This window comes from Macrotis lagotis, chromosome 5 (genome assembly GCF_037893015.1).
Source record: "Macrotis lagotis isolate mMagLag1 chromosome 5, bilby.v1.9.chrom.fasta, whole genome shotgun sequence".
In the NCBI taxonomy this organism is placed as follows: domain Eukaryota; kingdom Metazoa; phylum Chordata; class Mammalia; order Peramelemorphia; family Peramelidae; genus Macrotis; species Macrotis lagotis.
Genome location: NC_133662.1, coordinates 22,204,687 through 22,348,865, shown reverse-complemented (window position 1 = coordinate 22,348,865; position 144,179 = coordinate 22,204,687). Strand labels below are relative to the sequence as shown.

Genomic DNA, 144,179 nt, shown 5'->3' with positions numbered 1-144,179 from the left:
AGGGAGGTAGTTCAGTACTTAAAAATGTAAAATAAATAAATTTAATTTGATTTTAAAAAGAGGCCGTATATGAAAGAATGTTTTTATAGTTGTCCTTCCCTCTCTCCCTCAGATTTGTTTCTCCTTTGGTGGAAATGGATTATACTGAATAATTCACATTCTTTCATCCTTTTATGCCAAATCATTCAGACATCATTGCCTGGAGTGGGAAAAGTAATAGCTAACATAACCAGATAATATTGTTTTCCTTTGTTTATGGTTCATTAGCCTAGAAGATGGTCAAATGGAAGACCCTGTGATTCCAAGGCACCATTAATAATTAGTTAAAGAATTTGACAGTCTAGGAGTGATGTCTAGAAAGTGAACTGCAAGGGTTGGGTTGGATCAGACACATCTCCACAGATGAAGGAGAGGGAGAACAATGGGCAGAAAGAATGAAATGAAATACTTCCCAGATCATTTCTATTGAATTTTAAGGTTTATAAAGCACTCTGCTCTCAATCATATTTTTTTAGGTGTTTTTTGTTTTTGCAAGGCAAATGGGGTTAAGGCTTGCCCAAGGCCACACAGCTAGGTAATTATTAAGTGTCTGAGACCGGATTTGAACCCAGGTACTCCTGACTCCAAGGCAGGTTCTTTATCCACTACACCTCCTAGCCACCCCTACTCTCAATCATCTTGCAAAATAAGGGATGCCAATATTATTATTTCCCTTTTCTATAAGTTAACTAACTTGCCTAGGGTCAAGCTGCTACTATTAAGAGCCCAGATTTTACTCTGGTTTTAAATACTGTGCTATTTTTTAAATAGTCCCTTTTTCAACAGGGACTAAGGAAAGGATGGATTGAGGGACACAAGATTGTTTTGTTTGTTCTTTAGTTGCCTTGACTTTCCTCATTTGGGGTTTTCTTGGCAAAAATACTGGAGTAGTTTTGCCATTTGCTTCTCCAGCTCATTTTACAGATAAGAAAACCGAGGCAATGGAGAGCCTGAGTTCAAATCCTACCTATGAGACTTCAAGTCTCCAAACCTCTCTGAACCTCAGTTTCCTTATCTGAAAAAAACAAGATTTTCTTGACAAAGGCACTGGAGTGATTTTCCAGTTTATTTTACAGATGAGGAAACTGAGGCAAACAGAGTTAAGCCCAGGGTCCCACAGTGAATAAGTGTTTGAGGTCAGACTTGAACCAGGAAGATGAGTCTTCCTGATTCTAAGCCCTGAACTCTATTCACTGGGCCATCTAGCTGCTTGTGTGAGAGAATAAGCCCAAGGAACTAAGATCCTGAGGAAAGGACAGAAGATATGGGTGTGGAAGAGGCCTTCATTCCCAGAACTAGAGTCTTAGAAAGGCTAAGGTGAGATGGGAGAGACCCCTAAGAAATTCAGCTGAACCCTGGGGCAGAAATCTTAGTGGGTAGGGTAGAGTTGAGTTTTAGTGGCTAAAGGGAGGACTTGGGGATCAGCTGATGCTATAAAACCAGACAAATTGTTGGAAAGAGAATGGAAAGGAAAAAGCTGGAGGAGAAAGAAGGAGGGAAAGAGCCATGAGAGATATTCCTGTTCTTGATGGTTCTATTCTGGTAAGGTGGTCTGGGAGACACTTGGGTGCCCTTAAATGCCAGTGTCACCCAAGAGTGGGAAGATGGCTTTGGATCATAGAAAGGGACTTTAGGGGCCATCTTGTTCAAATCTCTCATTTTACAGTTTTTTAAAAAAAAAAAGAGTCCCAAGAAAGTCAAGTGATTTGGATATGAACCAGGTCTTCTGTGCTGCCTTTGGCGATGTGTGAAGGAGTAAGTGGCACCACACCTCCCATATGGTTTGCAGATTAGCGCTAGAGACTGTTGGGATAGGAGGAGAGTCTAGTCATCTCTCGTGCCCCCCCAATATACAGAAACTCCATTAGAACAAGATAATAAAAAAGGAGATAAGGCAAAATCATCCCTTTTGCCTCCCCAGCCCTCATCCATCTCATGTGCCACTTTCTCTAAACATTGTTCATCCTCTCTACCTTCTCCCACTCCTTAAACTCTGATTAATACTTTCCTCCAGGAAATCTGCCCTGATTACCCTAATCTTTTCTGACACATTCTCCCCAGAACTAATGAATACAAACTAGTATTGATGTCTAAAAAGTAAGCAAGACTTTGGCCCAGAGAATGTCCCAGAGAATGACAGGTGGTGGGAGGAAAGTGGGACAGAATGGCATTGAAATAAAATACTTCTTGGACCATTTCTACTGAGTTTTAAGATTTACAAAACACTTCCCTTCCAATGACTTCGTGAAATAGAGAATTCCAATATTATTTTCTCCATTTAGTATGAAATTATTTCTGTACTTGATGCAGATGTACTTTTCCCCTTCCTTCTTTTCTTTAAGAGACAATTTCTATCTTCTTGCATAGGTGCCCTAAACTCCTGCTACTGAAAATGGGGAGGGGGGAGGATAACCTGGGACAGACTCACATTCACATGATCATAGATCTAGAACTGGAAGGGCTTCAAAGACCAACTACTTCAATCTCTGAATTTTACAGATAGGCCCAGAGAGTTCACATGTAAATGGCAGAGCCAGATTCACAATCGGATCTGTGACTCCAAGTTCAGTGGGTTTTTCACTGTAACAGGATGCCTTTCATTCAATCATTCAACAAACTTAGCAAACAGAGAATTCCATACTATCTGAGGTCTTCATCAGATCTCCTAATCCATTTTCCTGCCTCCAGTCTCACTTATCACCCCTCATCCCCTAATCCTAGCATATACATTATTGAAAGATGAATCTTTCTATTACCTAACTCTTTTCAAATTGCTTTCCTAATTAAAATGAAGTTCCATAAGTCTTTATTGTCTATAGTATCACAGGCAAACTCCTTAGCCCGACATCCAAAGCTCTTCAAATCTGGAGATTCATCTTTCCCCACCACATCTTTCACTTCTTGAGCACTGATTGGCCTTAAAGGTCCATGATTCCCAATGTTCCTGTGGTCTTTGATCAAATTGTTCTTGATCCCTAGAGTGCCTTCCTCATTCCCTAAGATGTCCCATTTTAACTTGCTTAAGTCCTACCCACTTAAGACCAAGCTCAGATGTCACCTTGATCAAGGAGCCTTCCTGGATGACCAATCAGATCTCTCTCTTCTAGAATCTCTGCTTTTATAGAGCCCCCATATTTATAGAAGTGTGTCATGCTCTATATACTGTATTGCATTTATTCCTGTAGGTGCTTCACATTCCTCTCCCTCAAGATCATAAAATCCTAGGAGGGCAGGAAACTAATTTTATTTGTCTGTACATCTCCCCTGGTTTAGCATAGTGTTCTGCACACTGTAGATAATAAATGATCCTTATCTAAATGGACTTTAGTTTGATTCTCTCCCTAAATATATAAAGAGTAGCACATCCTAGCAATTAATCAACCATTAATAAGAGCCCAGTAGGCTAAACTGTGGGGATATAAAGAAAAGCAAATGCAGACCTTGCCCTCAAGGAGCTCACAGAATCATCTAGAGCTCAAATTAGCTAGCTTCCTGATAATCATAGCCCATGCTAATCTCTCATCCATAGGAGAATTCTTGACCTTGGTCCCCCACCCTTCTCAGCCACCTGTCCCAGGTCCCTCCTCACCTCTGAGTAACCTTTCCAAGAATCAGGTCCTGGCTCACTTCTCTCTCTCTCTCTCTCTCTCTCTCTCTCTCTCTCTCTCTCTCTCTCTCTCTCTCTCCTCTTTTTATTAACGTTTTATTTGCTTTCCAATTATATACAATAGTAGTATCGACCTATCATTTTTTGTAAGGTTTTGGATTTTACTATCCCCCCTCCCCCCCCAAGGCTGTCTGATAGTCTCTATGTTGTTTCCAGGTTACACACTGATCTAAATTGAATGTGTTATAAGAGTAAACATAAACCCCTCATCAAGAAGAATGAGAAACCTCAAGAATAGAGAGAGAAAAATGTACTTCAGTCTGTGTTCAGATTCCAATGGCTCTGTCTCCCGGGGACTCACTCCTCTCTTCCCCAGCCCCATGCTGCTACAATGAAGACCACAGCCCTGGACACCAGACCCAGTTAGTTAACTGTGTCCTGCCCTTTTTACCCTCTAACCTTCCCTCTTTTTTTTTAGGTTCTTTTTTTAGGTTTTTGCAAGGCAATGAATGGGGGTAAGTGGCTTGCCCAAGGCCACACAACTAGGTAATTATTAAGTGTCTGAGGCCGGATTTGAACCCAGGTACTCCTGACTCCTGGGCCAGTGCTCTATCCACTGCGTCACCTAGCTACCCGCCAGCTTCTTCAGATTGGCTGCCTCTACCCACTTTGGGCACTTTTTGTCACCACCTCCTACAGCCCCCCAATCAGTGGTGGGAGATAGGGTCCTGGGCAGGTCAGGTGCTCCCTGACTATTGTGGGGCAATACAAAGCAAGGGCAACTTTGTATCAAGTGAGCCATGGGGCTGGGCCCCAGAGAGAAGAACTTAGAACTGGGGTGGAAACCACAGGCTCAGGTGATGGTTTGATATAGGAACAAACTATTCAAAGAGCCAGCATAGGCTGGATCTAAAGATAGTTGGTTTCTCCTGATTAGAAGTCTTAAAGCAAAAGCTGAATGATGACAGTAATAATAATAATGATAATGATAATAATAATAAATAACAACAGTAGTTGTACGACTAGGCAAGTCATTTCACTTCTGATTCAGTTACGTCATCTGCAAATTGAGGACTATAATAAATAGAACCTATCTCCAGGGATATTGTGAGAATTAAATGAGATCTTAATTATAAAGTGCTTAGCATAGTAAGAAATATATAAATGTTAGCCATTATTATTATGATGATGATTTAGTGCTTTAGAGTTTGCAGATGGTTCTACAAAAAAATTGTTTTATGTGATCCTCACAATAGTTCTGTGAAGAAATGCTATTATTATCTATTCTATCTATAATATCTATATTATATTTTAGAGATATATAGAAATTGAGGCTGAGAGAGGTTAAGTGATTTCCTGAAGGTCTTTGAACTATTAAATATTTGAGGCAGGATTACAATTCAGATCCTTCTGACTCAAAATCATTCTCAGGAATGTCTTTTTTTTGAGTTTTGAGTTTTACAATTTTCTCCCAATCTTACTCCCCCCACCCCAAAAGCAATCTTTCAGTCTTTACTTTGTTTCCATGTTGTACACTGATCCAAATTGAGTGTGATGAGAGAGAAATCATATCCTTAAAGAAGAAACAAAAAGCATAAGAGATAACAAGATCAGACAATAAGATATCTGTTTTTTTCCCTAAATTAAAGGGAATAGTCCTTGAAATTTGTTCAAACTCTACTGTTCTTTGTCTGGATACAGATGGTATTTTCCATTGCAGACAGCACCAAATTGTCCCTGATTGTTGCACTGATGGAATGAGCAAGTCCATCAAGCTTGATCATTACACCCATGTTGCTGTTAGGGTGTACAGTGTTTTTCTGGTTCTGCTCATCTCACTCAGCATCAGTTCATGCAAATCCTTCCAGGCTTCCCTGAATTCCAGTCCTTCCTGGTTTCTAATAGAACAATAGTGTTCCATGACATACATATACCACAGTTTGCTAAGCCATTCCCCAATTGAAGGACATTTACTTAATTTCCAATTCTTTGCTAACACAAACAGGGCTGCTATGAATATTTTTGTACAAGTGATGTTTTTACTCTTTTTCATCATCTCTTCAGGGTATAGACCTAGTAGTGGTATTGCTGGATCAAAGGGTATGCACATTGTCGTTGCCCCTTGGGAGTAGTCCAAATTTCTCTCCAGAAAGGTTAGATGAGTTCACAGCTCCACCAACAATGTAATAGTGTCCCAGATTTCCTGCAACCCTTCCAACAATGATCATTATCCTTTCTGGTCATATTGGCCATTCTGAGAGGTATGAGGTGGTACCTCAGAGAAGCTTTGATTTGCATTTCTCTAATAATTAATGATTTAGAGCAATTTTTCATATGGCTAGGATTGCTTTGATCTTCTCATCTGTAAATTGCCTTTGCATATCCTTTGACCATTTGTCAACTGGGGAATGGCTTTTAAAAAAAATGTAAGTAGGGGAGGCTAGGTGGCATAGTGGATAGAGCACCAGCCCTGGAGTCAGGAGTACCTGGGTTCAAATCTGTTCTCAGACACTTAATAATTACCTAGCTGTGTGGCCTTGGGCAAGCCACTTAACCCCATTTGCCTTGCAAAAACCTAAAAAACCAAAAAATATAAATATATAAATATAAAAAATATAAAATACACAGTTCTCTGTATGTTTTAGCAATGAGTCCTTTGTCAGAATCATTAGTTGTAAAGATTGTTTCCCAATTTACTACATTTCTTTTGATCTTGTTACAATGGTTTTATCTGTGCAAAAGCTTTTTAATTTAATGTAATCACAATCATCTAGTTTGTTTTTGGTGATGTTCTCCATCTCTTCCTTAGTCATAAACTGCTCCCCTTTCCATAGATCTCTCAGGAATGTCTTAAAGGGAACAGGGAGCAGACTTAAGATTTCTTTAGTTTGAGAAGTTGACTTAACTTCTTCTACAAATAATGCTTCTCTATGATTTATAATCTTAGGGAGTTGTCTGGATCACTGAAGGGTTAAGGATGTAAGGATAATTTTTAATATTCATTTCAAAATTTTTTAAAGTTAAAAATTCTCTCCCTTTCTCTCCTGCCCTTTTCCTCTTTCCTGTGATAGTAAGCAATTTGATATTGTATATACATTTGTAATCATGCAAAAGATAATTTCATTTTAATTATGTTGTGAAAGAAGACACAAACCAAAGAAAAATCAAGTAAAAATCAAGTGAAAATAGTATGTTTTGATCCACAGTCAGATTCCATCAATTTTTTTCTCTTCTAATTTTTATTACGAATCCTTTGGTATTGTCTTGTATCATTGCATTACGGAGAAGAACTAAATCAGTCATAGCTGATCGTTGCAAAATGTGGCTGTTACTGAATACAAACTTCTTTTAATTCTGCTCACTTCACTCAGTATTTTGTTTTGTTTTGTTTTGTTTATTTGCAAGGCAATGGGGTTAAGGGACTTGCTGAAGGTGACACAGATAGGTAATTATTAAGTACCCGAGGCCAGGCAGGGTGCTCAATCCACTGCACCACCTAGCAGCCCCCACTTCACTCTATATTAATTGATATGTCTTCCCAGGTTTTCCCGAGAGAATTTTGTTCATCATTCCCTCCTCCTCCTTCTTCTTATTCCTTCTTTTTTTTCCTATCAGGTACCTTCCAGCTCTAAAGAATCAATTCATGGGGTGGCTAGGTGGTGCAGTGGATAAAGCACCGGCCCTGCAGTCAGGAGTACCTGGGTTCAAATCCAGTCTCAGACACTTAATCATTACCTAGCTGTGTGGCCTTGGGCAAGTTACTTAACCCCATTACCTTGCAAAATCCTAAATAAAAAGAATCATTTCATTTTGAGCCTGTTCCACACAATGGACAAATAAATGCCTTTTGCCTCTTGGGCCTGTCCAGGTTCACTAGAACAGGACTGCTCTAACCCACGCATGTTGAAATCCAGGATTGCTCTCTGGACCCACATCCCATGTCCAGTAAAAGCTAGTGATGCATTTGCTGTTTGGTCTTTGTTCTGTTCTTGGCTCCACATGTCTGCATTCTGTTTGCCTTAATAGCTTGTCTGATCAAGATCAAACTTCTGGAGCTGTTTAGCCTCCCATCCCTTTGTTTTCCTAAACAACCTTTTCCTAGAAGAAGTTCCTGCTCCTATTTATTCACTTTCAAAATAATTATAAAACTAATGTTATCATCCCTGTCCCACAATGTTTGTATTCTGATCTCTCTTCCTCTTTGCTCCCCTCCCTTCCTTTCTTACTCCTTTTCTTTTTTATTCTCTGAATCTTGCCTGATGGCAAAAGAACAATTATAGCTCACATTTCTATGTAGCTTTAAAGCTTTCAAGGCTACTTCTTTCCTTTTGTGAAGGAGGTGCTGTAGTACAGGCAACATCATGCCCACTTTACAGATAAGGAAACTGAGGTACAAGACTTGATCTACATACACATGGCCATGACATCACAAAGCTCAGATTCTAATTCAGCTTGGGTCCCATGTAACTGAAGTGACTTCTGCTGCACCTTGCTGCCTCCTAATTAGTGGATGATACAGAGTAGAAAGATTGAATGTGATAGGGAGCTCCACAATGAACAAAAATATTATGTGTTTAGCAGAAATATTTGGGGGACCCACTGTGGGCAGAGCATGTACTTGGGGCATCATTGCTTGAACTGGGAGGATTACAGACAGCTCATGGTATAGGAGTTCTAGGAGGAAGATAACACTATGTTCTGGGGACTAGGGTGGTCTGGGAGCCTTTTAGTGGAGATAGAAGATCCCTTAAGAAATTCTTAGAAACATGATAGGGGGAAGTTTAGAATGAGAATTGTTAGGGTATGAACAATGGTAGGACAGTAGCAAAAGAGAATCAAGGGTGAAAGTTATCATAGAACTGAATAATTCACATAAGAATGTGAAAAGAAGAAAGGGAGACCAGGACAGTGATGTCAGATTGGGAGAACAGGAAGGAATAGAAGGATGGGCAGTTGTAGTGATGGGGTAGAATAAGTTTGAGGAGTGAGGGAGGAGGAATGGCCATGATGATCAGGGAGGGTTATTTCTGAATTCAGGAACAGAGAGGCAGTAGTTATGGTCTATGGTAAGGTATGCCCTTTTTCTGTAGATGATTGAAGAAAAATGCAAGTAGGAGATCAGATGTTAGAGTAGACACAGGATATGAGATTGGAGACAAAGACACTGAACTGGGTGCTGTGAAAAAGGAGAAAGGAGAGGTAGGTAAGTGGTGCTGTGGATAGAACATTGGCCCTAGAGTCAGGAGGACCTGAGTTCAAATCCAGCCTCAGACACTTAATAATTACCTAGCTCTGTGACCTTGGGCAAATCACTCCTAACTTCATTGCCTTAAATGAATAAAATTTAAAAAAAAGAAAAAGGAGAAAGAGTGAATTGGAGCTCAGTGCATCCTAACCACAAAAATTTGGATGAATGATAAAAATGAATGAAGTCAAAACTTCAGAGAAGATAGATTGATGAATGACGATGGTAAAGGCAGAGTTTGAAAGTAGCCTTGGGAAACAAGGAGTACACTAATTCCTCCTCCTCTGGACTCCTTATGTAGGGGACAAGAGTGAAGAAGTGATCAGCCCTGGAGGAGGAGTTTGGAGTGCAGAATTCTCTGGGAGATGGAAGAGCAGGATGTTGGGACCTTGACTTGAGGAAGCTTTTGTGTACTTGGGCTTAGGCAATAAAACTGATTCTTAAGACTTCACATCCATCAGCAAAAAGTTATGGACACCCTCCAATCCACTTATTTTTTACCATGTGATCGATATATGCCAATATATGTAATGGACTTGAGCAGTCAAAAAGGCAGTTTATCCTATGAAAAGAGTCAAAGGAGACCCTTCATGAGCTCAGGGGCAAAGAAGAAGAGAAAAGGGCATCTGTAAAGAGGAACCATGAAAGAGATGGGGCTGGGCATTCAAATGATTCTGGTAATGATTAGGAATTTAGAGCTGGTTCCTTAAGGCAAATGTACTTCAAGTAGAGTGATGAATAATTTCTGAGATCAACTGAGAATGTGGAAACCAGGATGACCTGGAAGTGCTATGTGGAGTGTAGGGCTGAGAGTTGGGGTACAATCCATGTCAGAGTAGATATTTCCTTTGCTCTCTGTCTCATTCCATTACTCCCATTTGGTGAAGCAGACAAGAAGCAAGATGTGTATATTACCTTTGGAAAAAACCCCAATTCCACTGATGTTTCTTTGGGAATAGAGACGGAAGAGTCATTTCAGTCTCTCCGTAACCCCATTTAGGGTTTTCCTGGCAAATGTCCTGGAAATAGTTGCCATTTCCCTCTCCGGTTCATTGTACAGATGAGGAAACTGATGTAAACAGGTTTAAGTGACTTGCCCATGGTCACATAGCTAATAAGTGACTGAATTCAGGTCTTCCTGACTCCAGATCTAATACTCTATCCACTGGACTTTTTGACATTTAAGGTATGTTTTTCCATATGAGAGACATTTCAGAGTAACACTTTAAATCAGAGTGACTCTACAGATAGGTACCTAAGATTGGTGGGGTGAATCATAAGGAAGAATTTTCCTAATTATCAGTTCAAATACAAGTCACTTGTATTTTTTGTTGGTTTAAATAAAGCCTGTTCTATATGCAATGTCTTGTTAGCTTGAATTCCTAAATGGGAATTGTGGTCCCCTAAGAGAGAAAAATAAGTCAAATTCTGATTTGCCCAGAGGAAACCCTTCTTATTGCAGAATTTCAGAGCTAGAAGGGACTTCAACAGCCAAGGTTCCCAAAAGAAGCACTCACTCACTACCTCTTCAGGTAGTGTCTTCCACCTTTTGGATGGCTCTTCTAATCATTTGGAAACGTTTCCCTTGTTCAAGGTTAAGTTTATCTTTTAGTAACTTTTATTCATTACTCCAGGTTCTGCTGTTGGAGTCAAGCAGAACAAGTTTTTCAGATACTTGAAGATAGTTTTCACATTCCCCATGAGCCATCCTCTTTTCAAGCCATCCTTCTTTCTTCAACACATCCTCTTATGACATGATCTCAAGAGTCTTCACCATCCTGGCTGCTTTTCTCCAGGTACTCTCTAGTTTAACATCATCTCTTGTAAATTATATTGTCTAGAATTAATGATCTGACCAGGACAGAATACAGCAGAACTATCCCCTTCCCTATTCAAAAAAAATCAATCAATATTTATTAAGCTCCTACTCTAGGTGGCACAGTGGATAGACCTGGAATCAGGAAGATTCATCTTCCTGAGTTCAAATCTGGCCTCAGACACTTATTAGCTGTGTGACTCTGGTCAAGTCACTGAACCTTATTTACCTCAGTTTCCTCATCTGTATAATGAGCTGAAGAAGGAAATGGCAAATCACTCTGTTGTCTTTATCAAGAAAACCCCAAATAGGGTCACAAAATAGAGGTGAATAACAATCTTTATATATCTGTGTATACTATTTTTTTTTAGTTTTTTTGCAAGGCAATGGGGTTAAGTGGCTTGCCCAAGGCCACACAGCTAGGTAATTATTAAGTGTCTGAGGCCAGGCCACTCAGTCTTCTCTGTCAATGGCCCAGCCAAGGCTACTTGGCTGTACTTTTATCTCTCTCTTTCTCTCTCTAGCCCTTCCTTATGTCTTGTAACTTTTTTAATACATTTTTGTTTTATTTCCACTCATGGTTTCCCGAGTCTGAATAATGATTCCTAATAGGCAGAACTGAACCCAAATAGCCATCGGCTACAATAGTGAACATTCCTTTTTGAAACTCTTTGATAAATTGTGATTTATATGTTACCTGTAGCAATTATTAACCCAGATTTGGTTTAATTTGAAACATCCTCAAGCTAAATCCCAATGTGGGCTTAGTGTACTCCATTATTAGGATAATTATGGTAGACTGGAACCTATATTTCCACTTTTAATTTTTTAACTGTGGATTAGCTGAAAATCATAGGCCCTATGAATTATTTGAAATAAATAGGTTCTATAAAGAATAATACAAAATAATTTAAATTATTACTTAAATATTCTATATGATGCCATTTGGAAATAGATTGTTAATCTTTAAAATTGTAAGAACCTTAGAACATAGGGTTAAAATAACACAACAGTGACAAAAAAATATGGATTAGATATGAAGTTTTATTTCATGGGATTTACCATTACTATTAGATGAGGCCATTCTAGATATGGCCACACTAGCTGAGGAAAATCAAAAAATTTATACAGTAAGGAGGGGAGGGGCACAGAAAATACATAAAAAAGAATAGATTAGACCTTAAACTTGCCTGGAGATCATTCTATTATATGATACTAGAGAGAATCATTCTTCTAAACTGCTATTTTGCCTGGGGGGAAGGGAAGTTAGGTTGCAAAGTGCTAGCCTTGGAGTCAGGAGAACTAGAGTTCTGAATCCAGCCTAGGACACTTGTTATCAGCTGATTGCCTGACATCCAGAGTCATCTCCAGTCATTTCTGACCACTGGACCCAGACGGCTAGGCTGGCTGGTGATGTCTTAGCACTGCCCTCTTCTCCCGCCTCCCCAACTCAAATCCAATTCATGTAGGTGTCATGGCATCACCTCCCTGATGTCATAGTGTTCTTAGAGAAAGAAGGACAAATATCTGAGAGAGGTAACTTTTTTGGAGTTTAAGTACCAGGAGGGTAGGGCAAGTACTCTTCTCAAATTATAAAGGATTCAATTTTTTTCTGGATAAAGGAGGGCAGAACAAGTCTTCCTCTCATACTCTAAGGAGGACACATTCCATTCCTCACAATAGCTAATAAACATTGACCTTTGACAAGTAATAACTGTAAATACTTAATGTATTTATTATACTTTGACAAGATCTAAGTGCAACTGAATTAATTCTGGTGGGACAGTGAAACTTAATCTTACTATTTGGAACTGAAACAAAGTTTTGGGGAATTATATAAATTAAGAAATTTATTAATTGTGTAATCTTAAAATAAGTAAACTCAGGGTTTTTTAAATTTATAATGTACATAAAGATAATGTTTAACAATTTGATAATTCATTGTATTGGACATATTAGAAGAGTGAATTCTTCTTTGATTCTCTAAGGTTATAGATTTGTTCAAAGACAAGGAAATACACTTAAAAACTCTCTAGAAATACAGAATAGATTGATAATGGTTTTCTGTGAAGTTGGCATAGCAAGGATTCCTTAAAATAAAAAAAAAAAGTGTCTGAGGTCAGATCTGAACTTAGGTACTCCTGACTCCAGGGCCAATGTTCCATCCACTGAGCCCCTAGCCACCCTTGTATACTATGTCTTAACCTCTGCCAATACAAAAATAGGTAAAAGACAGTCCCTATTCTCAAGGAGTACCCAATCCAATGAGGGAGACAACAAGGAAACAAATATATACAAAACAAGCCATTTACTGGATAAATAGGAAATAATTAACAGAGGGAAGGCAATAAAATTAAGAGGGATTAGGCAAAGTTTCTTGTAAAAAAAGGATTTTGATAGCTGGTTGCTGCAGATAGTTATTGTTCAGTAGTGTCTGACTGAAACTAAGGAAACTGAGGCAAACAGGGTAAAGTGACTTGCCCAAGGTCACACAGTTTGTACATGTCTGAGGCCAGATTTAAACTCCTGGGCTGGCATTTTATCCACTGTGCTACCAAACTGCCCACACAGAGAAAGAACTTAGTAAATGTTGATTGAATTGAACTGAATTGAGCTAAAGGAAACCAGGGAAGCCAGTGGGCAAAGTTGAGGAAGAGCATTCCAGGAATAAGGGGATGGCCAGAGAAGATTCTAGGCAGTGATGTCTTTACTATTATGGCATTGGACTGATGGATTTGGCAGCCATATTACACCGATGACTCACATTAAACTTTCAGTTTCCTAAAACTTCCAGAACATTTGCAGATAATGGGTTGCCTAGTGTGTACCTATTACTGTGTATTTACAAGCTTATTTTCTTGAACCTAGGATAAGATAACTGCATTTTTTTCATATTCAATTTCATCTTGTTGGGTTTAATCCAATGTTTTAGCTTTCCAAGATTTTTTGGATCCTGATTCCAGGTTTAGCAACCATTCCAGTTATGTGTCATTTGTAAATGTGATGAATGGACCATCTATGCCTTTATTTACACAACTGATAAAATTGTTAAACAGCATATGGCAAAACACAAATCCCCCAAACCCTTTCCTGGGAACCTGTTTCCAAGATGATATTCTTTGAGACAGGCTTTCAGAAGACCAGAGATGTTAAATAACCCAATCTTTGAAAAAAAAATAGTTTTAGCTGTAATCACCGAAAAAAGAAACTGTTGATCCTGATGGGACTCTATCTTTAAGAAACAATAAATACCCACATTTTCAAATATTGAGAAAGAAATCACCCTTTGAAAATCCTTTTATGATACAAGTATGATCCTAATGCTTAAATCAGGGAAAGAAAAAATGCAAAGAATATAAGATAATATATATGTATATATCCAATAATGAAGTCTCCTATTCAAAAGTTATGAATATTTAAGTCACTTTATTTACATAAATCCAAATTGATTTCCAAAATGGTTGTACAATTTTCTTAGCTTAACCCAAAATATAGAGTCTATCATTCCATGTGAAAGTTTTGAATTGCATTTCTCCTATTGGTGATTGGGAGCATTTTTTCATGTGGTCATGAATACTTTGCATTTCCTTTTCAGAGAACTGTTTGTATTTGTCCTTTGACCACTTATTTATTGATAAATGACTATTAATCTTATGTATTATTATTATATTATGTATTATTATTAATTGTTTTTATAGTTTGAATTTCAAACCCTTAACAGAGAAATATGCTACAAAGGTTTTTTTTTCTCATTTGACCACTTTTCTTTCTATTTTAGATGCATTAATTTTGTCTGTGAAAAGTAGTTTATCTTTTTTTAATCTTTTTGTAATTACCTCTCTAGTTTGATTAAGGTTACATCACCTGTGAGAAATATATTTCTTTTCTAATTTTTTTGTAGTTTAACTTTAATATTAAGGTTACTTTCCACTTTGAATGTATTGTGAAATACACTATTTACCTAAACCTAATTTCTGCCAGCCTGCTTTCCAGTTTTCCTTACAGTTTTTTTTAGGTTTTTGCAAGGTAAATGGGGTTAAGTGGCTTGCCCAAGGCCACACAGCTATGTAATTATTAAGTGTCTGAGGCCACATTTAAACTCAGGTACTACTGACTCCAGGGCTGGTGCTCTGTCCATTGTGCCATCTAGCCGCCCCCAAAAATTATATTCTTTTTTTTAATTTATTTAATTTATTCTCATTTCATACAAATGTTTTTTTACATTAATAAAATATTCTTGTTTACAAGTAAACAAAATACCCCTCCTCCCCCATGAATATAGATAGACTTGCTTGGGCGAAAAAAGTAAAGGGGAGAGAAAAAAATTAAAATAAAAAAAATAATAGTAATAATTGTAGGTATGGCTAGGTGGCGCAATGGACGAAGCACCAGCCCTGGAGCCACGAGCACCCGAGCCCATATCCAGCCTCATAAACCCAACAATCACCCAGCTGTGTGACATGCAAGTCACCTGATCCCCACTGCCCTGCAAAAACCAAAAAAAAAAAAAAGAAAAAAGAAAAAAAGACCCAAAATAAAATAAAATAGTAATAATAGTAGGGGTGGCTGGGTGGCAGACAGAGCATTGGCCCTTGAGCCAGGAGCACCTGGGTCCGAATCCGGCCCCAGACACCCAAAGATCACCCTGCTATGTGGCCCCAGGCAGGCCACCCAGCCCCACTTGCCATGCACCCTCCCCCAAATAATAATAACAAAAAATGTGCTTCAGTCTGTGTTCCAACACCAACAACTCTGTCATGGGTGGATCACATTCTTTATGATAAGTCCATCACAAAAGTTACTTCCATATTTTTCCCCTGTTGCCATTGCTGATCACAACTCCCTCCTTTCTTATTTCTCCACTACCATGTACTCTATTTTCTCTCTCCTTTCACTCTGACTCTGCTATAGGGTTGTTGACTGGCTCAGCAGACAGATCCCTGGTCCTGGGGCCAAGAAGCCCTGAGCTCCCATACCACCCCTTAGGCCAAGAATCCACCTGGCCCCATGGTCCTGGGCAGGCCTTCCAATACCAGCCCCTTGCAAGAAGTAAGAAAGAAAATGTGTTATATCTGACCACTCTCCCCCCCATGGTCCATCCTCTCCTCCTTTATTCACATTCCCACCCCTTTCCCCTGCTCCCCTCTCCTTCTTACTCCAGATGTCTATACCTCATTGAGTATATATGCTGTTTCCTCTCCTAGCCATCTCTGATGAGAGCAAAGGTTCCCTCATTCCCCCTTGCCTCCCCACTTCCATATCATTGCAATAGCTCATTGTAATAAAAAAAAATCTTATGTGAAATATCTTGGACTATTCCCGCTCTCCTTTTTCTTTCTCCCATTCCATTTCCCTTTTTTTCTATTGACTCCATTTTTACACCTTATTTTATCTTCAAATTCAGCTTTCTCCTGTGCTTCAACTATAAAAGCTCTTTCCACCTGCTCTATTAACTGAGAAGGTTCATATGAGTATTATCAGTGTCATTTTTCTATGCAGGAATACATGCAGTTCATCCTCATTAAGTCCCTCATATTTCCCCCCTCCCCTCCAATCTCCATGCTTCACCTGAGTCCTGTATCTGAAGATCAAACCTTCTGTTCAGCTCTGGCCATTCCAAAAGGAACATTTGAAATTCCCCTGTTTCATTGAAAGTCCATCTTTTTCCCTGGAAGAGGACATTCAGCCTTGCTGGGTAGTTCATTCTTGGCTGCATTCTAAGCTCTTTTGCCTTCCGGTATATTGTATTCCAAGCCCTAGGAGCTTCCAATGTAGCTGCTGCTAAGTCCTGTGTGATCCTGACTGCAGCTCCATGATATTTGAACTGTGTCCTTCTGGCTGCTTGTAATATTTTCTCTTTGACTTGGGAGTTCTGGAACTTGGCTATAATATTCCTAGGGGTTGTTTTTTTGGGATCTCTTTCTCGGGGGGATCGGTGCATTCTCTCCATTTCTATTTTGCCCTCTGCTTCTAGAATATCAGGGCAATTTTCCTGTAGTAATTCTTTGAAAATGATGTCAAGGCTCTTTTCCTGATCATGACTTTCAGGTATTCCAATAATTTTCAAATTATCTTTCCTAAGTCTGTTTTCCATATCAGTTGTTTTTTCAATGAGATATTTCACATTTTCTTCTAATTTTTCATTTTTTTGGTTTTGAAGTATTGATTCCTGATTTCTGGTAAATTCATCAATCTCCCTGAATTCTATTCTTTGTCTGAAGGATTTGTTCTCCTCAGAGAGTTTTCTTATCTCTTTTTCCATCTGGCCAATTTTGGTTTTTAAAGCATTCTTCTCCTCAATAACTTTTTGAACTGTTTTGTCCATTTGACCTAAACTGGTTTTTAGCATTCTATTTTCTTCAGCATTTTTTTGGATTTCCTTGACTAAGCTGCTGACTTCATTTTCATGTTTTTCCTGCATCTCTCTCCTTTCTTTTCCCAGTTTTTCTTCCAACTCCCTCATTTGATTTTCAAAGTCTTTTTTGAGCTCTGTCATAGCCTGAGCCCAATTTCTGTTTTTCTTGGAGTCTTTAGATGCAGGAGCTTGTGCTTCCTCATCTTCAGACTGAGTATTTTGATCCTTCTTGGGCTCATTTGCAAAATATTTCTCAATAGTCTTCCTTTTGTTTCTCTGCTTTCTCATTTTCCCAGCCTGGGCCTGGTTTGGGGGTGCTTCCTGAGCTTTGGGGACACTCCCACAAGGGTCTCAGTGTGTGAGGCTCTGTCCTCCTTCCTGGTCTGTGAATGACCATAAGCACCTCCCTCTGCCACGGGGCCGAGGTGGGGGGGCCCTGTTTTTCTATGGGGGTGCCTAGACTTCGATCAGGATCTGAATGTGGTCAGAGCCCCAGAGTCCTGTTCCAAAGGCAGAGGACCAAACTCGCAGTTTCTCTTCACTCTGCTCCCTCAGCTCAATGGGCTCATGCCCTGGGGGCTCCTGCTTACTGGCTCTGCCTGCTTCTGTTTCCGGCTCTGTGCTGCAGAAAGACCAAGCTGCTCCCTGTGTGCCCCGAGGTCTGGGCTCCAGGTGCTCGCTCTGGCAGAGGTCCCCCACTGTTCCCCCACTTTGTGCCCAGTGCTCCCCGGGGTGCAGCTCAGGAGACTCCCCTGCTGCTGTGAGCTGAGACTCCCAGCGCCCTGGGGCTGCCTCCAGGAAGCTGAAGTTCTTTCGCTCTGGGGGACCACCCCTCTGGCGGGCCACCCCTCTGGCAGGCTGCCCCTCCGACCCCGGGCAGCAGAGCCTCTCTGCTCTTTTCCAGGTTACCTTGAGTAGGAGAACTGCCTCACTGGGTCCCTTTGTGGGTTCTGTCTCTCGAAAGTTTAGTTAGAGTCCTTAGCTGATGAGTTTTATCAGAGAGCTCCTAAGACTCGATCCCTTCTTGTCACCATCTTCCAGAAATTATATTCTTATTGAATCTTTACAAGTCTTTTGTGTGCTTCAGTAGATTTTTTTGCAGTTTTTTTGAATGGAATTTCATTTTTTAATTTTCTTCTTGGGTTTTCTTATTTTTGAGAAATGTAGGGTGTTGTTCTTCACAGGGTGTGGAGGGAACCCTTAGGGAATCCATTACAAATGCTATCCCATTGCAGGGATAGCAAACCCCAAACTGATTCTCAAACTGTCAAGAGTGACCTAGAGATCTTGACCTAATGCTACTGAGTTTGTGCAATTAGGTAATTGAATATTAACCCACACACCCCCTGTGAGGATTAGGGTTCTTTAGCATATCGTGCCTCTTATGAATTGTGGGAGGGAGGGATCATTAGGGGAATATCATGGAATGGGCAGACTTTTTAGATTGTAACTCAAACTCTGAGAGCCTATGAACATCTAAGAGGGAGGGGAAAGAGTTTCTGAGGACAATAAATTACCTGACTCCTGAGACTAAGATGTATCTGTATCTTCTAAGGTGTATCTGGCAAGGTTCATGAATCAAATATAAAATTTTCTCTCTAGCATGTTTTTCTTTTCATTCATTTATAACAGTTTTCTGAATTTTATATAGAAAAATTATTGATTTTTCAAAGGTATAAATATACCTGTAATCTGCTACTTTGCTAAAGTTATTAAATTGTTTCAATATCTTTGATTTCCTAGAATTTTCCAAGTATATCATATCATCATCAAATAGAGTTGTTATTCTTTTTTACTTATCTTTATAACTGATTTCTTTTATTTGTTTTATTTTGCTTGTATCTACAACACTATATCAAATAACTATGGGGACTGTAGGCATTCTTGCTTCTTCTTTATATTTATTGGAGAATGTTCTAGTATATTCCTTTTTCATATGATACTTGCTTTTGGTTTTAGATAGATTGTTTTTATGATATTAAAAAAAGCCCTCTGGCAGCTAGGTGGCAAAGAGCACCAGTCTTGGAAATGCTACCTCAAATGCATAATACTTACCTGGCTGTATGACTTTAGGCAAGTCACTTAACCCCATTGCCTTGCAAAAAAAAGCCTTCTATGGCTATCTTTTGCCAGGTTTTTAGCATAAAAGAATGTTATACTTTTTCAAAGACTTTTTCTCCATCTATTAAGATAATCTTGAGATTTTTGGATGTTTTGATTTTTAATATGATTAATTATGTTGAATATTTTCCTAATGTTGAACCACCCTTGCATCCCTGGTATAGATCATACTTGGTCCTAATGAATGATTTCTCGTATAAATCTGTTGTCTGACAGGATTTTTGTTTAAAATTTTTGAGTCAATATTCATGAAAGATCTTATCCTATTCGTACCCTGATTTAAGTATTAGGATCATATTTGTTTCAGAAAAGGATTGTCATAGAGTGCTTTCTTTCAATATTTGAAAATGATTTGTGAAATGTGGGTACTAATTGTTTCTTTTTTTTTGCAAGGCAATGGGGTTAAGTGGCTTACCCAAGGCCACACTGCTAGGTAATTATTAAGTGTCTGAGGCTAGATTTGAACTCAGGTACTCCTGACTCCAGGGCATTACTCCATCCACTACGCCATCTAGCTGCCCTTACTAATTGTTTCTTAAAAGTTTGATAGAGTCTTCCTTTACATTCATCAGGAACAAGTTTCTTTTTCTGGTGGTTTCTTTACAGCTAGATCTTCTGATAGCTTGGATATTTTATATTTTTGAAGGCATTCTCTTTTAGGTTTTTATTTTTGTTAGCATATAACTACATGTGAATTCTTATTCTTTTTAGTTCATTATTTTTGTGTGTGTTTTGTGATTTCATCTTGCTCACCAACTATTTTATTGATTTGATTTTCTGCCCCCTTTTTTGGGCAGAGTGGGTAGTGGGAGAAGGGAATTGAATGACACAGTAGATAGGGTGCTAGGCCTGGAGTCAGGATTAGAATGATCAACCCAGCCCCAAGTTGTTTGGGTACCCCTGCTAAGAATAATGGAATAGGACCCTTGTTTTATTTTGTTGATTTTCAGAACTGGGGCCACGATTAAGAGAGATGGTTGGGAACATTCTTATTGTGCCACTAGAGATAAAAATCTTGAACCAGTGCAAGAGGGCCCAGAGGGAAAGCATTAGCCAATCAAGAATGAAAGGCAGAGGTTGGAAGGTGGCCAGTTACCATCATAGTTCTATCATAAATGATGCCAACTAAAGATCTGATGGCTTTAAGTCTTTGGGTTCCAGGGGGAGTATGGAGTATATTGAAAAGTAGACTATTGAGAGACAGGTTTGAATATATCAGATACTACTGCTTTGCCCCAGGTATTGCAGGAATGCCATTGTGCCTCACTGATATGGGAAGAACTTCCATAAGGCCAAGGACTCTCAGAGCATCCAGGCCACAACCAGAAATCCTATTTCCAACTAAATCAAGCTATGATAAGAGTTCTGGAAAAAGGCAATGAGAAGTATGTCTGCACAAATTTCCCTCACTATAGTTAACATAATATAATCTAATATGTACATATATATGTATATATAATATCATATTCATTCGATGTCATGGTCTCCTTCAGGTAAGAAGGACAACAATCATCATCATCATCATCATCAAAAAGACATCTTACTGAGTTCAAATCTGGCTTCAGATACCTACCAGCTATGAGACCCTGGCCAAGTAACTTCACCCTGTTTGCCTCATATTCCTCATCTGTAAAATGAGTGAAGGAAATGGCATACCACTTTAGTATCTTTGCCAAGAAAATCCCCATTCAGGGTCACAAAGAGTTGGATATGTTTGAACTGTTGCAACAATAATAAAAAATATGATAATGGTAATAAAGACAAGTCTTCAGGCTCTGCTCTGAAGTTTAAATTCTAAGAGTCCTCTGCCAGTGTTTCCCATGACTCACAATCATTATGCATTTGGGGCATATAAGTTTAATGCTTATGTTAGTTAGTTTCTATGGTTACTTTCAATATAATATAGTTTCCTTGTTTATTTGCTTTTGCTTTCTCACATAGCATGATTGCAACTTTTGCTATTTTTGGATTCAGTTGATGCATAGTAATTTTATTTTTGGTTTTTGAATGTTTCTTTTAAGCAGTAGGTTGTAGGGTTTTATTTTTTTTTCCAATCTCATTCTTTTTCATCTTATTAGATTGTTTTATCCATTCACTCTTAAAGCTATGAAAGTTAGGTATAATTTCTTCTTTTTGTCTCTAATATCTCGCTATTCTTTATAGATCAAAGCTTTCAATGTTTCATTATGTGGCATTTCTAGGCATTCTCTTTTTTTTGTTTGTTTGGGTTTTTTTGCAAGGCAACAGGGTTAAGTGACTTGCCCAAGGCCACACAGCTAGGTAATTATTAAGTGTCTGAGACCAGATTTGAACTCAAGTACTCCTGACTCCAGGGCCCGTGCTTTATCCACTGCACCACCTAACCGCCCCATTTCTAGGCATTCTTTACCACTGCCTTGTCCAACTTGCCCTGCAGATTCTTCTTTTCCATGGTGCCTCATTTCTAGAACAATGTCAGTCCCTGCAGATGACCAAGAGATCACTGCCCCATGGCAGGGTGTGGGGTGGAGCTTTATTTCCAGCAAGACACATGTCTTGCCCCTTTACCTCTATTCCTCCACTGCCCTGCAGAGATCTTTGGCAGCACAGAATATTGCTACTACATTGGCTGTTGTGACCTCAGCAAATTTCAACATCCTAGAGCTCAGTTGTCCATTACCCTAGAAAGACAGAAAGGGGAAAGGACCGAGATGTGGGGTTGGGATTTGGCACAAACCTGGGATCAGGTCCTTGGGTCCCTGGTATGACCTTCCTGACTGTAACATATGATGGACATTAAGGTAAAGGGCTTGTATTAGTGGTTTTTTCCTTAAGTTTGTTTTTGCGTTCCTAACATGGTCATAGAAGATAATTGAGGTTCTTTTACCTTTGGTGCATAGGTTTTGTTTTGACAACATTTGGAAGGTCATGAGGATCACAGAAAAATGACTACTCCATCTTGTCATCCAGAAGAGGATTCACACTTTGTCATTATATCACATTAACTTGTGAACATAGCCCTTTCTTTCTATCCAAGGAACCATCTCTTGTAAGGAAGAGTAAAAAAGAAAGAAAAAAATCAGGTCAGCAAAACCAACCAAACATCCACCAAGTCTGGCAGTATATGTAATATTCTATAGTCAAAGTTGCCATCTGTTTTTTCATCTGTAAGCATCAGGAATGTGGTGGATTTTTTTTTGCTTTTTTTTGTCTAAGTAGGTTCTGTGTATTCATGTAGATTAGTTAAAGTAGCTTTCAGGGAAGCAAGAATAGATACCTCTAGACACAAGGGCTGGCAAAATCATTTGACTTGGCATTGCCATGGCAACTGCAGGTGGGACTCAAAATTCAATAAATCTAGGAGCTTTTTAGGGGTGAATTAAATGTTTGACCAAATATAGAAGGTCAGCAAACAACATAGAAAAAGTCATAAACTCAGAAAAAATGTATACAAGCACACATATATATATAATAACATATTTTTATCTTTTAATATCATAATTCACACTTCTTTTCTAGTATAAGGGGAAGATCAAAAAATATTACACGAATTTTCCAGACCTTGGGAATGGTATTCTAACTCCAGACCTTGGGAATGGTATTCTCCTAACTCCCTCAATGTGTAGGGGATATCTGTATATATGCACATATTTATGAGATACATGTATATATATTATATATATGTATATATAATATATATTTTCACACATATATATGTTCCTGATTGCTATCCCTTAAAAAGGAAGGAGGGTGATGGTAATATATAGATACACACACACACACACACACACACACCTGATTCCCTTCCCACCCAATGAACACATATAGAAAATTGCAAATAAACCCATTTATGGGGTGGCTAGGTGACCCAGTAGATAGAGCACCGGCCCTGGAGTCAGGAGGATCTGAGTTCAAATTTGACCTCAGACATTTAATAATTACCTAGCTGTGTGACCTTGGACAGATCATTTAACCCCATTGCCTTGCAAAAACAAACAAAAAAATAAACCCATTGATCCAAATTAAAATGAATAAAATCAAAGAAGATATATATATTATAAATATATGCATATTATATATATATATATATATATATGTATATACAGTTATCCTCTATGCATCAAGGGGGTTAGGGGAATGGCATCCCTAAAATCTAGAAAACCCATATAAAATTTTTTGACCAATCACCCTTGTATTAGAAAAGAAGCATGAATTATTATAATATTAAAAGATAAAAAGATGTTGATATTATATACTATGTATGCACACAGATATTTTATATATTTATATATCTATATCTATATCTATATATCTATATCTATATATATATATATATGTATCTTTTTGAGTTTATAAGCTTTTTCTGTGTTGTCTGCTGGCATTCCACAAAACTCCCTTAAAGTCTCTTATGCCAGCCTATAATATATCCAAGCCAGGATGGGGAAAATTTCAGTGTAGAAGGAGCTTGTCTATCTATATCCCATTGTCTCTGTTTCTCTCTGAGGAGTAGAGGAAATGATTTTTCCTGTTGGGAATGAGCTACCTCAGCCCAACCAAGCAAGAGTCTCAGATCTCAGTAATGGGGAAATCTCCCAGTTTCTAGAATAGTAATCTGGGAAAAGGGACAACATGACTGAAGTTCTGGCTCTTCTACCTGTTGACTTCTTCCCATAGTCTATGCCTCCTCAGATTAAAGGGAGGTTGGAACCATGAGTCTTTTCTCATGAAACTAGAACCTGAACTCAGATATTTTTTCCCTCTAGCTCTTACCAGCTCTACCCTTCACTCACTCCACCATTGATGAAAGTCTCATCCTGTTGTGGCTTGCTTCCTTGGGGCCCACAGCAGCAACCTCCCTCCAGGAGGGCAGCTGAGAATAAGGAGTCAAGCCATTACTGCCTTATACCTCCAGCTCAATTCTATTACTGTTTAGCTGTTACATATATATTCTTAGGTCTTCCAGGGTAGAACAAAGAATAACGAGGTAATGGGGGTGAAAGCATTCTGTACGTGCAGCATCTTGCATTACAGCACAGGGGGGTACGTTAGGGGGGGAGATGATAAGGCACAGCTGTGTCTAGTGCCCTTGGTCAGTGGGGCGGAATGTCCAGCTCCCGAGGACTCTGGTGCACCTTATCTCTCAGGGAGGCAAGCCAGCTCCTGAGGCTGTCCAGGTGGTGGTTTATTTGGAGATGATTTGTGTCATGGCTGTTAGAATAGCCTGTGTACCCACATCATCCAAATGGCCCTTTGAATCAGGGTTACAGATCTCTGCTAGACTAGCTTAGATCTAGAAATAGGTCCCTCCTCATCCCAAAACTCTTCTTTCCTCTATATCTGTAATCTTCCATAGTGGAATCTTCTGTCCTGGAGACTTTTAGTTCCAATGTTGTATGGTGTCTTTCTCTACTTTGTGACATGACTCGCTTGCTAGGCATCTGGTCTCTACCCACAAAGCCCAGTGACCCTCATGCTTAGACAGGACCCAGATATTCCTGTATCCAAGTTCACATTTGTGTGTTCAGTTTTTGTTTAATTGTTTTCTACTCATTGTGACCCCATTTGGATTTTTTTTTGGCAAAAATACTGTAATGATTTTCCAATTCCTTCAGCAGATCATTTTACAGATGATAAAACTGAGGCAAAGTAAGTTAAGTGGTTTGCCCAGGGTTGCCACACTGGTAAGTCTCTGAGGCTGCATTTGAACTCAGGACTTCTTTTTTTTAAGATTTTGTTTAATTTGAGTTTTCCAATTTTTCCCCAATCTTACTTCCCTCCCCCACCCCCCACAGAAGGCATTTGCCAGTCCTTACATTGTTTCCATGGTATACATTGATCCAAATTGAATGTGATGAGAGAGAAATCATATCCTTAAGGAAGAAACATACTAAAAGAGATGTCAAGATCAGACAATAAGATATCAGTTTTTTCCCCTAAATAAAAGGGACTAGTCCTTGGTTTTTGTTCAAATTCCACAGTTCTTCCTCTGGATATAGATGGTATTCTCCATTGCAAATACTCCCAAACTGTCCCTGATTGTTGCACTGATGGAATAAGTGAGTCCATCAAGGTTGATCATCACCCCCATGTTGCTGTTAGGGTGTATGTATTGTGATTTTAAATGAGGTTTGGCTTCGTTCCTGCAAATGACACTCTCACTGACACTGGTAAAAAATGAAAGTATTTTAATTACACAACACAAGGAGTAGATTGATTACAATAACATCCAATACAGCAGCTAATACATTAAAGACAATGGATTAGTAATACTATAATCAAAGTAGAAGAAAAAGATAAAGATAACATCACCAATTCGGGGGAGCACCAACTCTGAACAGTCCATAGCTGGGGGGATCCCACATTCTTGTCCAGCCTTTCTGTTAAGTCCCGGTTTGGGAAAGAAAGAAAGAAAGAAAGAAAGAAAGAAAGAAAGAAAGAAAGAAAGAAAGAAAGAAAGAAAGAAAGAAAGAGAGAGAGAGAGAGAGAGAGAGAGAGAGAGAGAGAGAGAGAGAGAAGTCCCAGGCAGAATCAATTCTCCATGGGTGAGATTCCCGCCAATGCTTGGAGCCTCAGAGTATTTATCAGTGGAGAACAGAGAAGGCTAGATGCTAATTTAGTTGGGAGGGAGTTCCTTTAACAGTAATATGGGAAAAGCCTACAAGTCTAGCAGTTTGAAAACTTCAAGGAAATGCCATAGGGGGCCGGAAGATTTTACTTTGAATAAGGTCAATACTGTGAGAATAGCCAGTTCTCCCCAGTACTACCTGTGTATTCCAAGGAGTGGCTGGCTCCTGGAGTCTTTGAAATGGGGCCAAATCACCTATGGGATGTCCGGAGTGGCAGGGGGGGAGGTAAATTTGTGAGGAAGGCACATCCTCATACAGGCTTAAGAGAACTTACTTATAAGAAAACTTCATTTTCTTATTCAGTGTACAATGTTTTTCTGGTTCTGCTCATCTCACTCAGCATCAGTTCATGTAAATAACTCGAGACTTCTTAACTCCAAACACAGGACCCTTTCTATTGCACTGCCATTCTTAAATACTCATCAATCCTTTTCTTTTTCTTGTCGTAACCTATAGATCCTTTCCTCTGAGTCTTAGCAGTACCCTTAATTACTGACTGAGTCACAGAAGTGACTTCTATCCTTCTGTATCTTTGTGCCTTTTGTGACTATAATATGGATATATGCTTAGAGTCCTTTCCCTCTTATAACCCTCCTTGCCCACCTCAAGTTGATTCAAGGGAGGTCTATTTCCTCCCTTATGTAAGATAAAATGCTCCTATAATAAAAATCTATCACTTTTAGTATTACCAGCTAGCCTTGTGTTCACAAGGCTTGGTGAACAATGATGGTGTCTTATCCCCCTGCTAGACTCTGTGATGTGAAAGACTTTGGCTTATCTAGATTTTGAGTTTGCCCCAGGGATTTAGAACTGTACTCTGGACATTGTTGTTGTTCTTTTGGGTTCACTCTTCAGGACCTTATGGATCAAAGCAGGTCAAAACTCTCCATGGAGTTTTCTTGGCAAAGATACTAGAGTGGTTTGCTATTTCTTTCTATAGTAGTTAAGTAAGTTCCCCAGTTAATACAGCTAGGAAGTATCTGAAGCTGGATTCGAACTTAGGTCTTCTTGCTTCCACCTCCCTGAGTTAGCTGGGTGCTCTTGTACCAAAGGGATTGAGCAAGAACTGTGACATTGCTAGCACCAGTTGAAGAGGTGGAAGAAGGGTTTGGAGGGAAGTGGGATGTTTAAGGGGACAGCCTCTGTAGGCAGTCATTCACTCTATGGGCAAGGTTGGACCTGGTAATGATGAAGCCACATTTTGGCCCTTCATCACACATCATTTACATTACTCTGGCAGCCTAGTACAGTGGACATGGAATCAGAAAAGACATGAGTTTAAAATCAGGCTCTAAATATTAGCTATATGCCTTTGGATAAATCATACACTTCTCAATTTCTTTTCTTTTTTTTAGAAAAAACTTTTTTGGGTAACATTTTATGTTCCAAATTGTCTCCCTCCCTCCCTAACCCAAACTTGATAAGGCAACCATTTGACACAGATTTTATAAATATATAAATATATATATATGTGTGTATATATATATGTTATATGTGTATATATATATATGTTACATTATAAACATATAATACATACTTCTATTTAGCTCTGGGAGGGGATAGCATCTTCCATTATGGGTTTTTTGCAGTTGATTTGAGTTAGGGTTAGAATAACTTAATCATTCACAGTTGCTTTCTCAACAATATTGCTGTCACCATAAACACTGTTCTTTTGGTTTCTGCTCATTTGAGTCTTCATTATTTCGTGGAAATCTTTTCATGTTTTTCTAAATCAACCAGATCATCATTCCTTTTTTAAAAAAAATTAAATGTATTTATTTGTTTTTTCCAACTACATGAAAAGATAGTTTTCAACAATCATTTTTTAAAGGTTTTGATTTTCACATTTTCTGCCTTCCTCCTTTTTCTCTCCCCTTTTCCCCTGAAGAGCAATCTAATATATATTATATATGTACAACTATGTAAAACAGATTTCCATATTAGTCATATTGTGAAAGGAGCATCAGAACCTATAAGGGAAAAAAACCCATTAAAGGGAAAAAATATAAAACAAAATTGAAAAATTGAAAACAGTAAAATTTGTTTGCATTTAGACTACCCATAATCCTTTCTCTGGATGTGGATGGGGTTTTCCATTATAAGTCCTTTAGAATTGTATTTGACTGTTGTACTGCTCAGATGAGCAAGTCTTAGTTAATCATCACACGATGTTGTTGTTAATATGCACAATGTTCTTCTGGTTCTGCTCACTTCATTCAGCAGAATGAACCAGATAGTTTTTACTGTTTTGTGTTTAAGATCAGATAATGCTAAACCTCCTTCCTTTTCATTTATTTCATTAACTCCTTTGATATTCTTTTGTTCTTTTAAATGAAATGTTTTTATTTTTTCTAGTTAAATAAAATAATTTTTTTGGAATTTAATTGAGATGACATTGAATTAAGTAGATTACTTTAGATATAGTTATCACATTTTTAATATTGGCTCTGCCTACCCATGTATAATTAATATTTCTCCAATTATTTAAATCTGATTATTTACCTAAAAAAGTGTTTTAGAATTATTTACATATAATTCCTGGATTTATCTTGGCAGGTATACTCTTAGGTATTTTATAACATCTACAGTTATTTTAAATGGGGTATCTCTTACTATTTCTTCTTGCAGTGTTTTAGTGATGTTATATAAAAATGGTGATGATTTATGGGTTTATTTTATATCCTGCTATTTTGCTAAAATTTTTGTTTCTGAAAACTTTTTAGTTGAATTTCTAGATTTTTCCAAGTATGTCATCCTATTGTCTGCAAAAAGTGATAGTTTTATTACCTTATTGCTCAATCTGATTCCTCCAATCCTTTTCTTATTGCTATTGCTAGTGTCTCTAATATAATATTGAATAATATTGGTGATACTGAACATCCTTGTTTCACTCCTGATCTTATTGGGACACCTTCCAGTTTATCCCTATTACAAATAATGCTTGTTTAATGGTTTTAGGTAGGTGCTTCTTATCATTTTAAGGAAAAATCCATTTGACTTCTCAGGATTTTGATCTGTAAAAAGGGGATAATAATAGATTTCGCTGTCCATCTCTCAAGGTTGTTGGGACTAGAAAGTGTTTTATAAACCTTACGCCATTATAGAACTATAAGATGTCAGGACAGCTACACTTTAGCTCTAGTTCTATGATCTGGGGCAGATTCTTTGCCTTGTCTGCTTCTTTATTTGCGAAATGAAAGAATTGGACTCCATTAGGGTTTTCTAACCATTTTGTGAAATTCTACTTTTCCATTTCCCATATATCTTTGTTTTTGCTTTCTCTTTTTTTTGTCATGGATTCTTCCCAAATTAGGAATAACCTCAAACTGCTTTGCTGTGGTGGGGGAGTAGCAAACTTAGACCTGATCTTTGAGGTTCCAGATAGATCAGTCCTATTCAATTAGTATTTTATAAAGTACCTTCTATGTGTAAGCTGGGTTATGTACACTGAGTCAAGTTACAGGGATATAGAGACAAAATGGAAACAATTCCTGCCCTTGAAGGGCTTACATTCTACCAGAGTGGGAAGGTAAGAATAATGCACACACAGAAAAACAGGAGACAATTTTGAGAGGTTGAGGGCACTGCAATGGGGGTGGGGTGAGATCATGAACAGCTTCAATTGAGGAGGCAGCCCCAGAGTTGAATTCTGAAGAAAGGTAAGACTTTCAAGGACTGGAAGATGTGAGTGTCTGTCTGGAGGCATGGAGAAGCGGAATATTCGCTGTCTGGAACATACTGTGTGTGAAAAGGAAGCATGAAATAAGGCTGGAAAAGTGGGCAGGTGAAAGTCAGATTGTGGAAAACTTTCAATGCCAAGGCCAGACTGCATTTATAACTTATTCTAGAGGCAATAGGGAGCCAATGAAGACATTTGAATTGGGAACGACCTGTCCCTTAGGAAATTTTTGGAAGCTATATGTTAGCTGCATAGTTAGGATTAAATAGAGGAGAAATTAGAAGCAGAAAGATCAGTTAAAGGGTCAATACTGAAAGTCAGGTAAGAGGGGTTCAAGGGAAAGAGGTTAGGTTTGTTTACACAAATTTTGAAGTCATCTCAATAATATGCTCATTGAATTTGTGAGAGAAAATGACTTAAAATCTATGAGAGTAAAATAGGAAATGTAGAGAGAAAAGGGGAGTCTATGATCAGGGAGAGAGGCATAGATAATAATGTAGAAAAGGATCTGAAAAAGACAGGTAAGATAAAAGGAGAACCCACAGAGAACAATCAAATAAACTAAAAAAGGAAAGAATATACAGGAGAAAAAGGGAAACAGAGGATGATGATTGAGAAAAGACCACTGAATTTAGGAGTGAAGACATTGTTGGTAGGCTCAGAAAGTAGTCTGAGTCAAGTGATGAGGTTAGAATGAAAGATTAAGAATTAAGGAAGAGGGAGAAGCCAGTAGCAACTTGTTTTAGGAGTTTATCTATGAAAAGGAGATCAGACCTCAGTTCAAATATGACTCAAACACATACTAGCTGTCTGACCCTGGACAAGTCACTTAGTTTCTGCTTTGGTTTCTTTAACTGTAAAATAGGGATAATAATACTAACTTCACAAGGATCAAATGAGATATTTGTAAAATGCTTTAGCATGGTATCTGCTACAAAATAGACTTTTTTTTGCAAGGTAATTATTAAGTGTCTGAGTCTGGATTTGAACTCAGGTACTCCTGACTCCAGGGCTGGTGCTCTATCCACTGCAGCACCTAGCCACCCCACAAAATAGACTCAATGAAAATTTCCTTTTTTCCTTCTTTCCTTCTCTGCAATGCTTACACTCCTTCCATCAGCCTTTCCCCCCTATTCTCTCTCTACCCCAATCTTGAATTCTGCCCTCCATGTTGAATTCTTTTTGATTTATTTTTCACCTGGAACCAGGCCTCCATATCACTTAAATTTTATTTATTTAAGGCAAAGGGATTAAGTGACTTGCCCAAGGTCACACAGCTAGGCAATTAAATGTCTAAACTGGATTTGAACTCAGGTCTTCCTGACTCCAGGGTCTATGTGCTATCTACTGCACCACCTAGCTGTTCCTCCATATCACTTCTTGGTTACCATTTCCAAACTATGCCCCTTTCTAGCTCCCTTTTGTGGATTTCCTTCCCAAAATAGTCTTCCTCCAACTTTCTAGAGCTCTTTCTAGAGAGCTATTCTATTTTAACAGTGAATAAAAAAGGAGAGGGGAATAAAATTCAGTTCAGGGGCAGATAGGTGGCTCAGTGGATAGAGCACCAGCCCTGCAGTCAAATCTGGCCTCAGACACTTATCACCTAGCTGTGTGGCCTTGGGCAAGCCACTTAACCCCATTGCCTTGCAAAAAATAAAATAAAATAAAATAAAATTCAGTTCAACATAACTAACCAACATATTGAAAAAGTCTGCCAAGTGAAGGCTTTTTAAAAACATGGGATATATTTAACCAAAGCATTTTTGTAGGTGTGAGAAAAGGTGACCTTAGACAAGGAGAGACTGAAGATGGAAGTGAAATGATGACAGAGAATGACAGAGAGGATAATTTTAACTAGTTAGCTCCTAGAGGTGCAGAAATGGAAGGAATAAATAGCACAAAGAAGCATTGACTTCACTTGCTCATCTCAAATTCCTTTCAGAACTAACTTTTCTGTATCACTTCTTGGAATTGTTTTTTTTAATTTATTTTTATTAAAGATATTATTTGAGTTTTACAATTTTCCCCCAATCTTGCTTCCCTCCCTCTCCCCCCCAACAGAAAGCACTCTGTCAGTCTTTACTTTGTTTCCATGGTGTACCTTGATCCAAATTGGGTGTGATGAGAGAGAAATCATATCCTTAAAGAAGAGAAGAGAAGTCTAAGAGGTAACAAGATCAGACAATAAGATATCTGGTTTTTTTCTAAATTAAAGGGAATAGTCTTTGCACTTTGTTCAAACTCCAGAGCTCCTAATCTGGATACAGATGGTACTCTCCTTTGCAGATAGCCCAAAATTGTTCCTGATTGTTGCACTGATGGAATGAGCAAGTCCTTCAAGGTTGATCATCACTCCCATGTTGCTGTTAGGGTGGACAGTGTTTTTCTGGTTCTGCTCATCTCACTCAGCATCAGTACATGCAAATCCCTCAAAGCTTCCCTGAAATCCTGTCCCTCCTGGTTTCTAATAGAACAATAGTGTTCCATGACATACATATACCACAGTTTGCTAAGCCATTCCCCAATTGAATGACATTTATTTGATTTTCAATTCTTTGCCACCACAAACAGGGCTGCTATAAATATTTTTGTACAAGTAATGTTTTTACCCTTTTTCAACATCTCTTCAGGGTATAGACCCAGTAGTGGTATTGCTGGGTCAAAGGGTATGCACATTTTTCTTGCCCTTTGGGCATAGTTCCAAATAGCTCTCCAGAAGGGTTGGATGAGTTCACAGCTCCACCAACAGTGTAGTAGTGTCCCAGATTTCCCACAACCCTTCCAACAATGATCATTATCCTTCTTGGTCATATTGGACAATCTGAGAGGTGTGAGGTGGATCTCAGAGAAGTTTTAATTTGCATTTCTCTAATAATTAATGATTTAAAGCATTTTTTCATATGGCTATGGATTACTTTGATCTCCTCATCTGTAAATTGCCTTTGCATATCCTTTGACCATTTGTCAATTGGGGAATGACTTTTTGTTTTAAAGATATGACTCAGTTCTCTGTCTATTTTAGAAATGAGTCCTTTGTCAGAATTATCAGTTGTAAAGATTGTTTCCCAATTTACTACATTTCTTTTGATCTTGGTTACAGTGGTTTTATCTGTGCAAAAGATTTTTAATTTAATGTAATTGAAATCATCTAATTGGTTTTTGGTGATGTTCTCCAACTCTTCCTTAGTCATAAACTGCTCCCCTTTCCATAGATCTGACAGGTAAACTAATCCTTGATCTTCTAATTTGCTTATAGTATTGTTTTTTATGTCTAAGTCCTGTAACTATTTGGATCTTATCTTGGTAACGGGTGTGAGGTGTTGGTCTAATCTAAGTTTCTTCCATACTAACTTCCAATTATCCCAGCAGTTTTTATCAAAGAGGGAGTTTTTATCCCAATGGCTGGACTCTTTGGATTTATCAAACAGCAGATTACTGTAATCATCTCCTGCTTTTACACCTAGTCTATTCCACTGGTCCACCACTCTATTTCTTAGCCAATACCAAACAGTTTTGATGACTGATGCTTTATAATATAATTTTAGATCAGGTAGGGCTAAGCCACCTTCTTTTGTACTTTTTTTCATTAAGCTCCTGGCAATTCTTGACTTTTTATTTTTCCATATGAATTTACTTACAATTTTTTCTAACTCATTAAAGTAATTTTTTAGAATTTGGATTGGTAGGGCACTAAACAGATAGTTTAGTTTTGGTAGAATTGTCATTTTTATTATATTAGCTCTACCTATGCATGAGCAGTTGATATTTGCCCAGTTATTTAAATCTGATTTAATTTGTGTGAGAAGTGTTTTATAGAAGTTTTTCAAAAAGATTCTGAGTCTGCCTTGGCAAATAGACTCCCAAATATTTTATATTGTCTGAGGTTACTTTGAATGGGATTTCTCTTTCTAACTCTTCCTGCTGTTTCTTGCTAGACATATATAGAAAAATTGAGGATTTATGAGGGTTTATTTTATAACCTGCAACTTTGCTCAAATTGCTAATTGTTTCCAGTAGTTTTTTTGGATGATTTCTTGGGATTCTCTAGGTAGACCATCATGTCATCTGCAAAGAGTGAGAATTTTGTCTCTTTCTTCCCAATTCTTTTTTTTTTGGTTTGTTTGTTTTTTTGAGTTTTTTTTGCAAGGCAAATGGGGTTAAGTGGCTTGCCCAAGGCCACACAGCTAGGCAATTATTAAGTGTCTGAGACTGGATTTGAGCCCAGGTACTCCGGACTCCAAGGCCAGTGCTTTATCCACTACGCCACCTAGCCACCCCATTCCTTCCCAATTCTAATTCCTTCAATTTCTTTTTCTTCTCTAATTGCTGATTTCTAATACAATATTGAATAGTAGTGGTGATAATGGGCACCTTTGTTTCACCCCTGATCTTATTGGGAATGTCTCCAGCCTCTCCCAACTGAATATAATGCTTGTTGATGGTTTCAGATAGATACTGCTAATTATTTTAAGGAACAGTCCATTTATTCCTACACTCTCTAGTGTTTTTAATAGGAATGGATGCTGTATTTTGTCAAAAGCTTTTTCAGCATCTATTGATATGATCATATAGTTTCTGATAGGTTTGTTATTGATATAATTGAGTATACTAACAGTTTTCCTAACATTGAACCAACTCTGCATTCCTGGAATAAATCCTACTTGATCAAAATGTATTATCCTAGTGATGACTTGTTGTAATCATTTTGCTAAGATTTTATTTAGGATTTTTGCATCTATATTCATCAGGGAAATATGTCTATAATTGTCTTTCTCTGTTTTAACTCTTCCTGGTTTAGGTAACAGTACCATATTGGTTTCATAGAAAGAGTTAGGCAGAGTTCCATCTTTCCCTATTTTTCCAAAGAGTTTATATAGGATTAGAACCAATTGTTCTTTCAATGTTTGGTAGAATTCACTTGTGAATCCATCAGGCCCTGGAGATTTATTTTTAGGGAGTTCAATAATGGCTTGTTGAATTTCTTTTTTCTGAGATAGGGTTATTTAGGTATTTAATCTCTTCTTCATTTAACCTGGGCAACTTATATTTTTGTAAATATTCATCCATTTCACTTAGATTATCAAATTTATTGGCATAGAGTTGGGCAAAATAATTTCAAATTATGGCTTTAATTTCCTCCTCATTGGTGGTGAGTTCACCTCTTTCTTTTGTGATACAAACAATTTGGTTTTCTTCTCTCTCTTTTTTTAATCAAATTGAACAGTGGTTTATCAATTTTATTGGTTTTATCATAATACCAACTTTTGCTTTTATTTATTAATTCAATAGTTTTTTGCTTTCAATTTGATTAATTTCTCCTTTAATTTTTAGAATTTCTAATTTGGTATTTAATTGGGGATTTTTGATTTGTCCTTTCTCTAATTTTTTTAGTTGCATGTTTAGTTCATTGATTTCCTCTTTCTCCAATTTATTCATATAAGCATTTAGAGCTATAATATATCCCCTGAGAGTTGCTTTGAATGAATCCCATAGGTTTTGGTATGTTGTTTCATTATTATTGTTATCTAGAATAAAATGGTTAATACTTTCTATAATTTGTTTTTTGGTCCACTCATTTTTTAAAATGAGGTTATTCAGTTTCCAATTTGTTCTGGGTCTATATGTCCTTGGCCCAATATTGCATATGACTTTTATTGCATTGTGATCTGAGGAAGATGTATTCAATATTTCTGCCTTTCTGCAGTTGATCATTAGGTTTTTATGTCCTAGTACATGGTCAATTTTTGTGTAAGTTCCATGTACTGCTGTCTATGTCTTCCTGTAGTTCTTTCAGCTTCTCCTCTAAGAATCTGGGTGCTGTCCCACTGGGTGCATATATATTCAATATTGAAATGACTTTATTGAAGATGGCAACATGAAGGGATCGAGTCTTGGGAGCTCTCTGATAAAACTCATAAACTAAGGACTCTAACTAAACTTTTGAGAGACAGAACCCACAAAGGGACCCATTGAGGCAGTTCTCCTATTCAAGGTAAACTGGAAAAGAGCAGAAAGGCTCTGCTCCCTGGGGTCGGAGGGGCAGCCCGCCAGAGCAAAAGAACTTCAGCCTCCCGGAGGCAGCCCCAGGGCTCTAGGAGCCACGGCTCACAGCAGCAGGGGAGTCTCCTGAGCTGCACCCCAGGGAGCACCGGGCACAAAGTGGGGGAACAGGGGGGGACCTCTTCCAGAGCGAGCACTTGGAGCCCAGCCCTCAGGGAGCACAGCCAGTAGCTTGGTCTTTTGGCAGCCCAGACCTGGAAACAGAAGCAGGTGGAGCCGGTAAGCAGGAGCCCCCAGGGCATGAGCCCATTGAGCTGAGGGAGCAGAGTGAAGAGAGAGACTGCTGAGCTCTGTCCTCAGCCCCTGGAACAGGACTCTGGGGCTCTGACCACATTCAGATCCTGATCGCAGTCTAGGCCCCCCATAGGACAGCAGCCACCCCGCCCCCCAGCGCCGTGGCAGAGGGGGTTGCTTATGGTCTTTCACAGATGAGGAGGGAGGACAGAGCCTCACACTGAGACCCTTGTGGGAGTGTCCCCAAAGCTCAGGAAGCACCCCCAAACCAGGCCCAGGCTGGGAAAATGAACAAGCAAAGAAACAAGAGGAAGACCATTGAGAAATATTTTGCAAATGAGCCCAAGAAGGATCAAAATACTCAGTCTGAAGATGAGGAAGCACAAGCTCCTGCATCTAAAGACTCCAAGAAAAACAGAAATTGGGCTCAGGCTATGAAAGAGCTCAAAAGAGACTTTGAAAATCAAATGAGGGAGTTGGAAGAAAAACTGGGAAAAGAAAGGAGAGAGATGCAGGAAAAACATGAAAATGAAGTCAGCAGCTTAGTCAAGGAAATCCAAAAAAATGCTGAAGAAAATAGCATGCTAAAAAACAGCTTAAGTCAAATGGATAAAACAGTTCAAAAAATTATTGAGAAGAATGCTTTAAAAAGCAAAATTGGCCAGATGGAAAAAGAGATAAGAAAACTCTCTGAGGAGAACAAATCCTTCAGACAAAGAATAGAATTCAGGGAGATTGATGAATTTACCAGAAATCAGGAATCAATACTTCAAAACCAAAAAAATGAAAAATTAGAAGAAAATGTGAAATATCTCATTGAAAAAACAACTGATATGGAAAACAGACTTAGGAAAGATAATTTGAAAATTATTGGAATACCTGAAAGTCATGATCAGGAAAAGAGCTTTGATATCATTTTCAAAGAATTACTACAGGAAAATTGCCCTGAAGTTCTAGAAGCAGAGGGCAAAATAGAAATGGAGAGAATGCACCGATCCCCCCTGAGAAAGAGATCCCAAAAAATCAACCCCTAGGAATATTATAGGCAAGTTCCAGAACTCCCAAGTCAAAGAGAAAATATTACAAGCAGCCAGAAGGACACAGTTCAAATATCATGGAGCTGCAGTCAGGATCACACAGGACTTAGCAGCAGCTACATTGGAAGCTCATAGGGCTTGGAATATAATATACCGGAAGGCAAAAGAGCTTAGAATGCAGCCAAGAATGAACTACCCAGCAAGGCTGCATGTCCTCTTCCAGGGAAAAAGATGGACTTTCAATGAACCAGGGGAATTTCAAATGTTCCTTTTGGAATGGCCAGAGCTGAACAGAAGGTTTGATCTTCAGATACAGGACTCAGGTGAAGCATGGAGATTGGAGGAGAGGGAGGGAAATATGAGGGACTTAATGAAGATGAACTGCATGTACAGAAAATGATACTGATAATATTCATATGAACCATCTCAGTTAATAGAGCAGGTAGAGGGAGCTTTTATAGTTGAAGCACAGGAGAAAGCTGAATTCGAAGATAAAATATGGTGTAAAAATGGAGTCAATAGGAAAAAAAGGGAATGGAATGGGAGAAAGAAAAAGGAGAGCGGGAATAGTCCAATATATTTCACATAATAAGATTTTTTTTTTATTACAATGAGCTATTGCAATGATATGGAAGGGGGGAGGCAAGGGGGAATGAGGGAACCTTTGCTCTCATCAGAGATGGCTAGGAGAGGAAACAGCAAATATACTCAATGGGGTATAGACATCTGGAGTAAGAAGGAGGGGGGAGCAGGGGGAAGGGGTGGGGATGTGAATAACGGAGGAGAGGATGGACCATGGGGGGAGAGTGGTCAGATATAACACATTTTCTTTTTTACTTCTTGCAAGGGGCTGGGATTGGATGGCTTTCCCAGTACCATAGGGCCAGGTAGATTCTGGGCCTAAGGGGGGGTATGGGGGCTCAGGGCTTCTTGGCCCCAGGACCAGGGATCTGTATCCTGAGCCAGTCAATGACCCTACAGCAGAGTCAGAGTGAAAGGAGAGAGAAAATAGAATACATGGTAGTGGAGAAATAAGAAAGGAGGGAGTTGCGATCAGCAATGGCAACGTTGAAAAAATATGGAAGTAACTTTTGTGATGGACTTATAATAAAGAATGTGATCCACCCATGACAGAGTTGTTGATGTTGGAACACAGACTGAAGCACATTTTTTGTTATTATTATTTGGGGGAGGGTGCATGGCAAGTGGGGCTGGGTGGCCTGCCTGGGGCCACATAGCAGGGTGATCTTTGGGTGTCTGGGGCTAGATTCGGACCCAGGTGCTCCTGGCTCAAGGGCCAATGCTCTGTCTGTCACCCAGCCACCCCTACTATTATTACTATTTTATTTTATTTTGGGTCTTTTTTTTCCTTCTTTTTGGTTTTTGCAGGGCAGTGGGGATTGGGTGGCTTGCATGTCACATGGCTGGGTGATTATTGGGTTTATGAGGCTGGATATGGACTTGGGTGCTCATGGCTCCGGGGCTGGTGCTTTGTCCATTGCGCCACCTGGCCATACCTACAATTATTACTATCATTTATTTTTAGTTTTAATTTTTTTTCTCTCCCCTTTACTTTTTTCGCCCAAGCAAGTCTATCTATATTCATGGGGGGAGGGGTATTTTGTCTACTTGTAAACAAGAATATTTTATTAATGTAAAAAAACATTTGTACAAAATGAGAATAAAAAATAAATTAAACAAAAATATGACTTTATTGTCTATGGTACCTTTTAGGGGGATAAAGTTTCCTTCCTTATCTCTTTTAATGCTATCTATTTTTGCTGCTGCTTTGTCTGAGATACGGATTGCTACCCCTGCTTTTTTTACTTCAGCTGAAGCAAAATATATTTTGCTCCAACCTTTTACCTTTACTCTATATGTATCTCTCTCCTTCAAATGAGTTTCTTGTAAGCAGCATATTGTAGGATTCTGGTTTTTAATTCACTCTGCTATTTGCTTACATTTTAAGGGAGAGTTCATCCCATTCACATTCAAGGTTATGATTACTAATTCTTTATTGTCCTCTGTGCTATCTTCCCTCTGTTTGTATTTTTCCCCCTTTCCCCCCCTTTTATCCATATTCCTGTCTTTTTTTTCTGAATACCACCCCATTCAGTGTGTTTGCCTTCCTATATCATACCCTCCCCTTTCTTTCCCCTTTCCCTTTTCCCCTTTTCCCTTCCCTTCCTTTTGTTATTTCCCCTTATTTCCCCCACTTCCCTTCCCTTTCTCCATCCCCACCTCCCCTTTTCTCCTTTTAATACTTGAAAGGTTAGATATTTTATAAGTTAACTGAGTATGTGTAGGTTGACTTTAAGCCAAGTTTGATGAGAAGAAGATTCAGGTGTTTCTACTCTGCTCCCTTCTTCCCTACTATTACCAAAGGTTTTTTTTTCCTCTTAGTGTAATGAGATTTATCCTATTCATTCCCCTCCCTCCTCCCATCTCTTTCCTGTCCCCCTTTTTAGGGAGGTAGTGTTTTTTTTAGATCATTCTATCTAAGTCATAGAAAATTCTGAGTGTCTGTCCCTTCTAGTTCAGTATATTCTATTGAATAGAGTCAAAATTCCTGAGAGTTCTTAGAGTCTTTCTCCCAAGTGGGGTTAAAGCCAGTTACATCCCATTAGATAGTAGTCTCATGGATAGGTCATGAATGTCCATCATTTCTGGCTAGGTGTATTCTCTGTTAGAGTTACATTTCTCAAGATTTATGAGAATCTTCCCCCCCCCCCCCCATGCTGGGATATAGCCAGTTTCAACTTACTGGATTGCATTTTTTTTCCTTTTACCGCCCCCCCCCCCCTTTTTTTTACCTTTTCATGTGTCTCTTGAACCTCCTGTTTGATGTCCAAATTTTCTGTTTAGCTCTGGTCTTTTCATCAGAAATTTTGGGAATTCTTCCATTTCGTTAAATGTCCATCTTTTTTTCCTGGAAGAGAAGGCTCAGCTTTGCAGGAAAGTAGATTCTTGGCTGCATTCCAAGCTCCTGTGCTCTTTGAAATATCTTGTTCCAGGCCTTTCAATCCCTTAAAGTTGATGCAGCCAGGTCCTGCATGATCCTTACTGTGGCTCCTTGATATTTAAATTGTTTCTTTCTGGCTGCTTGCAGGGTTTTCTCTTTATCCGATTCCATGATATCAGAGCAGTTTTCCATCACTAAATCCTGTAATATTAACTCCAGGCTTTTTTTCTCTTCAATGTTTTCAGGAAGTTCTATAATTTTCAGGTTGCCCCTCCTCGATCTATTCTCGAGGTCAGTGGTTTTGTTGATGAGGTATTTTACATTTGCTTCTATTTTTTCTATTTTTTGATTTTGTTTAACTGACTTTCTGTCTCATGGTGTCATTAGTTTCTGTAGACTCCATTCTTGTTTTTGGGGAGGAGTTTTCTTCATTAACCTTTTGCAACTCCTTTTCCAATTGGTCAGTTCTACTTTTGAAAGAGCTTTCCATTTGACCAATTGAGGTTTTGAGAGAATTAATTTCTTTTTGCATTTGCCCATTTGAGGATCTGAGAGAATTATTCTCATTTTGTATTGGTCCAATTGATGCTGTGAGAGATTTATTCTCATTTTGTAATTGTCCAATTATGATCTGAGAGATTTATTCTCCTTTTGTATTTGTCCAATTGTACTTTCTAAGGTTTTGTTTTCTTGTTGCAAGGTATTGTCTCTCCCAAATTTTTAAGCTCCTTCCTTATTTCTTCAAGGAAGTCTTTCTGTGCTGGAGACCAGATTGTATTCTCCTCAGAGGTTCCAGGTCTCTGGGTTAGGGTCTTTCCCTTCCAGGAATTTTTCTATGGATCTACCTTTCCGCTGACCCTTCTTCATTTTGCTAAGACCTTGAGTTGTGGGGGGACTGGTTCACCAGGGCTTGGGATTGCTAAAGGCTTTACTCCCTGAGTGCAGTTTCTCTGGCTGGCCAGTAGGAGGTGTTGGTTGCTTTCTCTGGAGTGTCTGTGACCTTGGCTGAGTCCTTCTCTCTTTGCTTTTGCCTTCAATCAATGGTGGGCTTTACCCTGGCCTGAGGTCATTCCTCAGCTGGGTTGGTTCTTCTGCTCACACACCTGGGCCTGAGGCAGAAGTAGTTTGCATTTGTTTGTTTGGGAGGAGGTCAGAGCTGTAATGGGACCAGAGGAGCCCAGGATGGTGTCGGCAGCTCTCCTGCACCAGAACTCTCCCCCCCAGCCCGGTCCCCAAGCTCCAGGGGGACAGCACCAACACTAGCGCCTCTGCTGCCCTGCCAGCCCAAGCCCCTGTCATCCAGCCCCACCGCTGATACAGCAGGTCTGGCTCTTGGGCCCTCAGACTCCTGGTTCCAATTCAGCTCTTAATCTGGCTGATAGGGGCTGATCCTCCGTCTGAGCCCAGACTCACCAGCCGAATTTGGCCAAAGCTGCTGCTGGAGACAAACCCTGAGGTAGATGTTCTTTTTCCTGGCTTTTCTTTCTGGGTTTTGTGGGTTGGATTTCTTTTATTTAAGAGGTTTGTTTCATGTGGTAGATGGGGAAGAGATCAGGAGACTTTAGAACTGTGCCTGTCTTCTCTCCACCATCTTGGCCGGAAGTCTACTTCCTGGAATTGTTATCCAGTTGTGTGTGACTCTTCAAGATTCCATGGATCTCTACCTCAGGATTTTTGGAAAAGATGCTGAAGAGGTTTGCCATTTCCTTCTTCAGTAAGGTTCTTGTCCAAGGTCACACAAACTGGAAGTTTCTGAGGTTGGATTTTGAGTCAGAACTTCCTGACTCTAAGTCCAGAGCTCTGTCTACTGCACTACCTAGCTGTCTAAACTTCTCAGCCCCTCAAATAAGTAATAACCGACTCTCATTTCAACTACATTTGTTACCATGGGCTCATGCCCACTGGGAAAAGAGGGCCAGGAAAAATGCTTCAAAGTAGGAATAAGGAAAGTGAAAATTAAGACTACTTTTAGTTTTTACCTTATAAATCTAGCACTTTGGTAAAAATGATAAAAATCAGAAATAGCTATTATTGGAATTGCAATGGAAAGACAAGGCATACCGATATTTTGTTGGTCGAGTTGTATATAGATGCAATAGTGCTAGAAAATAGTTCTAGAAAATAATTTGGAATTAGTTAAGAAAAGTTACTGTTGCTTCCTGTTCTCTGACCTAGTAATTCAATGAGTATATAGCCTAAGAAAGTCAGACAGAAAAGTTTTCACATACATTAAGGAAAATATTTACAGTGATAACTTTTTTGATAGTAGCAAAAAAAAAATCTGGAAATAATAGGGATTCCCATGGACTTGGAGAATGGCTGAATAAATGGCAATACATAAATGTAATAGAATATTATTGGAATATTAGAAATGGTGAATATGTGAAATTCAAAACATAGAAAGACTTGTATGAATTTAGGTAGATAAAAGAAAGACTGTATCTAATGATCAAGGCAAAAAAAAAAAAAAGATGGCACAATGGATAGAATACTGGGCCTAGAATCAGAAAGTTTCCTTGAGTTCAAATATGGTCTCAGATATTTATTAACTCTGTGACCCTGGACAAGTTACTTAACCCTGTTTGCCTTAATTTCCTCATCTGTCAAATGAACTGGAGAGGAAAATGGCAAACCTTTGTAAAGAAAACCTAAATTCAGTCACTAAGAGTCATACACAACTGAAACAACAAATATATCTAATTCCTGTTATTTGCATTGACCAATCTTTGGTTCTAGAGAGGGTGAGGAAACACATTTTCTCCAGTGTTGGAGAAGTTGTCAGTTGGCTTTCTTTGGTGGTTGGGAAGGGTGGAAAGGGGTAGATCAGGAGCTGAAGGCAAATTCAGTTAGGTGGCAGAGTAGATGGAGTATTGGCTGAGTCAGTTAGACCCCGGTTCAAATATAACCTCAGACACTTGATACTTATTAGATGAGGGATCTTGGGCAAGTTACTTAACCTTGTCTAGCAAAAAACAAGGTGGGAGGAAGGGAATTCAGAAATCACAGAATCTAAGAGATGAATGGGAGTCATCCAACAAAGATTTCTAATCTTCCATTTTACTGGTTAGGAAGCTTTTCTTTAAATCAAGTTTATCTATGCTTCTCTGAAACTTAAGACTCATTCTATCCTCTGAGACTGAAAACATGCTTAATTTCTTTATTACATGTTATTCTAGAAGCATTTTCCCAGTCCTGATCAACTCTTCAATGACACATAGATTCTGGAGTAGTTTGCTATTTTCTTCTCCAGTTCATTTAACAGATGAACAAACTGAGAAAAACAGTTAAGTGATTTACCCAGGTTCAAACTGCTAGTATTTGAGGCTAGATCCAGGACTGGCCCTCTGTGCATATGGCACCACCTGGTGGTCTCTTTTGCATGACAACTCATCAAATACATGAAGACTATCCAGCTATAATTTTTCTAAAATAAGGTTTTGGCTGAGCAATATAGTGGAACGAGCAGGTTTACCAACTTTTATGTGTGCATGGGTGAGTGAAAAATCTTACAATCCTTTGATCTCATCCCAGAACTTATTTTTGCTCATGGATATGTTGGCGTCCAGTCTTGTCTATTAGGCTATGGACCCATAGCACTGCAATTCTGGCCTTGAGATTTTCTTGGCAGATACTGGAGTGGTTGCATTTCTTTCTCTTGTGGATTAAGGCAGAAGTTAGGCAACTTGCCCAGTCCTATAGCTAGGAAGTATCTGAGGACAAATTTGAATTTGGGTCTTCCTGACTTCAAAACTAGATCTACTAGATCTCTTCTCAAGTAAGCCTGGTAAAGTGAGTGGATGCTTTTGCCTACTCTCTTTGCCCACACCCACATCCCTTCCTAAACTAAGCCTCATTAATCAATGGTCAGAGATGTTCTGTGGAGAGCTGGACCTAGGGGAAGTATGTTTTCCTCAAACTCTGCCAGTGTCTACTTCCTTCTCTTACTAAATGACTTTTAAGAAATTATAGTGCTTACTCAGATACTGTGCTAAGCACTTTAATTCAGGACACATGCCTTTGATGGGTCAACATAAGAAAAAAATTTCTGGCTAGCCCTTTTAATGATGGATCTCCTCAGACTCCAAGGCCATCCTTGAAGCCTTTGTTATTCATTCATTCATTTATAGGACCAGATTTGAACCCAGGCACTCCTGACTCCAGGGCTGGTGCTTTATCGACTACACCACCTAGCTGCCCCATGCCTTTGTAATTTAGCAGTCTTTCTCAGCGCCTGTAACCCTGCTGGCCCAGGCTCCCACAACACTGGGCCACTTTCTTGCCACGATGGCAATTCAAAGACCATAAAAGTAACACACACCCATGGAAAGCATATTGACATCTGCAAGGAGCTTGGGAATCTGGTGTGAAAATTCTCACTCAGGATGAATACAGTTTATGAATGAATACAGTTCAGTTTATGAGTTGATTTCATCTTGGACACCTGCTACCCTATGGGCACATATGCAGTAATCTGGCCCATCTTTTTACACTCTAGTATTCTCCCAGTGGTTATGTGGCACCCAATCATGGTGGCTTAAGTTGGTTGTAGTCTATTACTAATGATGTCTTATTCATGAGAAATGATGTGAAAGATTTCAAGAATGTACATGACTGGAAAAGATGTAGCCATCATAAAATAAGAGCAATACTTCTGGTGAATACCCTGAGATGACCCAGAAAAGATGGCAGAAATGCCCACATTACAGCCCTACAAGACCTTCTGAAGCACTTTTTATACAGAAGCCCTAGGCAGGCAAATGGGGAAAAAAGAGAGTAGAGTGGGCAAGAAGGGGAGAGTACTGAGAGTTGTATGGATGGACTTGGGAGGCATCTTCATAGACCAGACACACTGTCTGACCTGTTTCCTTTTCATTTTTATTTTAATGGAGAAAAAAAAGTGCAAAATCCCATTTTCCAGTGTCAGCTGTGCCCCTCCCCCCAACCCCCTCCCCAATTCCTTCCCCTCTACCTGGGAGACAGATAGGCTCCACTTCCCACCTGGGCCCCCTCTCCTCTCATGCAACCCCAAATGGGGTAGGTAAGGATAGAAGAGTCCCCAAAGCATAAGGGCCTGGTGGGGGGTTTGGGAACTGAAGGGTTGTAGGTCCCATTTTTCCACCCTGACCCCCCCCTTCCAAATTTCCAGTCAGTGACCCCTCATGGCTCATATTAACCCCATTCTGGCCACTGCTCTCAGTGGGGGGGAGGGAAGGGCCCCTGGTTTGGGGGAAGCTCCCCTTTTCCTGCCCCCTTCACTCTGCCCCGGGGCCAGCTCGGGGCAATTCTCCTCATTGGGCAGGGGAAGGAGGGCTCTCAGGGGGAGAGGCTGGCCTCCAAGGAGGGAGGCAGTGGGCAATATTCCCAAGGTTGAAATACCTTAATTAAAGCAGAGTGGGGGAAGGAAGAGGCTTTAAATCTAATAAATTATTAGCGTTTTTAGTGTCTGTGGGAGGTGGGGTTGGGGAGGAAGGGTTAGGAGCAGGGGTTGGGCCACCAGGGCCTCCCCCAACCCCTTACTGGTGGATTTCATTCTCTATAAGGCTCTCCACATAGGATTGGAAGTCTGTGTCTGAGAGCTCCTCCTGGGTTATCAGAACCTCCTCATCATGCTCCAAGGATAATGGAGGCTCCTCCTTCATACATCTGGAATTCACAGACGCCCCAGATATCCCAGACACCCCAGAGACTTCGGATGTCCTGGAGCCCCCAGACACGCCAGAACCACCAGAGTCCCCAGAATCCCTGTCCTCTTCTGAGTCCTGCAGCACCTGAGCGATGTACTTCTGTGGGGGAAGGACAAGAGGGAGATAAGGTGATGGGAGGCATGCAGGACTGGGAGCCAAGACTGGGTGGAGTCTGGCGGGCTATGCCATTATCTGGGGGGGGGGGGGGGGGGGAACGACCGGACTTCTGGAGTGACTTCAGAATCCAGCGACTAAAGATGAAGAACAGAGAAGCCTGGAGGGAGGAGACACTTGCCATGGTCAGGCACCCTGGAACTGAGCAGCAGAGTCAGCATCTGACTCAAATCAAACAACAAGTGTTAATAAACACGTTCCACAAGCTCGGTTAAGTGATGGGGACACCAAGAAACAGCAGCAGCAAAGCCACGCCTGGCCCTCAAAGAGCTCATGCTCTAGTCAGTACACTACAATACCTTTGATAACTCCTGTCATTTGTACATCTTTTTAAGGTTCCCAAAGTGTTTCCCTCAAAAACTTTGTGGTCCTTCCTGAGAGACAGGGTGACAGCATCTTTCCTCCCTTGACTTTTGGAGGGAGGAATATGGAAAAATGCCATCAATTTCCTATTACACTGACTTCCTCCTGGAATGCTGGGCAGTGTGTGTGAGGGGGGGAGGGGGGAGCAGGGCAGAGCCTGATGGGGGGTGGGAAGCAGGATACTCACTGCAGATTTGACGGTGGCACGACTGCCATTGATTCTGGAGTCAGTGACATCCCCTGTTTCGGTGTGATCAATCTGGGGGAAGGGTAAAGCTTCAATTGCCAACAATGTGGAGAACTACTGACCACCAGGACTTCATGGTCCCCCAAATCCCCACCCCTTTCTCCTTGAGTTGTAGTTGCTTAGTCCAACTTAGCCAAAGAGCATTTTCATTACCACCTGGCTTCACCAGCCACCCCGAAATTCTTTAGTAGCTTAACCTGTAGTCGGTAAGATGAATTTACTCTGATTTCCTCTCCCATCTTACCTTATAGTTGTGGGCACTGAAATATTTGAAGTATCCAAAGCAGAGGTGACAGAGAGAGATGACAATGGTGATGATCAGGACCACAAACGTAAACATGGAAGTGGGGGCCAAGAACCCTGTGGGATTTGGAGAAATGAACTGGGTTGGGGTGAAGAGGAATGGGGCTCCCCCAACTTATGTGTAAAGTTCCTCCAGGGATGTGTGTCCTCTCTCTCAAGGCTCTTTCTTCTTTCCTCATATTTCTCAATTTTTTCTTTCCAGTATTCCTTAATCTCTTCCTAGTGTTTTCCCCACCTTCTCAATCCCTTCCCATCCTACTTTCACACTGTTTAACCCCCCCCCCCCCACTCCGTTGTAGATCAGGAAAAACTGGATAAATTGAGCTTTTTTCCCCCCACTTTCCCACAGGGCCCCAGGCTTTTTCCTCTACCTTTTTTCTTTTTTAGTTTTTACAAGACAATGGGGTTAAGTGGCTTGCTCAAGGCCACACAGCTAGGTAATTACTAAGTGTCTGAGGTCGAATTTGAACTCAGGTACTCTTGACTCCAGGGCCAGTGTTTTATCCATTGTGCCACCTAGCCACCCCTCCTCTGAAAGGTCCATGGGTTTTACTTAGCTTCCTAACTTCAATGTCTGAAAACCTATCCCCCCCAATCTCTTAACTGAGTTGTCCCCCACTGAGTCACCCCATCTCTCCCCAGGTCTCCCTCACCAGCACGCAAGATAGAGAAGAAGAGGAGCCAGAAGAGACAGAGGATGGGTGCCGCTACCACCTGGGTCACAGCCCCAGCATGAATCTTCTTGTCCAGCTTGGCCGGCAGGTATGCATAGTATAGGTTGTATCTGTCCACCAGGTGCTTCAGCAGCATATACATGAGCCCTGGGGGGATAGTTAGACCAGTGCCCTGACCTCTGACCTTTAAACAACCCTCCCTCCCTCCCTCTTCCATTATGAACCACCACCTGTTAGTAGCAACCTATTGCTAACCCATTAGGGGTATAGCATAAACGGTAATGATTAATGGGTATTTGAAATTACTTCCTTTCTGCCTCCCTCTGACCTCTGAAATTCTATCATTTGGTCCACTGCTTTAGAGCATGGGCCTTAGCCTCAAGTCTGTAAACTTTTTGTTGCTATTGCTGAAATATTTAGAAAACCAACAAAATTAGTTTCCTCTATGACCGTACATTTAAAATTTTTGTACTTAAAAAGTATGACTGTGAAAATGGGTTTGTGGGTTTCATTAGATTACCAAAGGGGTTAAGATTACCAAAAATGGTTAAGAATCAAAAATTTGGAGACTTAGAATGCAAATGGTTCCTGAGTAGTCAGCCAACACCATAACTGGATCAGTAGTATGAATTAACTTATATGATCATTTCTTGGCTAAGCTCAACCAAGTTCCTTGAGGGGTTAGGAGTACTAAGAGAAGGGATAAGAAAGGAGAAGAATGATAAATTTTGAGGACAATGCCTAGAGAGAGAACGGAGCCTCCAGAAAGGGGATTGGGGTATGTTAAAAGAGAAGTGTGGCTGGAGTAGGCTAAAAGGTTAGGCCAACCAAGAGAAATCATTTTGCAGCTGGCTTTGTCCACAGGCCCCTGGGAAAGGAACTAAGTTGCAATCAGCATTGTTAAGGTATCTGAATAATAGCTCAAGGAAGCTAAGGGTGGAGACCCGCAGGTAGGGGGGATCCAATTATGGGCCAACTCTAGCCACTGAAGTCTGGCAGTTCGGAGCAGGGAAGTCTGTGCAAGCTGGATGAAGTGTGGAAGTGTGGAAATCCCCACACACTTTGTGATCCTACGGGACTCATCACAAGAATTATCTTCATACCTCGAGGAGTGTTTTGCCAATAAAGGTCTACATATCTATTCAAAGGATGATGAAAGCAGCATTAACGATTTCCCTGAAGGTCGTCTCTGAGGTGGCTGCCTCCCTGTCCATCCTTGCTGCTGGCTAGCCCATAGCCCTGGTGTCTCAGGGACAGCCCCTGGATGCTTCAGCTACAACACTGTGGCTCACCTTCCCACTAACCCCAAGGTTCCTCTCCGGGTCCTGAGGGTTCTTAATGTGCTTAGGTGTGCGTGTGTGGACACACTCGGGCATCAGTGTATGTTCACATGTTTCTGTGGAAGTGCCCATGTCCTTGGATGTGTGAGTGGCTCAGAGTCTGCCTCTAAGTCTTTCAGGCTGTCCTCCCTCCTCCCTTCCTTTTTGGTCTGGAGCCTGGGGTTGGGCTGTTCTCTCCCCTCCCTCCACAGGCAAGGTCCCAGACTGAGGCAGAGACCGGGTGGGAGGATCCAGGGGCTCTGTCCTTCCAGCCCAGGGCTCTGTCCACTCGGGGCCAGGCCTGACCTAGCCCTCATAGCCCAGCATAATGCTTCCCAGGTTGGGGAGTGGACCTGGCTAAGGAAGTCCCCCTCAGCAGGGCCCAAGTCCCGGCGCGGCGCTGCCTACCGAAGGGTACGATGATGGGGCAGGTGATGCTGTAGGTCATGACCACCGTGAAGACGCACATCATCCAGGCATAGGCCGCGCCAAACTGGAACTCGTAGGCCTGGTGCTGGGGGGGAGATGGGGCAGGGGGTGGGGAGTGGGTGGCTCAGAGATTTTTGGGGGACCCAAGAGGCGGGGGGGAAACAGGACAGGGATGGAGAGCTGAGGAGAGGCAGGTGGTAGAAGGAAAGCAGGGAAGGTGATGGAATAGGGTGAGGAAAGATGAATGGAGCAGGGAAAGAGGGAGGATTATGAAGGAAGTAAGTATGTAGGGGTCGGGGGGAAGGAATGATGAGTGAGGAAGCCATGGAGATTGAAGGGATATGAATGAAAAGGAAAAAGAAACTCTAGGAGAATGCATGAAGGAGGTGAGAGAGGATATTGAGGGGTGGGAGATGGGAAGACAGGGAGAGTAGTAAACAGGGAAGAGGGGCTGAAGGGCCAGAGGAGCTGGGTACTTGTGTGAGTGGTGGGGGGTGGGGGGGTGTTGTGTGAAGCAGTCAGAGGATGAAAGCAGAAGGAAAGACAGGCTACCTAGGTTCGTCTCCTTAGAAAAAGGATGGAGTATCCCCTTGTGGGGGGGGAAGCAGATGACTGCCAGTCCTATTCCCTTCTCCCACTCCCAACCTCAGCTGTTTCTGTCCTTCCCAGTGCCCTCCCAGAAGCCCCTCCTCTCCCCTCAACATCTCTTCCCACTGTTCTGCTCTCCCACAAGGTGCCCAGGACCAGTGCCTGAAGTCTGTACGGGGAAGCCCTCACCATACCCGCTTGACGTTGCGCCTTTCAGCGGCGGAGTGAGCGAGGAAGAGGCGGATCATGTATAAGAGCAGCCCTGGGATTCGCAGCAGGTCCATGGCATTGCCGATGAAAGCCGAGGCAATGACGTAGTTGACAAAGAAGGCGCCGTTGTCCGGCAGGAACACACACCTGTGGGCACCATTGGTGCTCCACTACCATGCCCGATGGTGAAGGGCACTATGAGGCTCAGCCCCCAATCCACACACTTGCTGGCCCTTTCTCTACCAGTCATCACCTCAGGGCACCACCCTGTTCCCTGTGTACTCTATGCCATGGGGGTCCTGTATACCCCAAGGAGACAGTGAGTAGTACAACTGTGGGATCTGATTGTTTGCTCCTCTGGCTCCGCATGAACGTAACCAATGGAAACATTCTACCAATAGAAACCACCAGATTGGTGCCCCCCCAAACCCCAGAGCAGAGACACCATTAAACTACATCTCCAGCAAAGAGATCCCCGCCCCCCATGTCCTAATGCATAACACCATTTACCCCACTATAAAACTCATTAGTGAACTTCTAGACATAGCAGAAAGTATGAACCCATAGAGAGACAGTGTATTCCCATGGACAAATTATACAAGAGTCCTCCCTGCAATGAACTCTACAGACATGCCAGAATAGGCTCCACTGAGCATGATCTAATAAACATCTTGCCCACTGAGAACACACCATGCTGGGCCTCAGAGTCCCTGTATGGTCCACAGCACAGAGAGTTCAGGGAGGAAATTCCCAGCTCAGTGGGGTGCTGGCCTCTCAGGATGAAATCACTGCAGTGGAGGTCCCCAGATAATCTAAAGAGTGTGATCTGAGAGACCACCAGACATATTCCTGATGTCCTACCCACAGAAACCATCTGAATGTGCTGGAGTTTGATCCTCCTGTACTTTCCCACCTTTTTACCTTTCTTCTATCCCTATCTTGCCTCAGCAACCTGGGGGACGTGCTCCCACAGACCCTCCCAGAACTTGAGCTCCCAGACTAACTAGCCCAGATTATCTCCTGCCCAGCAAGAAGATCGAAGAGGGTGGAGGGGCCTTTTAGAGTATGTGTTCCTATAGAGAGACACTTCAATGTGGCTCTTGTGGCTCCTTCCTTGATCCCAAGATAACCTATCCACAGAGATCACTAGAATATATGTTCTTAGCCACTCCAGAGCTTGTGACCAGGGACATCCTCAGAATGTATACCTGTTTGGGGCAATCTCAGCATTCCACTGCCTGCAGCCACCCATTTATCCCCCTTTTCCAGCAGTCTCCCTTACCATCCTGCGGTAGACATAGATGTCCATAAAGACTCCCGAAAAGTATGTCCCTAGACACCCCCAATGAGTAGCAGAGCCTGCCCTTATTGATACCACTCTCTGTCCCCATGGGAGGCTGTGATTGTCCCACTGTTCCCTCCACCTTCCTTGTCAACTAGATGTACCCCCCTCACTTCTGTGTGCCCCCCAAGTCACTCACTCAAACCGAATAGCCCCTTCAGCCAAGAACTTCTTGTCGAAGAGCCAGCGGAAAAAGAAATCCAAGCTGTAGGGAGGACGAGGGGGAGGATAGTGATGAGAGCACCTCAGAGTTCCTCCCTATTCCCTTTCTTTCACCAACTCCCAGGGATCAGCCCCCCTGTATTCACTCTTTCCCCTTTGGGGAGCATGTGCCTGGTCTCCATTTGCCTCCTCATCATGAAGAAGTACGAAGGGGCAACTGGGGAAAGGGATCTCCCCCCCACCCCCACTGTGCCCAGTGTCCTACCTGGTCAGGCCCAGAGAAGGCAGCAGCAGTACCATGAAGATCAGGAAGGTATAGCATTTGTGCATGGTGGTTCTGTTTTCTCCAGAGCTAAGGTAGGACAGAAGAGTCATTACCCTGGACACCATAATTACCAGTGCAGGACAGCATGACCCTGTCCCCCGCTCCCCTCTGCTTCTCTTCTCTTCAAAGGTCTGGAGACTGAGAGCTAGGAGGGATCTAGAAATCCTCTCCTCAGTTCCCAACTTCTTGAAGATGCTTCTGATGCCCTAGTTACTCTTTCCTCAAAGCACTTTTAATTTATCTATCTACTCAACTCCATCTGCTACCACTAATCTTCTGGAAGACATAGACTATTTTTTTGTTTTTTATCTTGGGCAAGCTCACTCATGGGCAGAAAAGTGAATAAAGTGAAAGGGGGGAAACAATTTGCTTAAGTTATCCCAGAGAAGTGAGACCTCTGGGCTCTGATCCAGGAGGGATGCTCCCAAGTCCCACAGCCTTATCTCCTGGGGAGCATATGGAGAAAGAGGCAGGGCTCACCGTGTCCAGTGACTCTCGAGAAAGGTAGAGTAGTACACGATGGTGGGCAGCAGGGCTGAGAAGCACCAGAGCAGCAAAGTGGGAAAGAACTGGGTGATGATAGGGTTCTGTGAGAAGGCAAAAGGAAGAGGGAGGCCACTGTGAGGCTTGGGTCTCATCCTGGCCTGCTCCACGGTCTGTCTTCTGTCAATCAAAGGTTAGTCTGGGTAGGAAGATTTAGAAATTTATTTATTTTTTTTAGGTTTTTGCAAGGCAAATGGGGTTAAGTGGCTTGCCCAAGACCACACAGACCTGACTCCATGGCCGGTGCTTTTATCCACTGTGCCACCTAGCTTTTGAAATTCTAATGAAAGATCCTAGAAGATCTTGTGCTAGTGTAAACTATATTCTATGGAATACTGATGGAAAAGAATGTTTGAGGCCACTTCATCCAGATTGTGTTCTTAAGTGACTTGCTCCAAGTCACACAGCTACTTAATGGCAGAGTTAGGATTAAAATCTGGGCCAGTCAATTCCCCAGTCCATTATACAAACATGCATATCTGTATATGTAGTTAGCTCCCAGGAGAATATCCATCAAGATAGGTGGGAGGCATATAAAGAAAGCCACTGGGGTGGCTAGGTGGCACAGTGGATAGAGCACTGGCTCTGGAGTCAGGAATACCTGAGTTCACATCTAGCCTCAGACACTTAATTACCTAGCTGTGTGTGTGTGGCCTTGGGCAAGACACTTAACCCCATTGCCTTGCAAAAAAAAAAAAGGCACTGGATAGAGGGTGTAGATAGCAAAAAGAATAAACTTTAATTGGGAGTTTTTCATTGTATGGGGATTATAGAAATATTGAAATAATCACAAGGTAGTAGGGCTAAGATGTTTTGGTGTAGTGGGGGGGGGGGGGGAAGAAACAGTTTAGAACTTATTATTTGTCCTTCTTGAAGAAGACCATGACATGGTGACAATTGGAAGGGTGGGAGTGATATGCTAAGTCACCAACCTCCCTTTCCCTTCCAGAGCCATCTGTGTCTGGTGGGTAGATATGAATTAGGGTGACTGAAGATGGTTGTAGATGAAATGGGAAACTATGGTCTTTTTGAGCTAAGGGCTTCCCCAGGTCTCAGTTTACATGGAGACAATATCCATCCAGTCAAAGTTGGGTAAGAGAGATGTGAACAAGAATGACCATTTTTCCTTAGTCCTCTCCAAAAAATTTAAATTGGGAGGGCAAGACTCTCAGGGTATCTTAGGCAGATAATAAAAAGAAATGAAGCAAAGATTTGCATAATCTTCTTGAAGGGAAGACCTGGATCAAGGGTCATCTCCAGTCATCCTGATCCATATCTAGCCAATAAATCCTAGGGCTCTAGAGGACAAAGTGAGGCTGGTGATTTTCCATAGTTCCCCCAGCCCCTCCTCTCCCCCCCCTTAATTCAATTTATTTACAAATCATGGCATCATCTCCCTGATGTCATGGTCTTTGAGAATGCAAGTCCAACAAACCCCATGAGATGTATGAGCAGTCTCATGACTGACAAGTTGGGCTACACAACTTTTCTTTTCCTTTCCTCTCTCCCTCCTTCCTTTACTTCTGGATCTCTGCTCAAGTCGGACATCTTAGGATTTGTAGACCCCAAATGACTCTGGCTCTGGTTGCCCTAATAAATGCCTGATCTTGAAAGTATGTGTAAATTTTTGAACTTTCAGAAAAGTTCACACACTTGATTAACTTGGAACGACATTTTATGATCTAGCTAAACAAGATTATAGGGTTTAGAAATGGAAAATATCTTATAGATCATTTAATGCAATGCTCTCATTTTAAAGGTGAAGAATCCAGGCCCAGATACTGTCTGAGGACGGGAGTAGAAGCAGCAAAGAGGAGCTAGTGTTGTGTACTAACTAGCTTCAATGTGTGCTGAGAACTGGAAAGGAAAGACGTAACATTAGGGGGAAGGGAACCTCACATTGAGGAATTCCACAGGCTTTGTGACGTTGAACTTGTCCATCGTGGTGATGATGATGGCAGGAGTGGTGAGGAAGAACAGGAGGATGAAGAGCACCACGTTAATAATCAGGCATCGAAGCCACCAGGTGAAGCCACGGATGGAGAGATTCTCCCTGCATATTCATGTGTGGATATGGAGGGGAAGAACATTATCTCCTGGTTCACTTTTTTAAGGACCACTCTCTCCCCCCTCTGCAGTCTGTCCTCTCAGTTTTCTTGCTCTTTTGTCCCACTTTCAATTGTAGGGGGTCTGACTTGGCAGACTCCAGATATCCTCTTCTCAGCACCCTCTTAGCTGCCTCTGATCCTACCTCTCTAGCAATCCACATACATGGACTCAGTCCTCTCCTCTTACCAGTAGATGTTCTGAGGGTCAGGGGCAAAAGAGACTGTCCAGTTGGTGATGTTCAGTGAATCACTGCAGGATGAGCTTCGGGGTTCCCCCTGACATGTACAGCCTTGCCAATTACATGCATTAAAATCCTTTAGGATGCTGTGGAGGAGTAAAGGTAAATAGAAAATATGATTTAGAAGTAGGGGGAGATGACATTGGAGTAGGAGGCCTTGGTCACTCAGAAAAAAGAAGGCACCACAGTTTGGGGAGAAGATGCTGCTGTTGGAGGAGATGAGAGAGTTGGAGGAATACTGGGAGAGAGGGCCTCAGAATGAATAGATTGGAATAGTATCTTTAGAAGAGGCACCTGGGAGCCAGAAGTTCTGGCAAAGTGACTCAGTGAGGGACAGGTGGTGGATTATAGGGAAGTTTGGGGGCAGGCTGTCCCCTTGAGCTTACAGGGCTGCAATGCTCTCATTGTGGAAGGTCACAAAGGCCATGCCCAGGGGCTTCTGATTCACTTTCTCCTGTTCCTGCTTATATTCTTCTTTCAATTTCTGCTCCAACTGTGTGTAGTACTGGATAGCTTCCACCTGTGGGAGGGGGAAGAGGGGTAAGGAGGTTATGGAAAAAAGAGGCACAGAGTTCTGGGGAAAAAAGATATAAGGTAGGGGGCGACTAGGTGGAGCAGTGGATAGAGCACTGGCCTTGGAGTCAGGAGTATCCGAGTTCAAATCCGGCCTCAAACACTTAATAATTACCTAGCTGTGGGCAAGCCACTTAACCACATTGCCTTGCAAAAACTAAAAAACCAAACAAAAAAAAAAGATAAGGTAGGCAGACAAACCAGAGAAAGATATGTGTTTTTGGTACAGAGTGGGGGAAGAGATGAACAACCTTGGGCAAAGAGGTCCCTTTCTGCAAGTATCATTACTTCTACTTTACAGATAATGGAACTGAGATTCAGAGATGTCAAGCCTTGCTGCCCAACTTCCTTCTTTTCCACCCCTGCCCCTCCCTACCTCTTCACAGCCTCGAACAGCACAGCAGCAGAGGTGCCCACAAGGTTTAGGGTTGATCATAGTTGGGACATTCTCTCTGGCCCGCAGGTTGCTGAAGTATATCCTCCCTCGTTCTGCTTCCTTCCTATGGGATCCAGGGGATAAGATCATTCATTAGTACTGTGGCAGGCTGAGGGCAGCATCCTGACTTTGTGCTCTATTACTTCCTATTCCTGGGGGTCTCTGTCCAGTCTTATATATGGGGAAGCTCAGTTGGCTCTGAAGGTCACTGGAGCACTTGTGAAGTCTTCCTCTCTCTATTTACCTGCCTCTGGGCCAGATTATACAGATAGATGGAGAGGAGAACATATATATTCTTTTTTAGAGCCCTCCAAGAAAGAAGATAATCACAATCTTAGTGTATCCTTTGACTCTCTACATTTCAACTCCCAAAGTCCTTCCTGAAGTCTAGCCTGAGTTCTTCAAGCAACCCCTGCAGTTTGTGTTCTCCTAAGAGGTTCTGCCCTCAGAATGGACAGGTAAATGGGGGCACCCCTTTTCCTATGGCATCCCTCAGAGAACCCCTTACCTTTGGTCTTCCAGGGACATCAGTTTGGCGACATTGTAGCAAGGCCGGGCTTCCAACACGGTGCAGTTGGGATACGCCTCCCTAAAACACAGTCCTGTATCACTTTCTGTGAGGGACATCGCCCTCCACCAATATACCCAACATGTCTCTCTGCCCCCTCCTTGCCATGCAGCCACACTCAGAGGTAGGAAGGGCAGGTGAGGCCCCAGTAGGTGCAGAAAGGACAGTAGGGTTGACTCACTCAAAGTGCTTCTTGATGTTTTCTGATTCTGCATACTTGGAGATGCCATTAATGAAGAGGGTGCGCTTCACCTGAGGGTAAAGAGAACATGGAGGAAGATGGTTCATTACACTAGTCCTTAGACTGCCCCCTTCATGCTGAATGGGAGGTAAAGAATATGGGCAGGGCCTGAAGTCACAAAAGGGCCCAGAGAAGAGCTCACGTGGTGGGATTAGTACTGCAGGAGACTGAAAACTAAAAGATATTAGGCAGTAGATCTAAATTGGAAATAGCATTGCCCATGTGTTTCTTATTTCACAAGAATGACACAAGGAAAGGGCACTTGTTGTATGAGGTGGAGGTAAGGAGAGAGCATAGGAAGGGGGGTAAGAAAAAAATAACATAGAAGAGGAGGATGCTTCAAAAGATGAAGGGGGAACATGGGAAAAGAGGATGAAGAATACAGGAAAGGGAAAGACAAAAAGGAAGATGCGTAAAGAGCAAGTAGAATAAGAGGTGAACAGAGGAGAGTTAAAGAATGAAAAAATGGGTGATGTAGATTTGAGGCCTAGGGAATGGGAGTTTAGTATGGTGATATAAGGATAGTTTAGTTTTCTTAAATTTCTGTTTACCATGTCGTCTTCTTTATAACGCATCTTGGAGGTATGTCTTCGCATGGTATACACAGTGAGTAGGAGGTATAGGAAGGCGAAAGAGGTGTGCAGCCATAGCAGGTTGTTACTACAGAAGAAATGGGGATAGCAGGTTGTTACTACAGAAGAAATGGGGATGTAAGGGATCTAGCTGGGATCACAAACCCTGTTCCCATACTACTAATCTCTAACCCAATGGATGCATTAAATATTTCACTTTGGGACCTGTACATTTCTGATTCAAGCCTTCTGGCTTCCCTCAAGTTTCAGCTCAATCCCCACCTTGTGCGGGAAGTCTTTCCAGGTCCCTTTTTATGGTTGTCTTCTAAGATTATCTCTGATTTTTCCTGTCTCTATCTTGTTCACATCTTGCCTCTACCATTAGACAGTGATTTCCTGTATTTTGACTTTTTTTTTGTATCTCTAGTGCCTATTTACAGTAGGCACTTAATAAATAAATGCTTGTTTCCTCCACATCTCCTAAGAGGCAGCCTAGTGGAGTCAGGAGTCCTGGAATGAGGAGCCAAAAGACTGGAGGCCTGACTACACCACTTCCAGCTGTGCAAGCTCAAACAAAAACCTTTTACTCACCTGCATCACATTCCTGTCTGTAAATTGGGGAAAACACTTGGACTCTGCCTTACAGGCCCCCTTTACTGCAGAGTCCAAAGCACCCACTGGGACATGCTCTGGGTCTATGCCCTTTCCTCTTCAGAGAGGCCTCCCCTGGCCAGGATTCTTCCACAGCCCTGGTCTAACACATACCCCACAGTCTCCACCCATTCCTGTTCTCAAACCTCTTCTCTTTATTGAGTAGCCCTTTTTCCATCTTCCTGTCACATCCTCCTCCCACCTGTGCCCTCCTTTTCTCTGCCCATGCTCCTTATGGTCTCATTTCTTTCCTTATCCCTACTTGGATCCCTCCTTACCCCCAAACCCCTACCCCAGGGCTGTAAAGTTCCCCCATCCTTACCTTGAGTCTAGGTTGGCAATGGTGGTTCTCCCAAAGCTGTAGGGGTTGTTTTCTTGGGGTAAAGGGAGAGAGAGAAGAGGGAGAGGAAGCTGTGAGCATCAGGAATCAGCCCAGCTCCTGTTGCCCGGTGCTCGGCACACAGTAAAAGTTTAACAAGTATTTTTTATCTGTTCATTCAAGTCACTCTCTTCCCCTTCTCCACCCCCCCCCTACTATTCAGAATATTCCTTGAGAAATTGATAGGAAGCACACCTTCCCCCTACTGACCAAGCAGGTTCCCTGAGAAGTTGACAGGAAGCACAATGCCCACGGAGAGAACACCTGCGACTGCAAGCAGCCCAATGATGTGCCGCTGGAACGTCAGGTAATGCACTGCATCAGCTCCACACTTGTCCAAGATCTCCTCATCCCTGAGGAGCAGGAGTGGAGAGGGAAGGGAAGCAGGGGATGGAGGACACAGAATCAGAACCACTGGAGGGGTAAGGGCAATGGCCATACCTATATTTTTCCAGACTAGCAAACACCACCCTTGAACTCCCCTTTCTCTTTAAAGAGATCCAAGATGGAAGGAAGGTTTAGGGTATTTGTGTGTAATGAAAAAGAGGAAGAGAGAAGGAAGAAAGAAAAGTGGGAATGGTAAAGGAAGGATAAGAAAAATGAGGAGGGAATGATGAGGGATGTCACCTCGAGTACCTATGTCTTTCTAATTCATCAACCCCCTCAACTCCCATGATCTATATTTTCTTCACTTAACCTTAACCAACCACAAGCATCAGATTTAGATTATTATACCACCTCTATATAATAACTTCCCAACCTTTCATCTCACTCTTACTAAAACTATCCTTTGTCCTCATTGAGTCCTCCAGTCCTGTTCAAGGAGCTTTGTCCTGGCCTCACTTTTCTCTCTTCAGTCATGATCCTACTATTGACCATTTCAGCTACACACTCTTCGACTTGTCTCCTTGTTCTATCATTGTTTACATCTTGCCAAACAGCAAAATGGAGTTACCTTCACCCTAGGGGCATTCTCTGTGTTTTTTGTCTGTCCTGCTACAAGAATCCCCTGGGCTCTCACTACTGTATGGTAATTCTTTCTTACTTAATTACATTGCCTGTAGTGGTTGTGCCAAGCAAGTGCTTCTCTCTCCAAGCTTCAGATCATTCCTAACCTCTTCTCTCCCTTCCTTCCTCTTAGTGGAGGGCCTTGTAGGAGTACTTAACTGAGAAAATTAAGGCCATCTCTCACTTATTTTCTCTGTACACCATTCCTTTTTCTTCTGTTCCTTGGTTTAATTTCCTGTGGTGCTTTGGTCAAACCCTCTAATTGTACCCTGGTTCACCTGCCCTTAAAAAAAAATCATCTCTAATTTCTCTCATTTCAAGGTCTCTGCCAAATGCTAGGAATCATCTACCCTGGCTGCTTCTTACATATTCCTTCATTCTTTAGTTTCCATGACACTGCTTCCTTCTGGCTCTCCTATGTCTGAGTCCTCCTCAGTATTTGCTAAATGAATGAGAACTTTGCTGGATCATCTCTATCTCTATGTGCTACCCACTACCCTACCACTGGGTTCTTTTTCCTTCTTTTTTTAAATTCATTTTTACCCTTGGGAATCTCATCAGTTTTTTTTAAGGTTTTTGCAAGGCAAACGGAGTTAAGTGGCTTGCCCAAGGCCACACAACTAGGTAATTAAGTGTCTGAGATCAGATTTGAACCCAGGTACTCTTGACTCCAGGGCCGGTGCTTTATCCACTACAACACCTAGCCGCCCCATCAGTTTTCTTGAGTACAATTATCACCTGTATCTAGGTGGTTCCCTCCAAAATATATGCAAATGACTCCCAAATCCCAACTGCAATTTCTCTTGGAATCTAATTCCAAAATGCCAACTACCTGGTGTAAATTTCCACTTGAAAATATCACTGGAACCTCAAATTCAAGATCCAAAATGGACCTCATTATCCTCACACCATTTCATTGCTTCACGTAGGTCAACTCCCTTATTTCTGTTACGGTACCATCTCCTTCTATCACCCAGATTTATAGTCAATCAGTTGCAAAAAGTTTTGTTGATTCTGTTTTTCCTTCAATGTGAGTTCAGGCATCTCCTCCCCTATGAAGTCTTCTCTGACCCTTCTAGCCAAAAGTGCTTTTCTTACTCTCATTTTCCTAGAGTATATCAATTGATTGCTTTCTATTATGGTACTATCACTTGTGTGAGCTTTTGGCTGGGAGCGTCAACTTTGTATAACCACTTGCTTAGCTTGAACAAAACAGATGAGGAAAGAAGTGGGGGGGGGGGGGGAGGAAGGAGAGTGGGAAGACAGTAGAGGCATGAAAGGGAAAAGGAGAGGAATCAAGAGGGAAGGAGGAAGCGGTAATGGAGAGTGAAGGAGAAAATAATTTAAATACAAATGGGAAAAGGAAAAAAGCTACCTTGGAGCTTCAGAAAGGCTGAGTTGTTTTTTTTTTAGGTTTTTGCAAGGCAAATGGGGTTAAGTGGCTTGCCCAAGGTCACACAGCTAGGTATTAAGCATTAGATTTGAACCCAGGTACTCCTGATTCCAGGGCTGGTGCTCTATCCACTGCGGCACCTAGCCACCCCACAAAATAAGACTCAATGAAAATTTCCTTTTTTCCTTCTTTCCACCCCACAAGGCTGAGTTCTGATAAGGGGTTTGGCCTGGGGGATTCATTGGGGAGCCAGTTAACCTCAAGAAGACAATGAATGCTGCCTGACTGCTTGCTATTTTTCCATATCCTTGACTCTGCCAATTGAGCTCATCTGTCTTCTTGAAGCACTCTCCTGTCAGTTGAGTAATTGCTCATGCCAGCTGATTGCTTCTTTCTTCCAGTTGAAGGTTTCCTCCTGCCAGCTAAAACAAGCTATGCTGGCTATTATGCCAGCATAAATCTTGCCCCCTCCTCTTGAGTAGCTGCTCCTCCCTATTGGCTAGCAACTCCTGCAGCTGGGTACTGACTCCTCCTGACTATGCGTTGGCTTCTGCCGGGAGGACAGTGTTTCCTGCCTGCACAGGCGTTCCTGCCAGCCGGGTAGTAGGTCTTCCCTGCTGTGCATTGGCTCATGCCAGTTGGACAGTAGCTCCTCCCTGTTGGGAAGCAGGTACTGCCTGCTGAGCAGCTTCTCTGTGTTTCTGGGTAGCTGCTCCTGCCTGCTGGGCACTTGCTCTTGGCTGCTGGGCACCTGCTCCTGCCTGCTGATAAATAAGGAACTGTTCTATTTAATTGCACTGCCACTTTAGGTGATAGACCTAATGACAGGATGAGCCTCTGATATTGGGTGGTAGGAGAGAAATAGAAATAAGGGTAATTCCTTTCCTAGGAAAGTTCTAGAAGTTCTAGGAAAAATCAGGTTAGAGGCTCAAAGGCTCTAGTTTTAAAACTTTGGACATTGGCTAAGGTCTGTGATATGAGGGTTTGGGAGCTTGAAGCCCCATTATACTTACTTTATCCTGAAGATTGCTGTCAGCCAGGAGCAGAAACCCTGTTTTGGGGTAGGGCAAGAACAGAACAAAAAATATGTCACTTGGAGTTGGTTTCTCACCAACCTAGAAAGCAACATTGCTCTTCCCCTGACCTTTTAGCTCCTTCCCTCCTGTACCTTATTCCATCTACTCTTACTAAGGCACTTCAGTTGACTGTTCATTATTTTGGGACGAGTTTCCATTCTGGATACTATCTAGTCCCTTCCTTCTGACTTCACATTTCCTAGTTTTGTTCCTCTAAGCAAAAAGGGCTATGGGTTAAGTCTCAAGATCCTCTTTGATCTCAAGATCTGTTTTCTGGAAAGGCTTGACATAGGAATGGTTGAACTAAGATATGAAATTTAGTTTTAATACCCGCATTATATCTATGCCCGTCTCCCTTCAATTATCCAGAATACCTTTCTAAAGCTAATAGCCTCCTCACTTTCACCCCCTGCCCTTTGGTTCATCTTCCATTGAGACCTTGCTTGATTATTCCTCCATGCATCATCATTCTCTTCTTCACTAGGTTCAATCCCTGATGCCTACAAACATACTGAAGAGCTTCCCTGGACAAAAAACAAAAAAACAAAAACCCAAATCCCAAACAAACAACCCAAACATTACCTTAATTCTGTTTCACTTATGAACCTCCCTTCATCACTGCTGAGTCACAAGAAGTGATCTCCACTTGGAATCCACAATTCCTCTTTTATAATCTGGCTTCTGTTATCAATACTGCATTGAAACTTCTATCTCCAAGGTCACTAGCCTTTCATTTCACATTCTCCTTATCTTTCTACTATATGTGACACTGTTGAACATCCTTTCCTTCTGGATATTCTCTCCTCCAGTTCTTGAATCTGTTAGATTCTTCTGTCTACTACCTTATTCTTTTAAGGCCTGGTCCTCTTTTCTCTCTACCTTTTTCTCTTAGCCATCCTATATAATCCCATAACTTCTCTATTTTGATGATCCACTAATCTATAAAATGAAATCTCACTATATCTGAATATTCAAGAGCCTTAAATCTTTTCAAAACTGAGCTTACCATATTTCCTCCCAAACTTGTTCTTCCTTTCAACTGAATCCTAGTACTTTATCCACTACCCAGGCTCAAAATAAGGTCTTTTAAAATTCCATCCTCTTCAATATCTTATCACTACATCCAATCAATTCTACCTTAGCATTAGCATTTCTATCTTCCTCTTTCTTATTTCCATTTCCACAATCTTAGTGAAGAACCTCATGATCACTTGACTGGTTCATTCCATGAAGATTCCTAATGAAATCTCGCACTGTCAGTTTTCCCTCACCTATACTGCATCCTACACACCAAATTTTCTAAAGAACAGCTCTGGCTACATCACTCCTATGTTTAAAAATGTTTTCCTACTGGGTACTGAATATAATCTAACTTCTCCAGAGGACTGACCTGAACAGGCTGGCACCAACTCATCTTTCCAGTCTTCACCTAATCTATGCTCTGCTCAAATTAGTCTCCCTGATGTTTCCTGAGTTCATTTCACTCCCTATGCCTCAAAGTCCCCAGGCATTCTTAGCTATCCTTTAAGACCCAATTAAAATGTCATGTCCCCCAAAGTCTTTCTCCTCTCCACCTGCAAAGGCACCTCCAATGACATGACTGCTTGTACTTTTCAAACTGCTGTACTTGACCATTTATCATATGAGTATATGTGAACCAGAACTCTGTAAGATAGCCCCAATCTATTGAACAGGTACCACATCTTATTTCAACTTGCTGTTGACTCGATACCTAACTCAGAGCTTTTCTTGTGTGCTTAGGGATTGAAGTGCTCAAAGTTAAAATTCTGATGTAAGTGATGTCTCAGATGTCTGGAAAAAAAATGTACATCTGAGTGGGTTTAGGTCCCACAATGAATGGTAAGAGGGAATAATTTAGAGGAAAGAGAAGAGTCTATTGGGAGTCTAGATTAAATGTCTAGTTTTCTTTCATAGAGGAGAGTAGGTCTTGGGATCCTTGGGGCTGACATTGCTGCAAAGAGCAGATGTCCTATTAGTTAAGAGGCAGTTTTTAGCTAGTATTGAGAATTTTTTGAGCTGTTATTGAGAATCTCCTTTCGAATAACATGAGTTATGTGTGTTACACTCCTACCTATTTTCATGGTAGAACAGTGGGACGATGGGTCTAAGAATAGAAACTTTTTACCATTAGATGGATACTGACCTCAACTCCTTAGCACTTCTGGCTAGGGCAATGATATTCAAATGCCTCAACTTAACCTTTTGTGTGTGTGTTATTTACTCCTTTTTCATACACAAGGAGTCCCAGGGTTTGTGACCTACATATACTTGTCTTGAGAACCAATCACTTTGTTGCTGCTCCCCTTCTTGCTGGTACCAGAGTCAATTGGATCTCTGGAGTTTTTGCCTACACATTCCTCTTCTCTCCTCTGCCACCCCTACAACTAATCTTCAAGTCTTGGGAAGGTTGGTGATTAGGGAGGCAAAGTAACACAATCAGGAAAAAAAAACTGGATTGGGGTTCAGAGGTCCCGAGTTCAAATTCCAAATTAGTTACTAACTGAAACACTGGCCAAGTTGCAGTCCCTAGACTTAAACTCCTCTTTTGTAGAACTGGGATAGGTGGGGTGGGAAGAAAGGTGGGTAGATTAAATAATGTATTAGATCCCTTCTGACTCTGGAGCCTCTAAGCTGGTTTAGATGAATGCATTAAAGAAATTTTTATTTTGTGAAGAGGGGAGATCCTGAGATAGAGTCAGTCTGGTATTTTATTTGAGAAAATAAATTTCTCTAAGCTAGGTAGAACCTAGACTGGGAAGGGAAGCAGGACAATATAAGACCAGTAAGATGGATTGATGTCAGGCTATGAAGGTATTTAATGCAAACCCGAGTTTAGATTTTATTCAATAGATCAGATAGGGCCAATCTTAGGTATACTTCAAGTTATATAGTACTATTCCGTCCCGAAACACTATATTAAGACACTAAATGGGAATACAAAGTAGAAGCACAAATGTTCATCACTCAAAAAGTTTGTAATGTAACAAGGGAGTTAAGACAAATATAAATAAGTTGGAATACTATTAAAATATAAACATATAAGAGAGGCCTAAAATTCTAGAAGAGATTTGAAGAAGAGTACTTCTGACCAACTAGTCCCAGGAAGAAAATGATAGTTAAGGTACAGCTGCTCACAGAAGGTAAGTAAATAAAGGAACTAGGAAAATTAAACCATGCTCTCTGTGTGGTGGGTAAACAACTTCATAATTTTTAGAGACTCTGAAAAACTCATATTCACTCCCTAAAGTGTTGTATGGTCATCTGTGGGATGGGAGAGAAGGAGAAAAGCTGGGAGATTATATTCTAGCTCCAATTTTCCCTGCAGCTTTTCTCTATATGAGTCTTTACTCTAGGAGTTTATCCAATACTGTGCTTATGATAGTTTGCTTCTCTTGTCATATGCTTAATCTGTTACATTGGTTGGATTTTATATTATTTAATAAGTAGCAATTATTGTTTTGTCAGTCCCTAGGATCAGTCTCCTTAGTGAAACTGGGATGGGTGGGGTGAGAAAGGAGGGGGCTGGCTATATCAAGATGATCTCTTAGATCCCTTCTGACTTAAATTGGAAGCTGACGGATACTGTGAATAGATGGATAATTTGAGGATCTGGAATTACTAGATTTCTCTTCCACTCCCTCCCCACCACTATTTCCCTTGAGATTCTTGTCCTTTTGCTCCTCTAGATGGATTGTTATTATTTTTGAAGCTCCAACTTTTGGTGGTCTGAATGGCATGATACTGAGAAAGCAAATTAAATAATAATGTTATTTTTATTATATTGACATGATGTAATTATAAGCAACTGATAGTTCTCCAATTATTTCGGTGTCTGTATTTTTTTTTTCAGGTTTTTTTTTGCAAGGCAAACGGGGTTAAGTGGCTTGCCCACAGCTAGGTAACTATTAAGTGTCTGAGACCGGATTTGAACCCAGGTTACTCCTGACTCCAGGGCCGGTGCTTTATCCACTATGTCAACTAGCTGCCCTGGTGTCTGTATTTCTATAAAAAAGCCATTTGTAGTTTATGGCAATACCACTCTAATTAACATCCCTCACTTTGGTATTCCCATTGTCATCACCCTAGAGCAGTTTTATTATTACCTATATAAAGGAATGTGAATAATACCTTTCTAACAGGTCTTCCCCACTTCTATCAAAATTTTACATAATTACCTTTGTTTTCTATTTTCTTATTTTCTATATGCAGAGCATGCCATTCATGCCATTCTTCTGCTCAAAAATATTCAGTGGTTCCCTATTGCCTTTCCAAGTAAAATTCAGGCTTCTTTTTTCTGTCTGGTTATTTAAGGCCTTCCATAATCTGTCATCAGTCTTCTTAAATATTAATGTCCTTTATGTGTTCTATGCTCCAGTCAAACTGGTCTTCCTTATCTCCTAAATATGCTCAATGTTCTACTTCTTTCTTTTTGCCTTCTGAATCCCCTTATCCTTCAGTCTAAATCAAAAGTTACTTCCTCCATAAAACCTTCTTTGGGCCCATGACAACCTCCGCTGCACTTTATTCTGCAACTTGAATGCATGTAGCATGTATATGTATTATAATAATTCATATTCGTGTTTTAGCTCCCTATTAGACAGTATGCTCCATGAAGGGAAACAACTAGGTGGCACAGGTTAGAGAGCTGGACTTTGAGTCAGGAAGAAGACTTTAATTACTACCATAGACATTTACTAGTAGAGTAATCCTAGGTAATTCATTTAATCTCTCATCTATAAAATGGATATAATAATAGTACCTGTCTCCCAAGGTTGTTATGAAGATCAAATGAGATAACATATTTTGTTTGTTCTCAGCAAAGATATTGGAGTTGCCATTTCCGGAATATTAAGTGATTTGTTCAGGGTCACAAAGCCAGTGAGTGTCTGAGGGCAAGTTTAAACTTGGGTCTTTCACAGCTCTATCCATTGAGTCATCCGGTTGCCTCCAAATCACTTTACAAATTTAATAGTGCTATGTAAATATTAGCTATTATTGTTATTGTTATGTGGGGAGGAAACATTTTATTTAAATGTACTATCTCCTCTAATGCTAAGCATTATGATATGCACAGAGCAAAAAGTTTGTGGAATCAATGAATACATGTCCAAAATGGAATCATCTTTTTCATAAAAATCTGTCCTTTCCATAAGTTCATTATGCTTACTACTATATTGTGTTCAAAGTCATAGATAACAAATCAATATCAATATTTGATATTCATGTACCTAATAATATAACGTCTAAACAAATAAAGAAAAGTATATTCAAACTGAAGGGAGGAATAGATAGCAAAATTAAAATGTTAATTAGGGATATCTTGATGTATCCCCCTTTGACCATTTAATTTGGTTAGATCAACTCTAACTAAAAGATAAAACAAAAAAGAAGTTAAACAAATGACTAGAACTTTAGAGAAATTGGAAGTGACAGATCTCTGGCAATTACTGAAAGGTAATAGAAAGGAATTTGCATACTGATAAGTTGTACATGATACCTTCACAAAAACTGACTATGAATGGAACATACAGACCTTACTAAAAAAATGCAGAAAACAAAATATTTGACATATTATCTAATGTTCATAAAGCAATAAAATTATAATGAATGAGGAAGACTTAATGAATTTAAAAGCAAGGAGAGACTAAACATAATTCTAAGGTACTGATGGCTCAAAAACATTACAAAAACAATAGAAAACTTCACTAAAGTATTAAAATGAGTCGTTATACCAAAATTTATGGGAAACAGCCAAAGCCATTCTGAGAGGAAAATGTATAATTCTAAAGATTTTCATGAACATAACAAAGAACAAATCATTGAATTGGGCATGCAATTTAAAAAATAAACGAGAACTCACCAAGTAAGAAAATAGAAATTTTAAAACTTAAAGGAGATGAAAAATTGAAAGAAAAAAGGCTACTGAACTGATAAATCTAGGAGCTGGTTTAAAAAAAATTAAAAGCTAGCATTAACATGATTTTTTTTTTTTTTTTTTTTTTTTTAGTTTTTGCAAGGCAATGTTAAGTAGCTTGCCCAAGACCACACAGCTAGGTAATTATTAAGTGTCTGAGGCCCGGATTTGAACTCAGGTACTCCTGACTCCAGGGCCGGTGCTCTATCCACTGCACCACCTAGCCCCCCCCCCCCCCCCCCCCCCCCCCCGACAAATGAATTCTCAAAGGGAAAAAACAAAGATCAGGACCAGATAGATTCACAAGTAAATTCTTTAAAACATTCAAAAAAACAATAATTCTTAACTCAAGTGCTTACAATAATATGAAAGAGTACCCTTTCAATCTCTTTCTATGATAAATATGGTTTTGCTACCTACATCAGCAACAAAGTAGGAAACTATAGACCATTATATATATATATATATATAGATCAATTGATTGTCACAAAATTTTTTTAAAATAAAAGTTAGCAAATAGGCTACAACATCACATTAGAAAGAATACACATTATCACAAGCCTGGATCTATATCAGGACTGTAATTTTGGTTCAATATAAGGAAAATCATAAATATGACAACCCATGCTATTATAAATAATTTTAAAAAAATTATCAGTAGACGCTGAAAAGGCTTTTGACAAAGTTCAACCTTATTTCTATGAAAAATTCTAGAAATCATAGGAATAAATGAACCTTTCCTTAATATAGTAGTTTTTCTCCTAAATCCAAATTAAATGTAAAGGAGGAAAGTCAGAGACTTTTCCAATGTGATGAGAATTTATAAAGCAAGGACACTCATTTTTAACACTATTTAATATAATGTTAGATATGCTAGCTATCAGAGGTAGGGCTAGGTGGTGCAGTAGATAGAGCACTGGCCCAGGAGTCAGGAGTACCTGAGTTTAAATCTGGCCCCAGACACTTAATAATTACCTGGCTGTGTGGTCTTGGGCAAGCCACTTAACCCCATTTGCCCTGCAAAAGCCTAAAAAATGCTAGCAAGAAGAAGACAAGAAAAAAATTGAGAGAATAAGCAAAGGCAAAAATTATCTCTTTTTGCAGATATGATGGTGCATCACTAGATTCAATTAAAAATTAACTGAAATAACTTTAGAAAAATTGCAGAAGTTAAGATAAATTATGTCAATCATAGGCCTTCCCATATATTATCAACAAAATTCAAGCAAGAAAAGTTGGAAAGAGAAATTCATTTATAATTACTGAGATTGAGAGGGTATCTCTTCAGATTCATTAAGAGAATACATGAATTTAACCAAAAAACACTCTTTGCAGAAATAAACACAGACCCAAATAAAGAGATTAAATATATAGGTAAGACAAACTAAAATAATAGAATGACAACATAGTCTAAATTAATTTATTCAGTGCTGTGTGAAACTTCCAAAAGAGTTAAAATTTTAGAGCTAAAAACAAAAAAGGAAATTCACACTGAAAACTTAAGATCAAGAATCTCACGGGTGATACTGAAAAAAAAAACCATAACAGAAGGAAAGGTCTATCAGTAATGGAACTCAAACTCTACAAAGGAATAATAACTGTAATGATTTGGAATTAGTTTAAAAAAAAGTTTGATTAGGTACAGATAAAATATAAAGATGGAAACACAGTAGCACAGTGTTCAATAAATCCAAAGACCTTAGTTACTAGGGGAAAGATGCTGTTTGACAAAAAATGTTGGGAAGAAATCTTCACATTAAGTAAGTTCCAAATTGATATATGACCTTGATATAAAAGGTCACATTATAAACAAATTAAAAAAGCAAGGAATAATTACCTCTTAGATCTATGGTTAGGGGAAGAGTTCGTGACTATACAAGTGATGGATCACATAAAATAAAACAGATAACTCTGATTACGTTAGGGTAAAAAGTTTTTGCTTAAACAAAACTAATGTAGTAAAATTTAAAAGGGAAACAGTGGGGGGAGAAAAAAACCAGGTTTTCTTTGATAAAAGTCTCATTTCCAACATATATAAAGAACTGAAATTTATAAGACCAAGGGTCATTTTCCAATAGACAACTGGTTAAAGAATATGAGAAGATGGTTTCACAGAATCAAGATGCTGACAATTATAATTTTAAAAAAAATACTCTAGTCACCAATAATTAGAGAAATTCCAGTAACTTTTGAGGTTCTACCTCACACTTATCAGAACAGCAAGGATGACATGAGGAAAATGACAAATGTTGGGAAGGGTTGTAACAAAACAGGTACAGTAGTTGGAGGAGCTCAGACTAGGATCAGCCATTTTAGTTTTTTTTTTTTGCAAGGCAATGGGGTTAAGTGCCCAAGGCCACACAGCTAAGGTAATTATTAAGTGTCTGAGGCCGGATCTGAACTCAGGTACTCCTGACTCCAGAGCTGGTGCTCATCCACTACATACCTAGCCACCCCTAGGATCGGCCATTTTAGAAAGTAACTTCTAACAATAGCCAGAAAGTCAAAAATTTCTGTGGATCCTTTGACTTTGCAGTATTAATACTAGGCCTGTATCTCAAAGAAAAAGGAAATAGATTCATCTGTACAAAATATTTATAATTCTTTTTGTAGTAAGCAAAAATTGGAAAACTATGAGTATGTTGTAATGGGAGGGGAAAAGATGAAACACACTGAAGAACATGAATGTTGTAAAATATTATTATGCCAAAAGAAATGATGAAATAGATAACTTCAGAGGAAATTAGGAAGAATTTTATGAAATTCACTTCCTGAAAGACAGACATATATTCTTAGACATGACTAATGTGGGAATCTGTTTTGTTAGACCATGTAGCCATATACTGAAGGATATTTACTTTAAAATTTAAGTTATTTAGGCAAGTAAATAAACAATTAAATTGGATAATTAAATTAAATAAAATTCTGTCTGTCCTCCTCCCCAACTATTTTATTTTTTCCTGGGTACTCAGATAGAACATCTTGGATTCTTCTTTGACTCCCCCACCCCACCCCAGTCCATATGTAACCAGTTATCAAGTTTTATTTTCCAAAGTCCACTGAATTTTCCTTCTCTCCAATCATACTGCCACTATACTAGTTCAATTGCTCATTGCCTCTGACAGACTGTTTTTAACACTGGTCCCCTAGTCTACAGTTTTTTTTTCTTTATGCTCAAATGTTGACTCCTTTCAAACACTTCCCAAATCATCTTTGTAACTATCAACTTGGATAACATTTCCTTGCTCAAAAATTGAAAGGTTTCCTACCTTCTCCTGCCTGAAGGACAACTCATTAGCTTGGCATGTAAGTTCTCTCACCAGCTGATCCTAGTTACCTTTCCAGGATTACCTGAGCTTGACCACAAATTGAGTGGAAATTCATTGACTACACAAAGATGGTTCTAGATGTTTCACAAGTATGAAATTTTAGAGACATCTTGGCGTCTAACCTGCTACTGGCCTCCCTGCTCTCCTACTTGGGATAGTACCCCTTTCTGGACCATGTCTCTATCCCTGGCTAGCTCCAGGGATACACTCTAAACATCTTGCCATCTGTCTAGCCACCACAAGGATACATTTTTCCCCCTCTGATAGCTTGCTCCGGAAACAGTAATCAAAAAATACCATGACTTTGAGAAAAGACATGCCAATCCACTGCGCTATGGCTCTTCTCATTCCTGTAACTTCTCCTTTCCCTGGCCATCATTGGTCCCTTATTAGAAGGGGAGCACCTTTAAAAAGAGTTCCTGTAACACATTTGCATCTTATTCCCAGCATTGAGCCTAAGTGCCTGATGGGAGGGAAGAAACTAATTTTTCTTATCATATTAGGGTCCAGCCAAATTAGATTGCTAAAAACTTGCTGATGAGTTTCATCTTCTCACCTTTGCTCTTGCAAACCTGGGATGGATTTTCTCCATCTTCAAGCTTACTGAGATCCTTTTTCCTTCAAGGTCACTTTTCCTGATCTCCTTAGGTTCAGGTGGTCTCTCTCTTTGCATCTCTTCTACAATTTCTCAGAGCATTTTTTATAGTCATAAGTACTTGTTACTGAACACTTAATTTGTATTATTATTTATTAGTATGCATGTCACCCACCTAATAGACAAGAAGCTCCTTAAGAAAAGGAACTATATCTCACTTCACTTTTGGTAGACCCAAAGCTTAACTCTATAGCTCCCATGCAGGAGGCAAGAGCTCTATAAATCTGTTGAATTGAATTGTTGTCAGACTGCTATAAGGTAACCTTGAGTTACCTTGTCAAGGGTGATGAGGCTTTAGACACTGAGTGGGTCACTGTCATACTAGATGCTCTTATCGAAAGAAAGTACCCTGGCTACCATCTCCTGGTCAAGGACAGTGACTAATGATGGATGTTACTGGATGGGGAATAAGGATGCCGTCTTGCTTCTGAGGCTTGTTCCTTGGTGCATTCCTGCCCTGTTTGTTTTATTCCTGTTGGGGAAGAAGTAGCAGGAGCCTGAATTCTTAGGGGAGGAGGGTGCCTGTTAGTTCAGGGAAGCCCACTCAAGGAAAGATCAAACTGAAGCTAAAGACTACCTGAAACCACCTTTAGGGAAGAAAGGAAAAGGTGCACGGTACTTATTTGGGAGGGAACTCAGACTGAAATAAATGGGCCATTAAGATAGGAATTGGAAATATTTTTTTTAACCCAGAATTTCTGTTGCATGTTGAAGTAGTAATATATTGGGGAAAAGCACTAAATGAAGAGACAAAATACTTGGGTTCCAGACTAGGTTTCTTCATTTGTCCAGGCTTCAGTTTCCTCAAATGACAAATGAAGGAGCACTGCTAGATGGCTTTTGGGGGGGGGGGGGGGGGGTAACAGGGTTGGACCCTTGCTTTTCTGTGCCTTACAACTGAAGCAGAGCTTGTGGGTCACTGGAGGAAAGGGGGAAATAAGGAGGTCACTTACATTGTCTCTCTGTTCAAAGTCCACGGAGCTGGAGACAGAAGTGAGGCGCTCGTAGCGGTCATGGCTGTCTGCCTGCATTGCTGAGGACATACTGAAAGGTGGGGGGTGGGGGTGGGGGAGAAAAGGGTTAGAGAAGAGATGCTCAATGCCCTCCTCTACCTCAGACAGAAGGGAGGAAGCAACTACACCATAGCTCTGTGGGCCAAGGAAGGCATAGGGCAACAGAGAAAGGCGAAGCAAGGATGGGGGGAAGATGAAAGATGGAGATGGAGTGACTCCTCTTCCCTTTTTCCCATTTGTGTCTCCTCTCTTTCTCAAGGAGGCCTGGGGATATTTAGTACAGGACTGTGAACACAGTAGGTATTCAATTAATGCTGAATGAATGAAAAAAAATGAAGGGGTGGGAGGGTGGTTAGAAGGAAAGACAGTAGGGAGAAGTCCAGGAAGTGTTTAGAAAAGGGCAGGAGATAGTCTTGGGAAAGATGATAGGTGTGAAATGAGGCTAAGGCAGGAATTAAGAGTGTAAATCCATTTAGAATCAGAGAGTAAGCTGAGTTGAAATAATTTTGTGGTTCAGTTGTTTCAGTTGGGTCTGATTCTGTGACCCCATTTCTGGGGAGTTTTCTTGGTAAAGACATAGGATTGCTTCGTTATTTCCTTCTTTGGTTCATTTTACAGATGAAGAAACTGAGGAAAACAGGGTTAAGTGACCTGCTGAAGGTCATAAAGCTGGTAAGTATCTGAGACTGGATTTGAACTCAGGAAGATGAGTCTTCCCAACTCCAAGCCTAGCACTCCATCCACTGTACCACCCAGCTGCTAAGTTGTAAACCTTTCTATTTAGTGCTTGCAAAATAGTTTCTTCACAACCACCCTGTGAAGTAGGAAGTTTCAAGTATTGTTACTCTCGTTTTACAAATGAAAACACTAAGGTCCAGAGAAGTTAAGTGACTTGCCTATCACCATATAGTTAGCAATTGTAAGAGCTGAAATAGTGGAAAGAGTTTTGTGCTGGAAGTCAGGACACCAAAGTTTGCATTCTAACTCTCTGTGATTTGAGTTGTTTTATTCCCTTGAGTTTTCTTATTCTTAAAAGGAGGGATTAGAGCCCAATGATCTCTCAGGTTCTTTCTAGCTCTTAGAAATGGAAGCTGTGTTAGAAAAACAAAGTCTAAGAAAACAGAAAAATGGTGTCAAAAGCCTTCTGAAGTCTGGAAAGGGTGGCTGGTCAGGGGAAGAGCTGGGCTGAACACTCAAATTTTAGAAAGTAACTTCTAACAATACCCAGAAAGTCAAAAATTTCTGCGGATCCTTTGACTTTGCAGTACCAATACTAGGCCTGCCAAATCCTCAGTTGTGCTGCCCTTCTCTGGGGCAATACTTTTTAGTAATGCAATTTTCTCATCTGTCAGGGCTCTAAATGAGCTCTAAGATCCCTTCTAGCTTTGGCATTATTGACAGATTACAGAAGAATGTCCATATATTTATCCCCACCTCATAGAACTGATGTGAGGAAAACACATTTTAAACTTGTGAGAGTGCTACAAAAATGTCAGCTATATGATAACTGAAGCTTTGATTATGGGGAATACAATGATAAGAAATAGATCTATGTTCCAATGAAGAGACCAAGCTTAGATATTACAGAACTAGAAAGAACAGAGGAAAAAGTACTAGACCTGGAGTTAGGAGAGACCTGTGTTCAAATCCCAGCTCTAACACTTACTAGCTGTATGAGCATGGCCAAGTCATTTAACATCTCTGAACCTCAGTTTCCACATCTGCAAAATGGGAATAATAATGTTTTACTACCCATCTTACAAGATGGTTGTAAGAGCAACTTAGAAGATTGAATAATGTGAACTGCCAAGCATTTCCAGATGGGGGTGGGTTGGGATACTCTAGACATTATACCAGAGAGAAAGTAGCTGAGCCAATTCCTGCAGGAAGGAGAGGCTGGTCCTGACCAGAATTAAGGACCTCTGAATATCTGCATTGCAGTGTGAGGAACTGCCCAGCAGGGGGTAGTGGTACACTCCTCATGAGAAACTGCTGACATGAGAAGCTTGAAACTAGCTTGTCAAGGACCAGGTCAAGGGAACTCTTCTGTGGACACCCTTGTCTCCTGGTCCTGAGTCTGATGGAGGAGAGGTGGCTCCCAGTTCCTATCTTGTAGGGGAGGGGGTTAAGGGAAATATTCGCAAAAATGGCCCCTTAACCCCATTCCTCTTCCCCCACCCAGCAGTAGTAGTAGTAGTAGTAGCAGCAACAGCAGCAGCAAAAGCAGCTTCTATCCTGCAAACAGAGACCAAAGTGTGAGGGGACAAGGGCTCGGAGGACTGTAGAAGGAGCTGGTGCTCCTTGGACAATTCTGATTTTGCAGCTGGGGGAGTATGCTTTCTGGCTACCAGGCCAAAGGAAGTAAGGAGGGAACCCTGGAATCTAGAGAACAGAGACTTAAGGGGGAAGGAAGCCTCAGGGAATCCCCTTCTTGTCTCTGTAGTTGAGGGTGAATTTGAGTGTGTCGGGTAGAAGGGGTATGATATCCAGTGGATTCTTTTTTATTCTCCCTAATTAAAACTGTAGAAGACTACTTAGCCCCAGCCTTATATTCCTTTCAATGCTCAATTTTAGGACTGAATAGGGGCATAGGGTGTGTGTGTGTGTGTGTGTGTGTGTGTGTGTGTGTGTATGTGCATGCATGCACGTGTGTGCACATAAAACTCAGAGACAAGCTGAGGAACTCCCTGATTTGCAAAGCACACCGCCTGAGTTAATCCCGAAACCACCACGAGACTGCAGAGAGACAAACTGCAAAAGAAAACATCAAAATGGCAAGAGATGAGAAGTGAGAAAGCAAGGAAACAAGGGAAGATGGTTTGCAGGGGAAAGAGAGGGGCTGCTGCCCCACGTACTATTCCTGCTCCACTCGGTCTCTTTGCTGGCGTCGCAGCCTGAGGACAGAGAAGAGAGAGCATTAAGGTCTGGAGGTGAGGGAATGGTAGCCCCCTTTCCATGACTCTCTTCCCCCTGATTAGTACCACCTTCTAAATGAAGAGCATTTCTTACTGCAGTACTTTCCCTCCCAAACCCTAAAACATATGCCCCCCCCCAAAGAAAACCAAAACCAGATATGGGCAGGGTAGAAGAATAGCACAATCCTACTAATTTGAAAAAGAGAAAATGAAGGGATCTTAAGTGTGCAAAAGTATAGATTTAGAAAATAGGGGTAACTCTCATCTCTGTCTCTTCTCCCTCCCCCCTCTATCACGCTTACCTGTCAACATCGGTAACCAAGGCCAGGCGTCCATAGTCCCAGGCCACCTTGCGCAGGACAGAGAACAGGAACAGCAGCAACTGGGGCAAAGGATATAGGAAAGAGATTGACAAAACCTGGAGTTCTGCACATCCTCTATAGGGAAAGGACAATGTTGACATGGGTTTTGGAGTTTAGAGTAAGTGGGAGGCTAGATGAAATGGAGTCTGAGGCCAGAGATGTGAGCTGGGTTTTTTTGGTAGGTGGGGGAGGGAACAGGGGGTCCCTTAGTTATGTGTGAACAGGAAGGCCAGGGTTTTGGTTAGGAGGCTGAAGCTGGAGTAGGTATTTATGTAGCAATTAGGAGGAAAAGTTAGGACCAAGAGGGGTGGTGAGAGTACTATGTGTATCCCCAGTGATGCTCTGGGCTTGGAGCTGGGGGAGTTTTCCAACCTTGGGATTGGAAGGAGCTTGAGTACTCACAAGAAAGCATAGGAAGTCAAGGGCAAGTACTGTGGGAATTCCCCCAAAAGGCAACCCTTGGAGTACGGTGCTTCTGATCCGGGCTTTGTAACAGTAATCCTTAGTTTCCGGGGTGTTGTTGAGTGTTGGGTTGCCCAGCAGAAAGGGCATCATGGTTGCTATTGCCGCATCGTCCTCCTGCAATGAGGGAAGAAAAGGGTCAGCTGAAGGTTTTAGGGTTTGCCTCCTTTTACCCCCAAGGCCCTTGGAGGCAGTGTGAGTAAAAAGAAAGGGATGTCTTTTAGTCCTTGTTCTAGAAAAACTGCAATAGTAGTGTTATATAGAGAAACTCTGGGAATGGAAATGGGAAGATCTGGTCAGGGAAGGCAAAGATTTATTGGGTAGGGAGGGGATGAAGAGGGGCCCTCTCCTGAGATGCAGAGTTCCACTCATGTGCCCCTATGCCCCACCTGCCCCAGAGAAGTGGACTCAGTCATTTCCCCTTAAAGAGAAAGATTCAAGTTTCTTGCTCTTCAGTCCTCATTTTCTTCTCCTTTTTATTCTTTCCTTTCTCTCTCTCTCTCTCTCTCTCTCTCTCTCTCTCTCTCTCTCTCTCTCTCTCTCTCTCGGCAAGGGGTTAAATAACTTGCCCAAGGTCACACAGCTATTAAGTATCAAGTGGATTTCAACTCAGGTCCTTCAGACTCCAGGGCCAGTGCTTTTATCCCACTATGCCACCTTAGCTGCACCCTTCCAAGTCCTTCCTAACCTCCCACCTTCCATCCCATTCCATCCCCTCCAGCCTAGATTCTTGCTAAAAGCAGGTAAGAAAGAGCTGAACTGTACTTTCAGAGTAGTTGCAAGGGGGATGATTGTCTGTAGGAGGATACAAAAGAGAATCCGGTAGGCAATATATCCTGTTCACACTTAGGGGCATTATTCTACTAAATTCTGAAAAGTTGTGACAATGTAGCTGGAACTCCAGAGGCTCCTGCTAAGGTATCAAGGTTTCAAGCATTGCCTAATTATTGTTTGTATATGTAAATGCAAGAGTGGTTCACTATTAGGAGGGCTGACCTCTTAGCAATGAATACTTTTGGTCAGTGGAACTAGAGAAGACTGTTAAAGATTGAAGGTGTTTCACTCTATCTACAAGAGTGGTTGACACTCCATGCAAAATGATGGGGCTGAACAAGAAGACCCCTTTAGTTCTAAATTTCTTATGATTCATTTATACAATAAATATTTACAAAGCACCTTCAAATATTCAAGACAGTATCAAATACTGTGACACATTTAAATGGCATCAACAAAAATGGATCATTAACCCAACCTGATATCCCTTAGGTTTCTTGCTTCACTCCCTATCCCTGTTAAGGAAGGAAAGGGAGTCTTGTTTTCCTAGCAATAGTATGGATTTCTGGGTCTGGCTCTCCAGAGGACCACTATGCACGGTCACAATGATGTGAGAACTCTGTGATTATACTAAATTCTGTAACCTATCCTTTCTTCTCCCCTTTCCTCCCAACTTGGCTTTCTCAAGCTGCTCCTGCTGAGCTATGCCAAGAAAATCACTGAATTGCAATTTCAAAGGGACTTCTTCAGTGACAACTTAGTCCAACCCATATTAGAACAATATACCTAAAGCCTCTGCCTAAAGACTTCCACTGAGTAGGAACAATGACCTATTTCATCTAAATGTTAGGAAGTTTTTTTAAAAATATGTAAAAATTTGTGTCACTGTTTATTTAGCTATTCAACAACTGTTGATGTTCAGGTTGTCAACAATTCTTTGCAATCACATACACAACTGCAATACATTTAAAAAGAGAATAGCCTTCATGTTTGCTGTCTTGGGTCTAATGTGATTACCAAATAAATGATAGGACCACTCTTTTGAAGATCTTTATTTCTTAAAACTTAGAAATTAAAAAAAAATTCTTTTCTTCCTGTCATTTTTCTCCCCATACAGACTACAATTCCCGGAATGCTAAGCTTCTTTCCTACAGCAGGGCTATCTGGGAATACCACACCCTCTACTAAGGTGCACCATTGGCAGACCATAGGGGAGTGGGAGGTTTTAAGCTTTATCCTCCCCAATAATGCCCTAGCATGGCAGGGAGGGGGCTAACTACAGGAGACAATAAAATATTCCCTATTCCTCCCCCCTTTGTTTTTTCACTCTGCCTGGCTTCACCTCTGTTATTTATAGACCTCTCTAAGCTCCCCCTGGGAACTATGTTAGGGTGGGGCAGATAGTATCCCTATCCTAAAAAAAAAAAAAAGGAGCCCAACCAATCTCTGGCTTAGACACCTGTGCTCTAGGAGAGCCTGGGGAATGGGAGGCAGCAGCTGCAGCCTAGGCCCCAAGGGATGCGGGGCGGAGGGGGCATCACCCCAAGGCTAGAGGAGAAGGCCCCAAGGAGGCCAAAGCCGAAGCTTCTTTGCTCTCCCTCCTCCCTCTCATCACTCACTCACTCACTAGTTTCCCAAGAGGGGTCTCTCAGAGTAGAAGAGGAGATGGGGGGGGGGGGGCGGCTGGGGATAGGAACAGCCCAGATAGAGGCCAAACAACAATTGCAGGGGTGTGGCAGTGACTCTGGGAGAAAAGGCAGCTTCTCCCCAATTGCCCTAGATATGACTTAATGGGATTCCCAAATCTCCTACCCCAATCCCTTGTCTTTTCCTGGGAGGTCAAGAAATCTCCCAGACAAACTAGAGATTATAGTGGAAGGGGAATGATAATGTATTTGAAGTTCATAGGATCATTAGAATTAAAATAGTTGAAATGTAAAGACTGCCAGACTACCTTTTGTGGGGGGGGGGGGGTGAAGGGAGGGAAGCAAGAATAGGGGAAAAATTGTAAAACTCAATAAAAAAGAAAAGTTGAAATTGCTATCATTTTACAGAGTAATAAACTAGGGCACTGAGTAAGGAATAGTTTGGTGTAGGACCACCCGGTAGAACAGAGATTCAAACTCCAAATCCAGAATTCTTTACAGCACAAAATAAGGAAATTTAGGAGGGAAGTAGGATATGGATAGCACATGGGCCATGTGTGTATGTGTGTATGTGTGTGTGTGTGTGTGTCTGTATCTAGGTGATACTGCTTCCTCATTCCCAGTGCCTAGGTAAAGCCCTATGCATGTAAGGGCAATTAATAAATACTTATTGAATTATTGAACAATTGTTTTGGGTATATGGTGTAAAGATGCGACATATTAATTACGGCCTCTAGTAGGTAGAGATGGAGGATGTGCATCTTTTTATTGTGTTGTATACTTGAGCTGTGTGTGTTCTGAAGCTGAGTATATAAACAGGAGAACTGAGAAGACTTTTACTTTAAGTTAGGGTACAATTTAAGTTCAAAATCCCTGTCCATCTTGAAACCATCTCCTTTCCACCAGAGGTTGTTGTAACCCCCCCCCCCCAGTTCTACAGCAAAGGCACACACTGAGATCAAGATACAAAGACAAAGCCCCCCTAAGCTCCCATTTCAGGGAAGCCTGACAGTTTGTGTGGTACTCCTCCGATTCCTCTTATCTGAGAGTGAGGAACCTTGCTCTAACCACTCAACCAGGATAAGCAGGGAAGAGTCATTGTCAACTGTTTTGTTAGTTCAAGTAACTGAAATGGAAAAGGAGCTCTGCTAGAGTGTTAATGGTCAATGGAAGTGAAGGAAAAATGTATAAGAAAAAGAAAATGACAGAGGTGATGTAGGAGACTAAGGAACAGGTTTTTTGCAGTTCAAGATTTTGGAGAGTATTGGAGAAGAATGTAATAGAATATGAGAATATATATAAACTATGGTTTATATAGAACTTTATATACATCATTACATTTGATATTCACAGTGACTCAATGACTAGAGACAATCTCCAAATTCCTTCTTATCTAAGGTCCCAGGTTGGTTTTGATCATCTACATTTTACAGAAGATAAGACTTAAATGACTTGTCCAAAGTAAAACATCTAGTGAAGAACAAAATTAGGAGCCTTGGTCTTTGAGATCCAAACCAGTGTAATTTTCATTATAGTACAACGCTTCTACAAAGACCAGAGTGGAATTTTTTTTTTTTTTTTTTTTTTAGGATTTTGCAAGGCAATGGGGTTAAGTGGCTTGCCTAAGACCACACCACTAGTTAATTATTAAGTGTCTGAGGCCGAATTTGAACTCAGGTCCTCCTGACTCCAGGGCTGGTGTTCTATTCACTGCACCACCTAGCCACCCCAGAGTGGAATTCTTATGAGGTGCAGAAACTTAATTTCTTGTACAGGGATGCCAGAGGTATCAATGGATTCTCCTAGTTTGACTTAAATGCTTAATTTAAGTTGGCAAAGGGTTTATTTTTCAGGTCAACTTTGAGTTTCACTATTCTAAAATGTCAATGGTAAAAAGAAGGCATTACAGTTTTAAGTTTATTATTTTAGAGCTATTTTAGAGCTGTTAGGACTTGTTGCCTTGATTGATAGATAGGAGATCAGGGCTCTAGTTTTTAGCTCAGTGATGCTGTGACCTTGGACAAATCTAACCCTCTTTAATGTTCAGTCTTTCTGTCTTGGGCAGAAATATCCTAGTAAGAATAAAATTTTGAGAAGGGGCCTGCAAAGTAAAAGTAATGTAAGAATGAAAAAGATTATTTATTAGCAAAGCAATTTGAAGGGAGGGAAAGGACAAATTTTTTATAAAGCTTTGGGCTTTGCAAATATTATTCCATCTGATTCTTTTTTTTCCCCAAGGCAATGGGGTTAAGTAGCTTGCCCAAGGCCACATGGCTAGGTAAATATTAAGTGTTTGAGGTTGGATTTGAACCCAGGTATTCCTGACTCTAAGGCTGGTGATCTATCCACTGAGCCACCTAGCCACCCCTATCCCATCTGATTCTTACAAGAAACCTTTGAAGTATAATCTGTTACTATTCTTATTTTAGGAAACTGAGGCAAGCAGATAAAGTGACTTATATAGCTAGGGTCATAGCAATTTGAATTTAGGTCTTCCTGACTCCAGGCCCAATCCTCTACCCACTGCATCAATTAATTTAGGTACCTTGGGGACTGGTGGTGATGGTGTAAAATTTTGTTTCTCTAGGCCCTCCCGTTCTCCTTCTGGAAGATATGTTTTCCCAACCCCCAACTTCTCTGTATCTTTTAGAACTTCAGGGTTAACTCAGATCGTATATATTTATCAAGTATGGTTATACATGTCTCAGGGTTTTATTTGCCTTGAGGGTAATTTCTCTCATTACAAAGTCTGGGGTTTAAACTGAATACCACTGCAAATTTTTACCCACAGACAAAAAGTATCTGGACTAGTAATCTAGGAGACTGAGGTTGGGGGCTCTACCACTGATGAGCTCTGTCACTAGGAATGTCACTTTCTAGGTCTCAGTTTCCACATCTATAAAACTAGTGCATGTGTGTGACTGAATGATCTGTATACTTTTCTCTAAATGTAATTTATCTTAGGAAACTCTATGGCCCAACAGGGACTTATTTCAGGTTGTTTGGGGGCGGGGGGAAGTGGTTTGGTAAAAACAAAAATAAATGATCAATGTATGGTATGGAAACAATATAAAGGCCATCTGTGGGGAGGGAATTGAGATTAGAGGAAAAATTGTAAAATTAAAAAATAAATTTAAAAAATCAAAACACCAGAGAAAAGTGAAAATGAAAACAAAACAAGACATCACCACACACACACACACACACACACACACACACACACACACACACACACACAGTATTTTTTTGGGGGCTGCTTAAGTGAAGACAGCTATGACTAAGCTTATTTTGATAACATGACCTAGGGTCTTTCCAGTGCTTTCCAATCCTTTCTATGGGGCTTCCCACCAGAGCCGTTTCCAGATTTCCTAGTGTTCTTCAGTGCTATCTGAGTGATAGTGGGACTGCTCAGATTAGAGAGTAAGGCAGAGTGGGTGTGATGAAAAGAGTTTAGAACTGGGGACTCTAAGACCTGGGCTCCGGGGCTGGTTCAGTCACTAATTAGTTGTGTGACCTTGGCCAGATCACGTTGCTTTATCCATCTCCTCCTCACAATGAGAGTGTTGGGCTAGCTCTGCCGGCATCCTGAGTTTCTCTGAGCTAGGAGGGCATATGAAGGGGATGCCAATCTTTGCCATCTACCCACCAGGCAAGGACAAGCTGAACTACAGGTTCCGGCATGCAATACTGTGGGCATGCCGGGGCCTGGACTCTCATGCCACCCCAGTGCCCCGGAGGGCAGCCATGCCAACCTTTCCTTTCCACTCAGGGCGGGGAAGGCGGTGTTCTCGGCAGTCGGGCAGGCACTCCCCGCTGTAGTGCCTTAGTGTCAGGACCCTCAGAGCTGGCATCAGCAGGCGCCCCCGGGGGGCAGATGCCTCCCCCGGGGCACACGCACACTCTGGGCTGCCACTCGCGGGGAGGCCCCGGGGGCGCCAAGGGCGGCCGGCCCGTCCCCGGGCCCCCACGCAGGCCGGCGGCGCGGCTCTACCGACCCCGGGCCCCTCCCCTCCGCGGGGCGCGGGGCGCTCACACCGCAGCCCGGGCCCGGCGCGGGCACGGTTCCGGTCGCGCGTGTCTGGGTGCGTGTGCGCGGGGGGGCCGCCCCCACGGAGCCCGCCCGTCCTGCGACACTTCCCTCCGCACCGCACCGCCCCGCCGGCTCCCGGGGCCCGCCGGGCCGCCCGCCCCAGCTCCAGCTCCGGGGAGGCGGCCGGGCCGCCCCGTGAGCCCGCCGGGCCCCGCGGGAGGGCCGGGGGCGCCTACTCACCCTGGGGCGCAGACTCGGCTCCCGCTCCGAGGCTCGGGCCGGGGCTCGGGGCCGGGGGCGTCGCTGGGCGGCGGGGGCTGCCGGCTGCTGAGGCGGCCGCTGCTCCCGGCTGGGGGAGGCCGGAGGAGGGAGGAGGAGGGGCGGCGGCAGGGGGCGAGGCGGCGACGCTCGCCATGGCCCGCCCCCGACGTCCGCACGCAGGCCGAGGCGCGCGGCGACGGGCGCAGGCGCGGGAGGGGCCCGGGAGCGCCGGGTGCGCAGGCGCGGGAGGGGCCCGCCAAAACGGGGGGGCGGGGGGGGGCGGGGCGGGCCGCACGTTTCCCCTGCGGGACCCGAGCTTTTCCCTCGGCGCGGCGGCGACAGCGGTAATGGCGGGGAGAGTTTAAAAAAACAAGTTTTTCTTTCTCCCGGAGGCAACGAGGACGGGGACTCGGCTCGGCGTAAATGCCTAGGGCCTGCCTGGGGGACGTGGGGCCCGGGATACTGGGGGCCCCGGGCCGGGGAGAGGGTGGGGGAAGGGCTAGAGAAGGTCACCGGAAGGGAAGGGCGGAGGGCCGAACTGGCTCCTCGCGCACCCCACGCGCGGCTCTTCCACGGCCTTTTCTGGAGGAATTAGCCGCGCCGCAGTCGTCCGCCGGCGCGGCCTGGTCCTGCCTCCGGGGCCCCCGGCACGGAGGTGGGGCGGGCAGGCCCTCTCACCCGCCGTGGGCTCTCTGCCCGCTCCTGACCCTGACACGCCTCTGCTTTATTTACGGCCTCGTCCAGATTGCTCGTGGAACGGGGAACGAGCCCTCGTCAAGTCCTTAATGCCTTGTTACTTCTCTACATTCTCACTTCACTCGAGTGACAGCATCCCGCAGGGACTGAAATGATTTAGATGCTACTTTGAAAAAGATTGGGAAGCCCCACTTTGTTCATCAAATCCAGAGAATCATAGAACTGTCTTTGAAGTCTGGTGGAAAGGAAGTGCTACTTTCCATTGCAGTTGGTAATTAGTTAGCTTCAATTATTTAGAACTTTGCAAACCTTAAAAAGCACCATTGAAATGTCAACTAGTATTACTATAATAAATGTCAGGCTGAATCAACATTTATTCAACAAATATTTATTAGAGTATATTGGGCAATGGAAAGAACCCTCGAGTTGGTCTTTTGCCATTTTACTATTTGTATGTCCAGAATCACTCAGCCAGTTTTTTTCTTTAAGGAGAATATTTGTTCTTCCTGCTGACTGAACATCCAGTGGAATGGTAAAGTACTTTGTCACCGTGACTCATGCTTTGTGAATATAAGTTACTGTTGTGACCATTTTATTGAGTGCAAAGGCTGGTGGTATTAGAACTGTAGCCCTAAACTAGTCCAGTGGCATCAGAGAATAACTACTTTTCTCTCTTCCAGATAACAGTCTGACTTGTTATGGTGATTTTTTTGAACCCAAGTGTAAGATTTGCATTTCTCTCCTTTACATTTTTTTTTCTCCTGGAAAACTTATTGTGGGTGAAGACGCAGGGCAGCTGGACGATTTAGATGATTCCAATCTTGTTGGCAATATCCAAAGCATCACAGTGTGGAGCGAGTCGGACCTAGGCCTTCTTTTCTCCAAAAGGCCCAATCAGTGTGTTAACCTTTGCCACATCAGTGTCATACAGCTTCTTTACCTCCTGGTTGATTTGGTGCTTGTTGGCTTTGACATCCACAATGAAGACTGTTATCCTCAATCTTTTTCATAGCAGACTCAGTGGTCAGGGGAACTTAATGATGGCATAGTGATCATAGTGATCAAGTTTGTTTCTCCAAGGGGCACTTTTCTGAGGGTATTTTGGCTGCCTTCAAAGTTCTAGTGTCTTAGGTCTCCAGAAGGTGGGGAGGTTCGGATCTTCTTTTTTTTGTGGTTATGGACACCCTTTAACACCACCTTCTTGGCCTTCAAGGCCTTGGACTTGGCTTCTGTCTTGGGTGGGGGGACAACCGCTTCTTTCTTCACCTTTGGCACCATCTTGGGGGAAAGGGTCTTCTTTAAATTTTATCTTGTTAGATTTAGCCCAGGGTTCTATTAAGGACATTTCCTGATTCCTAATCAGTCATAATTAGACATGTTAGCTGACCCTAGCATTGTCATCTTGAGATTGAGAATAGTTTTTGTCTTTAAATAATTGATCATATAGGACAGGACCAAAGAGAAATCCCACAAGAAGACTGGTTCAAGAGAAGGAGTGCTGGATTAGAAGTCATAGAACCTGGGTTCAAATCCCTAAACTGGTTCTTGCTACTTGTATGATCTTCTCAGGCCCTCAGAGAATTGAATTTAGTTTCAATATGTTGAACGAGATGATCTTTAAGGTTCCTTCTATCTTTGAATATATGATCCTATTTGAATTCTCCTCAGTGTCTCTTCTTGATCTGTTGATCCTTCCTTTAAGTGTTTGCTTCCTTTTAGGGATTTGTGGCATTCCAGTGTCTCAGTCTTTTAATTTTTTTTTCATCAGTACATTGTGATATGAAACTTAAATATTTGGTCTCTTGCCCACAGGAGACATTGTTTAGATATATTGTCAAAAAATAATGGTTATTAGAGAAACAGTGAGGAGCAGTGGAAAGATAGGAGTCGAGATTGGGCCAACATTTAACTCTTAAGACTATTTCCTCAGCCCCAAATTAGGGGTAATTGCATTGTGTATCTTCCAAGTTATGTTGAGTAAAGCTTTTATTAACCGCAAAGTGTGCCATATAAATGTGCTCAGCCATAGGACATGTAGCAAGATATTCTAAGGGTAGGAGGGAAAGACCTGAGTTTTATCTCCTGTAGTTTGATAGAAAATGTAACCTTTCCAACAGAAATATGTTTTTTGAGGGGTAAACTAGGTATAAGGTTATATTGGGGGTTACAAAACTGACTAATTATTAGAGAAAACTCCTTGCTGGAGTTATGATTGAGAAGAAGGCAAGTCATTATCTATCCAAAGTAAGCTTGTTGAGATTTGGATGCTGCCTATTTTATTTATTTTGGCACTCTTGTAGTTGTTGTGGATGAAAGGAAATTGTTGATTTTAAGAAATCTGGAAAATTTTTCTTTGAAGAATCTCTTTTTTTTTAAAGTTTTTGCAAGGCAATGGGGTTAAGTGGCTTGCCCAAGGCCACACAGCTAGGTGATTATTAAGTGTCTGAGGTCGGATTTGAACTCAGGTACTCCTGACTCCAGGACAGGTGCTCTATCCAATGTTTCCTCTTCTTTGTTTCCCCCTATGTATATTTCCCCTACTTGTACACATTATGATGTGGATCATAATAATATCCACAGAGCAGTTTGAAGTCTGCAATGCAAAAGAGTATTAGTCACATTTTACAGTTGAGGAAATCAAGGCTCAAAGATGTTAAGTGACTTGTTCAGAGTCAACACTGCTGGTGTCAGAACCAAGACCCAGATCTTCTAAACGTGGTGCTCTTTCCACTATATACACTGTCTCTCATGTATTCCCTCCAGGTTAGTATGAGATATTATGCTAGAAAAATAGAATAGTTTCAGATTTTGTAGGTCCTCCAAGTTCCAGTTTGAATGTAAAGTCTATTTAGACAGTAAAGAAGGAATGAAATTCCCTAGCCACCTACTACCCTTCTCTTTATACCTGTTCTGCCATTTTTTTTGTTAGTTTTCTAAATACAGAATTTTGCAGTATTGTATTCATTTTATGATTATGAAAACTTGTGTAACCCATTGCTGTCTAGCAAAATAACTGAGAAGTAGATTTCAGTTAATCCTGAGCTCTTTGAAAAAAAAAGTTGCCAATATTAGTTGTGAATCAATTGATCAGCATGTATTTAGTAATTGCCTTCTATTGTATTGGCCACTATTGTGAATTTGAAATGTGTTATTGATTCCTAGATTATATACATTTTGTATATTTTTCTGGGTACCATAATTTGTATTTATAGCACTTTGAAATTTAACATAGGTTAGTAGTGCAAAATATTGCTATTTCCATTTTATGATGAAGAAACTGAAGCTCAAGAGATGACTTGATTTATAGTTAGTAAGTAAGCAGCACACCTGGGATTCAAACCTATATCCTACCCTAATCCAGTACTCCTTCCATCATACATTGCTTGCTTGGCTTAACCTGGAGGGAATACATGAGAGACAGTGTATATAGTGGGAAGAGCACCACGTTTAGAAGATCTGCGTCTTGGTTCTGACACCAGCAGTGTTGACTCTGAAGAAGTCACTTAACATCTTTGAGCCTTGATTTCCTCAACTGTAAAATGTGTCTAATACTCTTTTGCATTGCAGACTTCAAATTGCACTGTGGATATTATTATGATCCACATCATAATGTGTACAAGTAGGGGAATATACCTAGGGGGAAACCAAGAAGAGAAAATATTAAGAGAGAAAAGTTCCTCTGGTCCTGGCTTTTCAGAGCACTGGGGACCAACAGAAGAGAGATCTGAGAATATAATTGATAGTCAAATATAGGAATGGTCCCTGAACATCTGTTACTGTACTTTTTTGTCTTGGGCACTCTGCTGGACGTGTATGTTGAGACAGTGCTGCCTTGTGTACAGTGACCACGTTCCAGATTTCCTAGGATAATCATGATTTCAGGAGATGTATATTGATGAGACTTGACAAAAACGTAATATTCTTTGTCAAACTACATCTACTAATTTTTAAGAGCCTAGGATCCTTAAGGTTGGAAGGATCCTTCAGAGATCATTTAGTAAGGCTTTCTCTGTGTTTGGATAGTATTATTATACCCAATTATCCAGTCTCATTTATCTGTTGTCAAATATTTTTGATCCATTTGAGGGGGAAAATTTAAAATTTGACCTCATAGTTGATTTTTCACTTTTTAGAAACTCTTTAAGTGCTTTCTCTTTTTTTTTTGGCAAAGCCCCAAGATCACACAGTTAAGTAATTAATTAAGTGTCTGATGCTGTATTTGAACTCAGGTCCTCCTGATTCCAGGGCTGGTACTCTATCCATTTCACCACCTAGCTGCCGCCTTTAAGTGCTTACTAATGGCAGAGTACTGTTGTTAGGGTCTGCGGAAGATTGGAGGCAATCCAACTGAGGTCACATTACTATTATTATTATTTTTTTTTTTTAGTTTTTTTTTCAAGGCAAATGGGGTTAAGTGGTTTGCCCAAGGCCACATAGCTAGGTAATTATTAAGTGTCTGAGACCGGATTTGAACCCAGGTACTCCTGACTCCAAGGCCGGTGCTTTATCCATTACGCCACCTAGCCACCCCTGAAGTGGAATTTCTTTAGTGACTAAAGTGGGAAGAGGCAGGAAAAGTTTAATGAAGGCAGCATTTGAATTGGTTTTTTTTATTTATTTTTTATTCTCATTTTGTACAAATGTTTTTCTTTACATTAATAAAATATACTTGTTTACAAGTAAACAAAATACCCCTCCCCCCATGAATATAGATAGACTTGCTTGGGCAAAAAAGTAAAAGGGGGAGAAAAAATTAAAATAAAAAAAAATAATAGTAATAATTGTAGGTATGGCCAGGTGGTGCAGTGGACGAAGCACCAGCCCTGGAGCCAGGAGCACCCGAGTCCATATCCAGCCTCGTAAACTCAGTAATCACCCAGCCATGTGACATGCAAGCCACCCGATCCCCACTGCCCTGCAAAAACCAAAAAGAAGAAAAAAAAAAGACCCAAAATAAAATAGTAATAATGGTAGGGGTGGCTGGGTGGTAGACAGCATTGGCCCTTGAGCCAGGAGCACCTGGATCCGAATCCGGCCCCAGACACCCAATGATCACCCTGCTATGTGGCCCCAGGCTTGAATTGGGTTTTAATGGGAATTCTCTAGGCAAAGACTGCATTCCAGGAGAATGGAAATATCAGTAAAGATTTAGAGCTGGGAGCATGGGGAATGGTATGTGGCTCTGTTTGGCAGGAACATATAATATGTGGGGTAGTATGAGATATAATGCTGGAAAAATAGAATAGTTTCAGATTTTGTAGGTCCTTCAATTCCAGTTTGAAAGTAAAGTCTAGGGTGCCTAGGTGGCACAGTGGATAAAGCACCGGCCCTGGAGTCAGGAGTACCTGGGTTCAAATCCAGTCTAGGGCAAGCCACTTAACTCCATTTGCCTTGCAAAAACCTAAAAAAAGAAAGAAAAAAGAAAGTAAAGTCTATTTAGACAGTAAAGAGGGAATGAAACTTTTATAGTTGAGTGACATGACTAAATTTATATTCTAAGAAAATAAGTCTGGCATCTATTTGAAGGTTGGATTGTGGGTGGAAAGACTTATTATAATAATGTTATTACAGTAATTAGGAAGTAGTAATGAGCCTATGTTGGATTGTTGGAGCAGTTGGGATAGATTAGAGGGGACATGAAAAATATTGTGGAAGTGGATTTGGACAGGTCTTTTGTGACTTTTTGGAAATAGTACATTATTAAGGAGACGGGATTTTGAACAAGGCTCATTGGATTTGATAATGATGACATTGAAAGAAATAGGATTACTGGATCATATACTTAGAGCTGGAAAGGGCCTCAGTCGTTTTATTTTATAGATGAGGAAACTGAGATTCAGAGAGATTATGATCACCCAAGGTCATACTGGTGAGTAAGAAGAGCTGGAATTCCAGTCCAGATATCTGACTCCAAATTGACTTTTTTCAGTATATCACAATACTTTAACTAGAAAAATTTGCTAGGATTCAAGCTTGAGAGAAACTCAGAGATATCTTAACTTTACATACTCATGTTATAGATAAAGAAAATGAGATTCAGAGAGACAATTAATAACTTTATCCAGGTCTTGGTGAGATTCAAGTCTAGGTCTTCTAAACGCAAATTTGATGCTCTTTTCACTGCAGGAGGAGGAGGAACAGGATTAGGGAAGATGTGTTCTCTTTTTTTTCTTTTTTTAAATTTATTTTTATTAAAAGATATTATTTGAGTTTTACAATTTTCTCCCAATCTTTCTTCCCTCCCCCCACACCCCCACAGAAAGCACTTTCAGTCTTTACTTTGTTTCCATGTTGTACCTTGATCCAAATTGGGTGTGATGAGAGAGAAATATCCTTAAAGAGAAGAGAAGTCTAAGAGGTAACAAGATCAGACAATAAGATATCTGTTTTTTTTCTAAATTAAGGGGAATAGTCCTTGCTCTTTGTTCAAACTCCACAGCTCCTTATCTGGATACAGATGGCACTCTCCCTTGCAGACAGCCCAAAATTATTCCTGATTGTTGCACTGATGGAATGAGCAAGTCCTTCAAAGTTGAACATCACTCCCATGTTGCTGTTAGGGTGTACAGTGTTTTTCTGGTTCTGCTCATCTCACTCAGCATCAGTTCATGCAAATCCCTCCAGGTTTCCCTGAAATCCCGTCCCTCCTGGTTTCTAATAGAACAGTAGTGGTCCATGACATACATATACCACAGTTTGCTAAGCCATTCCCCAATTGAAGGACATTTACTGGATTTTCAATTCTTTGCCACTACAAACAGGGCTGCTATAAATATTTTTGTACAAGTAATGTTTTTACCCTTTTTCCTTATCTCTTCAGGGTATAGACCCAGTAGTGGTACTGCTGGGTCAAAGGGTATTCTCATTTTTGTTGCCCTTTTGGCATAGTTCCAAATAGCTCTCCAGAAGGGTTGGATGAGTTCACAGCTCCACCAACAGTGTAATAGTGTCCCAGATTTCCCACATCCCTTCCAACAGTGATCTTTATCCTTCCTGATCATACTGGCCAATCTGAGAGGTGTGAGGTGGTACCTCAGAGAAGCTTTAAGTTGCATTTCTCTAATAATTAATGATTTAGAGCATTTTTTCATATGGCTATGGATTACTTTGAGCTCATCTGTAAATTGCCTTTGCATATCCTTTGACCATTTGTCAATTGGGGAATGGCTTTTTCTTTTAAAAATATGACTCAGTTCTCTGTATATTTTACAAATGAGTCCTTTGTCAGAATCATTAGTTGTAAAGATTGTTTCCCAATTTATTACATTTTTTTGATATTGGTTACATTGGTTTTCTCTGTGCAAAAGCTTTTTAATTTAATGTAATTGAAATCATCTGATTGGTTTTTGGTGATGTTCTCCACCTCTTAGTCATGAACTGTTCCCCTTTCCATAGATCTGACAGGTAGACTAGTCCTTGATCTTCTAATTTGTTTATAGTATTGTTTTATGTCTATGTCCTGTAACCATTTGGATCTTATCTTGGTAAAGGGTGTGAGGTGTTGGTCTAATCTAAGTTGGGAAGATGTAATCTTAATTTTGGTTTTGAGTTTGAGTTAGAGGAACTGTTCAGGTGGAGGCCTTAGGACTCATTCAGGTTGGAAAATATAATTTCAGAATTATCTAGGTAGAAGTGATAGTTGAAACAAAGGAGCTTCTTTTTCTTTGCAAGGCAATGGGGTTAAGTGGTTTGCCCAAGGCCACACAGCTAGGCAATTATTAAGTGTCTGAGGCCTTATTTGAACTCAGGTACTCCTGACTCCAGGGCCAGTGCTCTATCTACTGCCCCAAAGGAGCTTCTGAAAGAAGCTTCTTCTGAGTTTTAACTCTTCTTGGGTTGGTGTTTGTTTTTGCCTGTTTAACAAGTACAGTACCAGTGTGCCAAAGAGGAGTTCAGTTTGGAGCTAAGACATGTTTTAGGTCAAATATTGTAGTCTCTTATTAAGGAAGCTGCCAAATAACATACTCAGTATAAATTATTCATTAGTGAAACAAGTAGAGAATAACTTTTTCAGAAATCATCTAGGGCTCTTAAGAAGATTGGGAAAACAGGACTTTATTAGCTCCTCCTTTATCTTAAAAATATTATTAAGGCTGTGATCCTGAATCATTCATTGTATTGATCCAGGTGCAAAAAAAGAGAGGGGAGTAGGATTAGGATAGGATTTCTGTAAAATTTGGCATTAAAAATTCCTTTTAAATGAATTTTTATTGATGCCTTTTGTTTTTCATGGCCTAAATTTCTCCTGTATCTTTCTCTCTCCCCTCAGAGAACTATACCATATAACAAAGAAGTCTTTAAAAAAGAAGCAAAAGCAGTTATTAAAAAAAAAATCTGAATATGTGGAATGTTCTGCATTTGTGGACCTCTAGTCTCCTACTTCTTTTAAAGGCTTTGGGGGAGGTATTTTCTCATATCTCTTCTTTCTGACCAAGCTTGTTCATTGTATTTTTGCAACATTCTTTTTCATTTGTGCGTTTTTGATAAATATTTATTAAGTGCCTATTATATGGAAAACATTGTAAAACCATCATTTCCAGGCAAGGGAGGGACTTCCCCCTCCCCCCTCCCCCATTTTAAATAAACTTGCAACCCACTAATATTGTACTGCTACTCTTGGCTAGGAAGGGTTTTCTTGCTTTGGAATTTGCTATCTTTGGAAGACTTGGGGATTCTCTAGATTGTAGATTGTGGAAGTAGTGCTGTCAGTGTCTCAATCTAACTAAATTTATGCCTTTCAGACCCTTTTATCTAGGGTTTAATGCTGTCTCTTCCCTTCTGGATATAGCACTGGCCTTGGAGTCAGGAGGACAAGGGTTTGAATCCAACTTCATACACTAACTCTGATCTTGGGCAAGTCACTTAACCCTGATTGCCTCACATCCAGGGCCATTTCTAGTCATCCTGATTCATATCTGGCCACTGGATCCAGATGGCTCTGGAGGAGAAAGTGAGACTGGTGACTTAGTACTGCATCCCCTCCCTCAAGTCCAATTCACATGTTTGTTATAGCATCACTCCCCCTGATGTCATAGTCTTCTTCAAGAATAAAGGACAAACACTTCTAAAGACCTTCCCAATTCTCTAAATTCTGTCATTAATTAGTTTCTCTCACAGCTACTAACTCCCTGCCTTTTGGGTAACCTTGTGCATATACTTGGGAGAACCAGGTGCTTATTCATTTATTTTCACTTTATTCACATCTTTGGAAAATGTTCCCAAATGCTGCCAGTATTTTTAATCCCTCGCATTGCACTTTGCTCTGGAGAAGTGCTTAAATATATATTTGAATAAATTAATTTATATGCTCCTCTTTCAATCTTTGAAGGATTTTTTGGTGGCTTGTGTTGCAGAGACCACTAAAAGCTTTTTGCTAATTTGTAAGTTCAGCTTGGTTTTGGGGCTATGGAAAATATATGAGATTGAGAGACATAGTTGGTGTAAATAAATGACCCCCCCAACTTCTCATTTTCCAATATATTAATTTTAATACTTTAATTTTGCAAAGAAGGGGCAATGGAAGTCAAGCACTGTAAGGTGTTAGGCTGTACCTTTTTTGATGAGGAAACCAAAAAGCCAAATGGGGAAGCATAATAGTCATGCTTTGGAACTTATGGCTCATTGAGAATCCTGTATTGATTGAATACTTATAAGTTCCAGGGACTTTCTAAGACACTAGAAATTCAAAACTAAAATGAAGTAGCATCTCCTTTGAAGGAGTTTTTATACTGTTGGGAGAAACGTGTACATAAATAAGTATAAAGAATAAATGCAAGCTAGTTAAATAAAAGAGTAGTTAAAGGAAGAGCTGCAGTTGCAGTTGGGGAATTAAAAAAGCTTTGGTGTGAGGAGCGGCTAGGTTTCACAGTGGATAGAGCACTGGCCCTGGAGTTAGGAGTATCTGAGCTCAAATCTGGCCTCAGACACTTAATAATTACTTAGCTGTGTGGCCTTGGGCAAGCCACTTAACCCCATTGCCTTGCAAAAACCTTTTTAAAAAAAGCTTTGGTGTTCAAGGAGCCTGAGCTGAGTCTTAAAGAAAGCTGAGAAATTGTGTGTCAGAGGTTAGAGAGTAAGGGAGGAGGGGAGCATTGTAGGAAATATTCCATTATAACTGTGGATGCTGGAATTTTTCCACTCCCAATATCTCTGCTGTACCACATGCTATCTTGGTTAAGTTGCTTCTTGTGTTTTGGGCCTTATTTGTAAAGTAGATGTGGACTTGATTCCCAAGATCCCTTTGAACTCTTAAATCCATGAACCTCATGAGGCTTTACAAAAAGAATATGCTTTGTCTTGAGTTTGTTTGGAATATGTGATATACTGTAAGTTGGGTAAAAAAGGATTAAAACCTTGAAAATACAATACCTTGCTCATAAATGTTTCATTTTTCCTTTATATAATGCTGAGGAAAAAAAGTTTTCAACTAACTGTAGGTTATAGGATCAAGAGTTAGAAGTGATGGACTTTAGAAGTAATCCAGCTCAATCTCTCTCATTTAATAGATAAAAAAAATAGGTCTTTTTTGCATGACTTCACATGCTTGTTTCCTAGTGAATGGGGGGAGGAATTTAGAACTCAAATAAAAAGTGAATATTTAAAATAAGAAGAAAACACAGCTTATAGTGACTTGTTCAAGGTCATACAGGTAGTCCAACAAAGCTGAAATCCCCTTGAGTCTATATTTTTTTTCACCACATTCCTCTCCTTCCCTCATTTGAAAGAAAACTTTGCTTTTCACATCATTGAAGGAAAAAAGTGCATTTAGGGGACTAAGCACATCAAAAAGATGAAAGAACTTGTTTACAGATCTTTAGAATTGGACTTGTTTGCTGATATTTATTCAGTGACTGAAAGACCCATTATTTTTAACTTCAGCTTTTGACCAGCTAGCTTGTACAAGTGAATAGGGGCTGCTAGTCTGTTGGAAATCAGTTTTTTTTCTTTTGAGGCTTTTCTTCAAATAAGATAATGTGTCTGTATCCTGCAAAAAACTGTTTCACTTGGAAGAGTTTGCTTTTTTCATGCCCTGTCTGTGTTTGTGTCTGTGTGTGTGTGTGTGTCTGTGTGTCTGTGTGTCTGTGTGTCTGTGTGTATTGGTGTTTAATGTTTGTGGCAAAAGCATTTCAACATCAAGAAATCTTCATAGATGAATTATTGAAATGTGAACAAAGCTAGTTACTGGGATAGAGTGTACAGCCTTTTAAAAATTGTTTTTTATTTTTTGTTTTTGTTTTATAGTTCATTTTAATTGATTTGAAGTTTAGTTCAGGATCTGCCAGTAAGTATTGGGAAGACCTCAGTAATAGCTAAAAGGTGGCTGGGTTTGATTCCGAGTAAAAATAATCTGCTTAGAAGGGAAAGATCCTGTCTGTAAATCATCAGTGTTGATGAATCTAGATAGTTGATTTCTTTCTGAGGCTAGCAGGGTCTATTAATATTGTTCTTCCCTGGGAATGGGGATACTCTTAGAATATTTTGATCTCCAGGAAGTTTTCTTTCCTCTTTTCCAACCCCAATTAATTTTACGGATATCTATCAGTTGAAAAAAGGTCTCTTGAGGAGATGGTAGAAACCCTAAATGGTAGTTACCTTTCCTTTTTAAAAAAAACCTAGAAAATTCTATGCCTATAAAAGTATTTTTATATGGATTATACAGAAAGAAGGTTGTTACACTTCAGCACATATCTAGAGATATCTTTGGATGGTTTCCTGGTTATCTTTCAAAGATCTGGTAATTTTTCCAGTTTTCCATTGAACAGGAGAAATGCAGGTTCCTAATGCCCTGTTTCCTCTTCTTATTGCCAATATATTTAGAATAGCATGTTTAGTTGTTCTGACCTGGAGTTTTGGGGGATTTAGCACATATAAATATATAAATATATGTGTGTGTGTGTGTGTGTGTGTGTGTGTGTGTGTGTATGTATATGAAGAATTTAAGAGGAATCTTTAACTCAAAAAAATCCCAAAACTCAACAGATTGTGTTGACATATCTTACCTGGGTAAATTCTTGGAAGTTTGAGAATCAGTGGAACAATCAATTCTCTTTTGATTACAGGATAATAATAACTCATGTGATTCTTGCTGTTCTCCACATAGTTATAAGAAGTTTTCCATTAATTAACTAAGATGAAAAAGATATTCTGTTATTGAATAAATTTATTTCATATTTGGGGGATATGGGAAGTCTAGGAAGAGCTTAAACAAACACTGAACACAGAAGTCACAAGAAGGAAATACCTTCTGGCTCATCTCTGGGTAAACACTATCGTATAGATTGTCTGAATTGAGTTTAAACGTGCTTCCAAGTTATTTATTAAATAATTAGAAAGTCATTTTTAATATCTATAACTTAATTTCATCTTTCCTATTTAGATATGGTTTGTAGAATTGGGCAATTTTATACAATTGCAAATGTGTAGATGTGGAATATTAGTATTGGAAAAGACATTAGAGGTCATCTGTTCCTGCCTATTCCTTTTGCACTTGAGAACAAACCCAAAGAGGTCAAGTACAGAGTCTAGTCCTTACCAAAGAAGAGGACTTCCTTTGTTCTTTAGGAAGACATAAGTTCAAGTCCAGTCTCAGATATTTAAGAGCTTTTTCACTCTGATCAAGTAACTTAACCTTGATTCTCAATTTCCTCATCTGCAAAATGGGTACAAACTCCCCAGGTTGATATGAGACTAATGAAATGACATATAAAACGCTTTGTAAACATTAAGTGCTATATAAATGATAGCCATTTTTGTTGGTGCTTTTACTTTTACTGACTTGTTTAAGGCCATACAACCTTGTAGAAGGAATCAAGCAAATGATATTAGATGATGGAGCTGTGACAATTGTTTTACATGCTCCTAATTTCAGGACTGAAAAATATTTTTTTTTTAAAAAGTTTTTATTGGTGTCTTCTGTTTCTTGCTTCATCATAGTTATCCCAGTTATCTTTTTTTCTTTTCCCTCCAAGAGAGCCATCTCACAATAAATAAACAAAATCAAAAGAAAGAAAGAAAAAAGAAGCAGATGTGAAATATCTCATTGGAAATACAACTGACCTGGAAAATAAATCCAGGAGAGATCATTTTAGATTATTGGATTACCAGAAAGCCATGACCAAAAAAAAGATCTTGGATGGCATCTTTGAAGAAATTATCCAGGAAAATTACCCTTATATCCAAGGACAAGAGGGTAAAATAGTAATTGAAAGTATCCTCTGTTCACCTGAAAGAGATCCCAAAATGAAAACTTCCAGGAATATTGTAGCCAGATTTCTTTTTATTTGAAAATCTTTCTTGTGATTACTTAACTTCTATATATCCTGGAGTTTGCATCTTTGGATTGTTTCCCTGGAGGTGATCCATGAGTTTTCGCTTACAATTTCATTTTCTGTGTTCCTAAGTTTTGGGTTGTTCTCTTGTATCATTGTTTCATTATGAGTTTCAGGTTTTTTGCCTTTGTCATGTTCATCTGGGATACTGATGATCCTTAGGTTGCCTTTACTAATTCTATTTTTGAGGTCCAGTATGTTTAGCCTGGATTAATGACCATTAGTTATATTGTTTTTGCTTCTGTCATCTATATAGGCCTCTGCTTCTATATATTTGTATTCACTATCTGTTATTTTCTCTTTTGTTTCTTTGGTGAGACTTACCATTGCAGATTCTGACCATTATTTTATATTCTGTCCATTATTTTGCTGTGTAGGCTTAAGTTCTGCTCTTAAATTGTCATACTTATTTTTTGAATCATTCAGTAACAGGATGTTGTGGTTCCATGTTATTTACATTTTCTTTTTCTTTCTTTGGCAGTAGGGTTAAATGACTTGGCCAAGGTCACACAACTAGTAATTTAATAATTAGTTTCTGAGGCCACATTTGAACTTAGATTCTCCTGACTTGAGGGCCAATGCTCTATCAACTGTGCCACATTTTCCACAAAGTTCTCTGCCTCACAAAGTTTTGGATATTTTCTTTGCAACAAAACCCAGCCTACATTCTAGTCCCTGCCTCCCTCTTTCTAGTACCATGGAAATCAGATGTGATAACTGAACTTGTTTGCTATCTGAAGGCTATATTACCTTCTTTTGTTAATGTTTTCCCTATTGATTTATCTGCTTAAGTTCAGGTCTTTCGATTTTCTTCTTCCTGATATCTATGGTAATTTTTGTTTTTCTCCTATTTCTCACTTTCTGATTCCTTCCCCTCTAAAGTTATCTCTCTGAGGTGCCTTCCCTAGAGGTTGGATCTCAAAATGATTCAGCTTTTTTAGATCTCTGCCCCCAATGACTTTTGGTGGGTCAGAACTGACCCCAGATGAATGTTGAACCCTTTCCCTCAGGCTTAGGAGAGTCACTTCCCCTTCTCATTGCCCCCCGCCCCCAGCCCTGCTTTCTCTGTTCTTCAGGTCTCTATCCTAACATTAGCAGGGGTATCAGGGTATAAGATCCGAGATCTGTTTCAAGCCCAGTCCTGTGTTCTCCTGTGTGTGGAAGATAGGAGAGTTTCAGGTTAAGCGTCAGTTCTTGTTTTTTTTTCTTTTCAGAGCAATTGTCCCATGTCAACATGAGTGGTCAGACAGGAATGTCTGAAGGCTATTTACCCACTGCTGCCCATACCTAGAGGCAGCCATAATGATCCACTTTAAAATTCAGCACCTCGAAGGAACTTATGGACCCCACAAAAACCAAAGCCTGAGACTCAACTGATCTGTTCTCTCTAGGGATGTGAGCTTTTAGAATGACAAAATTCTTTCTGAAGGGGAATAGAGTTTTGTGAGCCTGTCATCCATCAACTGGGTCAAAAGATGGTGTCCAACTGCAGTAAGTCTACAACTACCCTAAGAACAGGACAGGCACCATGACTCTTGGCAAACTGTCTCCTCACTCCCATTGTCCCCTGGGGAAAGAAAGCATAGATCTGAGGAAATTCTCGGAACCTCTTATTTGGAAAACAGATATTCTTCTCTTGCTTTGGAGGTTGCTGATGGTTTCTCTCTCCATTTTTCCCTCATCAAATTGTGTGTAACAGATTCCTCACTCTTGTCCTGGGGAGTCACCTTGTCCCTTCCTCTCACACCCATTTGGAACAGGAATGACATATCTCTTCTTGTAGACTCTGAGGTTCACAGCCTGGATCTTCATCTTCTAATTCCTATGTCCTAGTCCCATATCCAGGAATAGAGGTGCAGGGATCCTAAGAGGATTTAGCTCCTTCCAGCCTTCATTGTGCTTCCCTGGGGCAGTGAGCCTGGAGGGGAGAAGTGGGACTGAAGGTCCTGCAGTAACTTGGATCAGTCTTCTAGTGGGACAGATTCTCCCTTCTCCTACCCCTTCCCCTCAACTCTTGCCCCCAACATGGGTCCAGCCCTCAACGCTAATGAAGAGCTAGCGACTCAATATGACAAGAGAGGACCAGAGAGGACATTGAGGAGGCTAGGGAAAGAACAGGAATGGGGCAGGGCTTCCAGGACAGACATCTTTCTTCTTCCTTGTACTGTTATTGCCATTTTTACTCTCCACAAAATCCTGTTATTAAAATTCTCCCCTTCCCCCTCAAAGAATGTTTTTTAAACTAGACATGGAGGGGCAGCTAGGTGGCACAGTGGATAAAGCACTGGCCCTGAAGTCAGAGAGTACCTGAGTTCAAATGCAGCCTCAGACACTTAATAATTACTTAGCTGTGTGGTCTTGGGCAAGTCACTTAACCCCACTGCCTTGCAAAAAAAATAAAAAAAAAATAAGTTAGACATGGAGACTGCTGAACTTGCTTTTAATTGGCATATAACTTTTTGGTTTTGGAGAGGTTGAGGGGATCAGAGAAAATGTCTTTCATTTTGTTGGTCTTGTGACCCAGTGGTCTCCAGAAAATATACTTTTGTTTCATGCATTTTTTTTAGTTTGTGTGTGTGTGTGTGTGTGTGTGTGTGTGTATAACTTTACAGTTTATAAAGGACTCTCCATAAGTGCTGCAAGTTTTAATTCCTTTCATCATCACCTTATTTGGTGACTTGCCATATGACAATTCACATATAGCATACATGGACCAGAAATGTAAAATTTTTAAATATTTTTAATCTATAAGAAAACATTTTTCTGACCCTTCTTTCCATTGGCTCCTCCTTTCCTTGCTCTTTCAAACCCATGTTGTAGAAATTTTTATGGGAAAGTGGAAATCTATGTAATACTCCCTTATGGCTCTTTAGCAGCCAGTTTCCAACCTTCATTTCTAAAATCTTTAGATTTGCACTTAATCTATCCTGAACCCTTTGAGCAAGCAGGATATTGAGTGCCTATTCCTAATCTCTCTAGGAATAAGTAGATTTATTCTACTGTTCTCTCAGCTCCTTGGCCTTTGAGGCCTAATTGGGAGGGCAGGAACATTTTTGCTGAATTTCTAGATCAAAAAAGTAGCCTTTCTGTCTTAGAGGGAGCACACAAGCAAAAAGCCTTCAAGTCTCTCTTTATTCTTTTGTGAAGATGGCCATGCCTTTTGAGACAGAAATGCATCTATCTTGCTTTTAGAGTTTTCACTAATGTTTGTACTGAATGATCATAATGTGCTAGAATTATACCACTCTGACATTGTGGGTAGAATAACTTGGTAGCAATAGTTGAAAACTTCTTTCAAAAAAATCGTATTCTAAATTTTATAATCCCCCAATTTACAATTTTTCAGGAGCTATCTCTTTGGGGAAAAAAATTTCTCTACATCCTCCTACTCATGTATTAGAAGGCAGGTACTTTTCTCAAGAGAGTTTGTAGTTATGACTACACAGATGGGTGCAAATATACTTTAATTATTATGGTATTTTACCTGAAGAAATGTGACTTGTTTCATTGTAAAGTGAAAGTCCTATAGATGTGGTTTGAAATAGAGATTTTTTTTGTTTAAACGATAGAATAGAATAGGTTGATTTGGAATTACAGGTGATTTTGGAATTACAGGTGATTTCAGTATGAAATATGGCTTTGCCACTTTTCTTGGGCAAGCCTTTTAAATTTCTCCAAGCCTCAGTTTCCTCATCTGTAAAATGAAAAAGTTGGATTAGGTAGCATCTGGTCCTTTTCAGGTCTAAATCTTTACTCTGGGCAGTACTTGATAGCAATTTCACTCCCTCTTCCAGTACGTACAATGGACTCATTTAAGTGCATGGTATTTTTTTTATGAGATGGTTATGTTAACTGTCCTATTAATTATGAGTAGAGATTTGCTCTTTTTGAGAGTATGGGATTGTTCAGTTCCTAACTAACCTCCTGAAAGAAGAAATAATTGGACCTGTTTAAATAGGATTGGGTTGGATTTGGATGAAGAGGCCTTAATCTCCAGATGGTCCTGAAGATGTATTGAACCGAAGTTCAATTGCTCTAACCTTAGGAATTAATAAATAGGTGACATTTTAATAATACCTTAATATTTAAAAAGATAAATTTATGGAAAGGTTGAAGTAGAGGCATTTATTCTCTCCTTCCAGGAAAGGGTGATATTAGTAGTGAGAAGCTTCCTGAAAAGGATTTGAGTTGTATATTAGTGAGACTGGTTAAGAAGAGGAGTTTGAAGAACAAGTAAGGGAAGAGTTGCTGTAGCAGATGGTCAGAGATGGGAGGCTTAAAGCCCGGTTTTTTGTTTGTGTAAAGGTTTGAAGTAGTGGGTTCAGTCATTTCCTTAAACCAGTTTGACCTAATTCTAGTTTCTGGGAGTCCCAAGTGCTCATTTGTAGTTCTTAGGCTAAATGTAAATATCTTACGTATTCAATTGAAGTGTTGGACTGATGGAAAATATTGCAATGCTCTAGGGAGGAATGTAGGTGGTGATGTATTAATCCTAAATCTCTCTTTGGATATATTAATTAGCTGCTTTCTATCCTTCCTCTCAGATTTTCTTGTGGATCTGCTACAGGGAATTGTGAGTAAAACAGGTCAACTGAGAAATTGTTCCAAAGTTGTGGCATGGTTGGTTGTATATGACCTGTATCAGACCATGTTTCTTTTTTTCTTCTAAGTAATTAATACTTTCCATTTTATTGCAGACTATGTTTCAAGACACTGAGGGTTTTTTTTAAGAAGCTTTAAATAATTTGTTTCAATTACAATTTTTGATTAAATTTAGCTCCAAGCTTTTCTTGCCGCAGAACTGTGTGTATCATTCTCAAAATTAAATTTGAACACTAAAAATTTTAAAAATGAAAGCTGTTTTGGAATAAAGTAGATCATTTCTTAGGTCTTTAGTCAGCATTTTAGCTGACATTAGTGCAACATGATTGATTTAACATTTAGAATAAGGTTCATATTTGAATTTTAAACAGCTATAGTAGTTCTGAAAGTTAAACCAAGAGAAATGGCAATCATTTACAAAAGTGTGCTTATTCTCTGTCATATTTAGGTTCTAGAAACTGGGATATTTTTATGTGAGACTTGATTTTTCTTATCATTACCTTTGGAATGAAGATTTCTGCTTATTGAGCTATTTTGGGATGTTTATTAGAGGTTCTTTGAAAAAAATTGGAATGATGAGTGCTATGGATTTTGGAGTCAGGGTACCTGAGTTTTGATTCTGGTTTTATCTTGTGACTTCTCTCTGTGATCTTTGGCAAGTCATTTGAATTTGTTTGGGACTCAGTTTCCTCATGTATAAAGCAAGGATATTGACAAGATGACTTGGAAAGGTCTTTTTCAGGTCTGTATAACCTGTTTCCCTAATGAATATGAGAGTGATGTTAGATATTGGGTGGGGGGGATTTAGTGCTTAATAAATATTTATTGAGTCCTTAGGTGGAGGTAAACTGATTTTTTTCACCCACATCAATAAAATCTTATCTATGGTGCTTTGAACTTGTGGGAAGAAAGAGGTTATGTTTAAATACTAAAGCAGTGGAAACTTGATTGTTTATTCACTTGAATTCTTGAATTCTTTGACAGTAGTAGAATTTTCTGGTGGTAAAGTAGATCTGTGTTGGACACTTGTTGGAATTTCCTTTCCTCCCAGACCTAAATAGTGATGTAGGTGAGGGAAGGAAGAGGAGGCACCTTTGCTACATGTGATAAAGGTTGCTGTATTGAGTGCTGTGAGGCAGCTGAGCCAAGCCTCTTGAAACTCCAAGTCTAGGAACCAGCAGTCAGTTTATATAAAGCTTGATCTTTGGGAAGTCCATTTTGTTCTGCTCTTCCTGTATTTTATTTTATTTTTTTTACCTGTGGAACCAAACAACTCTATACTGTTGCATTTGTTTTATTTTTTTAAATAAATTTTTATTGATTTTTTTAAATTTATTTTTATGTCTCTAGTTCTACTATCTCCTTTATAACCATTCCCATAGAGTTATCCCTCCTGATGAGTAATAGAAAAGGGAGAAATGAGAGTAAAAGTTCTGCCAAAACTATCCAAAAAACTATAAAGTTTGACATTATATGTGGTATTACTTCTAAAAGGGCAGAAATGTCTTATATCTTCTCTTTGTAGCCAATATTGATTATTATAGCATTGAGTTTCAATTGTTGCTGTTATTCTTTTGATTTACAGTAGACATTGTATATATGTGTATTTTGTGTGTCTTATTTCTCTTTGTATTACTTTGTATAAGACTTCCCATGTTTTTCTGTATTAGTTATGTTAATTATTTCTAATGGCACAGTAATAATCCATTTCATTAATGTAGTAGCATTGATTCTACAGTTAAGTTAGCTATTTTAGGCATTGGGCAGCCACATTTTGTTTGGTTTTTTTGCTAGGCAATGGGATTGATTGACTTGCCCAAGGTCACACAGCTAAGTAATTGTTAAGTGTTTGAGGCTAGATTAGAACTCAAGTCCTTCTGACTCCAGGACCGATACTCTATTCACTTCACCACAGAAAAACATGGGAAGTCTTGTCCAAATTGATACAAAGAGAAATAAGACAAATTTCCTGGGTCCATCCTGTCTTATGTTGCTTTGATTTTTCTTCTTCTTTGGATATCCTAAGAGGAAGCCAGAGATTATAGAATACAAATGGATTCCTTTATCTTGTTAGTTTATTTTTTAAATTCTTGCTTTTTTTTCCTTTTCTGAAAAAAAGAACATAAGCAAATGGGTAATTACAATAGTTTTTATTTGTTTAGTTTTCAAAGTTTTAAAAACACTTTCACATGAATTATCTTTGTCTTGTAAGAAGAGTATTATCTTCATTGAGTGTGGAAGATGTTGAGAAAAATTAAATGACTTGCCTAAGGTCACATGTCTTATAGGTGGCAGAGTAGGGACTTAGACTGGAATGTGCTTATTACTCTGAGACTTTTGCTAGCATATTCTTTTTTTTTTTTAGGATTTTTTATTTTTGCAAGGCAAATGGGGTTAAGTGGCTTGCCCAAGGCCACACAGCTAGGTAATTATTAAGTGTCTGAGCCCGGATTTGAACCCAGGTACTCCTGACTCCAGGGCCGGTGCTTTATCCACTGCGTCACCTAGCCACCCCTTGCTAGCATGTTCTTATGAAATAGAGGATAGCACTGGGAAAAATGAGGCATGAATGAAAAGATTGAGTAGATAACACTTTTAAGTTTCTGAGGGGTGTAAGTGAAAGATGACCCCAATAAGCTTATTTTGTGTCTTTTATTTTCTTTCCCTTAATAAAGCTTTTTGACCCCAATCATGTTTTCTTGTCATAGTTTAGTTGCCTATGGTAATTGAGGGAATTAAATGGTGATGAAAGCTGTCCTTTGGGGGAGTTAACTTTGGAGTTTATTTGAGAAAAACTATAGCTTCCTTGAGTAGTCCCTGTCATATACCCTTCTGCTACTTAGAATTCCTAGTTCTTGCATTTAAGGGAAAGGGTGATGTGATAATATACTGATTAATTATATTATTTGGATGCTAGTGTTTAAATAGCTATTGTTGGATAATTCTTTTTCAAGAAAAGTCCAGTTCTAAGGCATGTAAACATTTGTTAAGAGCTCAAAAAAATTCATTTTTTTGTGGGAAAATTGGGAAATGATCCCAAACTAAGTGGATAGTTTTTTACTTGTTTCTTGCTGGATTCCTTTGAACTTTTAGTATAACTACTTTTCTGATGGCAATCAAAATAGAGGCCTGTCTTCCTAACCTTAAGGCTGGAATCCAAGTTCAGGGAATCTAGGTGGTAGTGGAATCTGGGAAAGATCCATTCATCCATAACATCTTTAGATAATAAGCATTGTACCAATTACATACCAGGAGTGCTACCTATCTGTCCTTTCCTTATCTTCAACCTGTGTCTCTAGTCCTTTTTCAAAATGTAAATAAACTATTAGTTGAAACTTTTGTCTTATAAATAAATCTGTTTTCTTCTGCAGGATTTCATCTTAGAATCTCTATGGCTTTCTCTACTGGGCCTTGGAGAGCCCTTTTAAACCCTGTCTGTGGAGTACTAAGCCAGCGCTATTTCAGGTAATTTTTCTTTTCCTTCATTTTCTCTCTTTCTTTCCCCTCTCTCATCTCTTTTTTTTCTCTCTGTCTCTCTCTTTCTTCCTTCCCTTCCCTCCCCTCCCCTTCAAAAAGAAGACAACTCCATTCCCTTACAAATATGGGAAGTTTATGTGAAATATTGAATATATTTTTGCAATTTTTTCAATATAACGTTTCCAGAATTTTTTCTGCTTCCCCCTTTTTTTTTCTTGTTAAAAAATAATTATGAGGGGCAGCTAGGTGGTGCAGTGGAGAGCACCGGCCCTGGAGTCAGGAGTACATGAATTCAAAATTGGCCTCAGACACTTAATAATTACCTAGCTGTGTGGCCTTGGGCAAGTCACTTAACCTCGTTTGCCTTGCAAAAACCTAAAAGAAAAAGAAAAAAAATTACTGAGGGGATAGGAGAAAGATGCAAGAGAAATTTACACTATGTAAAATTAAAGATATCAATAAAAATGTCTTTAAAAACTAAGAGAAATATTTTAATGATATGTTTTGCCTTTATATTACAATCATTTCCTATCCCCTCTGTATATTGAATGGTTCTTGGTGACATAGGAAAATTTTGCTACTTATCTGATTGTATACAGTATTCCACTTTAGTATTCCTCCACCTCTGCCTTGAGGGATGAAATTTGTTTCAGTACTTCTCCTGTACTATCATCATTTTTTCCCCCATTACTCAGTTTAATTACCTTTTAGGGATTTTTTTCATTCATATTGTTGTGTATATTCTCTTGATTCTGCTTATTTTGTTCTGCATTGCTTCTTACAGATCTTCCTCTTTCTCTGAATACCTGTCCCTTTTTTTTACTGTGCAATAATATTCCATTGTATTTGTATACCATAGTTTTTAGATATTCCCTAATTGATGGGCGTGTGTGTGTGTGTGTGTGTGTGTGTATGTATATATATATAAAACCTTTGTCTCTGTCTTTGACTTCATTGAGGTTTGTATGTAGTAAATTCACAATCTAATCAAGTTCTCCTCTCCCCCAACAGCATAAATTAAGCTAATTTTCTTTAAGACTTGATTAGTCCAGGGACCTAGGCTCAAGCTTTATCTCCCTGGCCAATCAAAAGTCCTAGGCACAATTTTGTTGACTTTCAGGGAAAATTAGCTTAACCAATATTTTCTGAGAGAAGAAGACAAGGGAAGTCCTGGTAGAAAGTGGTTCTGTCACAGGGAACATGCCCAGTGGAGGATTTGCTAAACTCAAAGGGTATGGGCAGTTTAATCACTGCTGCAAAATTCCTAATTGAAATGCAGAATGTTTGAGCACTTCACTCCCAGTAAAGCTCTAGTGTCTCTCTCTAGAATTCCTCCAGCATTGACTTTCTATCTTTAGTAAACTTTGGTTAATTACTTTTAAAAAATAGTGTTTTGTTATTATTCTATCCCTGCCATTTCTTGATAAATTTGCTTCTGCATAGATCCCTACCTTATAATATAGAAACAATTAGATTCAAGCTGACTTATTATTTGACAATTGTCAACTTTTTTGTCTTTCTGATCCCTTAACTTTTAATACCTTCCCGTATTTAATTACTTTGTATATATTTGTAGGAATTAAATTTTTATATAATTCTGTTAGACTCCATTAGACTATAAACTCATTGTAAATGGGAATTGTTTGTATTGTTTGTATTTGTTATCTCCAAGCCTAGCATAGTGCCTGGCACATAGTAAGTGGTTGATCGATTTATTACCTCTCTACTGAGAAGAGGGGAATAGTTTTATCAACTCTCTGGAATCAAGACTGGTTATTACATTAATCTGAATTCTAATGTCTTCTGTATTGTTTTTCTTCACATCATTATGGTCATTGTATATGTTATTTCTTGGTTCTGTTTTCCTTTATCTGTATACAGTTAGTTCATGTGAAGCTTCCCAGGTTCTCTTTTTTAATAATACTGCACAGTAATATTCCATTTTATTTCCATTATATCCACAGTATGTTCAGCCATTCTCCAGTGAATGGGGTACCTGTTCATCTGTCAAATTGATCTTTCTTAAGTGAGGTTTGATCATGTCACCTTTTTATTCAATAGACTCCAATGACTTCCTTTTTCCTACAGGATCACATATAGTCTGTTTTGGCTTTTGAAGTTCTTTGTAACCTAAGTCTTTCCTACCTTTCCAGGCTTCTTACCTTACACCCTTTTGTGTCGCTTGTAGTCCAGTGACATTGGCCTTCTTGCTGTTTCTTGCAAAATAATCTCAATTTGTATATTTCCACTGTCTGTTCTCTATGCCTGGAATTATTTCCCACCTCATTCCTTCAAATCTCAGTTAAAGTACTGCCTTCTGTAAGAAACCTTTCCCATTCTCTTTAATCTTTAAATCTTTTGAAATGATCTCTTTTTTTATCCAGTAGTTATCTTGTTTATTTAGAATTGCTTGCACCCTGTTTCCTCAATTAGATTGGGACAATGCCACCCTAGCTACCCCAGCTCCACCTAGCCCCACCCCCAATTCTGTGGGGTTTTTTTTAGTTTTTTCTTCAGTATTTTTTGTGCTTATTTTTCCATGCTCTTAATAGTATTCCCATTATTTTCTTCCTTTACTTTCATTTCTTTACCTATTTTTCCTCTTACACTCATATTTCATTTTGAAAATAATTTTTTAAACTCTTCAGAAATTCTTGTTGGAAGTGTGCCCAATTCACACTTTTCTTTGAGGCTTTGATTGTTGTTCTGATTTCATAGTCTAAGTTTATGTCTTGATCTTCCCTGTAACAATAGTAGCTTTTTATGGTCAGTTTGTTGTTTGCTTATTTTCCATTCTATTTCTTGATTTGGAACTTTGTGTTCAAGTTGGACTCTTTGGAGATGGTAAGGAATGGGGAGGGAACCTTTTTCAAGGTTCAGGTTTTTTTCACCTGCTGTTTTCAAATCTTTGTGCTTTTAACATGAGTTGAGTGGGGGAGAGGTAGGTCACTGCTTTCCTGGGTCTCCACTGTAGTCTTTAATCAGTAAGGGGCCTTGATTCCTTGAGATTTCAATCCTGACTGTTTCTCAGGGCTAGAAGTGATACTGCCCCTCAGGACTTCCAGTCCTCCTTTCCACCCCTGAACTGCAAATGAAAATGCTCCTCTCCACTCTGTGACCCAGATGTGAGTATTGTAAGAAATGAAAAAACTTGGAGAGACAGAGTTTCTGGGTAATTAATAATCAGTTGATTAGGTTAGCTAATCAAATTGATGGTCAGTGGTTTCTCTTGGTAACCAAAGGCTCCCAATGGAGACAGAGTGCCTAAAATATCTTTGTAGTAGAGAATGCCCCTGACAAATGAAAAATCAACCCTGATTAGTGAACATTTAATGAAGGGGGGGATAGACTAAAAGTCTTTAGCTTTTATTGAGAATGTGGTTTGATCATGCCTTCAACAGTCTGGATAAGGGGAACCATCTCTATCTAGACCACTATGTATGGTTCTCTACTTCATTAACTGGTTTACCCTAAACTAATAGAGGGGCACAAGGATAGGGGCTGATCTCTTTGGGATAAGAACTCTCCCAGACTGGATCCTAAACATGTACGGTCTCCTAGTTGGATGGGATCTAGCTCAATATGAAAGAGTATGTTTCCCAAAGGTTCAAATCCTGCTTTTTTCACCATCTTGGAAAGTCACCCTCTCAGTGTCCAGTTCACTCTCTTAAGACCATGTTCCAGAGGAAGTTTGGCTCTTCATTGGTAGCAGGAAGTTTTTCCCCAACACAGTTTTCTCTACCAAGGAAATCATGTATCATCCAGTCTCTCCTTCTTCCTTTCCTACAAGTAGCTAGAGACAGCATAGCATGATGGATAGGGTTTTGACTATGGAGTCAGGAAGACCTAGGTTCAAATGCTGCCTTTCACACTTTTTAGTTATATGACTGTGAATGAGTCAACTATTATATTATGTCCTTAGTCAACTCCCTAGGACTTATTTTCTAAGAAGAATTTCGTGGTTGGAATTTCCACCTGGGGAGATCCCTTACAAAGAGGTACTAATATATACCTTCCTGTCACAGACTGAATCTTTCTTTTAGTCTTCAGGGGGGGAAATCAGAATTAAATTGTGTTGCAGGGAATTTTATATGCAATCTTCATCATAGGAGAGTTGATAATGAAAAAGACTGTCAGACTTCCAAGAGTTACTTCTTGGAAGACAGTGTCTAATTTTAGATTGTTGTTTCCTCTTCTTTCCAGCACCACAGAGGCCCTTGGAGCAATCCAGAAGATGACAAGAGTACGTGTGGTAGACAATAGTGCCCTAGGGAACACTGCATATCATCGTCCCCCTAGATGGGTCCATGTCTACAGTAAGGCTGGAGTAGGCAAGGTGGGAGACCGCATCCTACTTGCCATCAAGGGGCCGAAAAAAGAAGGCCCTCATTGTGGGTCACAGAATGCCTGGGCCACGAATGACGCCAAGGTTTGATTCCAACAATGTAGTCCTCATCGAGTACAATGGGAACCCAGGGGGTACTCGCATCAACGTACCAATTCCAACAAGTCTTCGGCGGCTGGAAGGCGAGTATTCCAAAGTGCTTGCCATCGCCCAGACCTTCATATGAGAGGCGAGGGACTCTGACTTCAGGAGGTGCTCTTGGAGGGAGACAATTCACAGAGCAGTTTGCAACTAAGAATAGAACTTGGGGTAAAGGGAGGATTTTCCCCTTCTTTTCCCTAGGAGGGAGGGAGAAATCAAATTCTGTGAAGTAATAAAAATATTTTATGTATTTTTTTTGACTCTTTTTAGCTGTGTGACTCTGAACAAGTCATCAAGCCATTTTATAATGGTTCCCTGGGATTTCCTGGGACACTATCTTGAAGCAAGTGACATAAACCTTAGTTCTGTATCCTGCTAATTTAGGAAGTCTCCCATCCCCTGAGGGTATCCTTGGTCCTGAATTTTATTCAGGCTATCTTTGGGTATTTTGAGGAATACTATCCCTTTTCTTTTCAGACTTCTGGGGATTTCACAGAAGCAATAGCCATTTTGCTTTGCAATGTTAGCATAGCTGAGAAGGAGTAGGCTTAATTAATTAGCCAACTTGTTGCATCCTTTGTAAAGAAGCTGTGGTGTTAGCCTTGTAGTGGTTGCTGCTCAGCAGCTTCTCCATTTATTGCTTTCTTGAACTTAAGGAGGTCTGTGGAGAAGCAGAAGACATGTTGTATATATATATTTTTTTTTTTTTTTTTTTAGATTTTTTTCAAGGCAGTGGGGTTAAGTGGCTTGCCCAAGGCCACATAGCTAGGTAATTATTAAGTGTCTGAGGCCAGATTTGAACTTAGGTACTCCTGACTCTAAGGCTGGTACTCTATCCACTGTGCCACCTAGCCACCCCTGACATGTTACATCTTAGAGCAAAGACCAAATGGGTTCTTCTCAACCCATTCCCTGAAGAACACCTTGTGTGTGCTCTGGTCCCTTGCATTTGAATGCCACCTGGCCTTCAACTTTAAGGATAGTGGTCCTAGGGCCAGGGGCAGCAGTATTCTCCCCAGAGAGGACTACTGTGCCTGCAACCATCCTCTTATTTCTTGGAGTTGTCACTTGTAACCCTCTATGTCAGCTGGAAGTATTTTTCAGTCTCCCACACAGTCATTGTGTGCAGACTTAGCATTTCATGCCCCTTTTTGTTCTTCCTCCAATTTAATTTAGTTGTAACTAAACTAAATGTTGAGGCTTTCCACAACCAGTCTGAATAACTCTTATTGTCCCTTTGTCTGATTTCCCATGAACTCAACCTCCCTTTCCAAGGTGTTCTTTGCTGACCTCATAATGGCTGTGGTTTCAGCAGGATTGGACAGCCAGAGCCCTCTCCCCATGGCAGTGACGCAGTTGCCTGCAATACAAGGCCCAGAATAGCCTCAGCTTTGCTTTTCTTCCAGCTGTCCTATCACTTTGCAAACTGGAATCTAATTTACTGTCCACTTTCCCTATGCTAGCTCTTAGCGGGTACAGCTTTCTTTTGTCCATGAAATATTTATAATTGTAGATTGTGTTTCTTGGTGTTTATAAACTTGTCCCTTTTTTCCCCTTCTTCATTTGAAGATGTGTACCTTATCCTCTGATCTTCCTAGGGATATCCATGTTATTGCTCCACCCTTGAAACTGTACCTAGTTGTTCCTACAGTTGGACTCTACCTTTCAGGTCATCTCCAAAGTCAGAGGACAGTTAATGAGGAGAGTGCTCTCAAGCTGCGCTAAGATTATGGACTAGTAATTCCATCACCACAGCTCTTGAGCTTTCCTTATGTTGTTTTGATTCAGAAGGCTATCATGGAAATTACCTGTTGCCCTAATATATGCTTTGTGTAATGCCTTTGTTTTTTATTTCTTAAAAAAAAAAGTATGGATGCGTTTTGTTTTGTCACAGACACTTCCCAAAAAAGACTAAAAACAAATCTTTCAAAGAACATTCTCTGAAAAGAAGCTAGTTTACCATCATTTAAAAGAAAGAAGTGACATGTCCTTTGACTTTGACAGTGTACTTCTTACATTGACTGTTGAATTTGATCAGTTTTGTTGCCTCAAATTGTTGACCTTATTGACATTGTTATGGCCATTGTGTCTATTGTTCTTTTGTCCTAGCTTGCATCACTTCATATAGGTCACTTAATGCTTTTTGAAATTTTCATATCATTAATCATCATTCCTTAAGGTATAGTAATAAACTATATTCTATTCATATACCATAATATGTTTATTCATTTCCCACAGTACTTGGGCACATTCTGTTTCTAGCCTTTATTTAATACAAATAATGCTTTTATACAATTTCTTTTTTTTAATTTTTTTTAAATTTCTTTAGGTTTTTTTGTAAGGCAAATGGGGTTAAGTGGCTTGCCCAAGGCCACACAGCTAGGTAATTAAGTGTCTGAGACAGGATTTGAACCTAGGTACTCCTGACTCCAGGGCTGGTCCTTTATCTAGCCACCCCATTTCACAATTTCTTTTTGACCACACTTCTTGCCATAGCTAGTAGAGGTGAGACCCTCACCAGTTCATTGCAGTGAGCCTTTATAAAGTGCCTACTGTGTACCTTATGTGGAGATAATAGGTGTAAAAACTGGCAAGCCTTTTGCCCTTGAGTGCACTGATGGGGAGGAGACAACATGTATATGAATATATGTGATACAAAGACAAAGAAAAGATCTAGTCAGGGTTCTCTTAAGAAAATTTCAGGAGGGAAACTGTTGTAGGAAATTGGGAAAGGTCTGGAAAAGGTAACATTTAAACTGAATCTTGATGGGGAAAAAATAGTATATATTGGAGGGAAATGTGTAAAGGAAGGTTATAAGCATTAGTTAGCAGAAATGTATAGTGAGGGCTGGTGAGATGAGATAAGACCTAGTCCAGTTTTGGTGGAATGCAGAGTATATGAACCAAGGAGTAATGAGAATTGATAAGGAAGAGCAGTTTGAAGTCAGATTGTGGAGCATTTTTATTGTAGACAAAAGGATTCATTTATTCTATTGACAGTAGGTGAGTCATAGAAAGTTTTCTTAGCAGTTGAATGAGACACCAATGAAAAAAATGAGGTCTATAAGGGTGGAGGGAAGTGATGGTGCAATAAAAAGTTTATTTGGGGGGCAGCTAGGTGGCGCAGTGAATAGAGCACCAACCCTGGAGTCAGGAGGACCTGAGTTCAAATGTGACCTCAGACACTTAATAATTATCTAGCTGTGTGGCCTTCGGCAAGTCACTTGCCTTGCCAAAAAAATCCTTAAAAAAATAAAAAATGAAAAGTTTATTTGGTAGAATAATCAATGGTTTTAAGTCCTGGATTTGAATCTCAAGCTTGCCACTTAATCATTTTGTGAAGGAAAGGCACTTCAGTCTCTGCCTCAGTTTCCTTCTTTTGTGAAAGTGGGGTGGGGTGGATAAGTTATGTTTTTAAGGGCAACTAGTTGAATAGAACATTGGGCTTGTAATCAGGAAAACTCATCCCTTGAGTCTAGATATGACATCAGACACTTCACAAGCTCTGTACTCTGTGCCAGTCACTTAACCCTGTTTGCCTCAGTCCCTCATCTGTAAAGTGAGCTAGAGAAGGAAATGACAGATTTTGCTAGTATTTCTGCCAAGAAAATCTGAGATGTGACACAAAGAGTTGGACAACTTAACAAAAATATATTTTTTTTTTAGGTTTTTGCAAGGCAGTGGGGTTAAGTGGCTTGCCCAAGGCCACACAGCTAGGTAATTATTAAGTGTCTGAGACCAAATTTGAACCCTGACTCCAGGGCTGGTGCTTTATCCACTGCACCACCTAGCTGCCCCTGACAAAAATATTTAAAAAAAAATTATTTAAGGTAATTGGGGTTAAGTGACTTGTCCAAGGTCACACAGCTAGGTAATTATTAAGTGTCTGAGGCCAGATTTGAACTCAGGTCCTCCTGACTCCAGGGCTGGTGCTCTATCCACTTTGCCACCTAGCTGCCCTAACAAAAATATTTTTAAAGTTATGTAGTTTGTGTGATTTTTTTTTTCTTAGGTTTTGCAAGGCAAATGGGGTTAAGTGGCTTGTCCAAGGCCACACAGCTAGGTAATTATTAAGTGTCTGAGGTCAGATTTGAACCCAGGTACTCCTGACTCCAAGGACGGTGCTCTATCTACTGCACCACCTAGCTGCCCTGTGTGATTCTTAAATGGAGTAATATTTATTAACTATATGAAAATTCTAAAGCATCAATTGAGGGTTTTTAGTTCCACATTCACTGATCCCAGGAATATAGAGAGATGTTAAAATGGATGTAGTATTTTTCTTTTTAAAAAAGTTTTGTTAATAATTTTTAAAAAATTATCTTACTTTCCAATGACTCTTTACAACTTCCCCAACTCTTTGGAGTAACAAGGGGCTATAATTAAGTAAAATAGACCAACACATTGACCACGGAAATGTTTTTCCAACTATTCATATGGGTGTCTTAATTAACTCACACTGTCTGTCTTTAACATAACTTGTATATGAACTGAGCTCTCAGCCTCATGCTCTTGTTCCCTTTATTTTTAAGTCTCGTGACCCTGACTCTTGTTCTGTCCTTGCTTCAGCTATTGTGAATTATTTTCCAGTTAAAATGTTTGACATTGGAATCAGCAACTTCATCAGAATCCAAATCTAGCAACTTGTCCTCTCACTAATTTTATAATTCTATCTTTAAAATTTTTTTAAGTGGGTGATTTTGTGGTTTTTATTTCTTTGTACCATCCTGTTGGTTATTGATCAATGTTCATTTCTCATTGTGGGGGTCAGATTTTCTTTCCTTAACATTTTTCTGAGCATTTCCCCAAGACTCTTGGCTCTTCTGTGACCAAAGGAATTGACAGATTGGTTTCTGCATTTTTCACCTTCTTACATGATGCCATGATTCCCAGTAATTCTGAACCTTTGTTAGAGTTATCATATCCTGGAGTTATAATAAGGGACTCTCCTATGTATGTATGTATGTATGTATGTATGTAGTGCTTTGCAATTACAAAGTCCTTTACTTGTCTTCACAGCTGCCTTGAAGAAGGTAGGGCACTTTATTATGGATGTCTTTTGATCAATTGAACAACAACCTGAAGTAGTTGTATGTATTTAAATATTAATCTTTGTTTTTTCTCTTTCTTATCTTTATCATTCATTTAAAAAAAAGTTTTTCATATTCTCTCCTCTCCCCTCTTCCATCCATTGAAAAGGCAAACAATGTATCAAATATATGTTATTATATTATTATATTAATTTAAAAATTTTATGTCAGTTTACATGCATAATTGATATAAAGCCATGCAAAACATATTCCCATATTAGACATATTGCAAAAAATCAAAACAAAACCTAAAAATTAAGAGCAAGAAACAAACTGAGTAGAGATTGAAGCATATTTTTTCACTTTTTTTCTGAAATGCAATTCTAAAATTGAACTTTTTGAAGGGCAGATATTTGCACGAAATATGATTCTAACCCATTGGAAGTATAACTTGTGAATTGGAATACATATGACTCCTTCAGAAGATTCATTGTTTTCACTAATCAAAATCTAACTGAATTATGTGTTTTAAAATTGGGGGGGAACTGAGGCCCAAAAGGAGCTGCCATCACTACTGAAGTTTAGAGCTGAATGCTAGTCTTCTGACTTGAGGTGCATTGCTCTTTCCACTAACATTCTTTATTTTATGGGTTCCATCTATCCAAAGAATTTCTCACCAAGAAACCACCCTTTTTTGTTGTTGTTTTTTTGTTTAAGGCAGTGGGGTTAAGTGGCTTGCCCAAGGCCACACAGCTAGGTAATTATTAAGTGTCTGAGGCCGGATTTGAACCCAGGTACTCCTGACTCCAGGGCTGGTGCTCTATCCACTGTGCCTCCTAGCCACTCCAGAAACCACCCTTCTAATGATGAGTCTCTCCTCCTTAGTTAGCTGGTTCTCTGAAGCAGATTTAGTCTCTTGCTGGGAGCAAAGTCTTTCCTGCCCTCAGAAACTGCCAAAGCTTGTTTTCCATGGGCATGGCCTTGGAGAAACTCCTCTACACTATTATCAGAGTCAAATTTATTTGAATTTTTGACACCTTTCCTAGTAAAACTGCCCATATCATGTGTGTGTGACTGCTTTTTGAAATGTGAATTGAAATTAACTTTTGTTTTGAGATTTTATGATTGCATCTCCAGAGATGACTAGGACTGGACACCTTCTGGTATTGTGAAAGCAGGATTGCATATCTGTTTTAAACTAAATATGGTAGATGCCAAATATAGCCACCATTGGATGATTGAAGACTTGATTTATCTAGTGTAAATGCTGGTCCTTTGTGTTCTGCTTTTTTGCACCTTCACTTTTTGATCTCTTTAACATCTCCAGAAAATATGTTGGATTGTGTGTATATATGGGAGGTGTCAGCATGGTGTAGTGGAAGGAGCACTGGATTAGGAGTCAAAAGACTTGGGTTCTTGTCTTAACTCTGCTGCTAATTTGCTGTGTGGCTTTTAGCAATTCACTTTCCCTTTCTAGGCTTCAGTCTCCTTTGAAAAATGAGGTTATTGGGTCTAAATAAACTCTGAAATCTCCCAGTTCTAATATTAAAAGATTTTTAATATTTCAGATTGTCTAGTTTTATCTGGCTACTCTCCATCTGTGACAGTGACCTCTCTGACCCTCTTGTCAGAAGTACATTCGGTTGCCTTTATTTTCCAGTAGTAGAGATAGATTATACTGATGCATACACACACTTCCAGCCAGATCCCTTTGTGATCATAGTATACATTTACATCATGGTTGGCTTTAGTTCCTGGTATAACCCGGAGTCCTGGAAGAGTTTTTCTTTTTATGTTGGTCTCATTAGCATCCTTCTCCTCACCAGCTGAGCTAATTAATTAGCCTTTTAAAATTTCAGCTTTGGTTAAAAGGTTTGGTGTGGAGGAAGACTGAAACAGAATTCAAATGAAGTTCTTGGTTTTCCCGTGTGTGGATTTCAATTGTCTAGGCTTAACTCATAACAAATGATTGGTTATATATTTCTGCTTTGAATTTCCTGAAGATCCTTGTTGTGTAATATCTGTGCCTAGAACAGTTTCAGTCTACATTGCTATCATTTTAAAAGATAATATTATTTCAATTTCCTTTGAAAAAATATAGGTATTCAAATATATAAACAAGTACATAAGAAGAGACCAAAAAAATTGAGCATGAAAGATGAAACAACCCCCCCCCCAAAAGATCGTAAATGATTGGAATATATTGGTAAGCAACTATTTGCCTATTGTTTTTCCCTATTATCTAGGTTATCAAAAACAAATAAAAAAACAAAAGAAAAATTAAGAAAGTGAAATATTATATGCTTTAGTCTACATTCAGTTCAGTTCTCTCTCTGGAAGTGTATTATATTTTTCATCATGAGTCCTTTGAAATTGTCTTGGATCATAGTAGCTAAATCCCTCATGATTAATCCTTGTTAAAATATTGTGGTTTCCTTGTTCTCACTTTACATCAGTTCAGTTCCTGAAACCATCCCCCTCCTTGAAACCATGAGAATGAACTTGGGGGAAGGGGCATGGAGAATTAATGTGGGTGAAGAAATTACCAGGCTTTGTGACTTGGGAGATAAAACTGACTCTTGGCTTAACTCCAGAGTTCTTTTTTGGACTTACAGAACCCTTTGGTCTCTTAGGATAGAATACTTTCAGTCAGAGGCTTAAGTTTTAGTTTACACATTACTACAAAAAATTCACAGGTTCTTTTCAAGGTTAAGAAAATAGGTCTTCAAGAAGATAGTAAGTTTGAACAAAGAAGTAACTACATACAAGTAGGCTGATGGGAACATAAAAGATAGTTTAGAAAGAAAAAAGGGAAGGCAAAGGAAACAACCATGAGAAAGGTAGCTGGACTGGGATCACATGGATATAACAGCATGGAGAGAAGAGGGTAGGCAGAATCTGTATAGGGAACCTAGTCCTCCACCTGTGCAGGGAGGAATCTGGAGGAGGAGGTGAAGGAGTGACCCACCTGGAAGTAATGAGTTGGGCATATACCTTGCAAGGTCAGACAGGTGGAGGAGGGAGGGGTAGGAGGAAGGAGCTGAGATTATTTTCTATCTTAGTGAATTTACATTTGAGAAGAGGTTAGACCAAACAATGGGGACAAAGGCTAGACAAATATTTCCATAATATTTCTCCTTCACCATCATCATTTCTTTTAGCATAGTAATATTCCATCACAATCATACCATAACTTGTTTAGCCATTCCCCTCCAAGACAATAATGACCTTCTCCTCAATGTTATGTAGTTTGTGTGATTTTTTTTTTAAGGTTTTACATGGCAAATGGGGTTAAGGGGCTTGCCCAAGGACACACAGCTAGGTAATTATTAAGTGTCTGAGGTCAGATTTAAACCCAGGTACTCCTGACTCCAAGGCCAGTGCTCTATCCACTGTGCCACCTAGCTTCCCTCATTTGAATATATTTTTAAAAGACACATATTCAGTTGTTTAGACTCTTAAGTCTACAATCAGATTTGAAATGAACCTTGTTATTATCCATGTGTGGAATTCTCTGAGCCGGAGTTCTACCTAAAAGCTAGTGGGAGCTGCAGTAGATCAGCTGGATTTTGGATTGTTAACCCCTTTTGGATTGTTAACTCCTTTTTTTGCTATGAATGCTCTGACCTCTTTAGCTGTTGTGTCTCACTTTTGTTATCACTGGGGTGGACTCTAGTTGTGTTTTCTCCCTTTCCTTACTCCAGATAAGAGACAAGGGGTTAATTCATTTCTAGGACCCTGAAATATACCCTATTTTACCTTGTTAATTTTTTGAGGAGAGGAGGGAAAGAGGACATAGAAGAGCATGATGTTCCTGGACCTTCTCAAAGACAGAGTGATGTGATCTTTGAGTTTCTTTAATGCTAAAGGTGTGAGTCTTCAGGATGGTAGAGGGCTGCATTTAGTATGGAAGACTTGAGTTCAAATCCTGATTTTTACACTTAATAACTTTATGACCCTGACAAGTTGTGTAACCTCCTTCTGCCTTAGTTTTCCTCTTTAAGATGGAGAGAGTACCAGTGGTGGTGTCTTAGACCTAAATGTCTCACACCATTGATTTTGTGAGGTTACAGTGAGATAAGGCCTGAAGAGCTGTTGCAAAATTTAAAGTGCTGTGTACATGAGAGCTACTATGATTATTAAATGCATTTTCTTATTTGATCACCATTCTACAAATATTTGGTTCTCATTGTGACCAAGGGCAAGGGTTTTCTTTGATTGGTACACAGCCTATGATGGAGAACAGGTTTTTCATTTTAAAGTTGTGCCACTTTAACTTACCTTCTTTGGATTTAAAGTTGGATTTAAGTAATCTCTGAGGTCCTCTAACTCTAAATTCTAGCAATACTTTTCTGGGGCCTCAGATAAACTTGGATTAAGGTGTGGTATCTGTGATATGTGAGAGGGCTGGGTTTGACTTTTGACTTTTTTTGTCCCTGGGATGCCATGCTCTGAAATGACCGTCCCTGTTTCTGTGTCCCCAAAGTATTATAGTTGATTAGAGGTAGTCCATGATGGAAGAGGAAGATTTTATTTTATTTTTTTTTATTTTTTATTTTTTTCTTTTGAAGAGGAAGATTTTAATAGGTGCAGATGAGGAGGAAATACATTCCAGGTTTGTGCAAATGTGAAGTCAGGAGATAGGTCCAGATCAAAGAACAGCTTGTCAAAAATGATTCTTTAGTGTATAGTATGTGAAGGTTAATAATATGAAATAAGCCTAGAAAGATAGTCTTGGGCAGCTAGGTGGCGCAGTGGATAGAGCACTGCCTTTGGAGTCAGGACTACCTGAGTTCAAATCTGGCCCCAAACACGTAATAATTATCTAGCCTAGCCATGTGGCCTTGTGTGTGCAAGCCACTTAACCCCATTGCCTTGAAAAATCTTAAAAAAAAAAAATAGTCTAGAATCAAATTGTAGAAGACTTTGAACACTAGTAAGGAATTACATGTTTAGAGTAAAACTAAAGTCAAACAACTTTTTAGTTCTCTTCCCTTCGTGTTACATAGAGACTTGTCTTTTTCTAAAAGCAATGTAATGTAGAGAATACTGAACTGGCAATCAGGAAATTTAGGTGCTGGTTTTCATTCTGAGATTGACTTGGTGGTGTCAAAGATTTATCTCTGATCTTTGACACTACCAAGTCAGTACCCAGTCTGAGCCTCCACTGACATTCTATGGTGTATTCTAGTAGAGAATTCCATGTAGTCGAAGTTCTCAAGCTGGGGTTTGCAAATTTTTTTTAAGAAAATATTTTGATAACTACTTGACTATCATTAGTTTCCTTTGAAATGTTATGTATTCCTTTGAAATACTGTTTTATTAAAAACATTTTGAGGAAGCAAATTGATTCTTCCAACAAGTATTGTGGCAAGAGAAATTTGATAGATTGATTATAAGCTTAGTGACACAGGATAATTAAGTCTTTTCAAGAGGATCATAAGGCAGGGTGGCAATTCCCTCACTTATGGGGATAGTGGTGTTGGAATTGAGAGGAGGAAGAGAATAATTCCTGTGGCCTGGGATCCCTGGCATGGGATGATAGCTGAAGGGAAGATACTGTTCCAGGTTAGATAAAGGAGCAGAGCTGGAGCCACATCCCACCTCCATTCCCTTTGCAGTTTGTTTCTTTTGTCTATCAGGGAATAGGGAGAACATTTGTGATAAGAAAGTAATTTGAATGCTCATTGGGATCATGTTAAAAGATTATAAACTTTGAGCTTAATTGGTATTTCAGTAGAGAAAACAATCCTAGCATCTTTGGAAGATTCATTCCTATCAGACTGTTACATGCCTGTTGGTTCCTCTCTCTTCAGGTGGCCCGTGGAATTTTGAGCTGGAAGTTGCCTTAAAGATTGTCTCATCTAGCCTCCTTGTTTTATAGGTATGGAAACTGAGGCCTACAGAGAAGTTGTAATTTATCCAAGGTCACACAGAAAAGGAATATGTAGCAGAACTGAAGATTGAAATCCAGGTTCTCTTCATCCAAATCCAGTTCTTTTTTTGCCATTTGTTCTGTTCATTTTCATACCTGAACCAATCAATATGATTGGGCAATTTCTGCTATGCTGGATTAGTATTTAGGGAAGGTGCAGAATAGGATAAAACATAGTCCTAGCCTTCAGGGAATTCCTTGAAGATGGTTATTACAGTAATATTATATTAATAATACATTATTATATATTATGATAATATAACATTACGCCTATATTTGTTCACTTAAGCTGTTTTTGTGCTTTGTTGTTCGTTTAATTATCTTGGTGAAATGAATAGTGCCACACTGGAATCAGGGAGACCTGGTCTCATATCCTGCCTCTGACAACTTAGTAGCTAACTAGTTAACATCTTACCCAGGTCACCTGTAAAAATGGAGCTAATACCCACTGTACCTATCTCACTAACTTGATATGGGACTCAAATGATAGGATGTGTGTAATATGCTTTTCAAACTTTAAAAATTAGATAAATATCCTGGAATCAAATTTATGAGTAAAGGAAAGGCATTTTTAAGTGGTTCCTATGTGTCAAACACTGTCCTAAGCCTGGAGAAAAAAATAAAAAAACAAGTCTGTCTGCCCTTAAGGAACTTATATTCCATGCAGGAGAAAAAGTAGTAGTGGTCAAGGAAGAATGTCTTCTTCTGGGAAGTCTCATGGATGGTGAGGGAGCAATTGATCAGTCCATTGACAAGGCTTTTCCTGAGACAGTAATACTGTTGTTAAAACGGGGAAGCAGGGGAGTGGCTAGGTGGCGCAGTGTATAGAACACCGGCCCTGGAGTCAGGAGTACTTGAGTTCAAATCCGGCCTCAGACACTTAATAAATTACCTAGCTGTGTGGCCTTGGGCAAGCCACTTAACCCCATTTGCCTTGCAAAAACCTAAAAGAAAATTAAAAAACTAAAAAAAAAAGGAAACGGGAAAAGGCCAGGTTGAAGATGAGAAAATGCTTGGTCCCAGGAAGTACAGAGTATGTGGCTTTTTTTACTGGTGCTCTGGCCTCAAAGATGGAGCAACCACAAGAGTAGCAGACTGAAAAATGGTTCTGATGAAAGTGAAGTTGCATGATATGTCCATATATTTAAACTCAGATAAATATAGTTGTGGTAGATGTAAATTCTTTTTAAACTTAACAAAAAACATTTTGTAAACACTTAGAAAGTTTTCCCTTAGAGAAAACTGCAACAAGGGGTTCACAGTGGACATCCAGTCAATACTGGCTAATATAATACTTCTAGCTTCTGTATGAATTGGGCACTGAAGTGAGACCTAGAGTCAAGGTTTCCCTTTTAAGGGAGGATTTAGACTGTCAGAACTTAGAAGAGACCTTGGAGATCTAGTCCAGCCTCTCTGTTTCACTTTTGAAGAAACTCGGGCTCCACAATAGGAAGTCACTTAGGCAAGGTCATGGATCATCAAATCATAAATTTAAAGTTGGAAGTGAATTTGAAGGTAATCTAGAACAGTTACATTATTTTAGTTGGGAAACTGAGATTCAGAGAAACCAAGTGACTTGTAGAATGTAAGGTCTTTGAGGATAGGGACTCTTCTTTAGGTTTAGCTTTGTACCCCCCCCCCCCAACCTGGCACCTAGTAGCCCTTTAATGAGTGATTGTTTATTTCTCTGAAACTTTTGTTCAGTTGATTTTTCACTAGTAATTGCAATTTTTCTTCAGCATAGACATAGTTACTTGCACTTTTTTTTGTAGTAGTTTCAGGTTTTTTTTTTAAGATTTATTTATTTTGAATTTTACAATTTTTCCCCTAATCTCGCTTCCCTCCCCTGATCCCGGACAGAAGGAAGTTTGTTAGTCTTTACATTGTTTCCATGGTATACATTGATCTAAGTTGAATGTGATGAGAGAGAAATCATATTCTCAAGGGAAAAAAGTATAAGAGATAACAAAATTATATAATAAGATAGCTTTTTTTTTAAATTAAAGGTAATAGTCTTTGAACTTTGTTCAAACTCCACAATTCTTTCTTTGGATACAGATGGTATTCTCCATCACAGATACCCCAAAATTGTATTTGATTGTTGCACTGATGGAATGAGCAAGTCATTAAGGTTGATCATCATCCTCATGTTGTTGTTGTTAGGGTGTACAATGTTCTTCTGGTTCTGCTCAAGGGATGATACTCTTAATCTGTCTTTTGGAGAGGAGTCCAGTTACACAATCTTGCTCCCATGATTTTTAGCATGATTTTTTCCAGAAACCTATGCAGAATACTTTTCCAGAAACCTATGCAGAATACTTTTCAGGGATGGTCATATAAATGATGAGGTTGAGATATAAGTTGCCAAATCTTGGTTAACATTTGGGAATGCAAGAAGGTTTGTCTCAGAGGACCACAGGTGAACCGGGAGACAAGAGCAGAGGGTCAGCTTGGGGAAGTCAGAGGGTCAACCCCAGTGAGTGGCGGGTGTGAGATTCAACTTTAGCTGATGAGTCTTTGGTGGGGAGTGGGGGGGGGGAGGAGCCACGGGAGGGTGAGCTCCAGCACAGAGCCTCAGAGCACTCCTGGAGAACCCAGGTCCAACTCTTTTTTTTTAAGTTTTTTTTTTTTTGCAAGGCAATGGGGTTAAGTGGCTTGCCCAAGGCCACACAGCTAGGTAGTTATTAAGTGTCCGAGGTCGGATTTGAACTCAGGTACTCCTGACTCAAGGGCCGGTGCTCTATCCACTGTGCCACCTAGCCGCCCCCCAGGTCCAACTCTTAATGACCCTATTTGCACTTTTTCCCCAGGAAAGATACTGAAGTGGTTTGTCACTTCCTTTTTCTGTTCATTTGACAGATGAGAATCTGAGGCAAACAGGGTGAAGTCACTTGCTGAGACTCACAGCTAGTAAGTGTCTGAAGTTAGATCTGAACTTAAGAAGTTGAATCTTCCCAAGTCTGGTGCTTTATTCATTGTTGCCACTTAGCCACCATGTTTAAGTTCTGTGTTTTGTTATTTGTTTCTTGAAATAACCATATGAGTTAAATATTATTCCATTTTACAGAGGAGAAAGCAGCCTTAAGTAAATCACTTGCCTAGGGTCATGCACAGCTGGAAAAGTATCAGAGGTAGTGGACCCATATCTTCCTGATTATGAGTTCAATATTCTTTCTGCTTTACCTGCTCTCTTGAATTGATCTGATCCTGTGCCACCTCTGCTCAGAAATCTTCAGTGGCTTTGGAATAAAGTTCATATTCATTTTCCTAATTTTCAGGACTTTTCACAATCCAATACCAACCCAACTTTCCAACCTTATATTCTCACTCTCTCCTTGTACTATATGTATGTACTATAGCAAAAATGAATTAATCCGATTGTATCTTTTGTTTCACTGCCTCAAGCCTGGAATGTTCTCCCTCTTTGTCTTCTTAACTTCTTCCCATTCTTATTTTAAAATTTTTTATAATATTTTAATCTATTTTTTCCAATTACATGGAAAAATAATTTTTAACATTTTTTTAGGTTTTTGCAAGGCAAATGGGGTTAAGTGGCTTGCCCGAGGCCACACAGCTAGGTAATTATTAAGTGTCTGAGGCCACATTTGAACTCAAGTACTCCTGACTCTAGGGCCAGTGCTTTATCCACTGCGCCACCTAGCTGTCCCCTTAACATTCTTTTTTTTAAAAAATTTGAATTGTAAAATTTCTCCCCTCCCTCTCTTCCCTCTTTGAAAAGGCAAGCAGTTTGATATGTCATATATGTACAGTCATGCAAATTACCTGCCAGTTCTTTAAAGCCCAAGTCAGACCCTACTTTCTCCATAAAGTTTTTCCTGATGTCTTAAGTTGTTAATGCCTTTCATCTCACACCTTAAAGAGCCTTATTTTCCAAGTTGTCAGTGTACTAACAAGGTAATATTATATGTTATAGTTTTGTGTTCGTATCTTATTCTCCATTCCTGATTGTAAATATTAAGGGGTCAGGAACTGTGTCTTATATTATCTGGAGAGCTTCCCCAAGCCTAATCTAGTTCTCAGCCAGCACACAAGCAGGGTATATGTTAAATGTTAGCTTCCTTCAAAAATAATGGGATCAAGATTTGTCAAGGAAGGGACATCAGAGGCCATCAAGTTTAGCCCCCTTATTTTACAGATGAAGAAATGGAGGCCCAAAGAGGTGACAAGCTTTGTTCAAGTTACATAGGTATTCTCAGAGGTGGAATTTGAACTCAGGTCCTCTGATTCCACAGCCAGTGCTCTTTCCACTTTATCATGATGTCTCTTGCATAGATGTTTTTAGACCAAGCATAGAGAAGCCCCCCAGAAATCCCAGTTTCAGCTGTTTCTAATTCCCTTCCAATCCTCTTTTCAAAAGAGAACCCAAAGCCTCATTTTTTTTTTTTTAGGAAGCTGACCTATTGATGTCATATCTTCTTCTCTAGTCCCAAAATTTGTGCCTAAAGGACAGCTTTGTTTATATGATCTGCAATTGAATATCTGATAATGTTTGTTGATTGACTTTTTAAAATATTAGCTCAATGATTAGCTTAGATTTTTAAAAGACATGTATAGAAAGAAAATGGAATTCATAGTGGATGGTGAAGAGTATTTTGTTTTTTAATCAATGATTTGTATAATGGCATATGTCTATCTAGGAAGGAAAATGAAGAGATGATTTAGAGTCCAAAGAAATCTGGACAGGTTAGAAAAATGAGCAAGATTTAAAAAGATGGAATGGATAAAGTACTGCTCCTGGAGTTAGAAGGATCTGAGTTCAAATCCAGCCTCAGATACTTAGCTGTGTGAACCTAGTCAAGTCATTTAACCCGGATTACCTCTCAAAAAGAAAAAAGAAACATGTCAAATCTTAGCAATCAAGGTTACAAAAAATCAGCTAAGTATAGGATGTGGCAGGGAGCTGTATCTGAAAATAATTTGTGTGAAATAATAATTTGTATGTTTTAGTGGACTTTTTAAATTAATTATGACATGGAGTACTCTCTTTGGCATGGTATTCAGGACTAGCGGAAATGATGGTTTTGTTCTAAACTCACAATCCTAGAGGATTGTGTTATTTTGGGTCCTATTTTAGAATGAGTTTTGGACAAAATGGAGAACAATTTTTACTCTGAAGATTTACTAAAGGAACTGGAAGTCTTTAGTTTAAGGTAGAGACTTACCAGAAATAAAAGTAATTGATATTGAGTAGTTGAAACAGACTTTTCTCTGTAAAATCATAGAAGTCAGAAGTAGGAATTGTGAATAGAAGTGGCACATCGAAGCTTCATTTCAGGAAAAGCTAAATGATTAGAAGTACCCAAAGTGGGTAGGGCAGGTTATCTCCAGAGATAAAAGTTGCCCCACCACTAAAAATCTTCAGTGACCCATCAAAGATTGTTCCTGAGATATTCCTTTTCAGTTGCAGATGAGACTAGATGCTTTCCATAGTTCCCATCTAGCCCTGAGAATTAGGAGTAAGGGACAAATACCTCTTCCTAAATTCCCTGTTATTATTAATGTCAATTTCCATTCTTCACACTTAAGAAACCCACTATTGTCATTTTTTTCCTTGCCTAATGTTTTTTCCCTACTTCAAATTTGTTACTAAGCTCTTTCTGCTCTTCCTTGGGACTGAAGAGCATTCATTCTCTCTTCTCAGTTCCTTAGCCACCAATCTCCTGCCTGCATTACCACAGCAAGTTGATGAGCTACCTACTCTCTTCCTCCATCACTACCCCCCCCAAACCCTCAATTTGCCCTTCACTTAGCAGCTGAGTCATCTTACTTAAGTATCATTTGGATTGTATTCCCCAGCCTGTCAGAATCTCACATCAACTCTCACTGACCACTTAATAATGTCATATTCAAACTCTTTGACATTGGTTATCACTGTTTCCCATTAATAAAAACCTCCTTCAAGGAGGCTTACCCACTTAGGTAATTAAAGTAATCAGCTCCATCTTTAGAGATAAAGAAATTCAGAGAGGATAAATGACTTTTTCAAAGTCACCCAGCTAGTAAGTGACAGATTTGAGATTTAGCCAGGTCATCTGTCCTCATATCTAGAATGCTCTCTGTTATGGTTACACTACATTGCCTTGGCTCACAAGATCACAGATTTAGAGCCAGAAAGGAACCTTAGAAGTCATTAAATCCAGCCTGCTCATCCCATAAATGAGCAAATCCAGGCCCACATAAATTAAATGACTTGTACACAAAAAATTACTTAATGGCAGAAGGTGATATTTGAACCCAGATCTTCTGATTCCACATCTAGCACTGTCTTCCTTTTGCCACTTTTAGTATCTGTTTTGTGCCAAGTGTGGACTTTGGTTTGTTGTAAGGAACTATCCTCTGAATCGCCTTATCAAAACATGCTCACTATATATGACCCTGCCATAAATAGGCAGTTTTTTCTATAATTTGAGTTGCTGAACCATAAACCCACTGTTTTCCTGAACACATTCCTTTCTGCCCCCTGGTGGCATGGCTGGACAAGGAGTCACTCTTAAAGAGTCTTCAAGATTATCTGTCCCTGATGTATCTGCAGTAAGCTGATTTAAAGTCAACAAATGACATGACTTTCAGTCCCGGTGTTGTGGATTTTTATAAGGTTGGGATAAAGTCCCCTTCATTGTGGTCTAGTAGTTTCAATTGTCTGATTCTTTGTGACCCCATTTGGGGTTTTCTTGGCAAAGTTATTGAAGTGGTTTGCCATTTCCTTCTCCAGCTCATTTTACAAATAAGGAAACTAAGGCAAAAAAAGTGATGTGACCTTTCCAGGGTCACACAGCTAGAAGATGTCTTAGGCCAGATGTGAACTCAGGAAGATGACTCTAGACCTGCCACTCTGTCCACTGTGCCACCTAGCTGCTCCCCTCTACCCCCTCCACCTGCCAGACATAGTCCCTACCATCCAGTAATTCAATCTCCTCGAGTTGTGATGGAAAGTGTGGTGTAGGTTGTCTCTGTTTTTACAATGAAGTATAATTACATCTCTGGGAACTCATCAGAAAATAATTTTGTAAATTGGTAGCTGGAATGGCATAGTGAATAGAAAGAGCAGCAGACTTAGAAAGAGGAAGACCTGTATTCAGAGTTTGCTTCAGATGTTTAAAGAGCTATGTGATCCTGGACAATTCACTTAATCTTTCTCACCTTCACTTTTCTCACTTATAAAATGGTAGTGCCCACCTCTCAGGGTAGTTGTGAGGATCAGATGAGATAATATATGTAAAATGCTTTGTAAACCTTAAGAGAACTATGTAAATGCGGGCTTTATTGCTGTGATGATATCTTCAAGTGTTGTCCTGTCTAGATAAAGGCTATTTTTATCCTAAAGTGTTTTCTATATCCTTGGCTCATTTCTTAGAACACGTTCAATATCAGTGATGGAAAACCCTTGAAGGAGAGAGTAAAGGAGAGAAGGACAGATCATTCCAGAAGACCAAGATGAAAATGCCACCCATCTCCTGACAGATGATTGGCTCAAGACAAACAGGACATAGGGATTTGTTTTGCTTGACTCTCAATCTGTTAAAATAGGATTTTGTTTTTTAATTTGAGAGGTGGGAAGAAAAAAGAGGCTAGTAATAGGGTTTCAAAAATAAGTCATTGAACTATTTTTTAAAAATTCACATATCAGAACTGAAGAAAGGCAGAATGAAATACCAACAAGCAGGAAGGTCACATGTTTTTGATATCTTTATTTAAGTGTAATGCAAGCTTTTCTGTAAGAGTAGTTTGCAGTTCCATGTATCTTCTATTGCTCATTTTATTTTGTATTAAATTAAAAAAAATTTTTAAAACCATATTGGTCATAAAATCAGAAGATTAGAATTGGAAGATGTCTTGGAGCTGATCTATTTTGAGCTTCTCTTTTAATCTAGTGAGGTCACTGAGTAAGGCAATGTCAAAAGAATGGACGCTTGATGGTGAGGAGCAGCTAGGAGGCACAATAGAACGCTGGACCTGGAGTCAGGACGACTCAGCTTTGTGAGTTCAGATCCAGTCTCCAACACTCAGGAGCTCTGTGTCCCTCAACAAGTCATTTCTCTCTGTTTGCCTTAATTTCCTCATCTGTAAAATGAATTGGAGATGGAAATGGAAAACCGTTCCAGTATCCTTGCCAAGAATACTTCAGATAGGGTCACAGAGAGTTGGACATGACTGAACAATGACAAAAATTACTTGAGTAGGTGAAAAAGGAAAACTGGTTCTATAAATGAATAGATTTAACTTGGATGGGCACATCCATCCCACAGAAAGGGTGAATGTGTAATGTGAACCTTAACTACTCAGGAAAAGTGATTTTAAGGAAAGAATGTAAGGGATAATAGCTTCCCAGAACAGGTGACATTTGAGCTTTAAAGAAAGGATGAGGAAAGACAGCAGAGAGAGTGGTTGCTTTAAAGCTGACTATAACAGAATTATTTTGAAATTTGGGAGTAGCTTGATAGTGCTGGAAAAGAGTTCATATCTCTCCTTTTTTTATAGATGGTGAACCAGAGGCCAAGGGCTTAGGAATAGGTCATTCAGTCATTTCAATCATGTTTGATTCTTGACCCCATTTGGGTTTTTCTTGGCAAAGATATGGAGTGGTTTGCCATTGCCATTTCCATTTCCAACTCATTTTATAGAAAACTGAGGCAAACAGTATGGAATGCCCTGCCCAGGGTCACACAATAGTAAGATTTTGAGGTTAGATTTGAACTTGGGAAGAGGCATCTCCCTGAATCCATGTCCAGGGTTCTAACCACTGTGCCACCTAGATGCCCCCAAATGGATAGGACTCAGAAGGAAGCTAAGGAATATTGGCTATCCATCTTCAAGACCAAGTAAGGAATTACTCATTTGGTTCAGCACATTTATTGAAGATTTCCTGAATGCCATATCCTGAGCTAGGTGCTATGGAACAAGATCGAGCAAATTAATCCTTGTTCTTCATGAAATTACATTTTATTGGAGAAAACAATTTATCCCCAAATAGATGTGTAGGACATAGAGGATAAATAGAAAGTGACTTATTGGACTGGGAAAGCACTAATGACTGGGAGATTAGGGAAGACCTCTTGTGGAGGGGGTATCTAAACTGGGCTTTGAAGGAAGCTATGTGTTCTATACAGAGTGGAAGGAGAACAGTCCAGGTTTGTACAAAAGTAGAATGAAAAAGGGAAATGTCAGTACAGGGAATGGTAAGCACAATCTTTTGGCTAAAATAGTGTGTATGCGGTAGAAGATGGGTTGGAACCATATTCTAGAAGACTTTTAATGCTGAAGAGAGGAGTCTTTTTTATCCTAGAGACAATAGAGAAGCACTAAATTATTAATATTAATTTTGTGAATTTATGAATTTAATGAAAGTGACGTTTTGAATTTATTTCATTTAATATTTTTGTCTGCATCTATAGTTTCACTGATGTGGGTGAGAAAATATCTAGATGTTCTCCAACATGTTTACTTTGAGTGATGTTATCAAAGTCAAATGGAACCCTGCAGCTGTCTGTTGACTTAGAAAACCTATTATTATTAACATCTGTGTTCTATTATGCTTTTACTTATTGCGATAGATGTTTCCCAAGTACATTTTCATCAGCTGTGGCAGTACTACAGTGTTATGATTCTATGACTCAAGAGAAAAACCTAGGTCCTTTGAGGTAAGTGACTTTTTCAAGTCACTGAGCAAGTATGTGTCAGAGGAACTTTAAACTCAGGTCTTCCTGGCACTGAGGACAGCCTGCTTTACAGAGGAAGAAACTGGGGCTCCAAGAAATGACACTGTCATTCATGACACACTACCTTTTATTATAGATCCTTACATTTATATAATACCACATTATAAGAGTTGCTTTTCATCCTTTCCAGTGAATCAGAGTATTTATTAGTATTCCTCTATCAAGGCAGATTACAACACCAGATCTTCTCTCCATATCACTGAATCACAGAAATATTTGGAAGAAAACTCAAGAGGTCATCTAGCTGGAGCTCCTTATTTTACAGATGAGGAAACTGAGGCTCAGGAAGACTAGATGAAAGCACACAGGTAGTATGGGAAGATTAGGCAGGATTTGACTCTTCTGACTCCAAAACCAATACTCTTTTGCCTTTCCATAAATCATACAAGAGTAGAAGTTCTAGGGGCGGCTAGGTGGCATAGTGGATAGAGCACTGGCCTTGGAGTCAGGAGTACCTGGGTTCAAATCCGGTCTCAGACACTACATAATTATCTAGCTGTGTGGCCTTGGGAAAGCCACTTAACCCCATTTGCCTTGCAAAAACCTAAAAAAAAAAAGAGTAGAAGTTCTAACCAATACTTCCTTTGTGTTTCCTAACATTTCCTGGTTTTAAAGGGGCAAGTCAGGTTGTTCATCTCTTATCTCTTATTCTTTTTTTTTTTAAGGTTTTTGCAAGGCAGATGGGGTTAAGTGGCTTGTCCAAGGCCACACAGCTAGGTAATTATGAAGTGTCTGAGGTTGAATTTGAACTCAGGTACTCCTGACTCCAGGGCCTGTGCTCTATCCACTACGCCACCTAGCTGCCCCAATTATCTCTTATTTTTAAGTGACATAATATATGACCTCATTGGCTTCAGTGTCACTTCCCAGATCATTCAGTCAACAAGTGTTTTCTAAGAACCTATACAACAACTGCAAGGAATTAAACCATTCCTGTTCTACTCACAAAGAGCTTACAATCTAATGGTAATGCTAATATAGTTGCTGGGAATTGTAGTATTGGCAATATACTGCCACCTTTCATGCCCTTTATTCCATCCATTCTTTGCCCTTTGGATTGGGTACCTAGTGCCTTTTCCTACAAGATTTCCTCTTGTCTGCTCTGTATGTATCTTGTAAGGGATGTATGTGTTTTGAAGAAGACTAAGACATCAGGTAGCAGATGCCATGACAAGAAAGTGAACTGGATTTTAGTGAAGAGGTACTAAGTTACCAACCTCACTTTCTTACAAGGTTTAGGAGATACACACACACACACACACACACACACACACACACACACACACACCTGGATGTCTTTGTGTGTGTGTGTGTGTGTGTGTGTTTGTCTTATCTATCTGCAGTTACACACAAAGACACCAGGAGATTATATGTGTAGATGAGTGTGTGTGTCTTTAACTCATTCAGAACTGATTAATTATAAGAACTGCAATTTGGATGTGGAGATATTGGTATGTACATTATTTTCTGTACATGTATCCACATATATAGCACATGTGTGCATATAGACACCAGGATTTGCATGCACATAGTTATATAACAGGAGGATTGTGTGTATGTGTTTGTGTGTTTAGCTCAGCCAGTTCATTCAAAACTGATTAAATTGTAAGACTTGCAGTGTGTTTGTGGAGATAGATCTACCCACGCACATACATATACACAGTCCTCAATATTCACAGTTATGTTCCTAGAAAATGACACAAATGAAAAAAAGCCATTGTTGATATATTGACCCCAAGGAAAATAGGATGCTACATTTTCATAATCATCAAAAACTAATCTTGAAAATAGGCTTTTTTGCATATAATTTGTTATTATAAAACATTAATTTTGATAAAACACTTTTCCTAACAGTTAACATGAAATAACCCATAAAATGCAATACACAAAATAAAATTAGTAGCATGCAAAACATTTTTTCTCACTAATTATTCCCTAGAATTCAGTGACCTTTTGTGACAACTTTTCAATTAAATAAAAACAAATCAAAATACATTGATTTCATACAATATATACTTCTGTAAACCTCTAGCTTGGCCATCCTCTGAAAAACCAAGAGAGCTTTCTAGGACCTTAGTTGCTGTTGGAAGATGCAAGATTGCTGACATCTTGAAGTCATATTTGACAATTCTGAATGCATGGGAAACTCTTTATTCTCCTACTCTAGGGTGAATGAGACCAGTGAAGTGCCTAGCAGGATTATCAGTCATTTCATAAACTTGTACACATTGCTCTTTTAATTTTTTCCTTTTGCACATAGCTAGCTGCACACAGTTGCCAGTGTGAAAGGGAAATGACATTACTAATCATGTGAATATCTTAATGTTGAGAATTTGACTCTAACCACCCAGATGTATATATAATATATTTGCATGTGTGTATGTACATGTGTATGTATATATGTATAGTATGTGCATCCTAGTGTCTCAGGCCTTGTATTACATATTTATATATCTATACACAAGCATATTTTATATGTGTATATATATATATATATATATATATACACACACACACACACACACATATAACTGCATAAAAGATAAATACAAATCTATGCAAATGTGTGACTATTTGCTTTTTCTCTGGATCCCAAGGTTTTAGCACTGGGCTGAATAAATGTTTATTGATTGGTTGCTTGATCTAGATATCTGCAACCTAAGGGAGTACAAAATAGGAGCTTAACCTGAAGCAGGAGAAATCCAATCCAGTGGTTAGGATTTTGGTAACACAAGATTTGAGAGACACTGTGATGGGTGTTAAAGTCTAAAAAATGGAAGTCCTTTAAAGATGGAATAGATATCCTGTTTTTTTTTTCTTGGCCAGGTGGATCAGCTTACCCATCATCCTTAAGGATTCCATGCTTAGCTTTCTGATTTCTGTGCACACATCACCATCTAGTGGCCATCTGCTCACTGATGTCATTCTTTTGTCTCATCTTGTAGGAGACCTTGGTGGCTGTCAATCACCAGGCTTCAGAGGAAGCTCCACCATAGATCTTGGTGCAGTGGAGATGCTTATAAAGAAATAACATTGCTGCATGTGCATCAGTGGTGATGGGAGGGAAATTGTCTCAGGGGAGAATTAGCTTATTCAAAACTGACTCAATTGTAATACTTTGAATAGATAATAGAATTTATTTCTGGAAGAGCCCTTTGAAATTTTCTAATGACTAGATTCTAGTGCAGTTGGCTCATTTTTCAGGTAAGGAAACTTGAGAACCAGGGAAATGAAGTGACTTGATCAAAGTTGCCTAGGTAGGAAATAGCAGACCCCTCTGAGGCTCAAATCGAGATCCTCTGACTACAAAGCCAGTGTCCTTCCCATTACTTCATGCTATCTTGTGGGATTTTATCCATGGCTGTCTAAGGTTTTGCCTATGACCCAAGAGAAATCCAGACTCAGGGTTCACCCTGCTATTGATTAATTTGTTTTTTGAATTTTACAATTTCCCCCCCAATCTTGGTTCCCTCCCCCCACAGAAGGCAGTCTGTTAGTCTTTACATTGTTTTCATGTTATACATTGATCAAAATTGAATGTGTTGAGAGAGAAATCACATCCTTAAGGAAAAAATAAAATATAAGACATAACAAAATTGCATAATAAGATACCTTTTTAAAAAAAAATTAAAGGTAATAGTCTTTGGTCTTTGTTTAAGCTCCACAATTCTTTCTCTGGATATAGATGGTATTCTCCATCACAGATACCCTAAAACTGTCCCTGATTGTTACACTGAAGAAATGAGCAAGTCCATTAATGTTGATCATCGCCCCCATGTTGCTGTTAGGGTGTACAGTGTTCTGGTTCTGCTCATCTTGCTCATCATCAGTTCGTGCAAATCCCTCCAGGCTTCCCTGAATTTCCATCCCTCCTGGTTTCTAATAGAACAATAGTATTCCATAATGTACATATACCACAATTCGGTCAGCCATTCCCCAATGATGGACATTCATTCAATTTCCAATTCTTTACCACTACAGAGTTATTATGAATATTTTTGTACAATTGATGTTTTTACCTTTTTTCATGATCTCTTCAGGGTATAGACCCAGTAATGGTATTGCTGGATCAAAGGGTATTGCCATTTTTATTGCTATTTAGCAGAAAGTTCAAGGAATAATGGGGAAAGAGTTTACCAGGAGCTAAGTTTTCCTATTAATCTCAGAATCCCAGAATCTGTCATTTGGAAGGGATTTTGGCAATTATTTAGTAAGCCATCCCCCTGAGAGCTATTCTTTTGACTTACTCGGAAACTATGAGAGAGGGGGACCCTACCACTTCAAAGATGGCCTATTCCCAATTGTTATCATGTTTTCCCTGACATTGAGCCTGAATTTGCCCCTTTGGAACCTTTTTTTTTGGGGGGGGAGGAATTAAATAACTTCCTTTAGGCCTCTTCTCCCTATCCTGTCATCACTGGGGCATTGAAAAGGCAGCAATGTGGAAAGTGTTTTATTTTCTCTGCAGTTGCTGTTTCTTCATGGCCCTGATTGAGACATCATTTCTATACCTTGAGGTTATTTGACATAAGATGTAGTACTACTCAGCAGGAGGGGCCAGAGAAGACTCCTAAGGTGATCAAGACCAAGACTAACTGCCAGATTTCTCTATATATTTGCATATTAGAGAAGGCTTTCAGCAGTTTGGCAGAAAGAAGGTCAGCAAAAGGCAAGGAAGTAGAAATTCTCTTAATCCATGTGGTTTGCATGTTTTCACATGTATAATTAACATTTTACTTTTATTGAGTGAAGAAGGGGATGGGAAGGAGGGAGGGAATTTGAAACCAAGGTCACACAGCTAGGTAATTATGTATCTGAGACCCATTTTGAACTCGGGCCTTCCTGCCTACAGGACTGGTGTTCTATCCACTGAGCCACCTAGCTGTCCCCTGGGACAGTAGATTCTATTAGAATTGGAAGGAGCCTCTGAGGCATCTAGTCCAGTGTCATTTTACAAATGAGGAAACAAATTAGGAAAGTGAAATGATTTGCTCAGGGTTACACAGAGAGTTAATGTTAGTGACTATTAGAACTCAGGTCTTCTAAAATGCCTTGGTCATTCAGCTTGAATTAGGCAGTGTGGTACAGCTGAATGTGAACTGTATGGAGATGGAGTTGGAGGTAGAAGAACTGGATTCAAATCCGAGCTCTGCATGACTTGGGGCAAGTCACTTCCCCTTTTCTGGGCCTTGGGTGATATCCCTTCAAGTTCTGAATTCCGGAAGCCTTGATTTTCTGTCCTCAGCCCTGGCCGGAGAAGCCAACAGTGCATCAAAGTTTTCTTTGGCCCTTGCTTACAACTCTTAAGTGGACTTGAGTCATGGAATCCAGTCCCACTGCCCTTGTACATATCACAGATGGCCGGGATGATTCCTGGGTGAGTCCTGGCTGACTCCAGTTTTTTGTTAAATCCTTCATATGCCATCTCATGCCTGTCTCATGCCAGCGTTGTCAAGGTTGTGTGATTATGCGATCTATTCAAGTTACCTTGTTTCCTTGTGTTCTGTTCATTTCCAGGTGGTGGATCAGCTCAGAGTTGTTTTCTCTCTCTTTACACCTTGAAAAAAAAATCAGATTTCTTAATAATATTAATCTTTCTCAAATTTTCCTAGAGCACACAGTCTGATGTTTCATTTGTCTCCTTCACTGCCCCTCTTGGACAGTTTCAGAAATGAAAGGGGTCACAAGTGGTTCTTTCAACCTTAGCTTGAAAACTTTGGGGATAAAGGAATGGGGAAAGTCTGCTGTCCCTGGGATAGGCCATTCCACTTTGGGATCACTCTAAATGTTGGGAAGTTTTTCTCTTACATCAACTCTAAATTTGCCTTTTTGCAACTTTTACCCATTGCTTGTGGCTCTGCACCAAGGGACCAAGAAGTTGAATCTTCTGATCAGGTGAGGAGCCTTTTTTCTGCCAAGGCCATTTGAATAACCTCATTTCTGGGATATATAATTAAACCCTAAAAACCTGCTAGGTTTATTGAATTTCATGTCCCTACTGTGATTCCTTGTCAATGCCACACCAAATATTGCTCAACAGCTGGAGGTTCCCTGACCCTGTTAATCTACATACTTGAAGGCAGCTCTCATTTGCCCATCCCTTCTCTGCCTCAAAATTTTCTTCTCAGGACCATACATTTTTAGTTACGTCACATGGCCAGATCTTGAAGCACCTTGTACTGTCTGGGTTGCTCTCCTTTGGATAACTCTAAATGTCATTTGACCATGGAAGAATATATTGCTACCATTACTTCCTTATTCATGGACACTATTCCTTCTCCAGTTTTCTCACTTGAGTAGGTGGACCCTTAGGTCTTTGAGGACTGAGGCTATTTTGTTTTTGGCACATTGTGTGTCTGGAGTCTTGTTAATCGTGTCTGACTCTTCGTGACCCCATTTGTTTTTCTTGACAAAGATACTGGCATTGCCATTTTCTTCTCCGACTTATTTTACAGAAGGAAAAACTGAGGAAAATGGATACATGACTTGCTCAAGGTCATACAGTTACTAAGTATACGAGGCCAGATTTGAACTCAGATCAGTCTCCCTGACTCTAGGTTCTGTGCTCTATCCACTGTACCACTTAGCTCCCATCTCCAGTGCTTAGTTAGTATAGAGCTTTTCTTGTTTTTAATCAGTGCTTGTTGAATTGTCAATAACAGCTTAGCATTTATCTAGTGTTTTAAGCTATGCAGAATGCTTTTCTTGATTCAAAAGGCTTTTCTTTTCCTCTCTTGTCCCTGATCATTGCCTTCTGTCATACTTGTCCTGTGCTTAGCTTCACCTAGGCTTTGTCTTTTCTGTTAAAATTCCCTTATCCTCAGTTTATAACTCCTGGAATGCCCCTTTTCTCCAGGAAATTTTTCTAGGTTGGCTCACTGTCCGATTTTGGGCAATTAAATCATTTCCTCTCTCTGCACCTCAGTTTTCTCATTTGTAAAATGAATCTATTGGATTCAAAACTCTCTAAAGGGTTCCTTAGTTCTCAGAAGAATATAAATTCCTTGAGGACAGAGACTGTTTTTGTATCTTCAGTGCCTAGGACAATGCCTCCTTATACATAGTAAATACTTAATAAATACTTTTGGAATTTAATTGAAATTTCTAAAATATGAATCCAAAAATTAATCTCCAGGCCCTATCTTCCTAAGCAGAAAGTTTCCAGGGTTCTTTTTTCTCCTGACCCCTCATCTTTCCTCTATATATCTTGATGATGATGACTGTTGACTGTATAGAACCCAGGACAGCAAAGTAAGTAGGTTCAGGATAAAGCCTTGATCACTCTAGGACTTTAAACTCTTCCCTCATTTCCCTACAGTCTACCTATATCTATGACTACATTAGCCACACCTGTGGCCCTGCTTTGTTTTTTGTGGTTTGTTGCCAGAAATGACGTTACCAAGATGGATGACTTCAGATCTATAAGGAACAGCCCCACAGTTAAATATTTGTCATACAGATAATTCCCAACTACAAGACACACATGGATGAATAAGGACTTTGCGAGGTTTGGGATCTGGGCTATTTAGTACAGTGGTTGTAAGACAGTACTCAGAGGATTCAAGTTCCAGGTTGGTTCAGGGCTTATTTGATTCTTTGGTTTTGAATGGGAACAAAACTTGCCAGAAGTAGATTGTTCCTTAAACGCAAATAAAACTAACCAGTATCTGGCAAAAAAAAAAAAATCATCTGGAATCTATAGTGACTTGAGTGGGAGATAATTCCATACTGCTAACTCAGGTGACTAAAAAGCAATATTCCATGGATCGCGCTTCTTTCTTATCAACAATGGGACACAGGACCAGAGGCATGACTGGTCCCTCTTAGAGGACTTCTTAGAATTCTGTGAATTCCAGAGAACTGTGGCAGGAGAAGGTTAGGGAGTTGATGCTAGAGGAAATAGGGATTATGGATGAAGCTTACCTGGCCCAGGTAAGCTTTGAGTAGCATCTAAGAGTAGAGGAAGAGCCAGTTTAGAGGCACAGGCAGTGTGTATGTCAGTCAATATCTAAGCCATATGGAGCAGAGGTTGGAGTGCTCTCATTTCCTTTAAAATCTGAACCTCTTCGTAGTCATGTCTCACTTCCCAGATTTAAGTGGTGTGGAAGATAGAGGGCCAGGCCTGCCCAAGTTCAAATGTGGCCTCAGATATACATATATAATATACACCAGATAGGTGACCCTGAGCAGATCACTTAACCTCAGTTTCCTGAGCTGTAAAAAGGAAATAATAATAGCATCTACTTCCTAGGGTGATTGTGAGAATCAAATGAGATTATATGTATATAGTGCTTGGCCCAGAGAAAGTAAACACAATTATCATCCTTATTATTACCATTATGGTACACATAAGTACTAAATAAATGTAAGCTGCTTGCTGCTGCTGCTGCTGCTGCATTCCTCCCTCTCCTCCCACTCTTCTTCCTCCCATTTCTGCTACTATCACTACTACTTTTCTATCTCCCACAGGTTCTAATATAGTGCTGAATTAATGAAAATGAGTTCTGTACCTCAAGAAGGTCTCTGTAGAGGGTGAGGGGGATGTGTTACATTTAGAGATAACTATAATACACACATAAATTATGATAAATGCATAATAGAAATGTAAAGTGCTTGAGTGAAGGGGCCTCAGTGACCTTCAAGGTAGTATTTTAGCTGGGTCTTGAAGGATGGGTAGGATTATACACAGGATTGAGGCAGCTAGATGACTCAGTGGATAGAGCACTGGGTCTCTAATTGAAAAGGCCTGAGTTCAAATTCAGTTTCAGACACTCACTAGCTATATGACCTGAGTCAGTCACTTAACATCTGTTCATTTTAATCCACTGGAAAAATGGCAAAGCACTCTAGTATCTTTACGAAGAGAACCCCATATGGAATTCCAAAGACTCAGACACTACTGAATGGGCTTGACCAACAATGATCCATAAAATTGATGATCACAGACATGAGGAAGCATGGGACTTGTACCAGGGATGTAAAATAACATTATTTGAATGGAGGGGAGACTGGAAAGGAAAGGTACTACCAGGTTGTGAGAGGCTTTAATCTTGGAAATCAAGTAATTTCCCTGAAACTTAAAGGGTAGAGAGATATATTGTCCAGTATCTCCCATTAACCACTGATATAAGTGGATTGTCTTCCATACCTGTCACTCTTTGGTCTGGGGAGATATGGAGGTGAAGGCAACCAGGGAACTCTAAGCCCATTTTCTGCAACTTTCTGGACAGAGGTTGACTAGTGGAACAATAACGGAGAAGGATGTAGAAAAGACCAGAGAGCACTATCTAATTAATGACTGTTCAAGATTGAAATCTGTCAAATATGGAGAGGTATTGATGCTTTGGATAGGCTGGAGGTTTAGAGTGGAAGACGAAGGGTAGTGGTGGGTCTCACCTACAGCCAGGTGACTGCAAAGGAACAGAGATCCCTACTTGTCTGTAGGGCCTTAGGCAAGCCCCACTCCCTGGACCTCGGTTTTCTCTTCTATGAAAGGACATTGGATTAGATGACCTCTAGGATGCCTTCCAGCTCTACATCTTTAGGATGTTTCATGATATTTTATCTACTTTGTTCAAGATGTAATTCTGGGCACCAGGGATGCAAAACTGAAAAGACATCAAGCTTGAGAAGCTCATATTTTTCAGGGCTGGCAAAGAAAAGTAATGGGGAATGGAAAAATAAAATGAACTCACAAAATTTCAAGTGGAGCCCAAGTATCCCTGAATGTAGCAGTACCTCCAAGAGCCTAAGTGCGATCACAGCTAATGCCCCACAACGTGACACAGTACAGTTTCTTATTTTATGGAAGAAAAAGCTGAAGTTCAGAGTGGAGAGAGATTACTTAAGTCATACAAAACATTTTCTGTCTTTTCTCATTGCCTTCCACTACAGGGTGAGGACAATGCACACATTCCGCCCCCCCCAACTTACACAAAGCTGAAATTTGATTTCAACTAATGCCAAGATATTTGCAGAAATCAAGAAAAAAGAGTGAAAACCCATCCAGTATTTGGATCTGTCTCTATCCAGGTCTACCACTATCCATTGCACCCTACTCATTGCTGATACTTTCCTGGGCACACCTCTCTCACCTGCCCCATTTATTTTAGATATGATAAGAGCTGGTTTCTAGTTCTAGATTGGAAGTAGGGTTTGGACTATTGGAAAATTATAGTCAATAAATTCCAGCTTGAATGAGGCTGGGAAGGCTTCCTGGCAGAGGTGGGAAGGATCATAGGAGCATAGAGACTTTAGAGATTACCTGGTCTAGCCCCCTCATTTTACACATGAGAAAACAGGCCCTGAGAGGTAAGTGACTTGCTCAGGGTCTCATAGCTAAATTGATGCCTGAGGCCAGTGTTCTCTCCTCTTTACTTAGATGCCTCTAATGAGGAAAGGTGAGTTTTGGAAGGGATAAAGAGATGTTGGTTGATGTTGGGTCTTTAGAGCTCAGGGCATATGGACCTTTTTGATTAGTAAAAGGACTCTGGAATAAAGCTGACTTCTATCCTGGGAAAGTGCTATCTTAATCATACCCCTTCCTTATTTAAAAACTGATAGCATTGCTGGTACTTTATCCATCAGTCTGCCCTGTAATAGATGATTCTCAGGTCCCTCCTGGCAACTTGCTGAATCTTGCTCTGCTTATCTGGGGTGGTCCTTGGTCAGGAAGACAGGTCATGGATGGACCTGTATACAAGACATTTCCATCTTTGTAGGATGTGTTAGAGCTTTTGCTTCCCTGAGAATCTAGGGTCATCTCTCTAGCAGGATATGGCATGTGATGAAGATTTAACTGGAAGAGGCTCCTCCTGATTGATCAGAAATCCATAGTGCTCCTCTATTGGCATTTTTACCATAAAGAGAAAAAAGGCCAGGGCAAGGCAGGTGTGGACAATGGTTTGGAGGCATGAGTAGGAAAAGGAGAAAAGAGGGACTACACCACAATCGTTATACTCAGATATAGTCAATGTAGTCTCTAATTGGTAGCACCTGAAGGACACTGACCTTGGCAACAGAAGATCTGAGTTCAAAATCCACCTCTGTTGTTTACTATCAGTGCAGCTTTGGACAAGTCACTTAATCTCCTTTGATCTCAGTTTCCTAATCAGTAGAATGGGGTGATGGTGGGGGTTGAACTAAGATACTTAGCTTTTGAGGTCCATTCTAGCTCTGGATCTATGACCCTAGTTATGGGTGGCCAATAAGGGAAGGCCAGAAGATTTTGATTTCCTCTTAGGATCCTGGAGTTAAAGCTGAAAATGACATTAGAAGTTAATTAATCTGGTCTCTCCATTTTATATAAAAGTCAACAGACCCAGGGGCGGCTAGGTGGCGCAGCGGATAGAGCACCAGCCCTGGAGTCATGAGTACCTGAGTTCAAATCCAGCCTCAGATATTTAATAATTACCTAGCTGTGTGGCCTTGGGCAAGCCACTTAACCCCATTTGCCTTGCAAAAAAAAAAACCCTAAAAAAAAGAGTCAACAGACCCAGAGTTAAATGATTTGCTCAAGGTCACAGTATGATAACTGGCAGAGCTGGGATTTGAACTTGGGTCCTTTGATACCAGTTATTAGGGCCATTTCCTTTGTAGCATCCCTGGCACAATCCTGTGTCTCATCTTTGTTGGACCTATCTCTCTTAGTAGCCCCTGCTTGAGTGCAATTCTAATAGAAAATCTGAAATTACTAAACAATATACTCATGCTTTGTCCCCATCAGGGCCTCAGTGTCTTCACCTGTTAAATAAGAAAGTTGAACTAGCCTTAAAGTTGGAAGAGGCCCTTTCATTTTATAGAGGGAACTTCGGCAGAGTGAAGAGAATGCTAAGCCAGGAATCAGGAAGAGCAGGATTCAAATCCTGCTTCAGAGACTTAACTGCCCTAGTGATCTTGGGCAAGGAACTTCTTTTTACCTCAGTTTACTCCACTGTAAAATGAGGCTAAAATTAGCATTTCGCAGGGTCATTAGATGAGATCACAGAGCTCCTGACCTGGTAGGTGCCATGTAGGTTGTTATTGTGGGTCAAATAGGTGGTGAAGGGAATAGAGTGCAGGGGTTTGGAGCTCAAATACTGTCTAGGTGACTGGGCAAGTCAAGTCACGCTATTTGCCTCAGTTTCCTCATTGGTAAAATGAGCTGCAGAAGGAAATGGCAAACCGCCCTGGTATCTCTGCCAAGAAAACCAGAACAGGACTAAAATGACTGAACAATGAAATTATTAAAGAGATGGAATCTTAGATGGGGTGGTATATATGTGTATCTACGTGTGTGTGCTGTACTGGCCTGTTCCTCTGCCATGCAGGGCCTGGCCAGCAGAGGGGACCATTTCTCTACAAATGAAGCAGTCATGGGAGACCACAAGCATGTGAATGTCAGAGGAGATTGACGCAGTGAAGAAGGCAGTGCAGTCATGCCCTTGCCTCCTGACAGCGACTGCCCTCCTCTCTCCCGTGCGGCAGGGCCACCTGCCCGGTGAGCGTCACTGGAAAGGAGTTGGGTTTCCTGATCCCGAGGAAAGCTGCATGGGGCGGGTGCCAGCTCCTCCCATCATCTTCACAGCCTCAGTGCCCCTTCTCTAGGTCCAGGGGGCTTAGCACAAAGGCCCAGCCAGGAGACCCTGAAGCCCTAGCTCTGTCTGCACTGGGTAGGATATTCCCAGTTTTCAAGATAATTACACCTGGATAATAGGAGCTTAGACTTGTTAGAGCTAGAAGCATCTATATGTGAATGAGGTGATCTCATTTTACATATAACCCAAGCTATGCGAATGCTGCAGGCTTGACACTTGGGCTACATGCAAATAGGGAACCGAGGCCAAGGAAGATAGTGACTTTCCTAAGGTCATCCAGGTTATTAATAAATAGCAATCAGCCGATCTGTAAGCATTTCTTAAGGTCCAGAGACCAGTAGGCAGGGACAGGCCAGAACAGAGGAAGGGTATTAATGGTGGTAGTGGCAGTGATGGTAATGGTGATGGTGGTATGAGACAGTGTTTGGAGAGAGAATTTACCATGTGCTAAGAGCTGAGGAACACAACATGAAAAAAAAGTCCAAGTGTCTGCCTTTGAAAAGCTACAACATGAAGCAAGGGCTCTCTGAAGCCAAAGGCAAGGCTGTTTCCACTATAATGTGTCCATCTAGACCAGCTACTTTATTTGTCGTTGAGGAAACTGAGGCCCAGAGGAGTTAGACTAATTGAATTCTAAGATCCCTTCCAGCTTAAGAGTGCCTGGGAAGAGAGGAGGATAGAAGTCTTTTATCCCTTCTCTCCATTTCCTGGGACCCCCAGAATCAGGATCAGAGAGCTAGCACTGGAAGGAATGTCAAGGGTCATCTAGTCTAGTCCTCTAGTTTTCACAAATAAGGAAATGAGTCTAGGAAGGTTGCGAATTTGCCCAAGATCACACCACTCATATCAGAGGTGGCTCCAGTGATTTTTTTTTCTTCCTGATGTGCCTCAAAATTCATCTTCCCTTATTTCTCTGCCTATCTTTCCCCCATCTTCCTCCAACTAGCCCAGCCCTTGAAGGTGGGAATGTCTCTTCACTCCTGACTGACCTATGTAACCTTAACTTCTCTTCCCTGTGGGACACTTTGAAACAACCAGCAGAGGGCTCAGTGATAATCTTCTAGTATGGGACTACCCTTTGTCTTCCTTTTGGAAGTGAAGTGGGAATGACTGAGTGTGGGGCCAACCACTTTCCCTCTGTAGGCCTCAGTTTCTTTATTGGTAAAACAAGGGGGATGAACCTTAGTTCCCTTCAAGCCCTTGGATGTCCAGAGTTGCCTGTTGGAGCCAGGAGGTGCTGTTGCCTCCCTCTCTGGCTCAGGGATCTTTGAAATTCAATCCTCCCTTCCCCATGACCCAGCTTCCTCATGAGCCAGTGGCATTTTGAAGGCACAGGTGAGATGGTTCTCACTGCCACTGCCCTTTTGGTAAATGCCAGGCAGCTGGTATTGGGTACAGGTTGAACCCATAGCCAAGCCCCTGCAGCTGTTGGCACTGAGCCTAGGGCATGGGCTAAAGGAGTCCTTGGGGACAGTGGGGTGGGGGTGGGGTGGCAGCACAGGACAAAGCCTATCTCGCTTCAGTAATTTCCATTAAAAAGACAGGATGGTGTGCTGGGAAAAGC

At 40.2% G+C, this 144,179-nt stretch overlaps 2 protein-coding genes across 2 annotated transcripts; one reads left to right on the top strand and one right to left on the bottom strand.

The window, feature by feature from the left end:
• Window positions 1–44,715: 44,715 nt before the first annotated feature.
• TMEM63B (transmembrane protein 63B) lies at window positions 44,716–82,865 on the bottom strand. Its single transcript, XM_074237060.1, has 24 exons — window positions 82,729–82,865; window positions 75,979–76,155; window positions 75,517–75,596; window positions 75,155–75,193; window positions 72,240–72,330; window positions 61,305–61,342; window positions 58,101–58,243; window positions 57,834–57,885; window positions 56,840–56,948; window positions 56,229–56,299; window positions 55,988–56,068; window positions 55,420–55,543; window positions 54,857–54,990; window positions 54,419–54,556; window positions 54,023–54,176; window positions 52,061–52,167; window positions 51,521–51,607; window positions 51,233–51,298; window positions 49,736–49,898; window positions 48,933–49,038; window positions 47,185–47,352; window positions 46,473–46,588; window positions 46,169–46,240; window positions 44,716–45,543 (listed from the first exon to the last, which is right to left on the bottom strand). The coding sequence occupies exons 2-24, from the start codon at window positions 76,129–76,131 to the stop codon at window positions 45,274–45,276; spliced, it is 2,562 nt and encodes an 853-aa protein (XP_074093161.1). The 5' UTR covers window positions 76,132–76,155; window positions 82,729–82,865; the 3' UTR covers window positions 44,716–45,273.
• Window positions 82,866–83,023: 158 nt separating this feature from the next.
• On the top strand, window positions 83,024–109,588 carry MRPL14 (mitochondrial ribosomal protein L14). The gene is given in 4 exon segments (XM_074237059.1): window positions 83,024–83,093; window positions 104,747–104,840; window positions 109,056–109,218; window positions 109,220–109,588. Coding segments are annotated over 3 exon segments (441 nt in total). The 5' UTR covers window positions 83,024–83,093; window positions 104,747–104,766; the 3' UTR covers window positions 109,424–109,588.
• The last annotated feature ends 34,591 nt before the right edge of the window (window positions 109,589–144,179 follow it).

Bases quoted from the DNA above. Each gene is read 5' to 3' on its own strand.
- TMEM63B (XM_074237060.1), bottom strand. From the start codon at position 76,131: ATGATGCCCTTTCTGCTGGGCAACCCAACACTCAACAACACCCCGGAA. The intron at 54,177-54,418 runs GTAAGAGGAGAG...ATGAATATGCAG, and splicing joins GACCCTCAGAACATCTACTG to GGAGAATCTCTCCATCCGTG. The intron at 51,299-51,520 runs GTAGGACACTGG...TCCTCCCTACAG, and splicing joins CCTTCTCTGGGCCTGACCAG to CTTGGATTTCTTTTTCCGCT.